The following is a 144,179-nucleotide window of genomic DNA, read 5'->3' as shown; positions in this document are numbered from 1 at the left end:
CTCTGGCCCCTGCATGGAGTTTTTGAGGTCATCAAGGTCCTGACCAGTGACAGAATCAAGGCAAAGCTTCAGGTTCTTCCTGGAAGCTCCTTCATTGTTTAGCTCTGATAAATACCACAGAGACAGCATGTGATTATTTTTATTAATTAATAGCCTCTGTATTGAGTCAACACTAATGACATTTTTCATGCCTTAACAGGGCTGTCGATTGTCAGGAATTTCTGAAAATAGAAATGTGTGTCAGAAGACAAATTCTCCCTCTTCCAGAGCCTGAGCACATTTGCCTTGTTTTTCCAAAGCAGGTCTCAGCCATCAAGCAAAGTTGATCTGCAAGAGAAATGGGGAGAAAAATTCCAGGCCCAGGGTAAGTAGAGGTAGAAGTTAAAGGTGTGGCCGGTTTCAAGGCAGCGGAGGGGTCTCCAAGTGTTATTCTTTGAGGGCCTCTGTTGCCTCCACTGTAGATTTTATGTATGCTGAAATCATTTCCCAGCCCCATCTCACCTCATGTTCACTTGATCTGAGTCTTCTGGGATCGCATTATAAGAATGAGATGTCTCTGCTTCCCCTCTCCTGGTCTGTCTTACTTTGCAACTATGTGGTTACCTACATGATTGTTTGCATTCCTTAATGTACTGCAGATTTTAAAGAGAAAGAATCAGCCTTGCTTTTACTCCTCTTTTGGTCGCTATCCTAGTTAGTGTTTTTGTCAACTTGATATAAGCCAGAGTCATCTCAGAAGGGGAAACTTTAATTGAGAAAATTCCCTCATCAGATTGGCTTGTAAGCAACTCTGTAGGGCTTTCTATTGATTAAAGATGGAGGAGGGAAGGCCCAATCCACTGTAGATCATACCATCCCTGGGTGGTTGGTTCAGGACTGTATAGTAGAGCAGGATGAGCAAGCCATGAGAGGAGAGTCAGTAAGCAGCACTCCTCTGGCCCCTGCTTCAGTTCCTGCCTCCAGGTTCCTGCCTTGGCTTCCCTTGGTGATGGACTGTGGTCAGACACATAAGCCAAATATACCCTTCCCTTCTCAAGTTGCTTTTGGTTGTGGTGTCATTATCACAGCATCAGAAAGCAAACTAAGATACTTAGATACTTGCCTATCCACCCTCCCCTCAGCACCATCTGGCATCAGAGCTCGATTTCTTACACAGGTAACTAACTTAACCACATGCCTATGTGTCTTCATTTGTTCCTCGAATATTCAAGATTGGGTACTGAGAATGTGTCCAGCATCCACACAGTGTTTTTCCAAGATTGAGTAGGAGCTACATGTTCCTTTCCCTAAACAGCTCTATTCTGTTCTACACACCACCAGATAGTAGGTCTGTCCCTAGTCTGTGATAATTCTCAAGTGTTTAAAATGAACTGTCACGCCCTCTGCCTTGTATGCCTTTGTTAACCATCTGTACTACCTTCAGCAATTGTATATAAGCCATAGATCATACACACATCCTTTTAAGTCAGGGGAGTTTGCAGAATAGAGACAAGAGAGGACAGGACACAGACCAGGTCCTGAAGTATCTTTGGTTCATCCTGGCTATGCTGCCCAGTGCTTTGGACTTTCTCTATTTGACTAATGTCCCTTCCCAAACATGGTTTCCAGAACTTAACATTATATGACTCATGCCGCAGACCTCCTGCTTCGAAAAACTTCCAGTCATTCTCCATAGGGAGTGATCTCTCTCTCTCTCTCTCTCTCTCTCTCTCTCTCTCTCTCTCTCTCTCCCCCTCCCTCTCTCTCTTTGTGTGTGTGTGTGTGTGTGTGTGAGAGAGAGAGAGAGAGAGAGAGAGAGAGAGAGTATTAAAAGACATTTTGTGAAACTTTTGTAAGTGGTAGGATTTCTGGTGACCAAAGTTCACTGCATATACATCCCTTACCATGACCCCTTTCTCCTCAGTACATGAAAACCCTGAAGAGGAATCCAATTGCAGTGTTTCCATCATACTGAAAAACAAACAAAATGATGGACAGATTAAATAAAATAAAGACAAGCCAGGACATTTCACACTGTCACTAATGGTTCTTTATGATGGTTTTGAAAATAATCAGAAGGGAGGCACAGAAATCTGGCACGTGAATAAAGCTGTTTCTAATTATGGAGGGATGTTTGTCTTCAAAGCAGAAGCGTCACTGGGGTGTCCTGGGACATGCTTTCTTTAATGATACTTGCTCAGGTCCTGGCAGCCTCTAACTGCCTGCTCAAAACACAGCAAGTGATCCACCGTCATTTTCACCTCTGACCTGAACAGCTTGATTCTTAATCTTTCCTTAGATTGTTTTCCTTGAGATTTTTTTCTTCTGGAGGGAGCTTGCTTCGAAGCTGAAAATGGGGGAGTGTTGGCTGTGATATTTCTTGGGTACTTTCCGTTCATTTGGACACAGCATCATCTGGGGCCAGCAGGTCAGCAGAAGAGAAAGTGCTTGTCCTCAATGACACTTGGATGGATGTGGGAGAAGTCTACAGACTTGGGTGGTTGGGTGACCCAGGAACGATTTCAGAATAAGCATGGTGTACCCTGTGGCTGACGGAGTTTAGAGATGGGCAATCAACTTCAATAGTTAATCTGTTGTCTCTATCTTTACCTTCCTTCCTTCCTTCCTTCCTTCTTTCCTTCCTTCCTTCCTTCCTTCCTTCCTTCCTTCCTTCCTTCATTAATTCCTTACTGTGCATGTGCACGAGTGTGTGTGTGTGTGTGAACTCAGCACCATGTAGTTTCTAGTGATAAAACTCGGGTTTTCAGCTTTAGTGGTAAGTACCTTTATGCACCCAGCCATTTTGTTAGCCCCTATTAATATTTAAACTAATTTTTTGGCTCAATATGTTTTTATTTAGCCAATATTTATTAGACAGCAAATATGTGTCAGGAACTTAAATCTCCAGAGGAAAAAAAAAAAGCCTAACCTATTCTTTTATGAAGAGCCTGTAGCTTTCTGTCCTTTGCGCAGCCCCCTACCCCCCAGCCCCCTACCCCCCCAATCCCCCACCCCCCACCCCCCGCCGTGCACAATGACCTCATGGTGCTTCTTGTTCCAGGCTTGCTCTGGTGTGTGGAAGATGGAGTGAGGAGGTGGCTGCCTTAAACCCCCAACTAATTTCAGAAATTCCTCCTGGGACCTTGAGGTACCTGTACTTCTCCCAGAAAGAGAAATTGTTAGAAATAAAATAATTTTAAGCAGACTTTGTCCTGATTATACTGTTCTCACCAAAATAACATTCTTCATTAGATAGTGTAGCTAAAGAAATTAAGAAAATAGAGATAAACAAGTAAGATGAAATTATCTCTTTCCTTCCTCCTTCCTCCTTCCTCCCTTATCTCTCTTTCTCCTTCTTTCTTCCCCTCTCATCCTCCATTGTCAGTAGTTATCTGAGCCACTAGGTTACCTCCATTTAGAGTATTATGTATAATTCATTGCGTATATGCACCATCATTGACTTAACTAATTGATAACTGTTTTATTTGGGTGCTGTTCCCAATGTAGTGTGTGTGTGTGTGTGTGTGTGTGAGAGAGAGAGAGAGAGAGAGAGGAGAGAGAGAGAGAGAGAGAGAGAGCATGGATACTGTACACATATAAACATATGCGCATATATGTGTGCATAAATATAACAATTGTGTGCCTTTCTCTTCCCCCAATTAGTTATTATTTTCTTAACACACTCCCCAGAAGTAGACTATGTGGGTAAAAAAATGCAACCCCAAAGCCTTTTCAAATTCATGCAGAGGAGCCCAGATTGCCAGAGGTCAAGTCTATGTTTAAAGTTCTAACCTAAATGTTTGACCTTGAGCTAATTAATCACTCTACCTACTAAGTGGAGGAAATGGTTGTATAACAAAAAAATGCTCTCTAAAAGTATTTGGTAAGACTGACAAGATTGAGATTTCAATCCACAGGCAGAGATGGGCATTTTCCCCAGGCCTTCCTTCTTCATCATTCCAGCAAGCCGTGGCTTTTCTCATGGTTGTCCCTTTCTCCACTGCTGTCTTCGCCTGACTCTAAGGCGGGTCTGTATGACCTCATCACACATCCGTGCTCCATTCAGAAATAAGAGGACGAGTAAATCCTGAAACTCAAGGGGAAGTTTCCTGGGTCTTCTAGAGAGTTCTCCATTTTTAAGGTAGAGCCATAGGAAGAGAAAGTCCTTTCCAAAGGCCATGGTCAGTCCTTCAGTGGCCGTGCCCTGTGCCTTCCCTAGACTGAGAGTGAACCATGCACAGACAGGCAGAACTGAGAACGGTGGGGATGGAAGTGGGTCCTCCAGGCTAAGCAGCCTGAAAACTTGCTGTCTTTGAACTTGCAGCTGAGACTCTAGTTGATGGCATTCACCTTTTGAATCAGTTAAGCTTTATTTATAATGCTAGTTCTGGCCAGCTCTTTTGTTTTTGTTTTTGTTTTTGTTTTATAAAGAATATGAGACATCTTAAGTCTCTTCTAGATTTTTTCAAAGTGGTGTGTTTTGTCTTTTCCAAATTAAAAAAAAGGAAAGAAAAACCTTAAAGGAAAATAGCTATATCAACTGTCTAGAAATGATTCAGTTACATTTCCTGAACCTAAAGGACCCAAACTAGGCCTGCCAATTTGGTCAGTGAACCAGCTGAGTTTTCAAGTTGAAAGTTTGGTACCCAGAAATTATGATATTATTTTGTAGCTAGGAAAACTAAGGTACAGGGAGATATGATTTAGTGCAAAGTCATATGTTCCTCAGCAGCTGCAGGAGTCTTACGAGGCTCCTCCTCTGTTTTCATGGAGTATGTAAGCCAGACTACACTACAACTGCTCATTTCAACCTAGCTTTGCTATTAATCAAAATCTGTCCCTATTGCAGGACCTCAGAGAGCAATAATGCTCCCACCTGCCACACCAGAAGTCCAGATTCTCCCAGTACTTCTGATTATTTTTGGAAGTCCCTTAGAAGGTGACTTGTAAATCACCCAAGCTACTTAGGTGAGTTTGTGCCTTTGCTCTTGGTCAATAGCTCTTGCATTCCTTCCACCATCTTGTTTTTCTGGGTACCTGCCGTACCATGCTGCTGCCCAACTCTCCTCGCTCCATCTCTATTTGGTCCATAGGTCCTGTCCATCTTCTTTCAGAATCTCTGCCAATGATTCCTGTCCTTCTCCCTCTGGGGCTGCATTAACCAGGGCTTTCTACAGGATCAGAATCAATATGCATTACAAAAAAGGATTTTGTTAGATTTGCTTATACTGTATAATCTAGGTAACCTAATATCTGTGCACTGGAGAGGCTGAGAACCCTGCTGCTCCCCAGCCAGGATGCTTGCTGATGCTTCAGCAGCCTCAGTATGGTGCAGAAGGATTCCTGGAGAGATGATGATGGAGAGCCAAAGAAGCTGGGATTTGATGTTAAAGCAGCAGCAGCAGCAGCAGCAGCAGCAGCAGCAGCAGCAGCAGCAGCATCAGAGTAGATACACTTACCAGCAAGAAGTAACAGAAGACAGGCACACAGCACAGCTGTTCCCTTGAGCTTCATGGGCTGCTGTGCAAGGGCAACGGCACCCTGGGAGAGGATCTATCTCATCAGCTAATCCTTTCTGGAAATGCACCCACAGATGCACCCAGGAGAGAGTCCCCTAGTTGATTACAGACTGAGGCAGGCGAACAATCAAGAATGAACACCACAGGAGCCAAAGTACAGTGCTTTGGTAGGCTGAAAATCTTGGTCTGAAGAACACTGGGCGGTCCTCAGCATTAGAGCCTCTTGCTACCCTTTTCTCCATCCTTCTCCCACCCCCACCCCTACCCCCACCCCCGTTTCTCTTACTCCTGCAGCTACTGCCTGGGGAGTGCATAGCTTCATGCTCAGTGATGCCCCCTGAGCCTCTGATCCCTCCTCTACAAACTGAGATCATAATGCTGGGTATTAAGTTTCCTTCCAACCTGAAAACTCTGCATTGCTACAGCCACATCAGCCGGCCTGGGACGGGCTTCTTTGATTCAGCAAACATATGGAGTCACTTCTACACTGCTGGTCTAAGTGAGTACTTATTCCTTTCTCCCCCAAACCAGGCTACAAAGATTTTAACCCCTCTTGCTAAAGCTCAGTCATAAAAAAAATGCTTCCTAATCTTTACTTGCTTTTCTATGAGAAAAAATCTGTTGATGGAAACTTCTCTGACTTTGTCTGCCAGTAGGCGATCCTCAAGACCCATCTTGAGTGTAAGGGAGACCACACAGAGAGGCCAGGGAGCGCCTGGGCCCCCCAGCCTTGCTGGGCTCCCCTCACCCAGACGCTGATGAGGATGAATAGACTATTCCTTTTCAAATACATTTCTGTGTGGTTGTCTGTTCCTATTGCATCTAAGCATAAACATGGGCAGTATTTGTTCCTTGACAACTTGTATTTTGTTACTGAATGTTTGTTATGAAGGAAAGAGACCATATATTTCTAACGCATAAGACAATTCTTGACTTCTGAGTGGGTCCCCCAGGATGCTTGAACCCTTAGCAGTCAGGTCTTTGCTCTCCTTTCTGGTTCGCTCTGCTCTTGTGGGAGCCCTGAACCCTCCCCTTCAAATGTTTTGCCCTTCCTGTAAATTCTGTGGAGATTCAAGAAAGATATTTTCGCTTTATCATTACACATGATATGTGAGACGTAAACACCATATTTGCAGACCAATGGCTGAGAATGAGTAATTCACGAAGTGTACATGCTGGCAGGAACCATGGATTGCTTAGCAACTTCTTCACCTTATGGATGAAGAAACTGGGTTCAAACAGGTCCTCAAAGTTCCTTGAGTCACACTGATTGTGCCAAAGCTATATTAGGACATCATCTGGTGGGCAGGTATACCAGCCAAATATTGCATTCTTTCCCAAGAGATGAGAGGGAAGCATGTGAAAGGGTTGAACTCGGGGCTAATATGGGAAGAGGGCTGTTGGATGAGAACCCTAAATCTAACCCTAACCCCTAACCCTAACACTAACCCATAACCTAGCCCTAACCCTAACCTCTAACCCAGCCCTAACCTTCACCCCAACCCTAACCCTAACCCAACCCTAACCCTAACCTCTAACCCAACCTTAACCCTAACCCCAACCCCAACCCTAACCCTAACCATAACCACAACCCTAACCATAACCATAAACCCTAACCCAACCATAACCCTAACCCTAACCCAGCTCTAACCCCTAACCCCAACTCCAACCCCAACTCCAAACCCAATTCCAACCCTAACCCTAACCCCTAACCCAACCCTAATCCTAACCTCTAACCCAACCCAACCCTAACCCTATCCCTAACCCTGACGCCGACCCTGATCCTGACCCTGACACTGACCCTGACCCTAACCCCTAACCCTAACCCCTAACCCAGCCTTAACCCTAACCCTAACCCCTAACCCTAACGCTAATCCTAACCTCTTCTTCCAGTCAATGGCTGCTTCAGCTCCTCTGCAACTCTGCGACTTTGCATCTCTAGCGCCATTTTATGAGTAGAATGAAGAATCCATGTGTGGGAGGAAGGGGAGTTTGAGACAGGAAAAGTCTGGTCAGTAACTACTTAAGTCTGATTTTGCTAAAAAAGAAGTCTATTTTTGTCTTTAAAAGATAATGTAATTTACTATGTTAGCCATTCTGTGGGGCTGTGTGTGTGTGTGTGTGTATACTTATCAAGATTCCAGAGCCCTTCTACATGTTAGGGAAGTGTTCTACCGTTGGATTTCATTCTGGGCTCCTGTGGGAGGTACTGCTGAATTGCAATAAGACTTTCCAGGGGATAGCGACTCTAGGGTAAGATCTTCCCAGCTGTCTCTACCCACTTGACCTTTGTAAGGTCAGCATCTGTAGGAGAAATGGCTTAGAGGAATTGACTCTCTACTGCTTTCTGTCTATTGAGGGCAGGAGTTTCCCCCTGTGTGTTGTGCAATCGTATAATTGGAAGACATTTCTGGGACATTCTGTGTCATTTTGATGAGAGTCCATGCTGAGGGGAATAGTGGAAAGTGGGTGCAGAGCCACTGTCAAGAGGGGAGCATTTAGACGGAGGAAGGGAGGAAGGATTTGTGAGGAGTGGCTGGTCCTTGAGGAAGGGAAGAGGAAAGTTAGGACTGACCCGAGAAGGTCCTGTGTGAGCAGAGAGCAGGACAAGCTTCCTGCTGAACTGACTCCTCCAGAGGATCCGGAGAAATCCAGCCAAAGTGCCTTCCTTCTCTACCTGGATGCTCTTGGTGAGAAACGGTAGACATGAGACATCACAAGAGGTGCATGGTGTCAGGAAGATCATGAACTGGGGAACTGTGAGCCCCGCAGAGCATGGTCCAGCCTCTGCTCGTACATAACCAAGAATACATCATTCTGTGTGGATGAACACATGTGGTGTGGGAATTGCTGCTTATACCTCGGTATTGAGAAGCCAGCTCCCCCTCACCTTTTCCACGGTGGTCTTCACTTCTGGCCCATGTCCAACCACTGAGCCCCACGTTTGATTTTAAAAGTGTGCTTGCTCCAGGGAAATGAAGAGCCGAGGAGAGCCGAACAAAATAGAAGAGTCATGGGGTCTTGGGAGGTGATGACAGAGTTGATGTTTGTATGCGACAAGGACATCTCACCGTGTGAGCCTGTGTGTGAACTTGCATATCCAGAGACCCCCGTGCACTCTATTGGTTGCTGTTGTTATTTATTTATTTATTTTGGCTTGTTTACATCTGGTAGCGTTCAGCCTCCCTCTCCAAGCTAATGCTTTGAACTGAGACAACCTGTTGTCACTAATTGTCACCAGCTGCATCTAGATTTTAAAATCTGTTATTAATATCGGAACTGGATGTTGCTCATTAACTAAATGCAGCTTATTAATCATTTACAGGTATGTGACGACGGTCAGAGTTGGATACCCAGAGACACTGCCTTGGGTTGAGGATGTGCAGGCGTTTTACAAAGAGAGGAGTAGAATGAGAGGACCTACCAGATGCCAAGCAAAGGGGCCTGGGAGAATAGAAACTGTGGGCTGAAGTCCAGCGTACTGTCCCGTTTAAACCGTCTTTTGGAAAGTTCACAAGAAAGGGAAGATATAAGCTTCTGAGGAAAGAATGCAGTCACTGTCAAAAGAAACCTTGACCCTAACTGTAGAGTGGAAGTCTCAGGCAGAAGCCCCGTGACTCCCTCAGCTGAGTCCGACGGTGCTCATCAGGCAGTGTGTCTCCTGGTATCCTTGGAGCTGGTCAGCTTCAGGGTTCTGCTCACTCGAGTGTCCTCTCTACGCTCTACTTAATGTATGCATTGCTTTAAACATCACTGTCAAGGGTCACGTGAACAAAGCTGCAACTGGGAAAACCGCCATGGCAGGCTCCCCAGAGCGACTGCACAGAAATCAAAAGCAGGGTGCCTGGTGACCCCATCCGAACTGAGCGTGGCAATGGCCACCTTCTGGAAACCCTCGCCAGAAGGTCAGAGCTGCAGTACTTGGAGTTCATCTCTCCAGAAGAGTGGTCTGAGCGGAAACAGGATTGGAGAAATCACAAGAGGCAAAGAGGAGGTGTACTCCAGCTTTGGAACACTGCAAATATGTGAGTGTCACAGGCATGTGACCGTCTTTTACACGTGAGCAACACACACATGTAAACACTCCATGTATATGAGCACAGCATGCACATACATGTATACACACACACACACACACACACACACCTCAGGACAAGAAAGGACACTTGTGGGGAAATAAACACAATCATAGAACCACCTGTCTGATCAAAAATGTCTCATGTTTAACAATTCAGATTACAAAAGAAACACACGGTCATTTAGGGAAATTGTTAAAATACAAAGAAGAACAGAATCCCAACATCAGTAGAAACAATTTACAGTTTTATCCAGCGCAGGTAGAGCCCTCCTTACTTTTTCAGCATTGGTGTCCTATCCAAGATACTGTTTTACTTGTACTGTGCATGTGTTCCTCACATATTTTTAGTTAAGGATGCCCAGCCAATCTTTCCCTACCTTCCCACAGATTGCCAGCTGGACAATCTTGATGAATAATACATTTATTCACAGAATAGTTTAAAGTTATCAGTAAAAATAATTCTACTTCTGGTTATGTTGATGGAGTCCTGATCCAGGGCCTGATTCTGGTGTTTCCGGTGTCGGGTCCAGCCACTCACTGCAAGCAGAAGCACTGGGGGAAAAGCGGGCAGGGATTTTAATCAACAGTTATTCAGGGAAGAGGAATACGGTGAAGCGTTTCTGTCCATCTTCTTGAGTTATGACAACATAATTCCAATTATAAAATAGTGGTAGAAATCGAATGACCCATTTCAGGGTTGCTTCTCCCTTGCATCTGTTCTACATTCAAGCCATAGCTACACACCATATTATAAGCATAGTTACAAGCCATATTGCCACAGGTTCACACACAGCATACCATCTTTAGTTCTTATTTTGTGTATGTGTGTGTGTGTGTGTGTGTGTGTGTGTGTGTGTGCTGAAGGGTACAGCTTCCGCATCGAGGGTACTCCCCCTCATTCGGAGGGTGCTCTGCCCTATAGGCTGCTGTTCTTTGACAAAGGCCCATTGTGGTGAAGATGCTAATAGATCAGTCCAGTCATTCTGGGATACAATGTAACTTCTGGAGCAATGGTTCCAGGGGAAAATTTTAAAAATAAAGCTAGAGAGTAACAAATTAGTGAGGTGATATAGTGCCTGAAGTCCCCTGTCGCCTGTATATTCTACATAAACATAAGTGCAGAAAAGCACTAATATCCATAAAATGAAAAATGTGCGTGTTTATTGGCCTCACTAGGGAAATTACTTTGAAAACTAGTTTCGAGAAATGTTCTTAGCTTCCTGTTCTGTTTTCTGAGTCCCGCTGAGGTAGGGGAAGCCTGTCTAAGTCGCACCTCATTCCCCCTCAGGCTTTTCCTCTCCTTTTGTCCCATAATCGCTGGCTGCCTCTGTGAACCGCCAAGGCAGCCGGGCCCTTTCTTCTTGCTTCAGTTTTCCAAGTATCTCAGGCATAGCCTGTGCTGCAGCGCACACCTCACACCTCGGCGCCCCAGGCATGGATGGCCATCCCCTTAAAGTCGTCTCAGATGGAGGGAGGGCTTTACCTCTAACGGGGCCATCTGAGTAGTGGGGGTCGCCGAAGAGCGCAGGGCCTTTCTGGTCTAGGACTCTGTCTCACTTTCTCTTCTTCTTTGCTTTTCTCCAGATAAAGCTAGGAAGAAGGATGGTCAAGCCGAGAGGACATGAAGAAAGGACAGGACAAGAACCGAAGGTAAGGGTTGGCAACCCCGAGGGTCATTCCCAGTTCTCACATAGGGGTTCTCATCTGCTCCTCTCAACAGCAGACATGGCGCCTACCCGGAAAGCAAGTGCTGGTCCTCGGTGGCTGCTGTGCTGGGTCCAGGGCTGGTCGCTGGGAATCGTTCAGTTCCAAGCTGTGTTTTGCTGTTTCTCTTCCTAAGAGCATCGTGTTGGGTCATATGCAGTCCCTTTAATTCTTCCTCCCCCCTTTCCTTCTCCGGAAAATGAAGATAACAATTTTATTATTGTGGAGTGATTGTAGGGATTAACAAGATTCTCCTAAATGTAAATCACCCTGCAAAGCACTGGCAGGCAGCAGGAACTCCACAAGTGTTCATTTCAGGCTCGCAAGTGAGGAAACCACTATGCTGTAATCATCGCCCAGAAAACCAAACCTTCGGGGCCGCCCCCAGACCCACCCCTTTATGCACCAAAGAGACAGAGTCTTTTTTTTGGGGGGGGGGGTTCTCTGTATAGCCCTGGCTGTCCTGGAACTCACTCTGTAGACCAGGCTGGCCTCGAACTCAGAAATCCGCCTGCCTCTGCCTCCCAGAGTGCTGAGATTACAGGCGTGCGCCACCACCGCCCGGCTGAGACAGAGTCTTTCGAGTCCAAGATTGCTGGTTAGTGCGCAGCGGCCCTGGCCCTGAGGGAACCCCGTGGCTGACATTTCAGAACCCCCAGAACACTGAGCTAACTGATTTAATAAATATGGCAGAAAGCAAACCCAAAGAGATGGTTGCGCAGCACAGAGATGGGCATCCCCTGCAGCTACCTGTTTTCTTTAAAAAGTCTATTGCGAAGGACAACAAGAATCCTACTTGGTGCAGAGAAGAAAACGAGAGTCGTTCCCACTTGAACGTTCACGCGGACGTCTTTCCTTACCTTTCTCTATGCTAAAAATACAGAAATATAAATCGTGATGTAAACGTGGGTTTTCCTGTATGCACTGCTTTGAAAGCTACGTTCTTTTTTGCTCAGTACTCCATTAAAGGCCAAGCTCTGTCTTCTCTGTAATGATCCATTCTCGGGAGAGTGAACAGTCCCACAAGAACGACATCAATTCTCCCAGATGGCAATGTCCTGGTGACCTTGTTAGCTTCCGCAGGGCTGGGTGGTGCTTCTTAATTCTGCCACTGGGCGGCCCCAGGTGCCACAGGAACCTTTGGGAGACATAGTTGTAGCATATCCAGATCCACTAATCAAGAAGCAGGGCTAATCAAGGGCAGATGACAACGGATGCCAGGTACTAGGGGACAGGCAGGACAGATGGCAATGGGTGGCCGCGGGGAACTCCTTTAGAAAGGAGGGACAAGAAACAAAATATGTGACAAAGGCAGCGGTGAAAGGATGAGGAAGAAATGTTCTAGAGGAAACAAGAACATGGTGGAGGTGAGACAGCCCTGCTGTGCAGAGAGACTGTGTGGGGACACAGGACTAACTGGAGCGCAGTTCACAGTGGGGAGGAGAGCAGCCAGGGGCCAGGTGATGTGGCCAAAGGAAGAGGGTCAAACTTTCTTACAAGTCAGGGGGAATTCACTGCAAAGTTCCAAGCAACATGGGTGAAATTTCATTTTAAAAAGACTTTTTGTGGAAATTAAATCATACAGGAATATAAACAAATACTTGGAGAATGGTGTGATTTTTTTTTAAATATTAAATCATACAGAACTGTAATAACCCACTGATATACTCCTTAAAAAATCCATCCCAGAGGTGCCTATAGACTGGAGTGAAAAGTCCTACTCTCAAAACATAGGAGAATTACTCGTCAAGAGCTCTGAATGAGAAATATCTCACTGTGAAACTCCCTCTTTAAAACAAACTTGGTTCTATTTAAATTCTTCTTTTTTTTTTTCTGAAAAGAAAAATCAGATTCGTGCTTCTGGAATAAAACGGTTGGCACGGGTTCTAAACAAACACAGTAAAACCATATTCCTTAATCTTCTTAGACTCGAAAACGAGCTGTTTTGTGTTACTTAAGGAAAGGCTTATTTTCTCAATTTTCAGTGAGTCTGTGAAACGTTGTATCACATGCCACAGAGGCAGGGTGGAAAACAGAAACTGTTACAGCTTTCACAAGGTCAATACACCCGCCTGTTTTCCTTTCACAGTTTGCTAATAATGGCTGAAAAAGTAAGAGCTCCCCTCCCCCACCACCATGAATGAACGGGTGCTTCCATCAGAGTCAAGACACTACCCGACTTAATGCCATGGCTAGTGTGGTGTCTGCACCAAGCACGATGTGATAGATTAGGAAATCCGTGTTTCTGAGAGGGTTCTTTCTGTACACTTGAGTGTCCCTATAACCTTGCTTTCAAATCAAAATAAGATGGTGTGCGAGCCTGTCTGGAGTTGCTTTCAGCCTACATGTTCTGACTAACTATATAGAAATGGAGCCATCCAGCCTCTTTCCAAGTCCTCATTGCTGTTTCTCCAAGGGAACCACGGATGAAATGCAGCATTTTTGCATGCAAGCTGGCAGAATTCACTTGCTCTATATTTTCTTTTGATATTTGATTCACTCTCCTGAAGACTCTGTGTGGACATCTTGGATGTCCATGGATTTTCAAGGCTGAATATTCCAGCAGTCAGAACCTTAATAAGGAGTTGTTTCCGGTTGCTCTGACTTTCTGAGATAAATGTCTTCTCCTCCTCTTTATTTGGAGTTCAAGATCTGTACTCTCTACAGGAGGTTAGGCCCCTCCCCCCAGAGCTATCTCTACAAGATCACAGAATTGGAGAAATCACCTCTCCTGTGTTACCAATCTACACATTGGCAGCCTTCCATTACCACAGGTACTTGTGAAATTCTGCAAACAAAGCTAATTCCCTGGCACTGGTAAGACAGACATTTATCTAATGCAGGTGAAGGGACACTTACTCACAGGCTGTCTGTCAGACTTTGTAGAAAGTGTTGTTGGGAGAGTTTAAGATCAGATAATTAGGAACATTCCAGGCATGGGGGAGGGGAAGTTTGTCACCCGACCCCCCAAAATGCTTCTCAGCACAAATTTTCCCTTCAGGTCAGAAAGGAAAAAAAAATATGCACTTTCCCTACTAGTCTCAGGTCTCTAACTTCCCCAAACTTAATCTGCTCTAGTCCATCCACATCTCCGGGAGTTTTGGCCGCTCAAGCCAGTGCGCATGCTCCCCGGGACTTGGCGGTCTCCAGCTTCCCTACCACCCATTAACTTTTCCCATCCCCTCTTTCCTTCTAAAGACAGCTTTGCCACATTCTGAGATGCTTTATGGAAAACAACCAAGACTACTCCAGAGCCGAGTCTGGGAAACGGTGCTTCTCCCTGCCGGACCTGAGGGTCCCGCACCCCACACCGCACTGCATATGTGCGCTCCCTGCATTGGTGGCAGTGTTTTACCTGCTTCATATCTTCAAAGTTTATTCAACCCAGTGGCTCTCAGTTTGTGGGTTTCGACCCTCTGGGGGGCTGAATGTCCTTTTCACAAGGATTGCCTAGCACCATCCTGCGTATCAGATATTTATACATTACAATTCATAACAGTAGCAAAATTAAAAAGTAGTAACAAGATAATTTTATCGTTGGGGGTGGCCACAACGTGAGGAACTGTATTAAAGGGTTGCAGGTTAGGGAAATTGAGGGTCACTCAGTTTTAAATTTTAAGCCCTCGCTTTTACTCGCTTCTCTTCCTTCTGAAGATGTTCTGTAATGTTGATCTCAAAGTATATTGAGATCAAAAAATATTTTTATGTTGATCTCAAAGTAAAAAGACGTCATATACATTGAGTTCTCAATTTAGTCACAGGGTCCCCTCCCAGGAAGCAGCCTCGAGCCCTCTGTGCCTTGTGAGCTGGGAGAAGTGAACCTCACAATCCTCCACTTTCTTGGCCTCTCACAGGGTCAACCACATAGACTCTTTCCCTGTAAATGTCAATATTGGGTGCAAAATTCATTTCTTTGACAAAATGAAAGGATTTCCAATGACTCTAGTCATCTTTACATTTCCTGCAGTGGTCACATTTTTACCAAGGTGATCAGTGTGATCCTTCCCTAAAAACCTAGCTATTTTGGCCTAACTACGCTTGCTGGCCATCCTGAAAGGGCTTCTGTAGAGAAGGGAGCTTGGGCTCTCCACCCAAGGAGGTGAGCTCCTCTCCCAGTTCTGTGCTGTGATGAAATCCACAGTGTTTAGCAAGTCAGTCCATCCATGGCGAGTGTACAGCAGGTAGTGGAGAAAGAAAGATGGAGAAAGCCACACAGGAAACTAAGTCCCTGAGCTTCCAGATGATATGGGAAGGCTCTGGAAACAAAACCAAGATCATGTGGGACAGAAAGGAATCAATGAAGCAATGAGTCGAGACAGCCCTGGTGCTGGAATGGTTTTACATGGACCAGAGGAGGGTGGGGGTGGGGGCGTACAATCATAGGCAGAGGACATGACATAGCTGGTTAGGGTGAGGCAGGCATAGAACACTCTTTTTAAATCCTACACTTATGATTTCTCTTTATGTCATTAGAGAAAATATTTTAAACCAAGAATCCTAAAGGAATGGCACGGATAAGGTCACAATGATGTGATTATTTGTGGGATGCCAATGTCTGTACTGCAGGTGAGGACCAGTTAGTTCAACCACTTTACAGATACATTCACAGGTATGCAGAGAAAGCTTCCTTGACTCGAACCCGAAGCTCGTTAGAGGCAAGGCAGTGCTGGAGTCCTGCACCTGACTGCTTGAGTAAGATTACTACTGCAGACAAGCATGTCTCACCTGTACCACAAACCTGCCCTGCGTCTCAGAGAAAAGCAGCCCGTGGCCGGAGGTGTGAAGTTCTCTCAGACAGAGTTCAAATTCTGTGGATGTCGTTGCGCAATGCTGTTCTGCAAATATTCTCACTGAAAACAGAGCTGTTCCTGAGCAACGTGGTATGAGATCAGGGCATGAATTCAGCGCGTAGAGCCTCTGACTTTCGAATCCCTAGTCAGGACCTGGCTAAGAAGCACAGGGGCTGGGGGGCTGTGGTGTGTCAGCTGCCACCTGTCTAACCACACACCAGCTAAGCTCCGGGGAGTTTTCGTCCTTCACTCCGGGGCTTAACGGCAATGTGGTTTTAATCAGACATTTCTTGCCAGAGTAGAACAAATCACTTAGGTTATAGGCTGACAAAAGAGGAACAGTCTGCCTGCTTGGAAAGCTTAGGAGGAATTAAATTACGTGCCATCGCTTCAGAGCGGCTCCTCTGTGCTCCACACTACCACCTCTGATCGCCTGTGGGAGGGAGCTGCGGAGCCTTGCGTGCAAGCTCTGTCATAACCCAAGGCTTAACATAAACTTCAGGATCTCGGGTCATTGGGAAATAACAGGTATATCCGGTTAGGTCTTTGGTGCTTGTCTGCACGCGAATTAAAAGCGCAAGCGCGTGCAAAACTGTACTCTTGGGAGCCTTCGGAGAAGGGAGGATGCCTTGGAATGGAATTCGCTCAGTCTCCCTGTTTGTTTTCTCATGGAATGAGGTGACAGGGCTTGTTTAGGAACAGTCTTGCACCTCTGAGTGGCTGGGTTTAGAAGGGCTGGGATGTGAAAGTGGCCCTTGTGTCAGAAAACGCTGCAACAGGGCTGCAAAGGACCACGGGTCACAGCTTCGAAGCCACATAGTTTTTGTGGGGGAGGAGGCAGGGGTGCCGGACTTCAGCTGGTGAGAACAATACTGAGTTGTCTCGGTGGTCCTTACTGTTATACAGAGATGGAGGTGGGCTGGGAGGGGTGCAGGAGGTCCCCCGTGAACCGTGGGGGAGCATGCGCTGAAGGCTGTGGTTAGCTCAGCTTCCCCACCTCCCCTAAGTCTTGTCATGGCTTTGGAGCAGCGGGCTCTGAGCCCCCCAGAAGACTGACTACACCAGGGGAGTCCACTCTGTCTTCACGTTTTCTCTAATGTTAGCGGTAACATTGCCCAAGCTGTGACAACAGCCTTCTCTCTCAACAGGAGACAACTGCATCTGGCCCTCCAATGGTCAGACTGTATGTATTTCCACAGTCAGCAATTTCCCCAGGCAGTGTGACTGAGCAGCAGCAGAGTTCTGGGAACCTGGTAGATCCAAAACCAAACTCCAGCTCAACCACAGTAGAGACCTGTGATTTTGATGGATAACTTAATTTTTTTTTTTGCCTTGCTCTATTTTTCTATAAAAGGGGGGATTAAGATAATAGCTATCTCTAGGAGTTGTGAGGGATTAATAATAAAAGATTTATATCAAGTGCTTGGCACACTACCTGCCTCAAAGTGCTCACTCAATCCGTGGTGGTGCTTAATATATTACTAGTAATATATGACTATTGTCACCCTTGGTATTATTGGCATAACTGGCAATCCAAGGTACCACTGCAGTTTTAGGCTGTGGCTAGATGCCTGCTGGCCCCACAACGGAGAGTGCCCCCTTCTTCTCCGAAGCTAAGTTTTCCTAGCCCACTTGACTTAGGTACCCACACCTGGGCTCTGAGTTACTGGGATTTGGGGACTAGTTCTTCCTGACCTTTCCTGGGCTTAGAGTTCATCATTCAGATGGGCAACTGTCAGGGGAGGGTGGACATCTTTCTGTCCAGACCCTGCTGGGACTCCTTTTGGATAGACCAGCAGGGTTACACACCTGTCTTGTGAAACAGAAGTTTGGGCATCACTCCCTTTGAGACCCACTGTTACTCATCTGCTTTCTATATCACAGGGAAATAACACTCTTTCAGACAGTGGTCTCCAAAGCCTTTCAAGACTCCTCCAGGTCTCTGATACCCCTGCGGGAACCCATTAGAACTATGATCATAAGATATCTGTTGCCTTTTTCACTCTATTCACAAGGGGTCTATGTGATACTTGACATCATAACAGATTGCAGGAAGAAACAGGAAAATCCAGCTGTTTTCTATTAAATTGGAAATTAAAGAGACTTGTAAAAGCACAAAAACAATGTCCCTCTGACTAAATATTTTGGTTTTGGAAAATATAATTATTTCCTTAAAATATTCGTGTATCACGTACCATCTTTACTGTTTTTAATAGACTAATAGGTAAATATTTTGTAATTTTCCAGCCATTTCTAAAACTGTAACTATTGATAGATATCACTCAAGATAAGCAATAGTTCCTTGGGTTCTACTGTAACTTTTTAGAGTCTGAAGAGATCCTAAAAGAAACATGTTTGAGAAATACAGAGCTAAGGTTTTGGCACTGTGGCCCATGAGATCACTGATTCGCTCGTCTCCTTCCAAATAAAGCTGTCATCTCCGGGGATGGGAAGAGTGTGAATTTTATGATGATTTCAATATAATGAGTTTGAGTGGAGCAGATCTTGTTACTAAGCCTTAATTTTAGTTTAATGCCAATTCTCTCATCTTCTAACCACCGGAAGCTTTGCGATGCCTGCTCAAGATTTGTCTGTAAATTATAGACGTTAAATTGCAAAAGACTGAAGATAGCTCACACCAGGAGAAGTGGGGGTAGAGCTTCATTCAACTGTCACTGGAACAAACATGGTTGCCTGTTGAGATCATAGGCTCATGGCCCAGGAAGGGCACTTATATGGCCCAGGTCCTTAACAGGCATAATAGTGTGAAAGACGTCTACAGCTGGTGCAAGGTTGGATGGGTGAGGCTTGTCAAATCTTGACGGAGGGCAATAAGCCAATGAACACTTGTTTACTGGTAAGGTAGTGAATGGTGGCCTTTGGGGTCTGAAAACCTGAGTTCAAATCTCATTCCCTGCTACGGTGTGGCCATACCTTGTACCTTGAAAGTTCATGCAATCAAACTTGGTCCCCAGGGTGATGGCCTTTAAGAGGTGGGGCTTGGGAAAAAATAATTAGGCCATAGTAGCCCCCTTTTCATGAGCAGATTAATTTCACCCTGAAGAAGTGAACCAATTCTTATGAGAGTGAGTTTGTAGATCAAAGTTGGCCCCAGCCAGCCCTTATGATGTAGCTGATTCCTTCTCTGCTTCTCTACTATGTTGCGGTGAAGTGAGAGGATCTTTGTCAGGGGGCTTCACCATGCTAGGTCTTCCAGTTTCCAGGATCGCTTTACGTAAGTTTCCCCACTTTGTATATCAGCAACACAAAATGGGCTGATAGCCACCTTCATTTGCAACCCCCCTGACTTTCAACAACAACAACAGCAACAAAAACCCTTTATATATGAAATAAGCTAGCATATCAATACTGTGAGGGTGGTTGGGAGAAATACATGAAATAAGATTTAGAAAACAGAATGCGACGCCTATCACTTGGAAGTGGAGTGGGATCCTAGCTCCTTTCCTTTCTCTGTCTCCAACTAGTTTTGTTGATTGGGTGATGCTAAGAAAAATAGAGGAACACAGGCCATGGACCTGACCAAAGATGATGACACCAGAGAAGAAAGTCTATTTGTGGGTGTAGTGTCCTGTACATAGATCTCAAAATGATGCTGCGTATATTCCCTGTTAATGAATATGTGTAATTTGATGTTGACCTCTCTAATCTGCTGCAGGAAACCTCAGGTAAACCCTCAGAGCCTGGAGCAAAAGAATACAGTAATGCTACTTTAGAGTCCTTTGTCCGTCCTTGTGGTAGCTCATACTCAGAGATTCCACTGGGGTGCAGCTGGTACCCTGAGGACTCCAGGCATAGGCACATCCTTACTGCAAAGACATCTCTGAAACAGCAGCATGAGAACCTAAGGCACAGGGCAGCTAGATGGATGCCCTGGCCATCCCCAAACAGGTCTCAGTGCCAGCTTGCCAAAGCTTGGATGCTAACAAACCCAGCCCTCTTCCTGCATTTAAATTCTTAAAACATATGGCCCACCGGGTACTGACTCAGCCCGGGGGAAAAGAAAATTGGGGGTTAGGCGGTGCCAGAGTACAGAGTGTTGCATGTAATTTTCTAGTTTGGATTGGGAAAGGTTTTTGGATACTTTCCTCCCTGGCATTCAGGAGGGATCTACCTGCCCTGCCTTCTGCTTTAGGCACCTGAGACAGAATCATCATAGTATGGGTGTACATAGGTCATGGCTTCCAGGTTTGAAGCCCTGTGCAAATTTTCTTCCCAGGGCTGGAAGAGAAGAAATCAGATGAATTTTCTAAAAAGCAGCACGCTATTGCTCCCTTGTTGCCCATCCCCGGGAGGGCCCGTAGCACACCCTCGGTTTTGCACCCAGTCTGGCTTCCTCAGCTTTGCTGCCAGGGATTGGTGAATACTATCCAGGAGCCTCATTGCCTCGAGGCTGCAAAACACACCCCTAAAAGCCAGCAGAGAACCTGGACAAGAGCCTAGAGGGAGGCCAGCATGATCCCTTCAGGAGCTTTTGGGAACAGGAAGCCTTTGCAAGTTAGCATCTCCACATAGGCAAGCCTGGGTGAGGTGAAATGGGGTGAGGAAGAAGTCTCATGGAGCCACCAGCTGGAGTTGGAGGAAATCACAAGTTGGCCACTGTCACTGAGCCCGTCTGCCAAGAACAGAAGCTGGGTGAGAGCCTTTTAGAGGCAGCAACAAAGTCCTCCTGCAGAAGAGCAATGACTGATGCTGTCATGGGACAGGCACCAGTCTCGAACTCGCTCTCACACAGCTCTGGCGGTCTGGTTGGCAGTCAATGCCTTGCCTGAGAAGGATGAGCAAAAGGCCGCCATCACACTGAGCTGACAGATTAGGTATTTATTTCTGCAATGAAGGCCCAAGCAACCCTTCAAGACCATGGTTTGCAGATCAGAAGTAAAGACTTGGTAAGAGAAGACGTAATACTGATACTACCAACCATTACTGGTTAATTTTTATTGAGAGATCACTTTGCCATGAACTATACTAATTGATTTTCTTATTTACTCCCCATGATCAATAATCCTGGTTGGGATCTTGTAGTTTTTTTAAAATGGAGAAAGCTCAGGCTCAGAAGTGTATAACAGACCTAATGTTATCATTTCCGTAAATAAGAGCATCCAGACTCATGCCAAGCTCCTGATGACTGGTGAGCAGGACACATGGGTTTTACTGTAAAAGGTTAGATGACTTTGGAAGGAATCCTGGCCTGAGCCTGGGGTCCTGTGAAGAACTGTCATCATTCCAGAGGGCATCTGGGTGTCCCCCCCCCCCCCAGACACTGTGAAGCCTCCTTTCGGGACATTGAGACTTGGAATTCCCCACTTCTAATGTCTCCCTGTCTTTAACCTGGAGTTTCCCTCATTTGTCAGGGAGAAATGATGTTCTGAACACAAGCACACATATCCTTGAAAAGAAAGGCTGGTTTGAAAGATAGATGGTATTGTTAACTGTGTGTTTCACATTTCCAAAGCTAAGTCAAAGTAACAGTGTTCTGGGTGTGTGTGACCTGGTACAAAAATCATGGTTCTCAGGCATGCAAACTGGCACTCTGTAAATGGTCATCTATATATGTCTGGATTAACTTTAACACTTGCAGATTCCTGCAGGAGTAGAAGGAAAAGCACAGTCCCCAGGGTGGAGTCAATGATAGTAGAGTCGAGACCAGCACCAATGGCTGCCGAAGTCATACGGGCATATATATAGTTATAGTTATAGTTATGGTTATGGTTATGGTTATAGTTAGTTATAGTTATAGTTAGTTATAGTTATAGTTATGGTTATAGTTATAGTTGTTATAATTAGTTATAGTTATAGTTATAGTTACTTATGGTTATGGTGATGGTTATGGTTATGGTTGTGGTTTTAGTTATAGTTATAGTTAGTTATAGTTGTAGTTATAGTTATAGTTTTATAGTTATAGTTATAGCTAAATAAATTATGTTAGAGTCATACTCCAGAATCGTCTAAAAGAAGCAGATCTACATCTTGCATTGAGGCCAACCTTCTTTGCTTGGAAAAGGTCACCAAATAGCAATAATTTGAACAAGATCTCATTCATATCAAAAGTATGTATATAAATAGAAAGTTCAGAATTTCTACATCTGGGGTCTGGGGAGAGGTTGGAATATGCATCCTTCCAGTTTCCTGCATATTAGCTATTGGTTGACTCTTGCAGCAAGAATCTATTTGTGTGCTGTGCTTGCGTCACTCCTGGGGCTGGAGTGTTGGCTCAGAACCACCTGTAGCTCAGTTCCAGGTGATCCAATGCCCTCTTTTGACACACATACATGAATACATGAACAAAAACTCTAGTGTATGTCTAGTCAAAACAAAAAATAACAAAATGCGAATAATATTGCGATTGTAGGATACCGTGAGTGTAGAGCCATGTGTACAAGCCATGGTCCAGAGATCTTTGTCTTGAAGAAATCAAGAGAGGACCGCAGTCACTTGGCTAAAGACATCGTCTCGTGTTCTAGTCTCTGCCCTCGATGGTTAGTGAACGTATAAAGATGGTTCTACTAAGTGGACATAGTCTCGAACTTCCTCCTAAATACTAGTTTTAATAACCATGGTTCCGTGCAGCCTCTCAGCCTCACCTGGGTGGGGAGGCTTCCTTTTGGAGAGTAGCTAACAGAGTCTCCTAACTGATCAAGGTGCAGGGAAGAAGTGTCTTTGTTCGGTCCTAAATGTCTATGTCTTACCCTCCCTTTAAGACTCAGAGAACATCAGAGAAGGAGGAGGGCTGTAAGAACCTGGGGTCTGGTGAGCCTTCTGTCAGTCAAGCAATGTCTTCAGGATGCATGGGAGCTCTTGCACTTGTGAAATCATAGCAGCTGTGACTGTCTGTACAAGACCTACACAAGGGGAAACCACTCAACACCCAGCACAACGCCCAAGCCATAGCTGATGGCTGCTTTAGGATGAACAGTTTTCTTCAGGGGAGTGACCTCCAATAGGTTCCCAGGCTTCTGTGGATGGCCTCATAACATACACACACAGGCAGCACTAGTGAGACTCAGAGAGAGAGAGAGAGAGAGAGGGAGAGAGAGAGAGAGAGAGAGAGAGAGAGAGAGAGAGAGAGAGAGAGAGAGAGTTGGGAAGGGAATGTAGGAGTTAGATGATAAAAATACACTGTACCCATGTGTGAAATTCTCCCCCCCCAAAAAAAACAAATAAAAAGAAGTAAATGTTTACAAAACAAACAAAACAAAAAACTCCTAACCCCAAGAGTGTCTACATGGTCTCCAGGGCTAGAAAATTACCCTCAAGCTGTAAGATGCATTGGGGAAGAATAAATGTAAAGTTTACATTAAAAAAAGAAGTATCAATTGAAAACTAGACAATTCAAGTCTGAGCTAGGTATGGGTCCAATCTCACAAGATGAAGGAGCTCCTGGATCACACACTTAGTCAACTGTAGATATTTGACTACAGGGAGGCAGATGTCAACAGGACAAGAAACACCATGTGCAGTAGACCGCGGCTGCGTCTAACCTGGCTGTGGTCAGCACCATGTGCAGTAGACCGCGGCTGTGTCTAACCTGGCTGTGGTCAGTTCCAGGCACACCCTTAGACAGGGGTATTGAAAACCCACACTGTCCAGGGGCACAGACACCGGGTCCAGGACTTGAAAGCAGGTTGTTGAAATGATGACTAAGGGAGCAGGACATGGTTTCAGTGACTGGGAAATGGCTCAGAGGTAATGGCTGTCCTCAGACATGCCACTTGAAAGGTAGGTTCAGCCGGATAGACTTCAAAGAGTGTGCAAGGCTTAGCAAAGTTCATTCTGGAACTTCCTTGCTATTGAAAAGAGCTTCCTAGTCTTCAGAGCTTGCTAACCAAAAAAAATCTAGCAGAAGAAGAGGCCACAAATGAGAACTGGCTTCTTTAATAGCAGAAGGGGTGAAGCCTCTTGAGGTCAAGGCCAAAAATCGCTCCCATATAATTATTCAGCTCTCATGTTCCTTTTGGAATTGTGGAGGAAAAACAGTCACTTATGTTATTTAACTAGCAATTATCTTTTTCAAAACTTGGGCAGGAATACAGCTTTTCCCTCACCAAACTTGAATTTTCATCTCATTGTGGAAAAAAAAGAAAACAGGGAAGAAAAAGGCAGATATAAAATGAAAAATGAAGAATCAAGTGGAGCAGAACTCAAAGCGTGGCCCTGAAGCCCGACCCTGCTCTCAGCCTTCCCTGGTTAGATATGAGCACAAGCTAGGAGAGCCACGTGTGCCTCTGTCGGGTCTTTTTTGGAAAGGAAAATGAAAAATCCTTTGTCCAGAGATGTCCATGTGAGGTCAAAGGATCCTTTATCCCCCTGTTCTGGTGTTAAACACACTTCAGAACGGCATCAGTCTGTGGCAGACCCCAAGGGACAGAAGTGCAAAGTGAAATAGAGACATGGTGCCCTTTCCCTTCCTGACGAGTCACTGCTGCGACCGACCGGTCGATCTCATGTGTTTGCTAAAACACTAGAAGAAATGACACACCGTTTAATTTTCAGCCCCAGTACCGGGTGTTCTGTGCCTTCTTTTTATTTCCCTTGTTCCTATGCCTCTGTCCTCTCCAAGTCTATTCCTTAGTCTTCTGTGAGAAAGAAAGGGGCTCAAAGTGGGGAGGGGTGGGCGGGTGTGTATGGTAGGGTATGGGGGACAGAGAAAGGCTGGAATGTGGCTCAGTGAAGAACACTTGTGTGGCACATGGTATCCTTCAGATGGAGGGGGAAGGAAGGAAGAAGGGAAGGGAGGGAGGGAGGGAGGGAGATAGCGATGCAGATGGGTGGGAGTAGAGACTGGGAATGGAGGCCTCAGAGGGAAGGAGCTCTGGCAGCTGGAAATGGATGAAGGGAAAGGAAAGTGAGAAGGGAAGAATGAGGGGGAAGAAGGAAACCAGGAGAAACAAAGGAAACTGAACAGAGTCGGAGGCTGTTGGCAAAGGCAGCATTGTCGCTGCACTATCTGCTGTGTGTCTAGGAAGCCACAGACCCTTGAGCGGTGATGCAAGCCAGAGCCAAGGACAAGATCAAGGTAGTGTGAGTGGATTAGAGTTCTGCTTTCAAAAGCAATCAAAGGATGCCAAGCAAAAAGCCTCAGGCCTGTTGACACTGTTTTAAGAGGTCAGGGATAGAAACAGTCCTCTGCTTTTGTTTTGAATGAAATACTTATTTTGTGTCATTGTGTCTTGGGACTGTGTGCTTGGTTTTTTTTGTTATTTTTTATTTTTTATTTTTATTTTTACAGGGGCTCAATATCGAGAGTTTGCTCAAAAGAGATCTTGGACTTGAAAATTTGAATAATATGAGACTCTTAAGATTTGGGAAACTTTTGGAAAGGGACTAAATACATTTTTCACTACAAGAAGGTTGTGGTGTTTTGGGGGCTAGAGAAGAATGTTATTGGCTTTTTATGAAGTATCCCCCACAGGCTCACATAGTAAGGGTTTGGTCCCAGCCAGTGGCACTATGGGAACCTCATGAAGTAAGGCATCACTGCAAACAATCTTGGTCACTGTGGTGTGCAGGGTTTAGCTTTCAAAGTCTGACCTGGTCTCCAGGCCCCCACCCCCTGCTTCCCTCATCAGCTGTGAAGCAAACAGCCCCTGCCTCCTGCTCCCACTGCCCGGTGTGTCATCTCACTACAGTGACATGGAGCCAAGTGACCACACACGGGGCCCTCTGAAACTGCGAGGGAAAGCAAGTCCCCCTGCAGCCACCCTGCTATCGTGGCAGCGCCAAAGTCTGACTAACAGGGATGGAGACCCCCGGTAGCATGAACAGTGTTTTGACAATTCCAAAACACACTTTTTAAAGAAAAGATTATTTATTTATTCTATAGTATACTGTAGCTGTCTTAAGACACTCCGGAAGAGGGCATCAGATCTTGTTACGGATGGTTCTGAGCCACCGTGTGGTGCTGGGATTTGAACTCAGGGCCTTCAGAAGAGCAGTCAGTACTTCTAACCCCTGAGCCATTTCTCCAGCCCTAAAACACACTTTTAAAACGCCATGTTTTTAACATCTCTGAACTCTGGATGTGTCACATAGTGAAAGGCATCATTACATGCGACTGCTTTCCACCTGTGAGCTTACCACATAAATTAACAAACAATCGGTCCTGAGGTCAAATGGAATGGTTTCAGTTGAATGGTTCTCTTTGCTGTCTTCCTGGAAGGAGGAACTGACTCAACACAGTTGGAACATGTTCTTAATGAGTTCTAGGATACAGCATACGCTGTCGGGTGACCCCCGCCTCACCTTGGAAACTGTGTGTCTCTGCGTTTGTGTTCCCCCTGCATAACAACAAATACCTGATCACTACTCTCCAACGTCAGGTTGTATAAAGAAATAATTATTCCTTATCCTCATGCTCCTCTGTGAGCATGCTTGTGTGTTTGGAGTTGATTGGAGGATCACACTGCTCACCTATAACATCCCCTTAGAGGTGATAAAGGGCAGAGCTGTCTTGACTATTGGCTGTAGAGACGATATGTATACTGTTGACTTGTAATAATGATAATACCATCATAGTAACTATGAATTTGTATTATTTCACTCAATGGCAGTTCTGCTCAGGAAGCATGGAGTGGATTGTGGAGGCTCCTTGCTTCCTGATGTTTTGCCCATTTTTTTCTTCTAATTATAAAACAAGCCCTTAATTACAGTGTGAAACCCAATGCCAGTGTGGCCCATCTAGGACCTCGAATGAGATGCTTTCTCTTGGGGCCTTCAAGAGAAGGCTGCCTGTGGCCACTTTCTCCAGCCCTGAAAGACGTAGAGGAACAAAGGGCAGTGGAAACAGTGGAAGCAGAGATGAGGACCAGCCACCCTGCCTGGCCACCCCACCCGTGACGTCTCACAGCTAGCCTGTGCCACAGGGGCTGGTGCTTTCTCTGTATAAGCTGAAGCTGTGTCTGGGAGTCAGCACGCTATGAGGCATTTTAAATCCCACTTTAAGCCACTCCTCAGCTTAACTGGTCTCTTTTGGAAGTTATTTGCAGGGAAGAAAAGAAGAATAAAAGAGAAAGAAGAAAGAAAGAAAGAAAGAAAGAAAGAAAGAAGACTGATTTAAGTTTGAGATGTGGGATGATGAAATGCCATCTTCTGTATTGCTGACTGAGAAGAGATTTCTGGGCTGAGACCCACAGGTTGGTTGAGAAATTATGACATTTTCCCAAAGCCTCAACACAGATGCTTGGTTAGGAGAGAACAGAACCAGATGGATCAGAAATACATACGGGTGCTTGGGATTTATCTGAAGTCGTCTCACCTCACTACCCCCCCTCCCCCCACACACACAGGCTTTCTTTGTGCAGCCTTCAATGCTCTAGAACTTGCTCTGTCTACCAGGCTGGCTCTGAGGACCAGACTCTCAGAGATCCCTTGCCTCTGTCTTCTGAGTGCTGGGATCAACAGTGTGTGCTGCTGCTGCCACCGCTGCCCCCTGCACCGCCGCTGCCCGCTGCCACCACCACCACCACACCCACCACCACACCTACCACCCAGTTTATATGAGGTTTTTATTGAGGACTAAACCTCTTCAGTGGCACCTGTCGCATAAAGGCCCAGGTGGCCAGGCCCATGCGTTTGTCATCTTTGATAAGAGCCTCTCTCCGTGATACCATCTGTCCAACTGGTTCCTCTGCTTTTTGAGGCAAGTCCTAGAACAGGAACTGCGGCCAAGGACAGCATTTGCCGTGGCAGGCAGGCATGCACAGGGTGATCTAAAAGCTATAGAGCCTTTGTTAAACATGAGGTCTCGCTCAGCCTTGCTTTGCACCTTATTTTATATACCACAATGGCTGGTGACTTGGTTTGAAAGCAGTTTCTCTAATTCTGGCAGACATGCTGCGAGAGGGGCCCAGAATGTGGCCTGTTGGGAGGCTAGTTCAGGTGGTAGAGTCCCAGATCACTAGGCAGAGTCCTGCCAAGGCTGAAGAGATTCTTATGGTTTGCATGTATTTCCCCAAAGCACGTGTGTTGCCACTTTAATTTCTCTAGGAGTGGTGGTACCTAGAGGGAGCATCTAGACACTGTGAGCAGAGACTGCGATGTATTAATGTTTCTTCTCTCGATTGTGTTCTGCTCTAATGGACTGTGGCTGCCCCTTCCCTCTCCCTCCTCCCAGGAGCCGGCATCATGTTCTTGGAGGACTTCCCTGCCTCTTGAACTACCATCCCATGTAAACCCACTGTCCCTGTGATAAGTGGACCAGTCTCCAGCATTTCGTCACAGCATGAGAAGAACAAACCAAGACAGACATGTTGGACCAGTGCGTCTCTGAGAAACCAGTTGTTACTAGTGAACTGAGACACGCTTGCCCCACACCATCACAGGTCTGAGTGTGGTGTATATAACATCTCATTCAGAAAACACTGCAAAATTTACTGAAAAGACTTATAAAAAGGCATTTTCTTAGCAGGCCAGGCATTTTATTGAAAGGCCTTAGACTGTCTTTCAGACATCTTCATTAAGTTTCTTTATAATGTAATCAGTTATTTTAATGTCAGCTGTGGGGTGACTTCCACTGTCTTCGCTCATGGCCAATTGAAGGGCAAAGAGAGAGCATAGTCTTTCTTTGTGAGTCTTAAAATCCTCACTCATGAAAACAAAAAGCAACAAATGTGGCTGATTCAATCCATATTACACTTCTGAACACACAGGTGTGTGTGCTTTGGCCCAGGTGTGGAGGTCAGAGGATTACTGTGTGCCTTGTGCCCTGTGACATCTAGCTCAGGTGGTCAGGGTTGTTAGGAAGTGCTTTTAACCTTGTGCCTCTGGCCAGCTCCTAGCAAATTTTGTTTTGTTTTGTTTTTGCTTGTTTTGTATTGTTTAGCAAGAAAGACGTTGGGTCTCTTAAGGGTGCTTTTACTCTATATAAATCTATATGAGGGATTTGGAGTGGGACTTTGTGAGTTCAAATCCAGTCTCCACCTCTAGAGAACTTTGTGATTCGGATAATAGTCCCACAATCTCTCTGAATCTGTTTATTTGTAAACGAGACAATAACACAACGTTGGGAGTGGGTTAGCGGGAGATCGCACCAATGGCCCGGAGCTACAATTCTTCCTGTATTAGAAACAGTCTACCTCTTTCTTGGGTTGCCTTTTTCTGAGCCTCGCAAAAACCTTGTTCTCTCAGGTGTTTTGTAAGATACTTTGCTTTGGCTGCTATGAACAGGAGCAGTTGCTTCACCGGGCCATTTGACATCCCTGGCTTTCTCTTTGAAGAAAGCGTCCCCATGGCTAGTTTGGGAAACAGGCTGAATGAGTGGGGGTCGAGGAGTTGGCTGTGACCGAGCATCCTCTGGGCAGGCCCTGCGGGCTCAGCTGTGCGTGCGCCGCCGAGGGTGGCGGCGGCAGGCACCCCGCCCTTGGCCGCCGCCTCGGCGTGTCAGGTGTCGTGCGAAGCGCGGGAGGGGCGGCCGCGAGCAGCGCCCAGGGAGATGACTGGAGCCGACTTCCCAGAAGCGGCGCACGCAAGGCACAGCTCCGCACGCAAGGGGGAGGCGACAGCAGAAACTTTTCAACCCAACAGTCTGCCGGCTACAGAGCTGCCTCCTCCTCCCACTCACCGCCCCCTCTCGGGTCTGGTGCTCAGGGATTGCCTCTGGCGCCCAAGCTTGGATCACTGCCTGGGGCGACCTGAGCTGTCACGCGTGTCCAGCAGGTGGCAGAGTTCCTGTCGTTTCAAAGCGATAAGTCTTGCCTTCTGAGAGCTTTGTGTGCAGAAGGATGGTGCGCGCCTTGGGGCGGGAGAACGTTCAAGGTTTCTAGATCTCAGAGGTAGAAAGAGATCTGTGCACACAAAGGGCCAAATGCTTTGCAAAACCTTAACGTAAAGATAAATGCAAGGCGAACCAAGCTGCCCTGTTCCTAAAATGGCTAGTTTCTTTCCCTGGCTCGGTGCCTAAGGATCATGAGCAAGGCACCAAACTCGAGTCACCTGGAGGAGGAGGGCGTGCTCCTGGTTGCTCTTTGCTCCAGCGCGCAGAGGCGTAGGAAATTCTGTCCCAAGCTTAGTTCTGGGGAAAGCGTGGGGGTCTTGACTGGGGGAATGACTGATGACAAGCCGTTATCGCCAAAGGAAAACTTTACGAGGCGGATCCTAACAGAGCTGCCAGCTATTGTTCCAGGACAGTCCCAGCCCGCGGCGCGGACTTCCCACTGGACCACCCTGGGTCACCCTGAGCACGGACTTGAGACCCAAGTCCCAGATCTGTGGGCTTTCGCAATGCGTCCCGCCCCTCACGCCCCACCCCCTAAAGTCCCCGCTTCCTCCAGTCCCTAACCAGTCCTTAAAACTCCGGAGTAGAGGGATGGCGCATCGCCTTTGGGGTGCGTTGCAGACACCTCTGCGACGCCAGCTTGAAAGCCGCCTGCGGGCTGGGATTTAACTCCATTTTATCAACGCCCAACCCCCACTCATCTCAACCGCAACTCCAACTCCGTGAGAAAGCCCTGACTTTGCGGAGCCCCAGGTGCAGTGGCGCTCAGCAAACTTGAGACACTTTTTTTCCCCTATCCTCCATCTTAATCTAAGTTTAGGTTCTGACTGAGCCAAGAATAGGTGCTAAAGCAGCGGTCCTCAGGTGTCTAGGCCTCCAGGTCCCTGGGGACTCTCAGGTTGAAGTCTTGCAAAGTCTGGGCAGAGGCTCCACAGCTTCTCTCAGACTCCGCTGCTCTACACCGCTGGAAACCACGCTTCATAGCAGGTCAGTCTGTCCGCGGATCCACCTTCCCGAGGCCTCTTCAGAGCAGTTCTTGAAGGTCAGGGGTGGGGTATTAGGTACTTTGAAAGAAACCTGCCTTTGTGTCTGCCACCCACCGGCATTGTGTCGGGATTCTGGGAACCGTTAAGCAGCTGGGGATTTGGAATCTGGTATGTCTCTGCTGGAGGCAGGGCTGAGTAGGAAATGTAGTTTTAAGCATCTTGCCCAGAAAGTAAGCCTTTACCTGATCTATGCATGGCCTCCTCTCTACTCAACCCCAGGCTGTAGGCCCATGCTGGGGCTGAGATGCGCGCGCGGGGGTGGGGGTGGGTGGGTGGGTGGCACTCCTTTTTTTCTTTTCACACCTGAGTTTCACATTTTGCCTTTGTGTCCCCAGCATGGCCACGAGCCTTAGTGCAGACAGTCCGCAGCAGCTGAGCTCGCTGTCTACCCAGCAGACCACTCTTCTGCTACTCCTTTCCGTCCTGGCCGCCGTGCACTTAGGCCAGTGGCTGTTGCGACAGTGGCGACGGAAACCGTGGTCCTCGCCCCCAGGTCCCTTTCCTTGGCCACTGATCGGAAACGCAGCGGCTGTTGGCCAGGCGTCGCACTTGTACTTCGCTCGCCTTGCGAGGCGCTATGGCGACGTTTTCCAGATCCGTTTGGGCAGCTGTCCCGTGGTGGTGCTGAATGGCGAGAGTGCCATCCATCAGGCCCTGGTGCAGCAGGGCAGCATCTTCGCGGACCGGCCGCCCTTCGCCTCTTTCCGGGTGGTGTCTGGTGGCCGCAGTCTGGCGTTCGGCCACTACTCTGAGCGCTGGAAGGCGCAGCGACGCGCGGCCTATAGCACGATGCGTGCCTTCTCCACGCGCCACCCGCGCAGCCGCGGTCTCCTCGAGGGCCACGCGCTGGCAGAGGCTCGAGAGTTGGTGGCAGTGCTGGTGCGGCGCTGCGCGGGCGGCGCCTTCCTCGATCCGACGCAGCCGATCATTGTGGCTGTGGCCAATGTCATGAGCGCTGTGTGCTTCGGCTGTCGGTACAACCACGACGATGCCGAGTTCCTGGAGCTGCTCAGCCACAATGAGGAGTTCGGGCGCACGGTGGGTGCGGGCAGCCTGGTGGACGTGCTGCCCTGGCTGCGGCTGTTTCCCAACCCCGTGCGCACCACTTTCCGCGAGTTCGAGCAGCTCAACCGCAACTTCAGCAACTTCGTTCTGGACAAGTTCCTGAGGCATCGAGAAAGCCTGGTGCCCGGGGCTGCTCCTCGAGACATGACAGACGCCTTCATTCTCTCTGCCGAAAAGAAGGCATCCGGGGGTCCTGGCGACGATCCCTCCCGGCTGGACCTGGAGGATCTGCCTGCCACTATTACGGACATCTTCGGAGCCAGCCAGGACACTCTTTCCACCGCGCTGCTGTGGCTGCTCATTCTCTTTACCAGGTAAAGCCTCCAGGAGGGATGGCTCGGTCCTTGCTTTCCTTCTTTGAAAAAAGGAGTGCGGCTAAAAGGTCACTAGCTGAGCGCAGGGTTTGAGGTTTTGCCCCGCGTCGCCCCCCAACCCCTAATTCCTTCAAACTGAGATCTCAGGTAAGATAAGGCCGGGTCCAACTGGGCAGTCTAAGAAAGGCTTCCCCTCCAAGCGTTGCCAGGACTTAACAGCATCTCTGATGTTGTGCCCCACTCCCTATACCCCCTCCCCCGTGACAGGGAACACATTTACGAAGGGCTCTCCCCCCACAAACAAACAAACAAACAAAAAACAAACAAGTGTTTTACCTTGCCGGCAGATCAACTTTGATCCTTCTGAGGCTCAATAGAAGCAAAATTGGATCGGTTCCAAGGTTAAAGGAAGTGCAGTATAATGTTAAATAAACACAGCGCACATCAGTAAGGGTAGGCTGTTCATCTCAGGCCCTGCTTCCAGCTTCGGGGCAGAGCTAAGTTACCAGGCTAGGGAAGCCAGCAAAGCTCTGTTCCCAGAGGACAACCTGAGAATAAGGTTTACCCTGAGGCGGTTGCACTGCAAAATATGCAAGTGGAGTCACGTCTGCAGTATGTGATCAGCTTCTAGAGAGGAGTCTAGGACCTGGTGGGCCTCTCTCTCTCTCTGGTCCTGATCTCAGGGCCAGGGAGCAGATCTCTACAGCACTCACTGCAAGGCTGCACACAAGGATTAATTAAGCAGCGCCCCACCTCCTCCCCGCACTCAGGTGGTCTAAGTAAATGAATCCTTTGTGGGAATTTGACGATTACCTATTAATTACCTATAATTCAGATTTAACCTGTATCTTATCTAGAAGCATTACTTCTTTTCTTAGAGCATAAGGCAGCGGTTCTCAAATGGTGGGTCGCTCGATTCCTGCCGCCTAAAATCGTAGGGAAACACAGATACAGTACTATTCATAACAGTGACAAAATTGCAGTTTTGAGGTAGCAATGGAAATAATTTTAGGGGTCACCAAAACACGAGGAACAGCGTTAGGAAGGGTGAGAGCCACTGCCCTAAGCAATGCTGAAGATGTGCTCGCCTCCGAATTTGGCACGCAGGGTCCGTTTCCTATTGGAAGTCACGCAATTCGTATTTCTTTAGACCTACTTTCACATTTAAAAGTATATTTAAAATGACTTTTCAATATTAAAGTCAAATCGTGTAAACATATATTGGGACTATCAGGATGAGAGGCAGAGGAAGCAGAAAGAGAAGAAAGGGCATTGAACCCAAGATCAGGATAAAGGTCTTCTTCCTTGAAGATCTTGGGGTGCCTTTCACACCCCAAGATAAGTGGGTACTCTTTGAAAATTTTTTTTTTTATTGAGCTGTATAGGTTGTTCTCCATGTGTTCCAAAGAAATAAAAAGTTCAGGGTCATTTTCAATGCAATAAAGGTGACATTTTTCCTTTTCGTGAAAAGGCGATATAACCAGAGTGAGCAAGTTACGATGCCCGTTTAGATATAAATTTTATTGATGCAGTTGCAGCTGGTACACCTGAACACAGTGCCTGCTGTTGCATTCCTTCGAACTGCAGCAGCTGGAGGGACAGTTTGCCCGTAAGGTCCAAAATGCTTATGATTTGGCCCTCAGTGGAAAATGTTGGCAAGTTCTATTAAGTGTTTTTTAAACTACCCATTGTTTCGCCGTTTAAAATACTTATTTTCAGTGGCTGTAATTATTCTTCCCCACCCCACCTCCTTTTTGAGCCTTCTACTTACTGTAGTGGACGCATCCTCATCTTCTAACATTGATTTCAGTATGTTTTCTCTTTTACATATTTTTTATTTTTGTCTACTTTTATGTATATGAATGTTTTGCCTGGGTGTGTACAGATGTGTACCAGGTGCATGCCTGGTGCCTGCAGAGGCCAGAAGGTGTTTTCCTGGGGATTAGAGTTATAGACTCCAGTAAGCTATCACATGAGGGCTGGAAATCAATCTCAAGGTCCTCTACAAGAACAGCTGGTGCCCTTAACCACCCAGGCATCTCTCCAGCCCAGATTTTAGCAATTTTGATGGCTACATAATATCTTGTTCTAGTTATATACATAGATACAATCCGGTTCCAGTTTTAACATTAATAGTTTGGGCTGCATTTTGAGTTTTAAGCATTTCTGTGATTATATGTCATTATCCCTGTTAAGCTATTTTCTGAATGTGGGCTTCTAGGTATAAAATATTGGGTTTAAAAATGAGAGGCTAAGGGATTGCCTTTATAGAGTTTGTGGTAAAGGAAGATTTTGAATTCCAGAAGAATTGTCCCCATTCCTAGCAACAACAGTGCAGACCTATAATTGGTACCTCATCTGATAAACTGGGGCTCTGCTTTGTGAGTTTAGGAAATGTGTAGTGTCATCTATCTGGAGATCAATAATACGTTATAAAATAGGAACAATCAATTGCCTAAGGATATGAGGGAAGAAAAATAATTTGCTTTCAGGGTAGCATTTTAACTTTTGTGGGTCCAGGGTCCTTTTGCCTTTGTAGACTTCTTTATAAAACATTGAACATATATTTTTATAACTACACTGATATAAAATGAACATGTTAAAATGTGTATGTGAACATCTAGCTGTAAGTCCATTTGTTTAGGTCTGTAGGTTTTAAAAGATAGACAAATATTTTCCTGGGTGTCTAAAATGTATACTCTTGTGAATTTTTAGACTTTAAAAAACTGGAGGTTTTATTTTCTCACAATGAGAAATAAGTCCAAGGCCACAAGAGGCTTATTACAGAAAAATAAAATTACTATTGCCTAACTTGTAATACTGAGTGAGAGAAATTAGTAACCTGTTTTAGACTTTCTTTTAGAAATTGTAATTTGGTTACAGACCTACTTACTTTATGGAATTAAAATAGGAGTGTAGTGTGCTGCTGGGGAAAGATGAACTGATTTTGTGCTCTCTCTCCCCCTTCTCCCTTCCTCCTTCCCCTTCCGTCCTTCCTTTCATACTAAAATCAAAACAGATACCCGGATGTGCAGGCCCGCGTGCAGGCCGAGTTGGACCAGGTTGTGGGGAGGGACCGCCTGCCCTGCATCAAGGACCAGCCCAACCTGCCATATGTCATGGCTTTTCTTTACGAATCAATGCGATTCTCCAGCTTTTTGCCTGTCACCATTCCGCATGCCACCACCGCCAACACCTTTGTTTTAGGCTACTACATCCCCAAGAATACAGTCATTTTCGTTAACCAATGGTCTGTGAATCATGACCCAGCCAAGTGGCCTAACCCAGAGGACTTTGATCCAGCCCGCTTCCTGGACAAGGATGGCTTCATTAACAAGGCACTAGCCAGCAGCGTGATGATATTTTCAGTGGGCAAACGGCGGTGCATCGGCGAGGAGCTGTCTAAGATGCTTCTGTTTCTCTTCATCTCCATCCTCGCCCACCAGTGCAATTTTGAGGCGAACCAAAATGAGCCCTCGAACATGAGTTTCAGTTACGGCCTGACCATTAAGCCCAAGTCGTTTAAAATCCATGTGTCTCTTAGAGAGTCCATGGAGCTCCTTGATAATGCTGTTCAAAAGCTGCAAGCCGAAGAAGCTTGCCAGTGAGCCGCAGCCTCAGTTCTCAAAAGTGAGCAGAAACCAAGTGTCCCGAAGGTGAGGCACGCTGTCCAGTCCATGGCTCCTCCTGGGCCCGTGCTGGAGTTCCTGGAAGTATTTTGGAATTCAAAAGCAAAAAGGGCCCAAGGAATTTGGATTTTTTCAATTAAACATATGCATACATATTATTAGCATGTGTGCATAACTAACAAGGTATTTCATCACTCTGCCCTTTTGGGTAGATTTGAGAGGTAACTTCTATTACAGAAATTAGCCCCACAGGAAATAGCAGTAAGCAAAGGCTTAGGATATACTCATGATTCAATTACAAGTGATTTCAGTGTAAAATGTAAAGACCAGAAATTCCTCTACCAAGAGTCAACTTGCTTAGAAAAATGCTTCAACTCCTTTGTGGGTCTGCATGAGGTTTTCTTTCTGCCTGTGTGATGTCCCTCTCACTGTAGAATGGACCATAAAGTCAGTTGCTCCCCCAAAATAACTGCAGTAGGTTTTAGAGATTAGCGAATTTAAAGGTAAATTGTTTAGATAGCAAAAGATTTTTATAAGTTAAAGCTGTATCTCATTTGGTTGTTCAGATGAAGTATTCCAGTTATAAGGGAGAAAAAGTTTTGCCAGGCCAGCTTAAGCTTTCATTTTGGGGATGTAATAAACTGGTCTCAGTACTAAGCCTGTTAAACTTACAAAAAGCCTCAAGTCACCAAATAGTATTCAATGCATATAAAATTTCACATAATTATTCATAAACATCATATGAATATTAGCTATTCGACCAGGAAAACATTTGAATAATGTATTTCTTATGTCATATTGCAAACCAAAAAGTATAATCAGTTGAATGAAATTTGCCCAAATCCAGGAAATGAGCTTACTAAGTCGGTCTGTTTTGACATCAGGGAACCAAGTAACAGAAAGATCTTTTCTTATTTATAGTTCATACAAGGAACAAATCTCAAAACTAAGCCAGCAAAATATGTTCTGATCTGTAATTGTAGTTACAACACAGATGCTTCTTTTGGAATTGACCCCATTAATATGTTATGATACCAAAGTCTCAGCTTGCTTCGATTTTAAATTAGTTTAAAAATCCATCTTGATTATTTTGTTTCCGTTGAAGCTAGAGAAAATATGGTCATTACCCCACAGAAGGTGAGACACCTAATCTCTGCCTAAGGATCAATGCCAAATGGAAAAATAAATAAGTAAACAAACAAACAAACAAACACAGGCCATGAATGTTCTGGGTGTTCATATTAGAGATCATATGATAGGAAACTTGCTACAACCAGTAGTTGGTAGTTTCTTTTTATGTGTTTTTACTATTGTTGTTGTAGTTGTTTTTTAAGTTGAGTATTAAGGTCTGTGGGTTTTTTTTTTTTTAAGTCAGAATCTGAAGATTGTCTTGGGAGGTTGTTTAGCAACTGCTTCTTGGAAGTGCAGAGGCGGTTAAAATTGGCTCTTTTATTTAGGATGGCAACACTATGGGCAGTTACTTCCTGGAGGCTGAGAGAGGAGAAATGTGTGCATTTGGATGATGTAAACGATCCAAAAGCCCTTTAAGAAAGGTTGGATGAGTGGAAAAGTGGGGACGGGGCCTGTGGGAGTTTCCCATTTCTGTTTTTGTTGCAATTAGCCGGAACACAAGAAGCCCACAGCACTCAGTAAGCCCGCTTAGTGTTGGCTCTGTTTTGTTGGGCTTCTTGGAATTTTCATATCGCCATTACAAAGGAAGGAGTGTGTGATGCTCTTTGTGTGTAGAGGCCAGAAGCTGCCAGACAGAGAAAGCTTAAGCAGAGGAGAGATATCTAAACGGTCCCCATTCACTCCAAATTAGTTTCCTGAACTATAAAATTTGAGGCATGAATGCTTAGAAAAAACAGAGTTTTGAGGGGCAGGCCTTACATTCAATCGTCTCCTAAGAGTGGCTAGAGCCCTGGACCTCACTCCCTCTCTCTCCCATTCACATCTGCTTTGTAGTTGGAAGTTGTATTATTAAAAATGTAATGCAATCCTTATTTAAATTTCTCACAACGGAACCCCTTGAATGTGAAACACAGGTTGTGTCAGTATTTAAAAGGCCTTATTTTCAACTATAAAAATTTATGCAATAATTTTTAAGTTTTTCAGTCATTTTAAAAGCATGCACCTTAGTAAGGCTGGGACAGTGGTTTGAACTTCCGTGGACCCTTTACTGTGAGAAATTTATAATAGTGAAAGTCTTCATGTTCCAATCTGGACTCTTCACTGAACCAACTGCCCCAGATGTTTTGTGAATATAGGGGTCATTTTCATCTGATGCTTTCAGCAAAGGAGAAAGTAGGGGGCTTGCTTTAACATATTTAGAACCTAGTGTAAGGAAGAAGGATACAAGCCAGGAAAGAGTAATAATTGTCATATTTGGAAGCTCTAATGGGGTACTGGCTTAGTCAGAAAGGCTGCTTTTATTTCTGCTTTAGAGGGACATCTTTTTCTGGTCACCATGTCTATCAGACGATCTCCTTCAGGTCAGTGCATCAAAAGCATGCTTATATTAAATGCCTCATTTATACAGTTAGGCTTAGACGATGTCAGAATGTTGCTTTTTTTTTTTTTTTACCCCCAGAACAAAAATAGATGCCTCAGGTGTGTTTTATGGATTAATCAAAAGAGTTCATGCCCCAGAACTTAGCCTTTCCCTGTGAAATATTAGCACACTCTAATGCATTCCCACTAGGGTTGTTCTAGACTAAGTAGATAGATCACCATGTATGCTAATTAGTATGTTTTTAGCTGTGACACAATTGTATGATAAAAGGTGTATGTTACCAGGTGATAATAACCCAGGAATAACTCCCTATTTAGCTTCTTATGTTTTTGTACTTTGTCATATATATTCTTAATATGTATATAGCTGATACAATGCATATAAAATTTCACATAATTATTCATAAACATCATATGAATATTAACTATTAAGCCAGGAAAACTTTTGAATAATGTATTTCTTATGTTATATTGCAAACCAAAAAAGTGTAATCAGTTGAATGAAATTTGCCCAAATCCATGAAATGAGCCTATTACACAGAATTGATATACCAAAATTTAAGATATCTTGTCTTCATTATCTATCGTGAAACATTGTTACCTAAGCAATAAAAGCCACTGTCATAATTCTGTGAAATTTATTTTAATGCTGCAGGAAATACAGTCTAATTGGTCATGTATTTCTACTATTATCATGTGCCTTGCATTGCAACACTGTGGTATCTGGTTCTAGCAGTCTCTACATTGTGTTAATTCAGTTTTCATGTCACTTTGTGGTTTGTCCCTGCCTTCAACATTGTTATACATAAGTGCATTGCTTCCTAATTTGTTAAAAAAAAAAGAAAAATGTTACATTTTCTTTGATCATCTCATACTTGAGCCTGTTTTCTCTCTTATTTTTTTCTAGTTTTTTAATTCAATACTTTTTTCAGCATCCAGTTTTCTAGCAAATCTATGGTTTGTACATTAGTAAACTTATAAAGACCAACAAAGAGTTAAACTTGTAATTTTGAAAGATTGGATTAAGATTGGATTCTTCACATGCTGACCTAACATTTCTGCTTCATCTGAAAAATGCAGGCTACGTGCATCTCCTCCAGCAGCACGGTGCTGTGGAGTATGCAATTCATGTATTTTTAGGATTCGTGCACCTTGATTAGTAAGAGCAGCCGGTGCCCAGTAAAATAGGACAGATGGGAAACTTCGCTCATGCACTATGTGGAAATATTTTTCTGAGGAGCTGTTTATTTGGTAAGTGATACTGTGTCATAGGACCCATAGCCAGGGCCACACTGTTCTGCACACATAGGCTGCAGGGCTCTGTGATGCCAGAGGTCCTCACTTCTTCCAGAGAACCAGTCCTGTTATTACAAAAACAGGAAAACAAGCCAGAAAGTCAAGACAGCGCTTCATGCCACCAATATTTTGGCTGGGAACATCAGTTTAGCAGCCCAAAAGGGATGGCTGTGAATTGGACTTAAGGAATAGTCACTCAGTTTTCAGAGAAATGACAAAAAATTCTTGGAAAATGGTCATATCTGTTGTGGGAAATATTAAAAAACAATGAACCCGCCAACTCTCCGCAGTGCCCTACCACCGCTCCCACGCTCCTGCTGGCCGGTCAACTCTCTTGCCACTCCGGACCTGTTTGGGAGGGTTGGGGCCGCAGAGTTCATTTCACTACCCCACAATGCCCCACGCATCCCACGGTCAGCCATCTCAATACCTAATTACCCGGTAGAAACATGACTCTTAAAGCTTAATTAACCAATCAGATTTATGTATCAATAATATGACAATTATAAGATGCCAGCACAGTAATCTCAGAGCCAATTGATTATGATAGTATTTCTAAACTTGTGAAATCATAGCTATTTGTGGCAGGAAAACACCACGTAGGTACACCTCGGTTCCAAGTAGCCATCTTGGTTCCTCCTCCTACCCTGAGGCACTTCTCTCTCCTCCACTCTTAGCTCCGCCTCCCTTTTCCCTGCCCAATCAGAGTCCTCCCACTGCCCTAATGTGATTGGATGGGGAAAAGCCTGCAACACATATCCAATTAAGGACAAGTAAGAGAAATAATTTCTTGGGGTGGGGGAGCCTAAAATCTCCATGGGGTCAAGGTTTTTGTTTGGGGATGGGAAGGCGGAGAGAGTAAACCCAATTAATCTGAGAGCGTCCAGGCCTGACGCAGGTGGGAGGTGAAGGCAGCTCTGGGCATCCGCCAGGTACACTCACTGGAAGCTCAAAAACGTTATTCTGGGGCACTCCACCTTCCTGCATACGTGTTCTAGAAACTAACTCTCTTTTAGCTCTCTCTTATTCAAGCTCAGTGGACCTTTGCTTTCTGGCTTGGATCTCTTAGCTACCTCTGGGAAAGGAGGAAAAAGAAGGAAATCTACATATATTCAGATACAAAAACAATTCTGTTGCATTTTGGATTAAGATATTGAAGGGGTGGGGTGGGGTAAGGGGATGATGGTTCACTATGCAAAATGCAAGCATGGAGTCCTGCAATTGGATCCCAACACCCACACAAAAGCCAGGTGTGGCCGTGCCCGTCTGGAACCCTGGTGCTGGGGATAGAGATAGGGATAAATCCAGGGGCTGCTCAGGCCAGAGTGGCTGGAAAGATGCGCTCTGGGTTCAGTGAGAGGCCCTGTCCTCTGGCCTCCAAACACGCCATGCCAGTGATGGTGCACATATAGGCACATGTAACAGAACACAGGAAAAAAATCCATGCAATCTCTAAGCATCAGTGTCATGTTTCAAACTCCTTTACCTGACAAGACACGAACACATTTTAAGAAAAAAATGGTATTACTACTGTCCTTTAGCTTGTTTCAGGTAAGAGAGTAAGAAATAGAAGACAGGGAGGGCTACTAAACAGTTTTGGATCAGAGTACTAAAATAAGCTTGAACACACTCCAGTGTGACAGCCTTATGGGGGAGGGGTAATACACAAAATAATTTGGAAGCATGCTCTTCTGCACGGTCCCTGGGAGCTTACTGCTGTGCCTTGGTACCATCTTCCCAACTGGCCTATGATTGGAAATAGAAGGTTGTTTGTCAGTCTCTGAGACTGTGATCTTTAGTCACAGCAGTGTCCTTTCTTTTGAGGGACATACTATTGCAGATCCATTCTAGTGGCTACATTTTTTTTTTTAAAACAAACAAACTGGCAGTAGTAGGCACTAGGGGATGCGTGGAGCTCCCATGATTCTCCCCCAGGGCTGAGGGGAACACAAAATGTCATGTGACCCGACTCCCAGGCACTTGTCCTACAGAGAGGTACTGGGTACCTATTTCCTAAGTGTTTATGGAGGCTCTATTCATAATCCACCCAAACTCCAAATGGCTTTTCTTTCAAAGGTGATTAGCTAAGGTGAATGTGGTACAGCCACACACTAGGATAGGACTCAGCAATCAAAATGAATAACTGTGCGTAAACACAGCATCTGGACGATTGTCAGGGAGTCATGTTGGTTCAAAAAAAAAAAAAAAAGAAAAGAAAAGTCAGCCTCACATACTTGTGGTGGAGTATGCCTTTAATCCCAACACTTAGGAGGCAAATGTAGGCTGATCTCTAAGTTCAAGGCCAGCCTGGTTGACAGGTGAGTTCCAGGACAGCCAGGGCTATGGAGAAACCCTGTCTCAAAAGACAAAAACAGAAAATGCCTCAAAAGGTTATCTATATGATTCCACTCATGCAATAATTCAGTGATGGAGAATGGTAGATTTGATTCTTTATTATGCAAATAGTTACATGGCCATATAATTTTATTATAGTAAAAACAAAAGTTAAACAGTTTTCAAGGGTAGTTAGTGTAAGGAGAGCTTCCAAGGACTTGATGTAGGTTTCCAGAGTTCATGGCTACTATTTCTGCCTAAGCAATAAGATGGCAGCTCTGAGGGTGGAGGTCAACCAGGTTGGCGAAGAAGGGCCGAGGCCTGTGCTGATATCCTTGCTATTTGGATGGTGTGTGTGTGTGTGTGTGTGTGTGTGTGTCTGTGTCTGTGTGTCTGTGTGTCTGTGTGCCTGCATGCCAGATTCTCCAAGTTCAACAGGAAATGGGCCACCAGCCTTTGGGGTAGAACCTTCTACAGGTCAAAGAGATTTTATTTTGATGCCATTAGGGTGTTAATTGTGTACAAACCAGGCACTGTTGTAGGCAGGGGGATAGAGAGGGAACCCTAGGCTCTGGAGCCAATAATCTTAGTAGGATGAATGGGTGGGTGGAGGTAAACTTAACATCTCCAGTAAGTATGTGATACAATCAACAAACAGAGTGGTGTGTGTGTATGTGTGTGTGTGTGTGTGTGTGTGTGTAGTATGGGTTTGTGTATACTTGTGTGTACATGTGTGCATGGTGTGTATGTCTGTTTAAGAATGTATATGGTGTATGCAGTTGTATGTGTTCCGCATGTTGGGGGCTTGTTTACAATGAATTCTCAGGGAAGGCTCTATAGGAGGCGACAGCAAGGGGCAAGCATTAAGGATGCTTCATCCTAAGTTGTCCTCATGAAGGAAATGCAGACAGGGAGTCAGCAGACAGCACACTAATCACCCACAGCAGTAACAAAAAGACTGGTTACACCCATTAAGTTGATTTCATAGTCACTTAAAATCTGGGCAATTTGAAATAAAATAGTGTGAGCACGCCCTATGACAGATGTTGTGGGCAAGTCCTTAATCTGTCTTGGCTTCTGTTTTTGCCAAATGTCATTAGTGTGGTCCAGACCATTCCCTGACTCCACGGGAAGATTCAGACAGCAGGCTTCAGGAGCTAATGTCCTTTCCAACACTGCCTTTAAAAGTGCACATTACGGTGGATCCCAGTACATGCTGTGATCCTAACTCTTAGAAACAGAGGTGGGAGTCTGTTAGGAGAGTCCAGAGGCTATTCTCCACACACAGTGAGTTTGAGGATTGTCTCTGCTGCTCCAGACCCTCTGTCTGAAACAAAAATCAAACAAAAATAAACAAAAAGTATATTCTAATGATCTGTGGGACTGTTCAATGCTGTATGTACCAAATGTCTCCAGACTGATTCTGTGAGTCCTTTGTTTCTGGGACACTCTGTCTCTGTGCCTTATGAACACACTCTTATGTATGGCTGAAAAAAAAAAAACCGTTAAATCTCAGTGTGTGGTTTGCAGAGATTGGGTTGCTCGGATGGGGTGAGACTGTGGGAGATCACAGGTCCTCTGCTGGTCAGCAGCCTGTGTGGAGGTTCCTCTCTCTGGGGTTTATTTATTGTTTCACTTACACAGTTCCCTTGGGACACCAGGCATCAGGTTACATCCAGCTCAGGGAGGCCTCTGAGAAGGCCATGCTGAGGAAGTTCAGGATGTTCCTCTCCCTTCTGAGGCCATCCTTTCTGTTCTCTGGCTCACGTTCCACTGCTGAGCGGATCCGGTCAGGCTAAAGGGCACCTTTGTTCTCTAACCCTCTCCCTAGGCATCACCTTTTAAATTTAAGGCTCTCTTTTCTAGGATTCCACAGACCCACAGCAAATCCGGCTGCTCTGAGTTTGGCCTTGACACCAAAAGGTAGCCTGGGGGACAATGGACAAAACAGTAGAAGAAAGGGGATGGTAATGCATTGTGTTTTGCAATGTGGCTTCCAGGAGCCAGTTGCTATAGAAACAAGGTAAGCTTGTCTGCCTCTTTTTCTAATTTCAAACCTCTAGAAGTGGCTCTAGGAAGATCTATTGAGAATTTGTTATCAGAAACCAACTACCTGTTTGCCTTCCCCAAATACATCTTAGAGCTCATTTTCTTTGTGACAGTGTGTTGGGGGTTGGACCATCATATAGACCTGCTGGTGGCTTTGCAGAGCTCCACACTGAGTTCTTTCTACTGTCTGCCCTGTCTCCTCTGACTGGAGTGCAGATCCCACCTCAGTGAAGCCCCACCCCGAGAGCACCCCGTTTAACACCTATTGGTTCCCTCTTTCAGGCTCTTTCAAAACCTCAACCCTGCTCTATTCTCTCTGTGTGGGCCAATCCTGGCAAGTATCTCAAGACAGCCTAAAGTTAACATGATTTTGTTTCGGGTTTGTGGTCTGTCTCTAGTTCCATCCCACTCCTCAGAGTATAAATTTGTATGTCTGATGCCCCCACTAGAACAGAATCTGGGAAAACAGATGGAGTCACCAGAGTTTGTATGATCGTCCTTCCAATCCTCCCCCCAAACTCCCAACAGGCACAGAATTGCCATCCCAGGAGTGGTGTCTCTAAGATGGCTTCTATGAAGCCTAGACCTAAAGACTTATGGAAGGATAATGAGCAGTTGAGTGTGGTTTCTCATCTCTTTGGGATACTCTACTCTGGGATTCTCCACTCCTTCTCCTATTCCATATGGTCAACTCATCCTGATCTGGCCTTCACCTGTAAGGAGTCAAGCCAATGTCCCTGGTAGAAATAGCCTCAGGTCAAAAGAACAAGGGATGAAATAATCATAGCTATGTTTAAATGGAATTTGCAAGAGCTAAAGTCTCTCAAATACTGTCATCATAAGTTGGACGCTTTCCTGAGTCATTCCTCTGATATGGCGGCTCCACTGGCTAGCACACATTTGAAATGACATCAGAGGTCAACAAACTATGGTTCATGAACCAAATGTGGTCTGCCACCTGTGTTTGTTTATACAGCTTTCGAGCTAGGAGTCATTTTACATTTTTAGACAGTTGAAAGAAATCAGGAGATGAATAATATTTCCCGACAGAAGAGCATGTTATAAAATTCAAAATTTTATATCCGTGAAGGAGAGTAGCTGGAATGCAGCCACATTAATTTGTTCTCTTATTACCCGTGGCTATCATGGTACAATGGCAGAGTTCAGTAGCTATGACAGATACCACATGGCTTGCAATGCCTAAAATATTTAGTATCTGGCCTTTTACAGAAAAATCTTGTCAACCCTGGTCTACACGGTCAATTTCTCAGGGCATTGACTAGTAAGGATAACAATCTCTTCATGCTGCAAAGCTTGTTTTGGTTGGCACAGCACTTCCATATGATTGTTTCTGCCGGGGTCTTGGCTGGCCTTGGAATTGTGTTAGCACCCTGGCAAGCCGATACTGCCTCAGAGAAAGATATAACCAGCCCCCAAAGTCAAGATCCCCAAAGAAGGCACCAGGGAACAAAATAATATGCCAGTTATGCTTTCCACAAAGACAATATTTCAGACTCTGAAAATGTCAGCATTGTATCAGAAACTGAGGAACCCAACTACTAGAGGGCAGAATTCAGAGCCATGCACAGGTATTGTGAATATTTACCAACACTCATCATTCTTCCTACTTGCTAATAGTGTCTTGGGCATAGGCCATGTAGACTTTTTAAGACTCTTGAAAACTGACAGTAACATAACAGCAATGACTCAAACCCTCAAAGGAGGGTTTGTGGCTTGAGGTCTTAAAGGCCCATTTTCTTCTTGATTCTGGCCTTTTGATATTTTTAGGGCTAAATTCTTACTTTATTCTATTTTTAACCAACAAACAATTTTATACATATAATGAGGTACAAGGTAATGATTTGGCAGATTGTTTATTGATCAATCTGTAACTTGCACAGTCTTTTCATTTCTTTATGGGGAGAGCATCCAAAGGCCTTTTAAAAAAAATCTACAATAGTTGATGTTACTTGGAGAAACTGAGGCTAGAGTAGTCATGAGTGGGGCCTTTGGAGAGTAGCAGAGAGAGCGTGATGGGGAGAGGCCAGTCAATAGACACAAAGTTAAAGTTAGGAGAAATAATTCCTGGAATTCTATGGACTCCATGATTGTATAGCTTCTGTGGTGGGCTATAGCTTCAAAATTCTTGCATGTAGCCTAAGACATTTGATGGTTTAATCATCACAAGTGGTACTCTGAATTGTGTTTTGGAAAATTCTCATATGTTCTTACCATTTTCAATATAATTAACATAATTACAATATAATTTTATGTACAGCCGGGTTCATCCAGATGTTATTCAACATCTAACTCATGTTTCTAGGTGTTATTATAAACAGTTATAAAACTGTTATTATATTCAGTTATGAAACTGAATGTCATACAAACAAATACACTAACTCAGAGATGCCTTTTCTATTTGAAGAAATGTATTTAAACATCCCTAACACAGTTTGATGAGTGTTTAAAGAGAAATATGGATTAAGAGCTTTGGGAACAATGACTAAGAAATACCGAGAGCTTGCAGGGAGAGGACACTTAAGAGAGGCTCCAACAAAGGTGTCATGATGTCATTTTAGTTGAGCTGAAGACGACAATTTGCAGATGATCAGAGAGATATAATTTTGAGGTGAGAAGGAAGGTAGGAGGGTTGTGGATAGCCCTGGGGAATCCAGTGTGACATAATTCTAGAATCCCGGTGCACACTGCAATGCTGCCACCTTATGGTGTTCAAGAAAGAACTTCAGGGTGAGGGACTTGGATGTGCTTAGGGGTAGTAATGGTCTAAGTGTGATAGGGGATTTCTGATTGCATCTGTATGGGCTGCAGAGCTGTGGCAGGTATTGTGGGTATTTGTTCAAAACACACCATTCTTCCTACTTGCTAACAGAGTCTTGGTATAGTCTCCTATAGACTTTTCAAGGCTCTTGAATAATGTCAGAGACCTAAGGCTAATTGTCATACACTACATTCTTGGGAATGTAAAAAGAACATTTTAAAAGATGGGGCTGTATGGGTCGATGGAATGGATTCATAGTTAAGATATATTTTAATGGGTTATATTTAGGCTCACGCACACACAGATTCAGCGGGGAGAGAAGAAAAGATGCATGAATGTTTGTCTGAGGAAAGCCCTTGGGAAGGAAGATCTCTGATATATCAGGACATGATGCCAAATTTCATGGGGCTTGTGTAGCACGGAGTTGAGGGTTTTCTTCAGTTCTAGTTTTCAAATCCAGTCTTTTCTGTGTTACGAAAATGTGTGAATTTGCTGTTAAGTTTAACCTTTTAAAGTGAGTATTTACTCCTGGGGACAATGAACTTTATAAAGCCTCAAGTTTCTAGAGCACTATAAATTATTCAAGTAAATTATGTATGCTAAAACCTTAGCTCAGAGGTCACCATGGAGAAGTATGGAACAAAACACCAGCTATCCCAGCTGGAGTAATAATTATTATTAGGAACTTTAGGCCTAGAGGCAGGCAAGCAAACAAGATGTGTGAGCATAGTTTGCCAATGGAGATTTGAAAATTCAATCTATGAAAGAAACATGTGAACCATAGAACTGAGAATTGGGCCATATGATCCAACAGTCTGCAAACTGCACACTCAGAAGATACTTAGAGGCTCATGGGAAGCCTGGAGAACATTCTGGATCAGACCTGGGTCCCCAGGCATCCATTCGACCTTCTCCTTTCCATCTTCATGCAGGCTGTCCTTGAACTCATTTCAATCCTCCTGCCTCAACCTCTCAAATTCTGGGATTACATTCATGAGCCATCAGATCCATGTTTGGTTCAACTCTTGGTATTTTTTTCCTACAGGGATTTTTTTTAAAAGCATATATGGAGAAAATAAACAAAAGATCTGTAAGTGTAATTATACTTATAATTATGTAAATGCACAGGGATCTCCCAAATCAATACACCGTCAATTACTTATCTTTTCTCTCAAAAGTAGATTTACATGTGTATTAGTTTCTTCCTCTTCAAGTCCTTTTCCAACTTCAATGTAAACATCACATTTGTCAAAATGGATATCACTGACAAATGCACTGTACCATTTGAAAGAATGAAACGGAATATGTATATCTTAAAAACCATAGACTGAGTCAAAGCTTTATAATGGGACTGTGTTATGCCAAAATCACCAGCTAAAGCAAGCAACCAGAATACAACTTCATACTATAGTAAGACTTAGGTTTTGTTTGTTACTTCTATACTATGATAACATTGACAAGGAACTTTATGGAAAACCAAATAACATATAAGAATATATTAGTAATATAGGCAGAGAGAGATGACAGAAATATATTGGATGTAATGAACATACATCCTGAACATAGCTGATATGTATCTATCTATGATAGTTGTTACATTAAATGTGAAAATGTGGGTGATATGTAATATCAACAAAAAAATGAATAAAACACTGACCTATGTCAAAATTTTTTTCAATACAGGATCTCACTATGTAGCTCTGATTGTCTTAGAACTTACTATGTAGACCAGGCTAGCCTCAAACTCACAGGCCTGCCTCTGCCTCCTAAGTGCTGGGACTAAAGGCATGCACCACTGTGCCTGGCCCTATGTCAGTGTTAGATATAGTTTAAAAGTAAAGGCACAGAGGCAGGTGTACCATGCTAATACAGGTTAAAAGAATTCTCCAACAGATATATTAAATTTAGAAACACCAAAGCATAAAAATCAGATAAAGATAGACATAAATATGAAAGGGTTAAATTTCCAAGAATATGTGTATGAATCTAACAACAGTCTCAAATACATCAAGGAGAAGACATTTATAGTCCTTCTAAATAGTACTTTAAGGCTATATGGATACACAAATGTAGCTGGTCTCTTGTTACTTTCTGGGTTCTTCTTTCTTTCACACTTCTCTATCCTTTTCCCACCCTTTCACGAAAACTAAATAGAATTCTAAATAGAATTTCCCCTAACACTAGATAGGAGAGTGAAAGGGATAGAGGGGGAAAGAAAGTGCTCCCTGAGTAAATCGGGGGTCAGAAAGGGGGGACATTACTGTTAGAATACTTCCTGCTGATTAGTGGCATCAAGTGCCTTTGGGCAAATTTGATCTTCCCAGTCAGGATATCTACCTTTTTCTTCTTGCTGTTTTCTCTTTGCACATGACTTCTTAACAAACCATGACCAGCAATGATCAACAACAACTAACACCCAACAACCAACCCACTCAACAACAATCAGCTAACAACGCACCACCTCCTCTTGGGTCCCTAGCATTTTTTATACCCTCAGAAAAGTCTTCCAAACACACAATTGCAGAAACTGTCTGCAGCTGGCAAAATCATGCCCCCGCTGGAGCACGAGGCCAAGCACAGCTGCTACACAGCAGCCCCATGTCTCCACACCTGGGATTAAAAGGAAAACATAATATTTTTGTGTTTTTAAAAGAAATCAAAATTCCAGAATTCTTCCTGCACACAAAGGCAAACATTTAGACCTAAAATAAATAAATATTAAAAACAAATAAAAATTTACAAACTTTGATGCATTCATTAGAAAACAATAAAGACACCCAAATTAAATAACAGAGTTCTACTTACAGAAAGGAACAACAATAAACCTAAAGACATCGGAGGTGACAGAAATTACCACAGAAATCAGTAAAGTTTCCACTTTGTAAAATAAAGACAATTTCCAATGACTAAGTTCTTACAGGGCAATCCTAAAATGAGAGTTTATCACTATAGGGCAATAATAAGGATTAAAATGACATCTACAAAGTGCTCCATAGTATTTGCTTATAAGAGTTGCTCAGAATTATTTGTCATTCATCAAACTCAAATTTGAGTGCAAGCACACTTTGTTTGGCTGGGGTCCAGTGAGACCTGCTGGGCTGGAATAGCTAGGAACAGGTGGAGGAAAACCTCTCAGGGTATCCTTGTTCTGTGATGCCAAGAGATGACACTGCGATCCCCAGTTAAGGAACCTATGATCATGTCTGACAAGACCAAAGCATCTCTGCTCCTCCCCACCACTGGCATCCACAAGTCCCAAGCTCATGTTTGTGATACCTGCTTTTTATAATCAGCCAACTTTCTACTCTGATTCCCTGGTGGCAAATTTTATTCCAGATGCTTTGAATATAAAGATCGAAGAGCTATGTTTTCCATTTGGCTATAGACTACCTCAGAAGATAAAAGGACACAAGGTGCTGAGGTACTTGCTAAAAGGCACAGCCAACTCCAAGGGTTGGGATGCAGACTGAGGTAACCAGCCGTGAACCACATAGCAGACATTACAGAGTTTCCCAGCAAAGAACTCACTCCACAGCAGATATCAAGTTTCGCTTTGGCCCTCTCCCCTGAGCACAAAGATAACTAAATCAGTAACACTCAGCTTATTAGATTGTTGGGAAAACCCAAAAACACCCTAAGGAAAGCAAAGCCAAAGTGTCTACACAGAAAGAGTCACACTGAAGAGAATCTGCTCTGGGCTGGAGCCCTTGTGTCTTGGAGACCCTGGATGGGCCTCCTCCACGGTCTCCTATGTCCAAGGCAGAGGCCGGCCAGTGGAAAGTCCCTGTCCAGGCTTTAGATTTCTGTGGGTTAAAATGGAGGCTTCTGAAGTCTAGATGGGCAAAGACTGGGAGAAAGGAAAGGGAGAAATGAGGAGACTTAAGTGTTGTTGAAAATTGGGAAGGCGGGTACTGATGAAGGTCCTGAGGGTCAGGCCTGTGAGTAAAGAGAGAGAATGCTATGTTCCACAGATTCTGTTAGGCCTACAGACTCTGCCGAGAACTGCACGCTCATCTCAACTGTTTTCTTTCACCAGCTCATGCCAAACTATCAGCTCATGCCTCTTGGCTCTGGTGGTCTCTAGCTCTGGCAGTTAGCGTGACTTATCTAACTTCAATTTGTTTTTAATCATTTAGACAATGGGATCATTGCCATGGGATTTAAATAGCCAGAGTGTACAATGTACATTGGGGAGTTCCTTCCTTGAGCTTTTTACTAGTTCCCCATAGCTAGTTTTTTTTTTTTTTAAATCACAGTCTCAGAACAGTTCACTAAGAATTCTGAACTGTTCTGAGACTCTGTGACAAAAACTGGCGTCAACTCACCAGCCCAGGAGTATGCAGCGCTTTCCTGGGGCAGCGGCGAGAGAGAGTTGATTGACAGCTCTTTTCCTGAGCCTTACACGGAGCCCTGTAGTGTTACCGAGCCCTTCTGAGACCCCTGGCAGTGAGCCCACTGTTGAGTGTTGGTGTGCGAGGACTGAGCGGAGAGTGCCTCTCCTGAGACTTGCACGGAGCCCTGTGGTGTTACCAAGCCCTGAGACATTGGGCAGTGAGCCCGTGGCTGACTGTTTCTGAAGACATCTATTAAACAAGTAGGATCTGGGGGAACGGTCAATGTGTTTTGCTAAATTCTTATATGTGAGTCACTTTAGCTGGGAATCAGGGGTGTGGACATACATAGAAAGCAAGCGGGAGCGTCTGTGTATGGTATAGGGAATCCGAAAAATGTCTGTCCCCCTGGGAGAAATGCTGGGATGATCTCACTCATTTCAAGGTGCCCATTATGTTATGTACACCTATTTATCCCTTTAACAAGTTCTCCCATGGTGAAGATTTGGATTCCCACTTTTCAGAGAGCTTAAGAGCCTCTTATCCAAGTTCATGCAGGTATCATGTGCAAGGTCTGGATATGAATCAGGCTCCAGTGTGCTGTGTTCCTCTCTCTTTTATACCATGCTGCCTTCTTCTAAAATCCTGTATTTCTAGATTGATGGAATCTAGTGATAAAGGAGACGTGTGTTCTTATGTTCTGTGCCCTTGACCCTACTTACTCCCCATGCCCAAAATAGACAAGCAGCCTCCCGTAGAGAGGCTTGTCCTGGAGCCCATCAGTTCAGTAACGTTCTCATTGGGCTGCTTATCTTAGCAGACTTCAGCAGAGAACCCTGTGTTTGCCAGCTCAGTACTGCTCGCCCTGTCCCTATTTTCCCTAGCAGGAACCTAAGAATTTGTCTCCTGTGGTGATACCAGACCTGCTAATACAGTAGCTCTCGACCGTTCCAACACTGGAACCCTTAAATACAATTACTCATGGAGACCCTCCCCTGCCAACCATAATTTTTTTTTTACTGATACTTCATAACTGTGATTTTTCTACTGGTATGAATAATGATGCAAATATCTGTGTTATAGGCCACCCCTGCGACAGAGTCTTCTGAGCCCCCAGAGGGGTTGAAAATCCACATGCCAGCACAGGAGAGCAGAGCTTCTTTGATGTGAGTTCTATACCCAGGAACATCCTCACTGCTTCCTGTTCTGGTTTAGCTCTATGTCTCTCATCACTGCTAATATTAATGCAAGCGGAGTAGAAGGCTTGCAGGCAAAGCTGCTTCCTCCACCTGTGCATACACAGGGCATCACAAAGATGCTGACCAATCTATGGCTCCCAGCCTTAACTTTCATTGACAAAAACTATGGGAACTACTACTGGGTCTGCCAGGTCCAGTCACCAGGGGCTCCTATGGAATAAAGTGTAGATTAAAGTGAGTGCCTGTCACACCACAAGGCTCACTGCTTGGGCACCTTCTGGGCTTGAAAAGTGTACTTCCATAAACCCGGTGAGCTGGATGCACTAGGCACAGTGCTACATGCCAGGGCTTGCTGGAGACCATGTAGAACCATGCCCGTGGGCCCCTGGTGTTGAGCTCCTTCAAGGCTAATGTGTTCCTCTCCAATGATACGTAGAACATCTTTGCAATGAGATCTCTATCATTCTCTAGCACAGGCATTCCTGTATGTTCACGGTTCGAGCCCTACCTAGAAGGTTCCCGTGAGTGTGTCAAACTAGGCTATTCTCTTCATCCCCTCATCCCCATCCTCATTTCTCTTAAGTCTTGATCTTCTTCCTAGCTGGCATTTTTATGCCGCCGTGTTCAGATTTACTATAGGCAGCTGTCTCTGTTGATCAGCTACTGTCTTGTGCAGGCTCATAACAGGTCATTGTTGCTGTGTCATGAAACAGACGGAGTGCTTGGGATATGTCTAGGAAGACACAACTGCTGTCCATCAGTAGACTTAGGAGCATTGTGATGCTAGGTGAAGTGTGAGGTACTCCTGACTCTTTCTAAATATATAAGATCTCAATCAGTTGCTTAAAAATGATATAGCTTGTTCCAGCTATTTTCTACCCAACCCCAACCCTCTAAGACCTCACTCTGAATACTCCTTTACATGGCACTCTTACCATATGTTAAACTAGCATGGCATTTGAATATATATGTACAGAGACTGGCTTTTTATCCCATCTCACCAACTTATCTGTCCACTCACTGTGTGTCTTTGAGGACTATAGTTTTACACTTTTATTTTTTAAGTCTCTGTAGCTCACCACATTCCTCTACTTGACTTTTTCAGTGGTTTTTACCATTCTTCTTGATAGATTTTCTCCTGGAACATAAAACAAAAACAGTTTTGGTAAGTCCTTGTATAGAAAGCACAGGCCGTGCATAGTCTACATGAAGAGCATTTGGTGATTTTAGAACGCTGTCTAGCTTATCAAAATGTCGCGTGTCTTTCTAGGTGTTTGGGGTCCTTCAGTTTTTGCTGGCTTAATGTTTATTCTGAGATATTTGATTTTGTTTAGGTTATGGAAAATGAGGCATTTATTCTCCAGGCTATCTTCTAATTGGTTGCTGTCTGTTGGTAATGGTTACTATTTCTATGCATTATTAATTATCCTTTCACAGCTGAAAATAGTTTTGTAGTTAATCCACCAGGTTTTCCACATATATAAGTTGACCAGTATAAGAATGGTATTTATTATGCTCTCTTTAATGTTGTCCTCTACTTCATTAGTTGTTTTGCTCATTAGGGCAAATTTCTCTAGGGCATTGTTTAATAGTAGTAGTGACAGTACCCTCTTGTGCTGTTCCTGACTTCAGTGTAAGTACTTGTCAAGATTTGGTTCTTAAGCCTGGTGAGTTATAATAAGAAAATAAGTATTTTCTCATTAAGAATTTTAAAAATAAAAAATCTGGCTATCTTATCCTATAAGATGCTGTCTCTCTTTTTTGTTTTAGCTCCTTTGTGTATATGTGTGTATGGTGTATATGTGGGTATATGTTCTTGTGCATGTGGAGGCCAAAGGCCAGTGCTAGGAGGTCTTCCTCATGCTTTCCACATGTCTTAAAGCAAGGTCTCTACCAAACCTAAACTCTTCTAGTCTAGCTGGGCAGAGAACCCAGAGATCCACTTTTTCTCTGTCTCCCTAGTGCGAGAATCATAGGTGTGCACTTCTCTGCCTTGAATTTTTACCTGGGGGCTAGAGATTTGAACTCAGTTCCTCATACTTGCATAGCAAATGCTTTCCCCATTGAGTTATCTTCCTGCCCCATAATAAGATGTTATATATTTAGGCATTTTTCTTATGAGCATTTTAGTATGGTATTAATATTTGAAACTTATAAATAAATAAATCTAAATGCATTAGGGAATGTTACTGTTTTAAATTTAGCATCAGTAGATGGAGGGCCAGTGAGATGGCTTAGGATGTACTGTCACCACTCCCAACGTGGTTGGATCTGGGAGAATGGAGACAACAAATGAGGCAGACTAAGATCTTATGAGCAGCCAACTTTATTCAGGGCCTCAGCCAATTTATACTCTGAGGGGGTCAGAACAGTCACATGGGTAAAGTTCTCTTGAGTTCAAGAGGTATATAATCACAAAGACAAGCAGCACACGACAAAAGCATGTTTTCCCACAGAGGCATATAAAGAACGGTTTAAACATTTAATTGACTAACACCTGCAAGCCATAATGAACAATCTGAAGTAAGCTCACTCCTATCTGCTACTCCTGGGAGGAGCATGAAAACACATTCTGATAACAAGTCTGTGTTTTGAAGAGCCGAGCTCACGAGACTTGTTTTCTTGCAATGTTCTCACAAACTCTCAGAATTCTCCTCACAGGAGTCCATTCCTAGACTGTGTTCTGACACTGCATAAGTCCAAAGACTTAAGTTTAATCCCTGCAATCCATGTGATAACAGAGATAACCAGTTCTATAAAGCTGACCACACACACACACACACACACCATGGCATACTTATATCTGCATTTAAACATAGTAATGATGATGATGATGATGATGATGGTGATAATGATGATGATAAGTAAAATGCAAATTAAAAACATTTGGAAGCTGGGTATAGTAGCGTGCATCTATAAAGCCAGTACTCAGGAGATCTAGACAAGAGAACTATGAGTTAAGGCCAGCTTGAACTGTATTGTACGACCTTGGCTCAAAAACAAAACAAACAAGCCCCTCCCCCAAAACAAAACAAGCACTCAAACAAAAACCAAACCAAAGCAAACTAAATCAAAGAAAGTTTGGAGGATACGAGTTTAGAGAATTTCAATAGAATTACACCATATTAACTATTTTAACTATCACCTATAATTAATTTTCCTTTGAAAATACAGTGTATCTTTTGGGATCTTGAATGGTTATTGATTGGTAGAAGGTCTGTTGAGAATCGATTACTCGAAATCCAAAGTTCTCTGAAAAAGTCTGACTTTCACACCTTAGCTTCCTTTATCTGGAATAGTTTCAAGAAAACAACTAGAACTAAGCTTTCCAGAACTCAATACCCTTGCTGTTTGGCAGCAAGCTAAGGTGTAGTTAGGGGTGTTGGGTTGGGAGTCTAGCCTGGGTCCAACCTTTGTGCAATCATGTCTAGCAAAAGTCAAGGGTCCTGGCTGAAATGGCTCTTTTTGGCAGTGACGGGGTAGGAGGTGACATATCTCCAGGCAGAGCAGGCAAAGGGTGGGAGGCATCCAGACCTCATAAAGACCCACTGCCTAGCTTTAGCCCAGTGATGGCTTCCTGTCTGGACCTTTTCCAGAGCATCCTCAAGGAGATTCTGCAAAGTAAAGAAACGTTAGTATTCTCCACCATCATCAAAAGAAAAAAAAGAGCCGTAGGGATAAACATCTCATTAAAAATTTCTTTTATCTGGATTTTTGCATTTTTATTGAATTAAGACACATGTTCTTTTAAAATTAATAGATGCAGTGAAAAACTTGATACAGTGTGCTGACTATTTCACAGAGATAAGACCCAGGCCAGATGAGATTTGTTTTACATTGTCAACAAGGGCAGGCGGTTGGGGGAGGAACCACATAATGTCCTAGGGATGAAATTTTGAGTTGCCATGAAATGACTGCTCCGAAACATAGAACAGACTTTATCTTAGACTGAATCTCTCAAAAGGAAAAGCGTAAGCTCAACTTTAAAAGTAGTTTTTGATCAGCTTGAGAGCACAGATAAACTTTTTAATGTCTAGGAAATGGGCGTGTGTCCCTATGAATGAGGTAACACTTCATCAACAGCATGTCACTGAATGCCAAAGAGGTCGGACAGTGTTGTGAGAGGTCATAGGACAGACTGACTGACAGGACTGAATCAGTGGAGGCTCCTGTGCGCTTGATTGAGCAGCAAGTGTGAGGTCACAGGCTCCTTACAGACAGGACTTGAAGGTGATCTCACCCTGAGGTGGGAGGGGACGGAGAGCTTCTGGCTAACATGCTGATAAAGATGAAATGTTAAGAAAAACCCAAAAAGCACTTTTCTAGCAACCACCAAGGACACCTTTGGTGGCTGCAGAATTAATCTGTTAGTGACATTGAATTAGTCCGTATAACTGAGTTAAGGAAGAAGGTACTTAAAGGCACAGGGGAAGGTTTTTAACATCAGCAACCAGAAATGTGTCTACAAAAGGACACGGAGATACACCTGCTAGGATGAGCAAAATTAAAGATGGAGAACAGCAAGGGCTGGTGAGCACATGTAGCAACCAGGAAGCGGTTCAACTGTTTGGAAAGTAGTTTGGTGATGCTTTATGATGTTAATGCATACTCCTTATGAGAACCACCACCACCATCCCCAGTCTTTTCTTCTGCATGTACACTTGACAAAAACACATCTGCAAAAAAAAAAAAAAAAAAAAACCCAACCAACTGAACAAACAAAAAACCAAATCTGCAGAAAGACCCGTGCATGAAAATTCAAGTCAACTTTTCATAATTCCAAGTCACTCCACACAGGTGAAACAAATTTGGTGTTTTCAAACTAGAGATGCCTCCGAAATGAAATTAAAACTTACATGTCTCTATGTCATATATGAATCTCAAAACATGGCCAAAAGAGCCATGTTTAGGAATCTGCATGTGATTCCGTTCCTATGGAGTGCTAGAAAACAGTGAAGCCGAGTGCGGAAGGCAGATCAGTGGTTAAGTGGGGCTGGGATGAAGGAGGGTGGGAGCCTACCTGGGTGAAGGTGAAAGGAACGTGACAAATCATACAAGTCAGTTATCAGCATTTTCTTATATGTAATCTGCAGCTCAGTACATTTAATGCAGAAATGAGACAGCTTTTGCATTTTGAATCAGAAAATCAGAGATAGCATTCACTTGACAGAACTCCTTTGGGTACCGGTCCGCTGCAGTATGCAACTGGTCCCCAAAACCACTATTAAAAACATGGAGTGGGCCACTTGCATAGCCATTGTGGCGCACAAGCTACTTTGTAGGATGATCCTTTTAGGAACCGACCTGATTCATCAGCTCTCTCTTCAACAGGACCTTAAATGGAGGGGTAGCTACTTACAGTCACTACATTCCTCATAGGCCCTGTGCTTCCTGAAAAGGTTCCATTCTGAAACCACGTCCATCTGGTGACCTGGAGGAAGGTCAGGAAATGATGTAGAATGACCGGACACAAGCAAGTTGTTCTTTGTGAAGAAATGGGGTGCTAACAACACTCAGCTGAGTGAATTTTGGGGAACTCAGATGAACTTCTCCCTTGCTCCTAAGTTTCTCTGGCCAATTCATGGCAAGCTCAGGTAGGGATTTGCAAGTACTAGACAAAACATAACCTCAAGTATGTTATGAAGTCTAAATTACAGTTCTGTAGCAGGGAAAATGTACATGTTAGTGCAAAATAAAAATGGGGACCCAATGCATAATAGAAACATGTCATAGAGGAATCACCACTCCCAGGGACAAGTAAATTCCCTAAGAGTTAGGCACCTTCCCATGAATTTATCTCATATGGCTACCGAGCTCTCTTTTCAAAATTCCTCTTAAATTACTTTTTTCTTTCCAGTGAACCACCCCCACAGATTCCCCCCTCTCCCGTGGGAGATACTTGTTATAGTCTTGGCTAAGTTAACAATTCTACAAATTTCAAGAAACTGCTTTAATATTTAGAAAGCAGAAGCAAAGGAAAGGGACATGGAGTTAGGCCCCGAGGACATTAATCCTAAGTGATTTGAAATTTTGAAGGTTGAATATGTGGTTCGAATATGGTTTATTTTAGTGCTGTCCAAAACAGTGCTGGAAATCAGGCCCCTGGCTGGGTCTAGTTTCCTATTTGAATGAACTAGGTATATGTCATTGTCAAATCTAACTTTTGGTCCAGCCATTTATTCCCATGATCCTTTTCATAACCTACCCCAAAGGCTAAACAGTTTCCCTACATTATTAGATGGGATGTGTTAAAAACTGTCTTTCGCACCCCATCAGCTCTGCTGTCTCTTGCTCAGCCTTGGGCTTGCTAGCCCTCCTGTGACCCCGCCCATTCGCTTCTCCCTCTATGCCTGCTCTCTGCCCCATCCTGTCACACCACAGCCAAGGATGGCGGTGGCTCTTAACCTTCCATTTTACGATGCTGGCTATGTTTCATTTGGTTTCCCAAATGTTAAATGAGCACATGGACAGGCTCTGGGAAGGTAAGTGATGCAGACTTCTGTTTCACCTCACCGATGTTCGTTGGACTAAAAGAAGACCCAGAAAAGTGCTCTGGCATTTGGAGGCGGGTGAGGAAACTCACCACATCTGATGGTGCACAAGGTTTTGACGGGGGCCTCTCATCGAGGAGCTAGGCTTTCACTTCCATGGGCAGTCGTGGGGGCATTTATTCCCACAGGGAATAAACCCAAGCAGCTGGCAGGATGAGTACTAGAAAGCTTTTGAGCAATGACCAATCCAGTCTATCTGGCATGCAGACAGCACACGCACAGTGAGGCAATTCTGGAGATCTGTTGGAAGGACAGGTGGGACAGGAGCATGTGGTATAGTTGAACTGGCCTTTAAGCAGTGGTCAACACTGGGGAGACCACACGGTGTGGTGTGGGTATCAGTGTGTCATTCTTTGCTTCATTCTCCTCTGAGGGAAGGCTTCAGGAGGAAGGCGTGGAGAGCAGAGGAGGATGCTATGTGCACGGGGTTTCCTGCACAGCCTAGAGGACTTGATGCTTGAGATGACAAGGACGCCGCTTCCACATGATCAGTAACAGCCTATTTCTGTGGGCGTACATGGGGCTTCAGATCCAGATTTTGACTTTGAAAGACAAGGGCTTGCTTCCCTGTCGAGGATCCACCGTGACTTGGGTTTCACAGATCACGCCATGGCTGCAGGTGAGATGGTGGGCACTGGAAGCACAGAGGCCAGGTAGAGCTGGTCCCATTGCTGTGGCAGCCCAAGGATTTCAAGGGGCTGGACATGTCAGAGATGTCAATTTAGAGAGAAGGGATGCTGAGAAGTTTTGCCACATGCCAAACATGAAGTGGTAAGGAGCCTTTCTTCATCATTTTCAATAAAACACAAATGCTTCTCCATTTCCTCAGAGGCAAGATCAGTGACACTGAAAAATGTCATGTCATAAGATGACATGGACAAAAGGTATATGGCAAAACACTGAAGTTTGACTGAGCTATGCCATGCAGTTGATAATATAGTCCCCCCCCCCGGGATTTTTATGAAAGCTATTGTATTTTTAGCTTTCAAAAATTTTAATTTGTTAGAATATCTTCTGCATTGTTAAACTATAGACATGTTCAAAGCTAATTTTGTATTTGGGTTTCTTGTATTTTTCTATTGAAAATTCCACAAATTATATATACTTTAGGTCCTCATAAAATCTGGAACAGTGTTTAGTCTTTTTTTTTTTCTTTTTTTCCGAGACAGGGTTTCACTGTGTAGCCCTGGCTGTCCTGGAACTCACTCTGTAGACCAGGCTGGCCTCGAACTCAGAAATCCGCCTGCCTGCCTCTCAGAGTACTGGGATTACAGGCGTGCCACCACCGCCTGGCTTGGTCTTTTAATATTAGCTCAATAAATGTTTGATTCATTGTAATGGCAAGAAATCCTGAGATGCCAGAACTAAAGGAAACAAGGAGAATAAGAACATTTCAAACAAAGAATGAGAACAGCTAATGGCCGGGCTGTAAAATCACTATCTTTACGACCAAGACCTTTAAAAGCGGATGCCAGTCAGCACTGCGAGCCAGATGCATTCTGTATCCAACACTGCAAGCCCAGTCTCCCTGGCTGGAAGGGACTGTCCAATTAGGGCTCTGCTGGAACCACAGCTATGTGGCATTAGTAACGTCTAACGCAGTGACCTCCAGCAGATTATTTTCCTAGTATTAAATTACATTTCCCAACTTTAAATTGGTTAAAGTAAACCAACATGAAAAGCTCAAGAAGGGGAAAATAAGATTTAACTCCTCATAAACAATTAATTTTATCATCAAGAGCAAGAATGCTGTTTAAAAACAAGCTCTTATTCAACTTCATAGGTGATTTAGTTGCTTTATTTTATGGAGTAGACATATTTGAAACATTATGCACACTTATGTAACAAAGGCATGTGACACTTTTGAGTTTGCAGTGTATATCAAGTAACTGTGGAGAGCAGAGAGTCAATGAGTATTTATATGCAGTGGTGCATCTTCTCGAAGGTCCACCATGTGGCTTTCTGCATGGATGGAGAAATGGTTTTAAGATAAGGAACAGAAGAGAAGAAAGAAGGGAGAAACGATTCCTGAGAGGAGGCAGCAAGCTGAACCCCACAGCTGCTGCTGCTTGAGCTGCTGAGCCTTGAGGCTTTCAAGGCCATGGGCTGGGAACCCAGTTCTGCTGACTTGAGAAAAGTGGAGACCAAAGGAATGAAAAGACCCGATGACACGCTTATCCTACTTAACACACTTGATCTCTAAGGAATACATTTCCTGCCAGCAATGAGAGTTAACACTTAGAGGCCCAGCTACTCAGGAAGCGGAGGTAGGAGGGCCACATGAAGTTTGAGACCAGTCTGTACAGTACAAATCTCTTCCCCTCCATCTCTCTCTCTCCCTCCCTCTCTCTTTCCCTCTCTCTCCCTTTTTCTCTCCCTCTCTCTCCCTCCCTCTCTCTCTCCCTCTCTCTTTCCCTCTCTCTCCCTCTCTCTCTCCCTCTCTCTTTCCCTCTCTCTCCCTTTTTCTCTCCCTCTCTCTTCCTCCATCTTTCTCTCCCTTTCTCTCTCTCCCTCTCTCTCCCCTTTTCTCTCCCTCTTTCTCCCTCCATCTCTTCTTTCCCTTCCTCCCCCTCTCTCTTTCTCTCTCCCTCTCTCTCAAAAACAAGTACATATAAAATGTATTTTAAGTGTATACTGACCATTAACCAAACTAGAAACTATTTGCACTATAGAGTCTCAACAAGTTAGAAAAATTCCAGACATACAGCATGTTTTCTGAACACAATGGAATTAAAGTAAAAACGAACAGCAGGAAGATCTCTGCAAAACTCTTCAGAAAGAGGAAACCAGACAGATTTGTACATAACTCACATGTTAAAGAAGACATCAAAACAGAATTAAAACTTAAGAGGAAACCAAACAGATTTGTACATAACTCACATGTTAAAGAAGACATCAAACAGAAATTAAAACTTATTAATGGAAGTGGGAAACTGTGGTATACGAGACACTCAGAGAGGAAGGAAATGCCCTGCAAGTCTACGTTATGATTTTAAAAGGCATTTGGAAGGAGCCCTGCGTGGGAGGACATTGCTATTCTCGGAGATGAGTTATTAATCATGGGCTTGGTGCTAGGCATGGGGCAGCTCCTGTAGTGACCGCTCAGGCCCTGAGACGGTGCTCATGCACCGTGGCTGGGTGATAGGAGCCCAGTGCTGAGGACTATACATTTCGGCTGTAGGACATAGAAGTCAATCTTGAACAAAAAGGGGTGATGACAAGGACAAATGGCACATGGATGGGGACAGGGACAGGGACAGGATTTGACAGGAGGGGACTTCCTTTGCAGCTGGCTGGCTTTCATTATGCTAGAAGGTGTCGCTGTAAACTGAGCACTGTAGAATTTTATGTAAACACACATAGCAGATCTCTTCCTATCTGACTTCTTTAAGCATAATTATATTGAGATCCACCCATTTGTGTAACACATAGAAGTTCATTCTTTTTCTATTTCTGAGCTGTATTTTACCCCAGGACTCAGTCTACAGCAACAGCAAATAGGCCAGTGGCTGTGTGTGGCTGCAGCAGGGACCAAGAGGCAGAGGAAGAAGGGAAAAGCTCTCAAGGGTGTGGACTAGAGTGTGAGGTTAGAGAAATATTCTTTATTGTGCTGGAGATTTCATGGGCATGTGCATATGTCAAAACTTTTCAAATGATGTGTGTCAAAATATATGCAATTATTCATAGGTTAATAATATCTCAATAAAGTTTTTTTTTTTTTTAAGTCGTCCTTAGTGACTTGGCTGCAGGAACCTAAAGCAAAATATATGCTGGGAGAGCGGAGATCACAGAACATCAAGATAATAACTAAAGTCTCCCTTGTCTTTGGAGAAGAAGCCAGTCTTGTTCATCACAATTAATAAGCTACAAAGTCTACAATGAGGCTCTTCCTGAGACAAAATAGGTCGAGTTGCTCAAGCTAAGTTTCCCTAGTCTCTTCTCCTCTTATCTAGGGGAGGGGTCAAAGGTAAACATATGAGAAAAATTATCATTAGAAGATTATGCAAAAATAAATAAATAAAACAAAAAAAGAAAAAAAGGAAAAAGGAAAAAGAAAAGAAAAAAGATTATGCAATAGGTTGTCAGAAATCTATGATAGAACACTAGGAAAAAGAGAGCTAATATAATAAATACCTTTCTTTGCTTTCTTCTTACTCCCCCACCCTTCCTTCCCCTTCCTTCCCACTTTAGTGTCTTCTTGCTACTTTCTCTCATTTGCTCTACTTGCGCCCATCCCCTCTTCCCCATTTACATGACAGGAGAATGCAGTGGCTCAGACCATAACACAGACCCTGGAGCATTTCCTGTTTCTGGGCTCCTGTTCAGGGCTAGGTGGCTTATCTTGTGTTCTGGCATCCGTGAGGTAGACAGGATAGAATCAAATGCCCTTGCTACACAGGGTTGGTGTGAAATGGTGGTTCTCAACCTGTGGGCTGTGACCTCCTTGGTGATCAAATATCAGATATCTTGTATATCAGATATTTACGTTACGATTCATAACAATGGCAAGAGCCCATTCTATGTAGGCACGCTGGACTCCAGTAATGATATGTAAACAGCCTTAGGCTCAAAGTGGATTTGAGAATACATGAGATTCCAAGGTCAGGATCCCAGGCCTGGCCTGGCCAGTGCAATTTTCTGGCGCTGACATGTTCCTCTGATATCACAGCCTAAGCTATTTATTTAAAATGGAAAGTTTGGGGTAGAAGATGTATTGATGCTCCTGTTCAGCTTTAACCAGTGCGTTTTCCAATTCAAAAGTATAAACACTTTACAAAATAAAAACTGTGCTATAAAGTTGGGGCCCAACAGACATGACTCCATTTTTATTACAGCGAAGGCCATTTGTCCTGCAGGAGGAGAGCTAGGAACACAAACTAAGGGACATCAAGGCACTAAGATGGCGGAACACTGTGTTTACTTCCCCCATGTGTTATGAGAGATTGTAACATAGCCTTGCTTGGTATCTTTGGGAAATACTCAGTGTTCTGGATTAGAACTCCCTTTGCCCAGCAGTGTACGTGAAGTCTCCTGAGAAGTCAGACTCTGTGTACTTCATCTTTAAGTGGAAGGGCTCCCCTTAGTCTGGCCCCAACACCAGCATGCTGCCATGTTCTGCTTATTCCAAGGTCAGGTATCCTGAGTGGTGAGTGAAGCAACTTCAGGAAATTAGCATTCACACAGAATTCCCTGAAGGGGATGTAATATTCTCTGTGTAATGCAGTAGGCAGTACAAGAAAAACAGCTGCTACAAGGCAAAAAAAAAAAAAAAAAAAAAAAATTATTACAGGGTTGGTCCATCGCATGCGCCTTCTTGCTTACATGGTTTGGTATGGAGAGCAGCTACACCAGATGTGAGTGCCCCAGAGTGTGTGGGGTGGCGGCATGGACAACCTGGGTTTACTGGTAATTTTAGGAAGTGTGACTATGGTGGGGTGGGGTGGGGGACTTTTTTCCAATTAACACTCTGTGAGAGAAACTGCCACATGGGCCAGAAATCACCAACTCTCTAAAGACTGAAGGGGGCATGTAGCATTGCTGTTGGACCAAGGACTTCTCATCTACAAACTACCACATGAATTATCTGACCAGTGGCTCCCAACCTGCCCTCTGGAGATGTGGGGATGTCAGGGACCCAATAGAAACTTTGTTAAAATTAGTAAACATTTAGTCTTATGGCCAGAGTTTCAAGTCCCTTCTATGTGTAAGGACACTGTTTCTCTTTCTCATACTCCTAAGAGGCAGCCACAAAACGTTAGCTTTCTGTTGGGAGGAGCTGTGGAGCTGTTTCTGTGAAGTCTGTTACGTGCTAACACTGTACCGTTTATTGCGAGTTGGAACAGCCTGCCTGAACTTGCATATTATCATTAACATTTTTTATTACTTTTTAGCCTTTTAGAGATTGTCAGTCACTATCGATAGCACTGCAGACCCTGCAAAGGCCAGGAGGTGACCTGCTTGCTTTCTCCCCGATCTAGCCTATAGACCAGCTATAGAGGAAAATGCTTGGTTGGTACCTCAACTGGCCTCTAGATGACAGAGAGTTCCATTTAAGTAGCTGGCCTCTGTAAGTGAGCGCTGGGGAGTTTCGAGTGAATTTTTTCAATGCCTATTTTTAATGATGGTTCTTAAACGCTTTAACCTCCCCTTTTGCCCACCACCCACCAGAGGTAGTGGTAAAGAAAAGATAAGGGGGAAGTGGACCTGTTTAGAAAGGTTATCTGGAGCAACTCCCGTCTGTGTTGTTTGGAAATCGGCAGTTCAGTTCACAGGTCAGCAGGCAGCGGCAGGAAGCTGGATCCACTCGCAAACACCTCTCGGATACGCCAGCAGTCCAGTTCGGTAGAGTCCGGTTATCAACAGTGGTGACAGAACCTAGCAGAGACAGCCAGACCTCAGCCTCGGCTCGAGTCAGCAGGAGGGACCAACAGGACACCAGGACAAGTTCTCAGTGTGCTTCCAGGGAAGCAAACACCAGCGAGGATGCGAGCCCAGCTGGCTGTCCCAGCAAGCCAAGCTTTGTCTCCGTCACTCCGTGGAGTCCTAGTTATACCCTCCAAAGATTATGCGTCCTCCACGTGCCTCGCCTCAGCATGTGCATCCCATCAGCTGGAGTCCATGGAGTCCTGACAAATGCAGTTCAACTATGCAATGTAAGGCAGACCAATACATGCGTGTTGTTAGCCAAGAATCCTTCATCACGTGTCCTTTCACATGCTTGCTTTAGCAGAACATCCTCTTTCCTGTGTCTGCTTCAGTGAAAGGTTCCTTCACCAGTCTGCCTTAGCCTTTCACCCGTGTCCACTTCAGGAAAACACTCCTTCATGTGTTTGCCCCAGCAAAACACCATCAACACAACTGACTCTCCAGAGAACCCTTAAGTTTCCATCTCGAGAGTGTGTGTGTGCATGTGTGGTGTGTGTTTGTGTGTCTGTGTGTATTTGTGTGTGTGTCTGTGTGTGTGTGTTGGGGAGAGCAAACAGAAGACTCAAGCTTTGATTTCTAGGATGGTTGGAGGATACCAGAGCAGCTTTATTAATCACTGATGACTAAGCTGGATTTTTAAAAATTGTATTAGTTTATTACCAAAAATTGGGAAATTCAGCAAATAAAAGACATACTCACAGAAATAAAACTCTTATTAGTTTATTTACTACTAACACTTTTCTGACATATTTTCACACAGTTGACTTTACATCTATATACCATTTTGTCTTATTCACAAACATTTCCCTATAACACACACCCACTCCTCACCTCAACACACACACACACACACACACACACACACACGCACACGCACACGCACACGAACACGCGCACACACACACACATGAGAGTCTTGCTTTTTAGTCCATGTAGGACTCATGATCTTCCTGCTTTTCCCTGTATCAATACCATAATCATACTATCACGCATGTATGTATATTTTTTTTGAGACAAGCTCTTGCTTTTTAACTCAGGCTGGCTTAGGACCCATTATCATACCACCTCCTGTTCGCAAGTGATGGTATTTATGAGTGTGCTGCCATGTTGAGCATATATATTTTTAATATTAAAATATTTCTACTGTAGTGGAACTCTAGCACAATTTACTGTTTTCTTATTAGGCATGATATCAATAGTCTGTGCTTTTTCTTTAGGATTATTTCTATGATGAGACACTGCAGGATTAGAATTAATTTTTCTTTTTAGTCTTTATATATATATATATTTTAACCAGAGGACTGTAGCAAAACACCATTACACTATCAACATATAAACACATTTATCTTATGGTAATACTGCAAATATTAGCTACTTCTTAAAAAGAGAAAAAAAAACTTCCAAGTTTGATAGTGAAACAGTATTTTTATTGCAGTTCTATTCATGTTTCTTTGATTACTTGGTGAGCTTTCTTCTCTTGTTTTTCTTTTTTAGCAACTCTGCCCATTGTTTACATTTTCATCATGAATTACTAATTTTATAAAGTATACTGAAACAATAACATTTGCTGGGGTGTATTTTATTAGATTGAGTTAAGTATTGGTTACACAAACATTCTAAAGTCTGTAGTTTATTGACATGAGTTAAACAAAGTATACACGTCCAGAGATCATTATATACTAACATTAGAGTAAATACTGTCTCCAAAGAACATGATTTGTCTTATAGTGCAGTGCTGTAGAAGGCAAGGCTAGACCTTCAAATCAATTGAGAATACATAATTTCTACATTAAGGAGAAAGCATTATAAAAGTACAATCTGTTAAATTCTAGAAGACCGTATGGATCTGCTGAAGGATAAGTTCTTTTATTTACCTCTTCAAAGAGCCAATTATTTTCTTCACCTCTTTATGAGCGTCCTTGTCCTATGAAGAAAATCCAAATGTACAGTGAGAAGTCACATATTTATACTGGTACTCTAAGAACTTTAGAATTAACTATTTGTGGATGTAGGTATTTTTCTTGAAAGGCTATCACAAATAGACTGCATTTTTCTTAGGAGTACACAGGATGCACATGTATGTGAATGTAGTTGATGTACAGCTCTGTTTCTCCATGAACTCTGGAGTGGGATTCAGGAGGGGACAGGCTCCCACACAGGCTGACACGTCGGCTCTACCAGTGTCTTAGCAGTCGTGCTGTCTCCCGAAAATGGGACCTCATAAAATTACAAAGTTTCTGTAAGGCAAAGGACACTGTCAAAAGGACAAAACGGCAACCAACACATTGGGAAAGGATCTTCACCAACCCTACATCTGATAGAGGGCTAATATCCAATATATACAAAGAACTCAAGAAGTTAGACCCCAGAGAGCCAAATAACCCTATTAAAAATGGGGTACAGAGCTAAACAAAGAATTTTCACCAGAGAACTTTGGATGGTTGAGAAGCACCTTAAGAAATGCTTAACATCACTAATAATTAGGGAAATGCAAATCAAAACAACCTTGAAATTTCACTTCACACCAGTCAGAATGGCTAAGGTTAAAAACTCAGGAGACAGCAGGTGTTGGTGAGGATGTGGAGTAAGAGGAACACTCCTCCACTGCTGGTGGAGTTGCAAGATGGTACAATCACTTTGGAAATCAGTCTGGAGGTTCCTCAGAAAACTGGGCATGACACTTCCAGGGGACCCTGCTATACCACTCCTGGGCATATGCCTAGAGGATTCACCGGCATGAAATAAGGACACATGCTCCACTATGCTCATAGCAGCCTTATTTATAATAGCCAGAAGCTAGAAAGAACCCAGATGTCCCTCAATGGAGGAATGGATACAGAAAATGTGGTGTATTTACACAATGGAATACTACTCAGCAATTAAAAACAATGAATTCATGAAACTCTTAGGCAAATGGTTGGAACTGGAAAATGTCATCCTAAGTGAGGTAACCCAATCACAAAAGAATACACATGGAATGCAACCAATGATAAGTGGATATTAATTAGCCCAGAAGTTCTGAATTCTCAAGGCACAATTAGCATATCAAATGATACCCAAGAGGAGGGAAAGAGAGTGCCCTGGTTCTGAAAAGAGTTGATCCAGCATTGTAGGGGAGTACCAAGACAGGGAAATGGGAGGAGGTGATTGGGAAATGGGTGGAGGGAAGAGGGCTTATGAGACTGATGGGGAGGGGGGAACCAGGAAAGGGGAAAGCATTTGGAATATAACCAAAGAATATAGAAAATTAAAAAAAAAAGAGGCGTGAAGAAGTCATAACCTGTTACAGGATTTGAAGTTACCTGAGATTACCCAGGAAGAGCCACACATGCGTAGATTATATATATGTGTGTGTGTGTGTGTCACATTATATTTCCTAATGTTATATACTTCATTATTGACTTTATCAAGTAGTTTACACTGAGATTACTCTCCTATGAGTGATTGTCAGTATTATAATTTCTCTTTCATCTGAGTCTTCTCAGTACAAGCCAGGCTGCTGAATTTGAATGCTACCTTTAGGCAAACAGCGATGAGGCTATTGATGAAGTAATTATTTCATTCAGCAATCATTGTATATTGCCTTAGACATAGGAATTCCTTTTATTTTCTGTTTAAAAAACTGTTTCTTAGGATCTGTGATTAGCTCCTTAAAGTGAAGAGATGCTCACATAAATAATGAAAATACTGTAGTTTCAAATTCTTAGATTGTAAACATGTTGATACACATTCATTTGGGCTTTAGGGAGCAAATGGCTGACAGTCTCAGGAGCTATTGGATGTGTGATAAGTTTAGAATGTTCTGGTGAGAGACAATAGACATAGCTACAAAATAACTGTAATGTAAAGAAGTTACAAGTGCCACAGACCGTGAAGGATGCCATGAAGGTTCACAGGCAGGGCAGGAAACGGAGGGGAGGAATCCTCACTGGAACTCTTGCTGCTGTTAGTTTAGCAGTAAATAAGCTCTTTACAAAATCACTAACTAGATCTATTTCAGACTGAAAAAATCTTTAGGGGACAGGTAGTTATATATCCTATATTCTTGACAAAGAGGAAACTGAGTCCCTAACCACACACACAATTTAGAAAACAATTTAATAATACAAATAAAGGCTAGAAAAATAAAAAACATGGTGATTATTTGTTCATGTTCATTTTTTTTCTTATAAAACTATTTTCATAATGTCCAGCCTTTGAAGCTATGTTCACCCCTAGCACTGCTTACTGTCCCACTGACACTATCCGTCAGCGGGGACAGAATGAGAGTTTGGGTTCTTCACACCAAGGCTTCCCGAGGGCTAATATGCTAATATGAGTGCTGTTATTTGCCACTGGGAATACAGTGACAAACAAAATTGACATTTGTATGGAATAATCATACAAATAACTATACAGTCACAAATGTCCTTTATGGTCTGAAGGGAAAATAAGAGAAGCTTTCTTGCCAAGGGATACTAGGTGGTCTTTTGGAAGGCATAGAAATTTAGGGGACCAGGGAAGGCTCTCATGATCTGTAGACAAGAAAGAAGCTGCTAGCACTCAACTCTGGTGGTTGCCGTGGAGACAGTGCAGTGGAGTGGCTCTAGACATGTTTTTGACGACTTCAGAGATTTTGGTCACTAGGTGTGTGTCTGGCTAGGTTTCGGGATACTGAGGGCAGCTGAGGCATTAAAGGTAGCTCAAGGTTTCCCGGCTCGGGGTGTGTGTGTCACTTATAAAGAGGAGGAGTGCGAGCAGAGCCACAGTTCTGAGGATGAATTGAATCTGATGTCTGAGAGGCATCTAAGCAAGATGTCTGTCAAGTAGGAAGTTAGTCTAGAACTCAGGAAAGAGGTCGAGAGGTTAAACTTTGAGGAGCCCTGGTACACAGATAATATTGAAGGCAGAGAGAAGATACAGGGTTAGGGGTGGGAAGAAGACTGGAGAAGAGTCAAGGGACAGGCAGACTAATGAGTAACTCTGAACATCCTCCGTATCTAACCCGCCTGGGAAATCTCTGAAGTTTGTGCATAAACACTTGCAGGTCAAACGAGGCATCTCCCATCGTTAGCACCTTTAATTCTACTCTTACATTCTAATAAGAACACAGATGTTGGTTTTAAATGACTGTGGATAATCCAAATTATACTAAAAGGCAATAGGGTCCATCATGAACACAGAGGGACAAAATCTGTTGTCAAGTGTGGCCTTGGTATTGTAGAGAAAGATGTCTAGACCTGAGTTGCTCTGCATCTTCTGTTTCCTAAGAAGAATCTCTCTCTAGGCCTGCCTTGTCCAGAGTTTGCGCATGGACTGGGATGGCGATCTTCCTGTGTCTGCTCCTGGGTGCTGGCATTATGCCCCACTAACTGCACCTCTTCCGTCTCTTACTAACTGATGAACTCCACCAGCAATGTATAAGAAGGGCAACAGACCCAGTGGGAGTCCCAAATATCCAGAAGACCTAGGAACCAAGCTCTGCCCAGGTGGCCGTGGATGGGCCTGTGGTGTCTGGTTGGCTCTCAGCAGGCAGGCAGATCTTCTCTAATTCCCCTTGCAGTCTAATTTCAGTGACTGCACCATGCATTCCCTCCTTCCCAGCTAACATCTTTGCTTTCCCACCCTGTGCTTGTTGTATTCGTGACCTGATATATCCTCTGCCCATACTTACACATTATACGGATATTTCAAACTTTATCCTGGTATGATCTGGTCTCTGCTAGAAGAAAATGACTTCTCCCTTTGGAGTCTCTGTAGTAAGTTCCTTGTGCCTCTTAGAACTCTGTTCTCTGAATCCTGAGACACCCGTATCTAGATACACACTGCATGTTCTCTTGGGTGAGAAGCTCCTCGAGTGCGTGATTATTACCAGCACAAACCAAGACGTGTAAGAGGCATGTTTTATTTTTGATATCCCATATCACAGCACGGAATGCTGTTTTCTCCAAGGCATTTCTTTGCCTTTGAGAACTGAGGATGACAATGTTTGGAGCAGATAATGACTCACAGCACACAGACTGGAATGCTAACCCTGAAGAATGCCAGAAGCTATAGCATTGCCAGAATTCTGAATTACTAAATACAATGGCAAGACAACACAGAAGTGCCTTTTTAACTCACAAAGTTCCAAATGCCCAATAAAATGTAACACACATTATTATTATTTAGTTTCATGGTCATGGACAGTTATGCTCGGTTCTGCCCTAGGGACTGAGTATGACAACCTCTTGGATAGACAATGTGTTTTTAACTGGACAGTCTGCCTACTTTTTTTTCCCTGACTGTTTGATTAACTTTCTCCTTTGTAAGCATGCATATGTGTTTGTTATACATATACACGTTTGTTATGTGTGAATATATATGTGCATGTTTGTATCCATGCACGAGTGTTTGTTATGTGTTCATGTGTGTTTTATATGTGCATATGTGTATATTTGTTATATGTGTACCTGTATATGTTTGTTATATATGTATGTGTATATGTTTGTTATATGTGTATATGTTTGTTATACGTGTGCATATGTCTGGTATGTGTGTGTGTGTGTGTAGGTTAGAGGCTGATCTTGGGTGTCTTCCTCTATCAAAACAAATCTTTACTTTGTTTTGGGGCAGTGTCTTACTGTACCTGGAACTTTCTGTACCAGCTAGATGGCTAGCTAGAACCCACCCACCCAGTGCTGGGTTCCAGACACAAAGCCCTGAGCGCTATGTTTACCATGGTGCAGGGGCTCTGAATTCAGGTCCTCCTGGTTATACACTAAGTACTTTACCACCGAGACATCTCCCCAGTCTCTTCCTGCAGTTTTATATGCAGAAGGCACAAGGGTGTTTTAAATGACAGTTCACGATTTGTGTCTGCCTTAAAGGTTTGTGACAAGCTATTCTACAGAGATTGAGCAACTTTTAAAACTTTAATGGATATACAAAATCCAAGTGATAAAGTTGTACTATAAAGGAACATTTCACCGTAGGGAAGAGAATAGCCATGATTTCCAGTATCTTCCATTCCCTTAAGGTTAAAGGGTATAAGCTTCCTTTGTGAGTAAGTTTTTGAAAGCTAATGCCCAGCATGCTGACCAAAGTTAGTAATTCTCTATCATACATTGAAGTAGGAAAGAGAACTCTCTGGTGGTTTCAACCATGAGAACTGTGGTGTGCAGTGAGGCATGTATCTGTTATCTTGACTGCAGTAATTGTCTTACAGAGCATACAAAAATCAAAGAGAGGTAGGTCAGTCGTTAAGAGCACTGACTGCTCTTCCAGAGGTCCTGAGTTCAACTCCCAGCAACCACATGGTGGCTCACAACATCTGTAATGGAATCTGATGCTCTCTTCTGGTGTCTGAAGACAGCGATAGTGTACTCATAAATAATAAATAAATCTTAAAAAATGTATCTGTTAAATATACTCCAGTAAAGCTGGGATAATAATAATAAAATAAATACATGCATTAACTGATAAAGAGAACTCTGGTTGTTCACTGAGCCTCAGTACTGGTGAGCGCCCCCCACTCTCTCATTGTGACTTACCTCTTTGGTGACAATAGGCAGTAGCAATGCCAAGTTACAGAATTTCCAAGCCTCCTGAGATTCCCCAAGATCAACATAACACTAAAAATGAAAAGAAACATTTATCTTAAAGGTAACCCATATTGACTCTGATGTGCTCAGAGTGATCTTTAAGCAGTTCTCGGCCTTACCTTGGCTGCATACATATAGTTGGACACAGAATAACCAGGTTGCAATTCTTCAGTCTGAATTAAGAGAAAGCAGACAAGAGTATAGCAGATCTATGTTATAACAAGAACATTAGTCATAATGAAAAGGGACATAATTCAACAAATCAGACCTAGTATCTAAACTGCCCCAAGAGTTGGCTGTTTCATTTTGAATACCTGTCTTGGCTTAAGTATCTTCGTACAGAAACAGCCTTCAGAGAAAGCTATTAAAGTGGATTGCCATCTCCATTACAGTCACTAAACGCCCACAGAGACTAGTTTAAACACAGTCACTGCCTTCCTTGTTATTGTCCTATCTCCCCTCATTTTTCTTTAGGACAAAAACAACTGGCAACACATTCGCTGGAGACAGGTTCTACACATTCCTGTCTGCTTAGGAAAATGAGTAGGGTATGGTAAGCATCTTCCACTAGATTAAGACTTGGTTGCTTATGGGCATGCCGCATGACTTCAATAACCCCTGAAGTCTATCCACAAGAGAGCTGGTGCAAGCAGAAGGCACTATCAGGGTACCCACCTCGCCTCGTTTACCCACAATTCCTAATCTCCGGGGGGAAGAGGATGCTTGTACAGATAGAGTACTACACTGGAGCTCTTCTAAGGACCCACCCAAGTCAGTCTTTGTCTCTGGGCCACCTTTTGGCAAGGTGGTTAAGCACGTAAGCTCCCAACCCGACTCCAGCCCTCAACCCCGAGGAATGCAGAACTTAAGGGAAGACTTTAAACAAACAAAACACTTGAGAGATTCAGTTATTTACAAAGCTTAAAACGGCAAGTTCTTCTAATTTTATTCTCAGCTTCCATCGCATTCTCCCGGAGCACTACCAGCAACACTCACCTTATCAGATGACTTATTGAATATAGAAACAAAAGTAATTATTATATTTTAAAATAATACCTATAATGGGGATTTTTTTCTATACTTTTTCCCTGTTCTGAAGCCACAGACAAATCTTCATGTTAGCATACATAGATTCTAAAAGCTGTATTTCAAAGTATGGATATACTCTCATTAAATTAAATATTTTTCCAGCCAGGCAGTGGTGGCACACACCTTTAATCCCAGCACTTAGGAGGCAGAGGCAGGTGGATTTCTGAGTTCGAGGCCAGCCTGGTCTACAGAGTGAGTTCCAGGACAGCCAGGGCTACACAGAGAAACCCTGTCACAGGAAAAAAAAAAAACCAAAAAACTGAATATTTTTCCATTAGACCTTTAAATTTGTTCTTTTCTTTCACTGTCAAAGAACACACTTGTGTTTGTGTGTGACTATGTCTGTGAGAGAGTCTAAGACTGACAGGTGAACAGTGTATGGCCTTGGCACGGAAGAGAGTACAGACAGAGGAACAGAGCAGAGGAAGTTGTTATTCCAGCCCTGGCTAGAGGTCTGGATGTGCTACTGACCTGTAGGGTGAAGGGGTCAGTGAGCCACCCACAGTGCGGATGGGCTCTGGATGACCAGGTGTTTCTCCTCTCAATATACCTCCATCTCAATATTCCTCATTTGGCAAGAATCTTGAGTCATTCCGGCAATGACCCAAACTAATTGTTCCACTGCCCTCCTTCCATGTTCAGGACTTGTCTTCGCTCTGAGAGAAACCTCATCTAGATAACCTCCACGCATGTGTTCTTCATTTTCTCCTCCAAACAACAGAATAACTGGAATATGTGTATTGACTTCACCTGCTGGGCATTTCTAATCTTGGAACTGGAAATCCCATATGAGTCAAGTGTGAGAGCTGACGGGAAGCATTGTTTAACTGGCTTCGGAGTAAGGCAGAGCCCAGGTGAATAGAACATTAATTTAGCGGGTAGATATACTACATGCTTAGGTCTGTCATACTGCTTTAATTGTTCAAAGTCATATCAGCCATGCGATTACAGACAGACACACCTTAAGGAAGTTGTGCAAAGCTTCATGGACTGTTGAAGATGGTATTTCCCCAAACAGAGTAGCAGCCATTTTCTTCTCGATCCAGCTGAGTCTTGAGACCTACACATACAAAGGAGTATCACTTAGAAATGGATGATCTCTCTAGCTAGTTACATGCGTAAGCATATATGTATCTACGTGCATATACATACAACAAATGCTGATAAGCATACTTGTAAGCAGTCTATCACAGTGTGTAATGACCAGCCTGCCTCTGCTGCCCTGCCTACTGCATGCTATCCCCCTCCCCCGAGTGAGCGCTTCCTTAGATATGGATACACAATGTGAGTCTTAGTCTAGAGGGAGTGCTGAGGGCTGAGAAGACTGACTGATTACTCAGGCTCCTGAGAGGCTCTCTGTAGACCCCCCCCCCCCTCAGGCAGCACTCAGTGGGCTTAGAGAAAAGGAGCATTTGAGGTTGGGAGGAACAGTGGTAGGAAGATTAGGAGAGAAAGTGGAGAGGAAGGAATGGGGTGGATTTGAACAAAACAAGCATGTATGAGTTGTTCAGATAATGAAAATAGTAATCAAATTCAATTTCATATGCCATTTGCTTTATTTTTTATTTTCCACAAATATGAATATTCCAGAAATGCTTTTCAAAAGGCATCGATGAAGCTCATGTCCTCTCAGTGAAATCAAGCATCTTCTCAACCCACTTTTAAATGTTTAGGCAGTCATTTTCTGATAAAACAAAAACAAAAAGAAAGATAACAAAACAACCCCCCAAAAAACCCAACAAGCAAAAAATGAAAGAAAGCAAACCACCAAAACAGAACCTGTGGAGCTAGGGATGTGGCTCCCTCGGCGGTGGGGGCTTGCTGGGTATGCATGAGGCTGGGTATGCACGAGGCTGGGTGTGCACGAGGCTGGGTGTGCACGAGGCTGGGTGTGCACGAGGCTGGGTGTGCACGAGGCTGGGTATGCACGAGGCTGGGTGTGCACGAGGTGTGGGCTCAGTCCTTGGTGCGGACAAAACTGTGCATTTCTATACAATATTATTTATTGATTTGCCCAAGGTTGTTTGTTAAAGTTTTGTAAAAACGTGTATCATACCATTTATTTCATTTTGTGATTTTTTTTTTTACCTAACATTGCTTTAATCTAGTTGATGACATAACTGAAGTTCAGTCATTCAAATACATTATTAAATGTGGAATTTGATATGCTTATTATGTGCATTACACATGAATATTTTTATATTCTTGATCCTTTAATTATCAAAAAAAAAGGCAGGTTAGGGGCTGGGATGATGGTTTGCTGTGCAAACATAAGACCCTGTGGCCCATGGCCAGCATGCAGGTAAAAGGCATGCAGGGGCAGGGCCCTGACTGTGAGCTCGGGCTGGGGCTTGGATGGACAAGACATTTCTGAGCAGCGCTGCCCAGCAAGTCCAGTAGAATTCACAGAGAATTCAGATTCAGAGAGAAATTCTGTTGCAAAAGATAAGGTGGTGAGTTACACCACCACCTTAAGGTGAGGAGGGCATCTGATGCCAACCTTTGGCCCCATAAGTCCAGGCACACACATGTACACATACACTACCACCTATGTCCAATCAAGAACTGTGTGAAGTCTAGTGAGGATTTTTTTTCAATTTGCAAATATATGCATATTTTGTCAGTTTTTATTTTAGAGTTTTGAGACTGGTATTATTAAGTTACAAATTCCTTCACAGTTAATTAAGTTTTTATTTTTGCATAGCTATACTCTATAGCTGTAGAAATAATTACACTTTGAAAGAGATTAAATGTTTCCATATTTATATGATTCATATTAAATCATATTTTATTTTTAAGATATATAACTCATAAAATGCACACGTGGCACACAGCGGTCTCAATACAGAGAGCCTCTTTCTTCTTTCTAGTCCTGTAGCCTTAATGAGAAGCTTCCTACTTTTGCCCACTCTGATTTCCTTACTTACAAGTTGTATCTAGTTGTACTGCACCTTTCTCATGCACCTCTTTAGACATATTTTCCACCCTGTAACTCTTCTGTAAACTAACGTATATTTTTGGGGACTGTAGATTAGTGGTGAAACACGTGCCTAGAATGTGGAAGGTGGTTCTGAGTTTGAGTCCTAGCAGTAAAGACTGAAATTTTAAAAGGAAAAGGGAGGGACAAAGGTATTTTACAGCTGAAACCAAAGTCATTTTCCGGTCAGTAACTTAACATATAATTTATGCTTAATAATGCTGGACATGAAAATAAATCTTCCTAAAGAACCATGGTTGGCACACTGAGGCACAAAACGTGTAATAGCTGATCTCAACCTGAGGGAGTCCAAAGTGTGACTTCTGCAATTCCATGGAAAGATCAAAAATACACACACAGGCACACAACACAGACACACACAGACACACAGACACACACACACCTAAATATAATACACAAAATGTAAGCTTATACATGATAATATGCTATAATTTTAAATTTACATTCAATTTCAAAACATATCATACAATGCTCACTGTAGTGTGCAATAGGTAAAATCATGAAAGAGTGAGAAGGCTGTTGAAAATGTATCTAGTGTCCACATGGTTTTCAAGTAAGAGTTCTAAGCAAAGACAGTAACTTACAGTATAACAATATCTTCCTTTGAGGTAATATAAAAGAGGTTCTTCAGGCAAAAGCTGGATGGCTATATCTAGATGCTTCTGAAAAAAAAATTCACAGAAAAGTCACCTAGCTTCACATTCGGCTGAACGGAGCCTTACCAAGGCCCAGAGAACTCAGCTGAACTCAGTTGCCTCAGTGTCTCAGCAGCTACCCGTTCCTTACCGAGAACACAATTAAATCTCAGCAATAGTTCACCAAATCTCCTGCCCGTGGAACTGAAGCTGCGACTGGGCCTTGAGGTCATGCTAAAGTGTGCTCAGTGCCTCAGTGAAATTAGCATACAGCCACGTATGTATACCAGATGCCGCGAAGCAGGGTTTACTGTAAGGAAAACAGCAGCTCCGGAGAGGCCAGGGATCCACACCCACCCCAAGTCTCCTCCAGCACTGTCAGAGCGAGAGCCGGAAGCTGGGACTCAGGGAAGAGCCGTTGTCTTCCACCACAATTATTGAGTCAGATAGATTAGTTAGTGGGTTATGAAAATTTGCAGCAATAGTAGTACATGCTTATGTAGGCAAGTTGCCTATTTTATTCACCCACAGTGGTGACTTTAAACGTTCACATAGACCCTTTGTTTTGCACTTCCTGCCCTGAAGGCAGGCAATGTTTCTCAACCTGTGGGTTGCGACCCCCCCACAGCAGTTGTGTACTGAGATCCTGCATCTCGGATATTCACATTACAGTTAACGATGGTAGCAAAATGACAGTTATAAAGGAAGGATTTTGTGGCTGGGGGTCACCACTACATGAGGAAGGCCTGTATTAAAGGGCTGCAGCACTGAGAAGGTGGGGAAGCACTGAAGTAGAGACTGGTGATCACTCTTCTCAGCCACATTTTACATGCCTGTGAGCTCATGAGCGAACGGCTGATCTTTCTTCTTTGGAGGTAACAAAAGCCAACGCTCATCTCTGTGGGAACTATCTTGTGCCATCTTGGATAATGTTTATCCACCCAAATGGTTTGATTGTTTTTGTTACAGTATTATATTTCATTTTCTGTTGTTTGAACATCAAACCCCTAGAGTTCAACATGCTGAGTTATCTCACAAGCAGTTAGTGAAATGAAGTTGTACCTTGAATAGATGTCCACAGTTAATTTTGTTTTGCAAGCCCTCAAACTCAGATACATAACCACACAAAACCGCATACCTGGAAAAGGGAAAAAGAACAGTCGCTGTCATGTCAAACACAAAATAAGTTGACAGGATTTTGGCTGGCAGTGTATTGAATCTCTGGACCATAGTGAGAAAACTGACATCTTGACAGTTCTGGGGCTATTCACCTCCAGTATGAACTAGCTCTCCATTTACATAGTTCTCCATATCACCAACAGAGTTTTGCAGTTTGGCTCATAGAGATCTTGTACATATATATATATAAGTGACTGGGTTTTGTACATTAATTTGGTATCCTACAACCCTGTGTTGATGACTAAATTCTAAGGTGTAAAGGCTGTTAAATCTTCAGAAAACAGTCAAGTTCTTCTTGGTCTGCTTTTCTCACATCCTTCTGTGCATTCGCCAGAACTCCCAGGAGAGCCCGAAGGGCCAAGGAACACTCCCACCCTGCCTCATCTCCATGCGTATGCAGCAGGAAAGCAACTCTCTCACATCAGCAGTGAGGATGAGCACAGCTGCTCTGGGGTTTGTTTTCGGCTAAGTGGGGGAAGTTCCCACTCTTCTAGTTTTCGAGAGGTTTTGTTTGTTTTACTCTCCATGAATAGCAGTTGTCTGTCCACTGTGTTTTCCTGCATCTGTTGATGTCAGCATATGATCTTCCTCGCTCGTCTTAATGTAATAACTGATTTTTATGTGTCAAACCAGCTTCTCAAAAGCCCAGGAAAGAATCCACACGGCCACTGTGTGTGCTTTTCCTACATTGTTGAGATTCAGTTTGCTACCACATTTCAAAATGAGTTCTATACCTATAGTTATGAGAGATGCTGGGCAGAGGGCTTCTTGTAACATTTCATCTTGTTTTAGATGTACGATAGTGCTGGGCTACATAGAGCAGCTCTGGAAGAGCTGGCGGAAATGTGGCGTGTTCTTTCCTTAAATATGTGATAGAATTTACCAGAGGATCCTCATATTTCCTATTATTATTTATCCCATGTCTTTAACAAACAAAGGCCTAAGTTGACTGTTTATGTAATAAATCAATATGTTTGAAATGCTAAAATTTTGCTGCATCATTCCTTCCAAAGACTTCCAGACTATGAAGTATTTTCAATCATTCTAAGTTACTATGAGTGAAGAGAAAAGACAAAGAAATTCCATGAATTATAAACATTATAGGAAGTACTCTTATTCTTTCAAATAATATATCTGTAGGGACTTAGGATAGGTATAATCTGTTCTCAACTCTGTCTTGAGTCTAAGACATGATTGGCTTCCCTCTGTGTCATAAACTCCAAGGTCACTCGTTCACTTTCCCCATCATTTCCTTTCTTCTAATCAACTCTAGTTATGTGTGTATTATTTTTATAGTGTTCATTTAAAAATGAAATTTAATATTTTATTTCTCAAACTCAAGTCTGACGGGAATCCTGAAGAAGTTACTTTACACTGTGGTGAATTACCTCCATCTAGAGGTTATTTGAAGTATTGCTGCTTTCAGAAGACTTGATTTTATATATATATATATATATATAATTTCAACAGCTCCTAACACAACCACACTCACTTCTTGCCTATTTGTGATTCAGCACTCTGTGCACACAGTAGGAATCAGAGGCAGCCTCTTGGAATTAAGAGACTGGCTGAAAACAACAGAATACAACATCTAAGTTCTAGTTTCTGCTTTTCTACTCATTGTGTGGCTCTGCTTACTAATCAACACACACACACACACACACACACACACACACACATACTATAAGGTGTGTAGTTATAACTCATAAATAGTAGAGCACAATAGAGCATGACTCTATGGAAGATATATTTATACCTACGGCTAAACCTATTTGGCCAACATATTATAAATATATTTTATTATCTTGATCCCAGAATATTTTTTGGCTGATATGCTAAAGGCAACAGAATCTTATAGAATACTTCTTCAGCCTTAAAGTTACATCCAATGTAACTTTTATCCAAGCTGACCTATAGCCCCAGCTATCCAGTGAATATTTGTTTGGCAAACAGGTGGGTGGATTTGCCTTCACCGCACAGTTCGCCATTCTTGTTGACTGAATGAGAAAAGTTTTATTAATGTCTTAATTTACCCTGAAAGACTCCCAGAAGAGTAAGATTTTCCCTCAACATTGTGAGGGCTAGCTACGAGATTAGTTTATCTAAATTCCACCCAGCATCTCACAAGTCAAAGCTTAAGATTCTTTTTAATTGCCACAGTAAGTTTTAATATTTGATTGAATGAAGTCTTTTCTATTGAGTATATAGAATACATATTAAGAGTGAATGTTAAGCTGACATTAAAATGTATTACATTTTCATCATTGAATTGATCTTAACATTTTTAAAAATTGATAGTGAATTAAAAAAATCACTTGAAACAATTGGATCATTACTTTGTGATGATAAAACTAAATCTGGGAATTAAATCCTGTTGTCATACTCAAGATATTAGCTTTACAACAAAAATGGAAGAGAGGGTGGAGGAGGTTAAGGGAAGGCAGAGTTGGCAACATACTGAGGGAGATTTCAGCTCTGGATACCTCAGTGAGCCAGGCTCAGGTACCTACAGAGCCCTCAGGAGATCCAGTATTGTTTCTCTATGAAAACTGAGAACTCACGTTGAAAAAGGTCCTCACTGAAGACAGTGTATATTTCTAATGTGATTCCTCAGGGGTCCAGAGGACTGCTGGGCAGAGGGAAGAGCAGAAAAAGGTGAAGAGGAGGGGAAAGAAAAGCCACGAAAAAAGGAAGGGGGAGGAGGTAGGAGGAGGGAGAAGAAGGGGGGGAGGAGGGAAAGCCAGTTAAGGGAGAAACACCCTGATCTGACTGACCAGGTCCCAGGCACCCAGTTTCAATGGAGATGAAGAGAAAGGATAGCTTTCTCAGTACAAACTCATTTCAAGTACTCCTCAAAGTGAAGGAACAGAAGTGCCTTAACACGCATGTCAGTTTGAAAGTATACAATATGATCCAGGAAAACTAAGTGGAGATATAAAATCCAAGACTCCTATGTTCAGAAATTAAAGCTTGAGGTCTGGGATACTGATTCCTCCAGAAGTTCTTTTACTGTCAAGAATAGTTTTAGCTATCCTAGGTTTTTTTGTTATTCCAGATGAATTTGAGAATTGCTTTTTCTAACTCTGTGAAGAACTGAGTTGGGATTTTGATGGGGATTGCATTGAATCTGTAGATTGTTTTTGGCAAGATGGCCATTTTAACTATATTAATCCTGTCAATCCATGAGCATGGAAGATTTTTCCATTTTCTAAGGTCTTCGATTTCCTTCTTCAGAGACCTAAAGTTCTTGTCGTATAGATCTTTCACTCGTTTGGTTAGAGTCACACCAAGATACTTTATATTGTTTGTGGCTATTGTGAAGGGTGTCATTTCCCTAACTTCCTTCTCAGCCTGCTTATCCTTTGAGTATAGGAAGGCAACTGATCAATAGTGTTAAAAACTGCATGGTATTGGCACAGTGACAGGCAAGTAGACCAGTGGAATAGAATTGAAGACCAAGAAATGAATCCATACACCTATGGTCACTTGACCTTTGACAAAGGAGTGGAAAACATCCAGTGGAAAAAAGATAGTCTTTTCAACAAATAGTGCTGGTTCAACTGGAGGTCAGCATGCAGAAGAATGAGAATTGATACATTCTTATCTCCTTGTACTAAACTCAACTCCAAGTGGATCAAGGACCTCCACATAAAACCAGACACACTGAAACTAATAGAAAAGAAACTGGGGAAAACCCTTGAGGACATGGGCACAGGGGGAAGTTCCTGAACAGAACACCAATAGCTTATGCTCTGAGATCAAGAATTAAGAAATGGGACCTGATAAAATTACAAAGTTTCTGTAAGGCAAAGGACACCATCAAAAGGACAAATCGTCAACCAACAAATTGGGAAAAGATTTTCACCAACCCTACATCTGATAGAGGGCTAATATCCAATATATAAAGAATTCAAGAAGTTAGACTCCGGGGAACCAAATAACCCTATTAAAAATGGGGTACAGATCTAAACAAAGAATTTTCACCTGAAGAAATTCAGATGGCCGAGAAGCACCTTAAGAAATGCTAAACATCATTAGTCGTTAGGGAAATGCAAATCAAAACAACCTTGAGATTTCACCTCACACCAGTCAGAATGGCTAAGGTCAAAAACTCAGGAGACAGCAGGTGTTGGCGAGGATGTGGAGAAAGAGGAACACTCCTCCACTGCTGGTGGGGTTGTAAGATGGTACAACCACTTTGGAAATCAGTCTGGTGGTTCCTCAGAAACCTGGACATGACACTTCCGGAGGACCATGCTATACCTCTCCTGGGCATATACCCATAGGATTCCCTGGCATGCAATAAAGACACATGCTCCATTATGTTCATAGCAGCCTTATTTATAATAGCCAGAAGCTGGAAAGAACCCAGATGTCCCTCAATGGAGAAATGGATACAGAAAATGTGGTATATTTACACAATGGAATACTACTCAGCAATTAAAAACAATGAATTCATGAAATGTGTAGGCAAATGGTTGGAACTGGAAAATATCATCCTAAGTGAGGAAACCCAATCACAAAAGAATACACATGGAATGCAATCTCTGATAAGTGGATATTAATTAGCCCAGAAGCTCCAAGGCACAATTAGCACAACAAATGACTCCCATGAAGAAGTAAGGAGAGGGTCCTGATCCTGGAAAGGCTTGATCTAGTGTTGGAGGGGAGTATTAGGACAGAGAAAAAGGAGAGAGGTGATTGGAGAATGAGTGGAGAGAAGAAGGTTTATGGGACATATGGGGTGGGGAAACTGGGAAAGGGGAAATCATTTGGAATGTAAACAAAGAATATAGAAAATAAAAATATATAATTAAAAGGTTAAAAAAAAACAAGAAATTAAAGCAAGTTCTTGTGAATGGAGCAACCCCTGCTGACGACAGACAAACAGGCAGCTCTGCTGTTAGGGATCTTGGGAACAGTGAAAAGATAGATGTTTTGGATAGATTTGCCTAGGGATGTCCCTAAAGAAACAAAATAACCCCAGATATGGTGGTTTGAATATGCTTATCTCAGGAGTGGCACTATGTGGTGGTGTGGTCTTGTTGGACTAGGTGAGGTGGAGGAAGTGTGTCAAGTGGGCAGTGGCTTTAAGACTCTCATCCTAGCTGCCTGGAAGCCAGTATTCTGTTAGCAGCCTTCAGATGAAGCCACAGACCTCTCCGGCACCATGCCTGCCTGGACCCTGCCATGCTCCCGCGTTGATGATAACAGACTGAACCTCTGGACTGTAAGCCAGCCCCAGTTAAATGTTGTCCTTATAAGAGTAGCCTTGGTCATGGTGTCTGTCCACAGCAGTAAAACCCCAACTGCACTCAATAAATGACCATAAGTTAGTTTTCTACTGTATCCAGGGTAACCGTATATTCACTTAGCTTGTGAGAGAAACAAAGCCAGTGGCAGCAGCAACAACTAAGAATCTAAAACTGTAAAACTGAACAACAAATAAAAGGAAGGATAATTTAAAACAATATATTTTTCTTTTCTTTTTCTTTTTTCAGTGTAGAAGGAGACACCTCCCTTTAAAAAAAAAAAAAAGCAAACAGACAGAGCCATGACGTGGTTTTCCTCTTTTGCTCCAAAGTTTCCCATCCTGCGCCCACTCTAGCCTAGGAGGCTTCATGCTCCCTAATTCACAGACTGGATTTCCCTTGACCTGTGGAATTTGTTTCCTGTGACTCATCAGGTTAAAGAAAATGAATGACCCATGCTTCCAATCTTTGCAACGTTTGTCCCACATTTTGCTCAGAAACATGTCATAACTTTAGTATAACTTTTCAAAATATGGTATATTTAATTAGATTTAACTATAGTTTCTCCTCAAAGGCATGAGACTTGTCAGATTCTCAGGAACTACTCACATTTAGAACATAATCTAATGAGAAATGTGTGAGACCAGACATAACCATAACAGCTGCAGCACTAGCCACTCTCTTTTTCTGTGAGCAGAGCAGTGACTGGCCAGCACGTGACTGGCAGCAGTGACTGGGTTCTTTTTTTCTCTCTTTTTTTTTTCTTTTCTATATTCTTTGTTTACATTCCAAAATGCTTTCCCCTTTCCCAGTTCTCCCCTCCCCATATGTCCCATAAGCCTTCTCTACACCCATACTCCAATCACCTCCCTCCTTTTTCTCTGTCCTGGTACTCCCCTACAATGCTGGATCAGACCTTTCCAGGATCAGGGCCCTCTCCGTACTTCTTCATGGGAGTCATTTGATATGCTACTTGTGCCTTGGGTATTCAGAGCTTCTGGGCTAATTAATATCCACTTATCAGAGATTGCATTCCATGTGAATTCTTTTGTGATTGGGTTGCCTCACTTTGGATGATATTTTCCAGATCAAACCATTTGCCTAAAAATTTCATGAATTCATTGTTTTTAATAGCTGAGTAGTATTCCATTGTGTAAATATACCACATTTTCTGTATCCATTCCTCCATTGAGGGACATCTGGGTTCTTTCCAGCTTCTGGCTATTATAAATAAGGCTGCTATGAACATAATGGAGCATGTGTCTTTATTGCATGCCGGGGAATCCTCTGTGTATGTGCCCAGGAGAGGTATAGCAGGGTCCTCCAGAAGTCTTATGTCCAGTTTTCTGAGGAACCTCCAGACTGATTTCCAGAGTGGTTGTATCTTCTTGCAATCCCACCAGTAGTGGAGGAGTGTTCTTCTTTCTCCACATCCTCGCCAACACCTGTTGTCTCCTGAGTTTTTAACCTTAGCCATTCTTACTGGTGTGAGGTGAAATCTTAGGGTTGTTTTGATTTGCATTTCCCCAATGACTAATGATGATGAGCATTTCTTAAGGTGCTTCTCAGCCATCCAAATTTCTTCAGGTGAAAAATTCTTTGTTTAGATCTGCACCCCATTTTTTCATAGGGCTATTTGGTTCCCTGGGGTCTAACTTCTGGAGTTCCTTGTATATATTGGATATTAGCAAGACTCCCTGTGGTGTAGAGAGAGGCATGCGCACTGGGGAAGGAGGGCTGCGGGGACCCCACGTGCTTACCACAGATGGCAGTGTCCATTCATGGGCGCTCTGGTAATAGCTCTCTCTCCTAAAGTTTTTCCTGAAAGACAAAGAGACTGAAGTTTAGTGTCCTTATAGGAGTGGGTAGGAAGTGGAATCTCCAGTCCGTGGCTCCTAAATAAGGTCCTGAGGTGGACAGCGTTTGACCCCTTGCACTTGTTAGAGGAGGACATTCGGCCCCAGGGTCGTGCTTACTCTGGGAGTCTGTTCTTGACACCTGTGTTTTACCAGCTTCCAAGGACAGTGCTTGTAATCAGTTCAAACATCATTTGCTGACTGCTTATCAGCTGCTACCTCGTGTGAACATCTGGGGATAAGACATCAAATTAGAGACTGTCCATGACTTCTAGGGCCCAAAGTCTTCAGCGTACCACAAGTCCATACGCAGCTAACGATTGATTAGGGAAATGCCAAGAGAGCAGAGTGTGTAAAGGGTTGGGGCCGGGCCCAGGGGCTGGCCTGCTCATTCACAGTAAGAATGGGTTCAGGGAATAAATGGAGCCCCTAAATTATCATCCTCAGTTATCAGCAAGGATATTTTTATTGTTTGACATGTCTAAAACATAGGAGACTTTTAAAGATTTTAAGTAAATTCAGAATGTCAGTACAGTTCAAATCTGTTGTTTTCTGGAATTACAATGATTTGAAACTGAGGTGAAATATTTGAGCAGGGTGGCGGGGGCGTATGCCTTTAATCCCAGCACACAGCAGACAGTCTGGCGGATCTCTGTAGATTTTAGACCATCCTGGTCTACACAATGAAGTCAGGGTGGGACTGGCTGATGCTAAGATGAAGCCTGAGAAGACTGTTGCAAAGGACAGTCTAACGCCCAAAATGACACATTGTTTTCCTTAAAGGTACTATGTAAGCGTTTGCTTAACAATAAGTAGAAATGTCCTTAGTAAGTTAAAAGAGAAATGCATATTAATCTTAATTTGATATAAAGAGAAAGGGGAATGTAGATATATTTATCCACATAAGGTTTATAATTTCAATTTAAAAGATGATGCCTTTTCTGTTGCCAAAAAGGATCCTCCAACCCCCAGAAAAGATATATTCTAGTATATGTTAGGTCCCAGAGTTAGAGTCAGGGAGAGGCTGTTTGCTGTTATCTCTCCAGAAGAAAAGTATCCAACTAAGGAATCCAAAGACCATAGGAGAGAGAACAAAAACAATACTGTTATAACTGTATTGCATGCTAATTATCAGCTTGGCAATAGAGAATACAAATGCCTTGTGTCAGAGGAGATAAATAAATAAATATACATGTCCTAGAGTCAATGTGATATTGTTTTAAATGTGAAAAGACAGGGATGAATGCCAATTATGGTGTAAACATGATACCCCATCATTTTATACAACTGGATACACTGGCAGACAATGGCCTAGTTTAAAGTGGCACAGACTGGGGACTTGCTATCCCCTTTGAGGGAGGGTGTCATGCTACTCTGAACAGCCAGCCAGTCTTCTTGGAAAGTGGGGCTCCCACAGGAGAACTGATGGGCAACATAGCCTGGCATGAAATACATAATCCAGGCCAGGATCTCTGAGCAAGTATAGGGTATGCTTGAGGGTATGGGTGGGAATTAAGATGGAAAGGAGTTCAAATAAAGTTGAACACAAGGAAGAATGTTAAATTAAAAGAGGAAAATGGAAGGGATAGCTATAGCACATAAAAAGTAATCTCCAAAGAACGGAGAAGGAGATAAAAATTGTTATAAATGCTATCAAGGGTACATAGATACTAAATAAATAAATCTGTGTCTTTGATTCCCATACTTGGGAACAAAGACAAAGACAGATAGGATCCTTGTGAGTTCGAGGCCAGTCTGATATACAGAACAAATCTGAGTCACCCCAGGCTACACAGAGAAACCCTTTCTCAAGAAGTAATAATAAATGTATGTCATTGTAGAGGAGGTTATTTGGACTCCATACAATCTTGTTTTTTGAATTATCAAAATGAAAAGGGCTATATGCTCAATGGTAATTGTGATATTACACATTTCTTTGAGAGAGGTCAAAATGGAGCAAACCTGGATAAAAATAGGATTAGATTAGATCTGTCTATACTAATGATGACTTCTGTTAGACAAAAGGTATTTTATACTGGGAGAGAGGTATTTGTGTCAACATAAAAGGCAGAAAGGCTCTGGATTCCATACAAACTGATAAAAATCAGATTTCAGAGAGGGAGACCTCCTGAAGACTTTGGCTGCAGAAACAAAGAAGAAAATCAAAAGAACTAAATGAACCAGTAGCATACAATGCTAAACCCTCTATCGAAACAACTCTGAAACTGACTTCAGCTAAGCATGACCACTAAATCTTGTTGGCCACAGAATTTTCATGGCTTACTATCCCTTCAGATGGCACAAATGGGAGTCCTGTATTGTAGTTTAGTCATATAATCAACTAGGTCAGAGAGAAAGATGTCTTTCATCTCTCAGATGTAGAGCAGAAGGTCGTCTTTGGCTAAACTGTGCACCTCGCACATTCCATGCATTGTTGGTGCTGATCTAGGTATTACTTGTAAGAAATTATGTTTTCAGAAAATGACAATGGAGGAAGTAGCACTAATGAGATCAACCGTGGAGGATGCTGGGACATCTGGTCCTGCCTCAGATTGCTTCTATGTCATTCCTCAAGAGACTTGCTTTCAAACAGCTTCAGAGAGGGCTGCTGACCCCAGATGACCTTGGTTTGTCCAAACGTATAGACGGATCCAGCCAGGCCTTCGCTGAAGCCTGAACTTTCTCAGCACGTAGAGACTGGACAACAGATGATGGTGACTGCTGTCTTTTGACTTAACCATTTTCCTAATTTCTTTTGGACACACCTGAAGGCATTTTTTTACCCAGGTCAGCAGGAAGTAATTTCAGGAGATCATGGCTCCATTCTTTTAAGATGGGGTGGATGGTTTTGTTCATTTTATGAGTTTTAGGTATATTGTCATTTAAAGGGATGGTTACAAATAGTTATGGTCTTGGACAGGGAAGAAATAAAATTGGAAGCCTAGACTCAGGGATTTCTAGCTTTCCCTTCTTTTTCTCTATCCTTCTTTCTTTCTAAGGTAAAGGAAGGGGGATTGAGTAGAAAAGGGGACACAATTATCATACTTGGATATTATTTATTCCTTCTCAGGTCTCTGATGGGGTTGGAGACGATATAGTCATAGTCTTACTATGAGCTAAAGATGTTTAGGATTCAAGAAGATGTTCTAAGTCTAAGGAGATGATTTTAGGATGGTAATACAAGTTAGGATAGAAAATGATCTAAATAGAAAACTCTGAACTCACCAAGATAGTATCGATGATGGAATACTTCATCTAAACTGCCAAATATAAACAGACTGCCTTTTAAATTTAAATCTTATTTAATAATATTCATTATTGTTTTATAATTGTTCCTGTATATGTTGGTTATTATTATAAGAGAGCCTTTTTATTTAGAAAAAAATGGGGAATTGTTGAGGTTTGGTGTGTTGCATTTTTTTGTAAGGCTAACTTCTGTATCCCAAGGTCTAGCTGCCTCAAGATGACTGAATTGTCACGACGTATGCTAACTTTTGTTGCTTTTAATCTAAAACTATTGGTTAATAAAGATGCCTACAGCCTGTAGCTGGGCAGGAGAGGTGGGTGGGCTTCAGTTCCTGGGCTCAGGTCTGAGGAGAGACCAGCGGAGAGGGAGACGAGGGGGAAGGAGGAAGGTGTCATAGGGCAGGTGGATCGTGAGCACATGGCCAGGAGGGCTGGCCTGCTGGAGGAGAAGCATCCCGGGGAGAGCATGGCAATGATATCTTACTGACAGGGAAGTAAACAAACTAGCATAGAGGTTGATATCTGCCCAGCTCTAATGTGTTAAGATTTATTATAAATATAAAGATTTTTTAAATTTGGGAACAAAATGATCTAAGGTGGGGTAGAAGCCCTCAAATAGTATTTCCTGGAGAACTGAACTGTGACGGCTTGTGACTGGTCTTTCATACAGTTATTTCTTTAGTGTGGCACTGTCCCTCAAGTGTCCCTTCTTGCATCTCTCCTCAGCCCTTCTTGCCACACTTCATTTTAACACTGTTCCCAGACACTAACATGTTGAGTTAATTTCTTAAATGTATAAGTAAAAATGACCCTTTTTGCTTTACTTAAGTATTTGAATATATTCCTTTTGTGGGAATGAAAATGGTACCTTCTTCTTGATGTGACATGGTAAATTTTCTTTTTAAGGATAAATCTCATTTTGACCCCATGCGGGACTCTGGCAGCTAGATCTCTATCGTGTTTTCCTAATTGACCGTCTCATACATCAACTCCGGTTCTAGCTTCATTCTGCTGTTGTGACAACTACCGTGACCAAAGGGACTGAGGAGGAATCGATCATACACCGTCATTGAGGAAAGTCACTTTGGGAACTCAAGCAGGAACTCAGGCCTGCTTGCCATCCACGCGTTACTTCTGAGCACAGCTGAGGGAGAGCAGCAGAATCCAAACCACGGAGGAGCCACCTGGCGGCTGGCTTGCAGGTCCACGCTGTTCTAGCTTCACTGTCCAGTCCCGAACTATCTGCCCAAGTATTGGCACTGCCCACGGTGGGCTGGGGCCTCCTCTATCAATTATCAACCAGGACAGTCCCACAAAGCAATCTGATGTAGTAAATCCCTCAGTTGAGATCCCTTCTCAGACAATTCTAAGTTTCGTCAAGTTAACAGTTAAAGCTAAGAAGAACAACTCACTTGAGCTCTTGTTCAATTTAAAAACAGAGTCTAGGGAACCAGTCTGTGGGAGCTGGTTATCTCCTTAAGAAAACTTCCCTACACAAACATCTAGCTCCTGCTATCGAATCTTCCTTTTCTTCTAAGACACCCTGTAGTCTTAAAATAACATCCCATTTCTATTTGTCCCTTTATATATTATGTGAACAGCATCGCCTTCCCAACAAAGTCAGAGGCTTCCCTCCCGTATTTTGTGCTCCTGGTCCCATCTGCTAACAGGACACCCAAGAGGAGTGCTAGAGAGAGATACAGTTCTGCTGCTGTCAAACAATTTTCACATCAATATGCTCCCCCCTCCCCCAGTGGATAGGAATACAAACCCTTTCAGGCTCTGGTTGAAATTTTCTTTTCATTGAAATTAATCTCTTTTCTAGACTCCACCATGGATAGTGCCTGATAATTGGACTGCTATAGAAAGCTGCTTTCCAGAAGACCCTGGGAAGGTGACGGATAAATAGCACAGTCTAAGAGGGGACGTCTGCCATCTTCCTCCAGTGAGAAGCAGTTCAGTGCAGAGGACACTCAGCAGGGAAACCTCTTAGTGGCAGAAAGACGGCCCCAGATTCTGATCATATGTCCTTCATGGAAATAAAGATGCCAGACTAGAGTGAGAGGAGTTCTCACTTGCTATTTGCTTCTTATACTATCATAGAAAAGTCGGGGAAAGAGAAAGCTTTGGAAGAAAGGAGAATAAAACCCGCGGTTCAGAGAGATGGGCACACAGGAGCTCTGACGAGAAAGCATTCTGACATCCAATGAAACATAAATACAACAACAGCAGCAATAATTTGACAGTCTCCTTGGTTTTTATTGTGATTATTGTTATTGTGGAAAATTTCAAATGTATAAGAAAGGTATTCACAGCAGTTTATGGTATAGCCGTTTTGGAAATCCCTACAACCGAGAGGTTATTTCTATGTGTTCCCGGCCTTCCACGCTATAGGAAGTGAGCTGTGAATTTACCTGATAGGGTGCAGCTGGAGACCACAGTCCTCCTTGGCTTATTACTGCGCCTCAAATGCTAGCACAGGTGTTTTAGTTTCCTGTGATATCATAAACTCAAAAAGTGAAATCAGGGTTTTTTTTTTTCCTCCAGTTCCCTGCTTTAATATTATTAGCTTAACTGCTTTAAAGGAACATACACTTTGGTCCCAGAAGACCATTTTGTTCTGAGGCTGTGTACAGTTTTCATTATCAGAACATATAATGGATTGTGTCTTCAACCTAGATGATTTCGCTTATATTAAGCCCACTGATGGCTTATTGTGGAAAATAATGCCACTGAGAACATCCAGTGCAGACAAATTACTTACCAACATTAGCATAATGTTTCTTTTCTTGTGTATTTGTAGATAGGTCATACATGTCTCCATAGGCACGGGCAAGCCGCCACAAAAACTCTATTTCTTCACTAAACTGGAAAGATAGCATTGCACACTAGATTAATGCATTAATTTGTCCAGAATGACCATAATTGCTTTCATTGTAATTTAAAAAACTTGGGCAGGTACAGTGGTCTTTATAGACTGAATTTATACTATAAATATTTAACATTTTAAATCCAAATATTTATGGCTAAGAAATATGCCATAATATAGTAATATAGTGTCACATTTGGATCTTAAATCATTTAATATACAGATATAATTACATATTCCCCCTGGACCACGTATCCTTTCTCTTATTGTCCTTTGTAAGTTATTTACTATCAGCATAATAAGTAGTTTACTGATGATTTTAAGTAGTATCTGTAAACGGAAGTGCATATACTCAAGAAAGACATTACAATTTTTACCCAAATGATGCAATTATAATTGTAGATATTTTAAAAGTTTTAAAACTTTTATTGACAGATGGTCCTTGCACATCTTCATAGACTATAGTCTGATCTTTAGTATATGTGTATATTATGTGTTGGTCAGTTTGAGTTCAGAGGTTTTTCACAGTGTACTGAAGTTGCCAAACCTTCTAGCCAAGGTTAGGCTTATGTTGCTCATGGGCAAAAAAGAGACTTTATTTCTCCTCAAGCTATCATAAGCCCTTATATCCTTTCTTTCTGTCATGATGGTGGGACTAATTAACTCAAGCCTAATATTAAGCACTGCAGAATGACTACTGATAGAAATAGCTTTAAAAACTAATAGATACTACATCGAAAGCAGCATAGGAAACTGCCGCGGTGGCCCAGTGACGTCTGTAAAAATGATATTTTACAGACAGAGGCGAAAAAGAAAAATGTCTCCTGGGAATAACGGAACTCTCTGTATATTTGGAAGCTGATAATCTCACTTGGCAATTTACTGTACTCTCTTACTTTCTGGCTATTTAAGATGGGCCCTTAGTTCTCAAGTAGCAGTTTGCCCTGACTTCCTCCTTTTCTCTCTTTACCAGGATTCCTAAGGCCTGGCTGATAATCCGGTCTTTGAAGTCAACTCACTGACCAGCCAAACCCCCTTTTCAGAATTGCTATGCCTTGCCTCATAGGTGTTTACATAATTACTACCTTCCAACCACATGCAGATTTTTATGGCTGTGCATATGTGTATGAGGATGGCTCTGGCACTCTGGTACTGAAAGCATTGATTTAGTCAGGAAGTTTTGTTTCACAAGATAGAAGGCTAAATGTTAGATAAGGATTTCTCACAAGAACTTGTTAAAGACTCAGGTGGTATAAGAAACTTCAAACTCTTTGAAGATTTACTGTAAACTATGAGTGGCTCTGTATTCTAATCAAGAAGTTTGATGGCATCTGTAAATTGATCTTCTGTATCTGCTACTTGAGAAACCTTGTACCTGATTGATTTTGCATTTCCTTGTACCAAATGGCTATGATAATTGTGCCTACCTAACTGGCTACATCTTTTGAAATGGTATTACCAACTCTTCCTGTATAAAAATCCTTGCCTTAGAGCTCCAAAATACATTCAGTTCAAACCGCCTCTATGTGTGTGTGTGTGGTTTGTTCTGTCTGTCATCTCAGCTGGACCTGTGCCTTCCTGGACCAGAAGACCCTGGTTATCCCACAGCAGACCCATGGTCTGTAACAGGAAACTTAGCCAGGTGTGGTGGCACATGCCTTTAATCCCAGCACTCGGGGAAACAGAGGCAGGCAGATCTCTCTGAACTCAAGGTCAGCCTGGTTCACAGAATGGGATCCTGAACAACCAGGGACACACAAGAGAAACCCTGTCTTAAACAAAACAAAACAAAACAAAACAAAACAAAACAAAAGAAAACCTAAAAAAACGTGTTATTCTTTCCAGAGAAAACATTATGCCTAGGTATAATGTCTTATTCTTCATGTTACAAAACACGCATTAAATATCCAAGTTAATAAAATCAAACTAAATCTGTATAAGGCTGGTTCCTCTTTTTGTGACCTTAGATAAACCCAATTAACTCTAATTTTAAACAGTTACTCATTTTATAAAAGTACATCCTTATTCTTTCTCTATGAACTGCAGCACAGTACTGCAGTTTCAATATGAGCAGGGTGGTACTTGAATAAAAATTGAAAACTGTGTGAACATATCGCTGCCACACAGCTCTTACCTTCTCTTTGTGGTCACAAAGTAGCTCAAAACTCTCCATTTTGTTAGACTCATTTATCCGCAAATGGTCTACCTTCTGAAGGAGGACATCCAACTTTAGTTCCTCTATGTGTGTGTTAAGAGCCTGAGGGACCGGGAAGCTCTGTTCTTCTGTGTCGGTGTTAGCTGTAATATACCTAAGATGGCAGAAACAACCACCAACTCCCTTTAGACTTACACAGAATGACCAGAGAAATTGTTTGAAAATACAAGTCGAATTATTCCACTCTGTGCTAGAAAATGTCACAACACCCTACACAGAGAAAGGCCAAGAGCTGATTACTTACAAAGACTTGGGCAATTACAAGGACATGCCAACCCTAATAGTTCTGTGACTTAATTTCTGACTTATCCTCTCAGTCACTGGCCCCTTCAGCCTCAAGGCGTTTACCTGCTGTTCTCTCTGATGGAACGTTCTTTCCCTCAGACATAATAATCTCTACTCTTGGCTAACGTCTTCAGCCCACCCAGAATCTTCTATCCAACTCTACAACCTTGAATCTTTCTTCCTCTTCTTGATATGTTTACATTTTTCCTCCATGGCACATAATCTCTTTAATATGCTATTAATAATAACCCCACACGCATGTGTTTGTCATCTACTTTTTCAGAATCAGTTCCACTAGAATGCATGCTTCTTAGTGGTAAGGTTCATAACGGAAGAACTAAGTATCCAAAGTACATTCATTAGATGCTGTTATAGATCACACCAAGCTAGAGGAACTCAGCAGGCACTCAAAAATGTGTGTGTGCACTTTAGCATGTGTTCAGGTATTCTTCTATAGTTGAACATGATGTTCTGACTTTGTGTGTGGTGTATGTGTTCATGTGCATGTTTACAATGGGGTGCACACGGATGGTATGTGGAGGCCAGAAGTTGACAAGAATCTCCCGTAGTCACCCTCCACCTTGTTTTTAAAGACAGTGTTGATTATTTCACTGGAGGCTCCCCTAGTAGCTACACTGGCTGTCCAGAGAGTGCCTGAGCCCTACCTGTCTCCAGTACCTCAGCGCTGGGGTTACAGGTGGCGGTGTCAGCATTTACACTGGGTACTGCGGATCTGAACTCATGCTTGTGTGGCAAGCAGCCATTTTTTGTTGCTCCCACTATATTGGTTTTTAAAAATTAGTACTACCCATTTATGTTGGCTACTTTTATGCTAACTTGACAAGCCAGAGTCATTTGAGAAGAGAACATCAATTGAGAAATATTCCCACCAGAATGGCCTGTGAGATGTCTTCTTGATTGATGATTGACATGGGAAGGTCAAGCTCACTGTGGGTGGTGGTGCCGTCTTTGAGCTGGTGGTCCTGGATGGTATTAGAAAACAGGCTGAGCAACATGGCGAGCAAGCCAGTCAGCAGCACTTAACTGGCCTCTGCGTCAGCTCCTGCCTCCAGGATGCTCCTCTGACTTCCTTTGATGATGGACTGTGATGTGGAAGTGTAAGCTAAATAAACTCCTTCCTCTCCAAGTTGTTTATGGATATGGTGTTTTATCACAGCAATAACATCCTTAACTAAGACAGAAACTGCTACCAGAGAGTGGACTATTTCTGTGACAGACCTAAACATGTGTTTTGGGGGAGACAATCGGAGGACTTGGGAACTTTGAGCTGGGAACGGTCGAAAGATGTTTAAAACAGTAATGTGGCACAGGGTGTAGCAAGGGGACTGTGGACTCATGGGTGCCTAGGATGAGGGCAGTGGGCAGAGGGATAAAACAATGTTTAAGCCTCCCAGAAGACTTAGAAAAATGAAGGTTGAGCGCATGGCAAGGAGTGGAAAACGTGCAAGTCCATAAGCACATAGACCTGTGAGAAGCGCATGCTCCAAAAGACTTGAAAGGACCTTTGGCTGATCACCGAGGAGTCCTCTGAAACATGGAGCCCATCCACAGACTGGACATTCTTTCAAATTCTTAACTTTCAACAAAACCTGCGAGCATGTTTTTCACAAGGAGAGAGTGAAAAGTAATTGTAGTGGCTACTCCTGGTTGTCAACTTGACTATATCTGGAATGAACTACAGTCTAGAATTGGAAGGCTCACCTATGATCCTAATTTGGAGGCTCAGAGATATAAGTTTCTGACCTGGATCTTGGCATGGAGACCTTGAAGCATAGTGGCTAAGACAAGGAGATCTCCGAGTTCAAGATCATTTGGGATTAAAGGCCTGGATGCACACACCTTTAATCTGGGCTACACCCTCTGCTGGAGATATATAAGGACATTGGAAGAAGGAAGATGCTCTCTCACTTTTCCTTGCCTGCTTGCCTCGTGGGACTGAGAAACTGCTAGATCCTTGGACTTCCATCCACAGCTGCTGCTGATCATTGTTGGGGAGTTGGACTATAGACTGTAAGTCATTGACAAATTCCCTAACTATATAAAGACTATCCATACGTTCTGTGACTCTAGAGAACCCAAACTAATACAGTAATTAATTCAAAGAAAAAGAGCACATCTTCAGACATAGAGGCTGAAGAGGTGAGTGCTTTAGAGTTTCTAGTCAGTGATTTTAAGACAATAGCCTTAAATTTAATCAGAAAACTAAGGAAAGAAGGAAGGAGTAAAAAGGATAAAAGAAGAAAATCACACATGAAACAAACGGAGTGTCAGCAAAGAAACACACATTAGGAAAAAGAACCAAACATGGTTGTGGGGCTGAGACTGTGATAAGGGAACTGAAGTCTGCTGGAAGCAAGGCACAGGAAAACCTAACACAGAAAGCAAACCACAGGCAAACCTGAAGATGTTCACTCTGAAAATGTGAGGAACAAAAAGAATAAAGAACGAATGAAAACAGAGAAAATCTGATGGGCCTGGGAGACACCATTATGTTGACCATATACATATGATGAGGGCTCTGGGAGAAGACAAGAAGGAACAGTGGGGTTACTTGAAAAAATAATGCCAAAACTCCAGATCTGGAGGACAAGAACACAGAAAGCTCAGATGACTCCAAGTAGAATAAACCCAAAGAGAACCACCCAGGCACCTTACACTTAGGCTGCTGGCAGAAAGAAAGAGCAATTCTCCACTTCATGTGGGGGAACAAAACAGGGGAGCAAAAACAATCTTGAATAATAAAAGAAGTTCTTGGGGGCTCACCATCCCTGACCTCAAGCTGTACTACAGAGCAATAGTGATAAAAACTGCATGGTGTTGGTATAGGAACACACAGGTTGATTAATGGAATCGAACTGATGACCTGGAAATAAACCCACACACCTATGGACACATGATTTTTACGCAAAGATGCCAAAATCATTCAAGAGAAAAAAAAGAAAAGAAAGTGCCTTCAACAAATGGTGCTGATCTAATTGGATGTCAGCATGTAGGAGAACGCAAGTATATCCTTATCTCTCACCTTGCACAATACCCAAGTCCAAGTGGATCAAAGACTTCAACATAAAATTTGATACACTAAATCTAATAGAATAGAAAGTGGGGAGCACCTTTAACTCATTGGTATAGGACACAATTTCCTGAACAGAACACCAATGCCTTGGGCTCTAAGATCAACAATTGATAAATGGGACCTCACGAAACTGAAAAGCTTCTGTAAGGCAGATGACACTGTCAATAGGACAAAAGAGCAGCCTACATATTGGAAAAGGATCTTCACCAACCTACATCTGACAGAGGACTAATATCCAAAATTTAAAAAGAACTCAAGAAGTTAGATACCAACAACCCCAATAACCTAATTACAAAATTGGGCACAGAGCTAAACAGAGACTTCTCAACAGAGGAATCTCAGATGGCTAAGAAGCCCTTAACAAAATGTTCAACATCCTTAGTCATCAGGGAAATGCAAATCAAAATGGCCCTGAGATTCCACCTTACACCCATCAGCATGGCTGAGATCAGAAATTCAAGCAGTAGCTCATGGTGAGGATATGGAGTGAGGAGAACACCCCTCCATTGCTGGTGGGAATGGAAACTTATACAACCACTCTGGAAATCAATTTTTCAGTTTCTCAGAAAACTAGGAATAGCTCCACCTTAAGACCCAGCTATACCACTCATGGGCATATACCCAAAGGATGCCCCACTATACCACAAGGACACATGCTCAACTATGTTCATAGCAGCTTTATTTTTATTTTTATTAGATATTTTTATTTACATTTCAAATGTTATTCCCTTTCCTGGTTTCCCCTTCCGAAAACCCCCTAACCCCTATCATACTCTCCTCTCTCTCCCTGCTCACCAACCCACCGACTCCATCTTCCCTGCCCTGGCATTCCCCTACATTGGGGCTTCTAGCCTTCACAGGACCAAGGGCCTTACCTCCCATTGATGTCCAACAAGGCCATCCTCTGCTACATATGAGGCTGGTGCCATGGGTCCCTCCATTCGTACTCTTTGGTTGGTGTTTTAGTCCCTGGGAGCTCTGGGGCTACTGGTTGGTTCATATTATTGTTCCTCCTATGGGGCTGCAAACTCCTTCAGCTCCTTGGGCCCTTTCTCTAGCTCCTCCATTGGGGACCCTGTGCTCAGTCTAATGGTTGTGAGCATCCACCACTGTGTGTGGTATATTTACACAATGGACTCCTACTCAGCTATTAAAAACAATGAATTCATGAAATTCTTAGGCAAATGGATGTAATTAGAAAATATCATCATGAGTGAGGTAACACAATCACAAAAGAACACACATGGTATGCACTCACTGTTAAGTGGATATTAGCCCAGAAGCTCGGAATACCCAAGATACAATTCACAGAACTACATGAAACTCAAGAAGAAGGAAGACCAAAAGAGTGGATATTTCAGTCCTTTTAGAAGGGGAGCAAAATACCTGTGGGAGGAGATACAGAGACAAAGCATGGAGCAGAGACTGAAGGAGAGGCCATCCAGAGACTGCCCCACCTGGGGATCCATTCCACATACAGTTACCAAACCCAGGCACTATTGTGGATGTCAACAAGTGCTTGCTGACAGGAGCCTGACAGAGTTGTCTCCGAGAGGCTCTGCCAGTGCCTGACAAATATAGCGGTTGATGCAGCTTAATTTGTAATAGAAACTGGAAACAACCCTCAACTGAAGAATGGAGAAAGAAAATGTGATACATCTACACAATGAAATACTATTCAACTATTAAAAAAACAAAATATCATGATATTTGCAGGCAATAGATGAAACCTGAGAATATTATCCTGAGTGAGGTAACTCAGACCCAGAAAGACACACATGGTATGTACTCACAAGCAGACATTAGCCATGAAGTGCAGGTTAACCATGCTACAATTCACAGACCCAAAGAAACTGGGGAATAAGGGAGTCCCAAGGGAGGATGCACCACCGATCTCACTCAGAAGGGGAAACTAAATAGTCACTGGAAGTAGATGGAGAGAGGAAACTTAGCAGGAGAGGGGCTGAAGAGAGATCAGGTGTGGGGTTAAGAGGGGTGGTGGGAGAGGCCTGGGAGTGAGAATGGAAATTGGGGTGGGGGTAACTCTGGTGACTAGCTGGAGGCCCAGGATGGGAGAGTATACAGAAAGTCTATGGGTAGGGGGACTCCAGGTTAGATCCCCACCAGCAGGGGATATAGAAATGGCCACCTCATGTAGCCAGGCAAGATTTCCAGAGGCGGGAGGGGGACATCAATCTACTCACAAAACCTTCAATCTGAAAGTTGTCCTGCCTACAAGATGTGCAGGGATGACAATGGAGCAGAGACTGAGGGAACAACCAACCAATGGCTGCCCCAACTTGAGACCCATTCCATGTGAAAGAGCCAACCCCTGACACTATTAATGATACACTGCTATGCTTACAGACTGGAATCTGGCATAACTGTCTCCTGAGAGGCTTCACTCAGCAGACAGAGGCAGATATAAAGAATCACAGTCAAACACCAGTCAGAGATCAGGGAGACTTGGGTAAGACTGGGGAATAGAAGTGAGCCAAGTTCGAGGGGCCAAAAACACCACAAGAAGACCCAGAGTCAACTAACCTGGGACCATGAGGGCTCACAGAGCCTGGGCCACCAACCAGGATCACGGAGTGGCTGGACCTAGACCCCCTGCACATCTGTAGCAAATGTCCACCTTGGTGCTCCTGGGTTTCCCCTCACAAGGGGATCTGGAGCTAAGTCTCTGTTCCCTGACAATGGATCCCTTTCTCTCCCACTTGGGCTGCCTGGCTGGGCCTCAGTTGGAGAGGTTGTGCCTATGCCTGCTGGGACTAGAAGCTCCAGGGTGGTGTGGTACCCAAGGCTCGTCTCTGAGGAGAAGAGGAGAGGGTAATGGGGGGAGGGATTTGTGAGGGTGGGACAGGGAAGGGAGGAGAGAGGGAAGCTGTAATTGGGATGTAAAGTGCTTTTTTTTTATTATTAAAAAAAAGAAAGTGGCGAAAGAAGCTCAGCACCTGTCAAAGGTTGTCACCTTTAGCAGAAGTCTTGTTGAGCAGTCAACACCTGAGGAGGTGCATTTTAATACCATAAGAAAGAAAAGAATAATGAAATGATTCTACAACCAGCCAGAATGGTCCTTCAAAAGTAATAGAGAAATTAAATACTTATAGAAAAACAAAAGGCCAAGTTTATTATTGTTCTACAAGAAACCCTAAAGGAGTCCTTCAGACTTGTTTCACTCAAGTAATCTGACGTAAATAAAAATGTAAATTTCTCAGGCTGGGAATATAGTGCTTGCCTAGCTCTCATGGGGCCCTGGGTTCAGTTCCCTATCCTGTGTAAACTGGGTGTGCCAACACACCCCTGTAATGCAGAGGAGGCAGAGACAGGGGGATCCTGGATATAGTTCAAGGTCATACCTGACAATCTATACTGCAGAGGACTATCTCAAGACAGCAGTAGCAACAACAACAACAACTACAACAACAACAACAAATACATTAAAGAATGTTAAGTTCTTTTAGTAAAGGTAAATACATGAAAAAATACTAAGTCTAGTATTATAAAAATTTTGTTTTGAAACTCTACTTTTTATTTAGGATTTTTAAAAAGTGTAAAATTATGGAAGTATATTAATGCTATATAATATAGGTGTAAATTGTGACAACATAAACAGGGGGTTAGAAAGGAATAGAATTTTTTGCAGGTAATTGAAATTTAGACCAGTTGAAAATCAATTGTTGCATCTTTTTTTTTTTTTTTAAATTGGAAACCACAAAGGACCAACCAAAGAATATATTTAAAAAGAAATAAGAACATACTGCAAAACATACAATTTTAACACAAAGAAAAGTATTAACTGAAGAAGTGACTGGCAAAAATACTGTAACACTAAAAGAAAAATAATAAAACAGCACCAATAAGTTCTTTCCTATTTGTAATTATTATATCAAAACTAAATGGATTGATTTCTCAACTATATATACATACACATAATGCATATATGCAAAATAGATTTAAAAATTCAAGATCCAATTATAAGATGCTTACAAAGCTCTAAAGATAAAACAGGCTAAAGGTCAAAGACAGAAAAAACTACTCCATGCAAATGGTGACTGAAATAGGCTAACAGTAATTTCACCAAGTCAAAGTCTGTGACAAAAGCCAAAGAACACTGGGGCTGCGTTACTTAACTCTGCATTTTGATTAATTATGGCTTTCTGTGATGTTCTCCATCTATTACAAGATGGTTTCTTGATGAGCAGTGAGGCTGATACTTATCTGTGGGTATAAAGACAAATATTTAGAGTGTAGTTAGGGGTTATGCTGGCTTAGTAAAGTGATGGTGGTAGGTTCTTTTCCAAGAGAAGACCCAAGACCCATGTCTTCACTAACCCTGGGTAGCTGAAATGGTTTCCCTTTTGTTGAGTAGCACTTAATTCTAATTAGAGAGCTGTTGGTTATCATCAAGGTATGAGGTGCTACTACTGCTCAATGGATACATCTACGAAACAACTCCCATACCTAAGGCCCAGGAAATGCTGCAGAGGGATTGAAAAGATTGGGAGAGCCAGAGGCCTGGGGAATTTGCTGTACCCATAGTCTCATCTACATGACCATCTAAACATGCGCTAACCAAGAACAACAACGAACATGCCAAAATAGATGGAGAAGGACCACAAGGCCTCAGCTCTCCACAAAGAACTGCAGGCAACTAAGAAATGCTGAGTGGGATTATAGATCACCAAATGTTCACTCCTGAAACATACATGCAAGTAACACTATGTGGACTCAGGAGGGTATATTTAGGAATAGATACATGTGTATCAATATATACATACATACACATACATGTATATGACAACAATTAATGAAAAAAGGGCCATGAATTTGAAGGAGAGCAAGAAGAAATATGTAGAAGGGTATGGAGGGAGGCCCAGGAAGAGGGACATGATGTAATCACATTATAATCTCAAAACCAAATAATTTTAAAAGATAAATGACAATATATAGGAAAATGATCAATTTATTATGAATAAATAACAACAATAAGTATCTCTGCCCCAGATATCACCACTTCTGAATACATAAAGCAAAGTTTGACAGAATTGAAGGGGAAAGTAACAGAAAAGTAGTAAGAAGAATGTCAGTGTCCTCCATTGCTTCTTATAGCACACGATCCTGGAACCAGGGCCCCACAAGTCATGCAAATGCTCTCCCATCAAGGTACATCCCCAGCCTTCATGTCCTACTTTCAGTGACGAATGAAATAGCATATCAGGAAGAAAACTGATTGGAAAATGATGCAAACATTACTGTAGACCATGAACCAAATAAGGCCTCTGTACAATAACAGACTACATATTTCTCAAGATAAACATTCTTCAAGACAGGTCAGATGATATACCACAAAATAAGTCTTAATAAATTTAAAAATATTTGCAATGCATAAACTGTCTTTTCTGTCTCTTGGGATCCATACAACTGCACCACCATCATACCTGCAACAGACCCTCTTTTCTGATCACAATAGAATGAAATCAGAAACCAACAGAAAGAAGACTGAAAAATCCAAGGATATTTAGAAATTTAACAATATATTCTTTGTACATGTATGAATGTGTAGGTGGGGCAGGGTGTATTCATGGTATTCAGGTGCATGTATATATGTACATACATGTGTATCCAGGTACATGTATATATGTATATACATGTGTATCCAGGTACATGTATATATGTACATACATGTGTATCCAGGTACATGCGTACTATATACATACGTGTGGAGCCCAAAAGTCAGACTTGGATGTCATTCCTCAAGATAGTCCACCTTGGATTTTTTTAGTTTATTAATGATAGTTATATAACTATAACACCAGAAGTAATATCTATTTCACCGTCATACCACAGCATGCCGAGGAAGCCAGAGGAAAGCTCTGTGGAACTGGTGCCTTTCTTTCACATTTATGTAGCTTCTGGAGCTCAGACTCAGGGTTGTGAAGCTTGGGTGGCATGAGTTTTCTCCCACTGAGTCATCTTGCTGGCATACTTTGTTGTGTTGAGAGAGGTCTCTCACTGGGACCTAGGGGCTCACTGATTAGGCAAGGTTAATGGCTAGAAACTCCCAGGGAACTCCCTGTCTCTGCTGCGCCAGTGCTGGGATGACAAGTGTGGGCTCACCACAACCAGCTTTTTACATAGGTGCTGGGTCCTCATGTCTGTGTGTCAAGCACTTTACTTACTGAGATGTCTCCTCATTCTATATTCTTAGACAACAGTAGGCCAAATATGAAACCATAAGGGCCACTACAGAATGTCGAGTTGAATGCAAATGAAAACATACCAGATTCAGTGAACACAGCAGAGATAAAAGGAAATTTATAGCTACAAATCCTTACATTAATAAAGAAGGTCCAAAAACAATTTAAATGTACACCATGGGAAATTAGAAAGAGCAAACTCAACTCACAATAAAACCCAAAAACCCCAAAACAAAAACCAAACACCCTGTAGGGATTAGAATGGAAATGAATAAGAGACTAGAAAAATGATAGAAGAAAAACATCAACAGAAAAAGTATGTGTTCTTTAGAAAGAACAGCAAAATTTTTAAGTCTTTGACAGAAAACAAAAGGAAGAGTCAATTAAAATGAAATAGATATTACTTCTGGTGTTATAGAAATAGGATTGTAAGCAGAATTGATGTGGACACACTATGTAACCATGATGAAGTGGGCACATTTCTCAAAACTCACTGACTGAATCAGAAAGACATAGAAAATCTTATGAAATGGGGAAATTTCTCAAAACACGCAAGTGCTAGACTGAATCAGGAAGACATAGAAACTCTTAACATTTAGAACAAACAAGGAGATTGTGAATTAGTAATCAGAAGCTACCAGCATGTCTAAAGTTTAGGGCCAGATGGCTTCCTTGAATGCTACCAAATATTTTGTTTTGTTTGAGACAGGGTCTTACTGTGCATCCCCAATTGATCTGAAACTCACTACATAGTCCAGGCTGGCCTTCATAAAATCAGAGATCCACCTGCCTCTACCACTGAGTTATGGGATTAAATGCATGTGTAACCAGGCCCAGCTCTACCACACATTTAAAGCAGAATTAGCTGGGCAGTGGTGGCACACGCCTGTAATCCCAGCACTCTGGGAGGCAGAGGCAGGAGGATTTCTGAGTTCGAGGCCAGCCTGGTCTACAGAGTGAGTTCCAGGACAGCCAGGGCTACACAGAGAAACCCTGTCTCAAAAACAAACAAACAAACAAACAAACAAAAGCAGAATTAAGAGCAGTATTCTTGGACCCTCTCACTCATCCAACAATTGAAGTGAGCAAAATAACTCAGATGTAGTCTATGAGGTCAGCATTGCTCTGATAGAAACATCAAAGATACTACCAGAAACGAAGACTATAGACCAATATCATCTCTGATGAATATTTAGGCAAACATTCTCAAAGTACCAGCAAACATCAAAGATACTACCAGAAATGAAGACTATAGACCAATATCATCTCTGATGAATATTTAGGCAAACATTCTCAAAGTACCAGCAAACAGTATTTAACTACATATTATGAAAGACCATGACAGAGTAGGATTTATTATCTTGGATGCACAGATAACTTAATACATGAAAATAAAACAGCACAATATACTAGAGTGATAAAATGCAAGTAAAAAGCACAGTATCATTTGCAAAGTATCATTTCACTTGTAAGGAAAAAAGTACTTGGCAAAATTTAATGTTTTATGATAAAAATGGAAGAAAATTGCTTCAATGTACCAAAGACTATATATGAGAAGCACAATGGTAATATGCCCAGTGATGAAAGATGGAGAGCTTTTCCTTTAGACCAGTTAGTGAAGACGAAACCACCTGCTTTCACAAGTTCAGTTCAATATATCATGCAAAGTCCTGCCTAGAGCAATGAGGAAAAATGAAGAAATAAAAGGTATCAAAATGGAAATGGAAGAGGAAAAGTTATCTTCTTTTCACAGCTAATATGATGTATATGTAGGGAACAAACAAAACCCAAATATTACACACACATACACACACACACACACACACACACACACACACACACACACGGAAGCATGTAACACATGCACACACACTCATGTACACACATACACACAAGTACATATGCACACATATTATAATATAGTTATACACACATGCACACATGCACATATATATACATGTTTACACACATACAGGCATGTAAGGATACATACATACACACGAGCATATACTATAATCTCTAACAAATGCATGTAGTGAAGCTGAAACAAACACGACTCAGCTGTCCAATGCATTAGTAATGCTCTATATAAAAGGTAAACAATAAAAACTGATTCTATTTCTAATAGCATCTCAAAGAATAAAATAAAGATTAATTTAGGCAGTTTAATGACTTCTGCCCTAAGAGCTTGTCCTGCTCTGTTTCTGATTTGGATTTGTTCCATCCTTCTTAAGCAACCTCACACAGAGGAAGTGATCATATTAATGTTGAACTTAGTGTCAACACCTGATTTGCATGAAGTACCATGATCCCAAACTCCTACTCAAGTGATCGTCCTGCCTCAGCTTCCCAAATAGCTGGAATTATAGGCATGAACTACTGTGCTTTGTGATATGTATCCTCATATGTTCAAAGAGTATTAAAAAATATCAAAAAGAAATTCCTCATTTGTTTACAGGTTTAATATTAAGATGCCAATACTACTTCAAAATAGTCTACAGATTCAATGTGATCCATCTCAAAATATCAATAATAATCTTGTAGAATATATAAATCTATCCTGAAATTGATTTGAAATCTCAAGGAACACCTGGTGGCCAAAGCAATCTTGAAAAAAAATGAACAACATTGGAGATCTCACATTTCTCAATTCAAATTTACCACAAGACAAAAGAATCAAAGCCGTGTGATATGAGCATAAAAAGACACGTATCACACCAACAGAACAGAACACAGACCAGGAGTAACACACACATTAGGTGTATGGTCAAATGGTTTAACAAGAGCCTAGGACTATGTTAATTTTAATCCCTTTAAATAAAACCACCGATTATAATGAACTCAAATAAAACCATCACAGAGCTAGGAGGAGACAGTCACTCTAGCAGGTCCTTGGCTCAGTGCTATGTGTCGCACGCAGTGAACTCCTGCACAGCTGAGCTCCGGGTCTGACCCTGTGGAGCTCCCCATACTGCCTTGCACTCTACTATCAACTGTATTTGTATTCAGATATCCAGAAAAAAAGAAAAAAGAAAAAAATACCACGACACCATGACCTCCTAGTTGAAACATCAGAACAATTATTATATCCTCTTGAGTGATCATTCGTCTTACTTGAATTTTGTCCTTCCTCATGACCTAATTTCTACTATCTAAAGAATTCTCAGCATCCCTAGTCATCCAAGAGATGCAAATTAAAGTTGCTTTCAGATACCATCCCACTCCAGTCAAAGTGGCTGTCACTAAGAAATCTGAATGAAGTCTGAAGAGGATGTGGGACAAGGAGTTTATTCAGTACTGGTGAAGCACAAATTTATACAGACATTAGGCAAATCAGTTTGAAGGTTCCTCAAATTAAAGTCAGAACTACTGTATAACACAGCTACTCTACCACTAGGCATAAACCAAGACCATAATGATGAAGAAACAGTATCATTAACAAGTAATGTTGGGAAAACTATTTCTACATGCAAAAGAATCAGTTTCACTAACATGTCCTTTGGTGCTAGAGCAATGACCAGCAGTTAAGACAACCGGCTTGCTATACAACTGTGAGGTCCAAAGTCAGTACCCATGTAACAAGCTAGGTTTCATACACAAAGAAATTGGTAAACATATCTTTAAAATATTATATGTTGAGATTCTTAATCAGCATCATAGCCAAAAAATAACACCAAAACATACCAAAGACCTAACTGCAAAACTAAGCTAAAAACTCTTAGAAGGAGACACAAGGCAATAGCTTCATGCCAGTGAATTAATAATTTCTTGGCTACAGTACCCACTGGTCAGGTAATGAAAGAAAAGTATTAAAACGGATGACTAGGTCAGGATTATACCAAAATATAAACCTTTTGTGTGTAAAGAACACAACTGAGAAAGTAAGAATTTGGCCCAGACACGTGGAGGAAATACTAGCAAGTCATATCCCTGATAAGGGGTCAATACCCCCAGTACATACGGAACTCCTAAGAGAACAACAAAATGGATAATCTGACTTTTTTTTTTTTTTTTTAGAAAAGAGCAATGGCTTTGAATAAATTTACTCCAAAAAATCACACCAAAAGATGATCAAACTCAAATGAAATATCACTTTACACCCATTAAACAAAACAAATAGATGCTGACAAATTAAGGAAATAAAGAAATCCCATGCCTTTCTGATATGAATGCAAAATTAGTTCAGGTATTACAGGAAACACTAAGATAGTTCCTAAAAAATCAAAAGTCAGATTACACTAGGATCTAGAAATTTTGGTATAGACTCAAAAAACGATTTAAAGTAAGGTCTTGTCACAAGCCCTGGTCGTATGGCAGAGAAATCCTTCTGGAACTGAGCTGGAAGCTTCCTCCAGTCTGGTGGTCCCCCACATTGCTGGGGAGGGCTTTGCAGATGCGGGAGACAAGTGTTATTCATAATGTTACTCCACTAGGCACCCAGTGCACTAATAACTGCTGGCCAGGCAAGAGATACCCACTAGTGCAATAATGACAGCACATCTGTTAGGAGGGTAACCAAGCTGCTCTCTCACTGGATTTAAGCTTGCTTCCCAGGAGGGATTTCACATCCATACTATAAAGCCAGCCAAAAGCCCATCGTTGGGGAGATCACAATCCCTAGTGAGGAGGCTACTATTGTCCTTTTGCTAACTGGACATGACTGCCAAACTACCCTTTGAATATCCATGTTTATGTCAATGGATTAGTGCTGCTGTCAAATTTGGTCAGAAAAGCTTCTTTTTTGCAGAGAGCAGCAGTAACTTCAGAGACCACAGCTGTTCAGTGTTGAGAGTAAGAGACTGCTGACTGCTCAGCAGTAAGTAGGGCGTCTATATTACACCCTGGAAACGTCTGGAAATATCACAAAAGGGTTGGGGAGAATGCAATAGCTGCAGAGCAGGCCGCATGGGGTGGGATGCTGTCTATCAGGCACGCCAGGCTGTCGCGCTCTGGAATTTACAGACGCTACACAAGACTTATGCCAGACCTGTGCCTGTACTGTCAGCCTGTCAATATTCTGTCACAGAGTAGGGAGAAATTCTTGAGGCCCTTTCCCTCTCCGAGGATTTATATATTGTTACTGTTTCCTCCAATGAACTAGCCATTGGCAATGTGTCCATGCTCCTGAAAAGACATCTTCCCCATTTCCCTATACTTAACCATAACAAAACTGATTAGGTCATTAGAATAAAAGCACATGAAATAGAATTGGGGAGTCGGTCGAGAAAAAGGGATCAGAGAGATCAGAGGGAAATGAGGAAGTAAGGGTTATAGCATTGAGATGCTTTGGGTACATGCCTAAAAATGTCTCAATGAACCCCATTATTATATTTGTTATATAGCATATATATATTGCTATTACATAATAATAGCATGTATTATAATTGATACATGCTAATAAGATACTGAACAGTAACATCTCAAAGAGGCATTCGCACCCATGTTAATAGTAGACTCATTCATGAGTTCAAACACAGAAGAAACCAAAGTTACACATGATCAGATGAATGACTAGGTGAGATGTGACTCATACACAAAAAGAGATGTTCTGCAGCCTTATGAAATAAATGTTTCGGTACATGCTGCACAAACCTTTGGTGACATAATTGTAAGTGAAATAAGACAGTTGGAAAAGACAAATACTAACAATGTACTTACACGAGACAATCAAAACCATAGAAGGTAAAAGGCTAGTAGTCAGGGAAGTGGGGAAGAGAGGAACTGGAGAGTTATTCCTTCCGGGGGACAGAGCTTCAGTTTTCCAATCTGCAGAGAGCTGTGGGGATGGAGGTAGTGTCAGCCCTAGGACAGTGTGAATACTTAATGTTTCTGAATTGCACACCTCAAAATGCTTACAGTGATGCCCTTCATGTTCTTTTCAAGCAATACATTTAAAAATCATAAAGAATTTTAATATGTTAAGATGAATAGAAAGCCTTGCATGTAAAAATATCATTTTACATGCCTAATAATGGGGATTGGGGTTTCATGTGAATATGATAAGTAACTGAAAATAACATAAGTATTCTTTTATGAAAAAAGCCTAATTATATTCAAATAGGTGTTTTTGGTTGCTTATGTTTGTTATCTTTCTACTCATTATTTTTTGAGAGTACTTATATAACTTTTGCCTACTGAAAAAGATTAAGAAAAATATTTTAAAAATATAGCTTTGAGAGGCCAATTATATATGCTTTTTATTTGATTTCTTAATTTCTTAAGTTTCCATATTTGTGTATATATAAGTATATAATTAAGTTATTAAGCAAAATTTCTGGATTATGGGCTATTGAGATGATACAATAGATAAAGGCACTGGCCGCTGAGCCTGATTGATGTAAATTTGACATCTGGGACCTTCATGGAAGAGAGAATTATCTCCTAGAGGCTGACATCTGGCCTCCCCACACATACCATGGCATGCACCACATATGGATTCCCCAGATAATGTAACTTAAAAATCTGGGTTCTAAATAATGTACATTTCCATTGCATCACTGTTTAATTATGTTAATGAAAACTCTGTCCATGTGTCTAAGTGGGAAATATAATAAGTACTCACTGATACAAATGAAAATGCACCAGTCAATCACAATAACTCTATAGATTATATACATTATATTACAATCTCTAGGGGTCAGGATCAAAGGAGGCACTTGGTGTCACTTTCAGACCACAATATTGTATGAAATTTATAAATTTAGAAATTCAGGATTAGCCAATCTTTGGAACATGAAATCATCTTTGGCTTCTCCATTCTAATAATGTCTACAAACTTTCAAAACCACACTATTACATTTAAACCCGCAATATAGAAATCTCTTCCCTGCACTGAAGCAGAGCTGTGTAAGAACAGGTTTCAAGAGAACTGAATACTAGCTTCTGTCGTCTTTGGAGAGTGATTGTTGGGAAATTTTCCAATTTGAGCTGCCCTTCTCAGAGAAAGGAAAATCTGAGGTGACCTTATTTCAGCCATTTCAATAGGCGAAGGTATATCTTCATCTAGAGGTGAGGTAGCAAAGCTTTCTTCTCCAAAGGAGCCTGAGGTAACTTCAACAGTTAAGCTATTGATAGTTTGGTACAGTGAAGACAGTTCGTCCTGGAGGAGGCTGGCAGAAGTTACATTCTGAGACAGATGCTGTTCCAAACCAGCTGGAGAGGGATGTCTGCTCTGACTCTGAGACCTGTGATGAAGGGCATCTTCCGAATCCTTATTTAGTTGGCCATGATCTTGGCTATCAGCAACAGATACATTTGCTTGACTGGAAGAAGAAATAACAGTTGGAAGAGAAAAGAGAGACGTCGTTAGACTTGGCGGGTAAGATGTTCTCTCAACACTCCAGTGGCCTGAAGAAATGGCTTTTGTTTCCAGATTTGCAAAGTATCTACTGCTGTGTTCGGGGTCAGAGAAGCTTATACGTTTTTGAGCATCAGTACTAGTTGACTTTTTAGAAAAGCCTTGAATTTCGTTTGCATGACACAGACTACCTGGTGGAGTTTCATAAATGCTATTCCTGTGACAGGAAACTATACTCAGCTTGCGGGATGAAAAATATTTTCGAGCTTTAATCAAAGTAAAGTTATCTGAAGATTTTGCAGCACTGGAAGATAAGTCTTCCTGAGAATCAAAGTTAACTCTACTTTCCCGTCGTTTACTCTTTCGGAATCTCCGCAGTAAAGTATGTTTTCCTTTACACGGAAATAAGTGGGTAGCTGAACTTGAGGAGGAAGAGCATTTCCTCCCTATCTTACATGTTGAAGAAGGACGGCATGTTATAAGACCCAGAGCCATTTTGGATTGTAAAGCATGAGCGGATCCATGATACAAGCGTTGTGGAGTAACTTGATCTTCACAATTTGGTCGGAAGCACCGGCTCTCTTTCCAGCAGCTAGAAGGAAAACGGGGCCAAATGAAGATGAGAAAGCAAGTGGGGAACTGAATGGAGACCCTGCAGACTTCCTAAAGAATAATATCTATCATACCAATGGGAGACAACAGGTAATTAGAAAATGGTGTGGCTAAGTTTAATGGCCACACGGATGTATCCAAGAGAATGCCCAGAAAGGTAGATTATCTCTTTCCAAGAGCCTACCCACTCGGTTTAAGCTCAGGGGTTGGGAAAGTGAAAGAATCAGGGAAGTAGGCAGGAAAAGAAATAAAAGAGAAATATAAAATGACATCAGGCATAACAGTTAGTCCCCTGAGAGTTACCCCCCCACTTCTCTCTTTCTTTTTCTCCTCCACACACAGACACTCCACTGTATCTCTCTGAGACTATTAAACTTCCATTTTAAGGAAATTAACTAAAACAAACCAATATTTCGTGGACTAATTACATATTAACATATCTGCTGTGGATGAAGCAAAAATTGTCTGTGGTGGGAAGATGCTTCAACTAAGCACACGGATCTCCAGCTACTGTGGGAAACTGTGGGAAAGGCGACACTACCTGGACTTTTGGATACTTTCAATGTTCTTTGGCACACAACACTTGAAACACGTGAAGTGCATTTTGATTTATCTTTAAGGCATACCTTAAGCATTTTCCCATACTGAATTTAATCCAGAGGAAGTCTTTCCCTTCTAGGCCATCATTCGTAAGACATAAAATGCCCTGTGTAGGTGGAACAGGTCAGAGGACTGAATAAGTAAGCTGTGCGTGGAGCTACCGTGGCAACCGCACAGAATGTAAGGACAGAGACTCTAGAACCCGCTGACCCCGCTTTAGAACGAAGTCATCCTGGGGCTCACCTGCTGCAGCGCTGCAGGGTTGATGGCTATGGGATATCTATTTTGATTTCATTATGTTCAAGGAGTCAGCTGACAAATTGAGAGCTCAAATCGCTCTTAATTTGAAGTGAAGAAGACAATGTGACTTCTGCCGATTCTTTCCTTGGTACAGCCTCTCTCAGCAACTTTCTACACCCCTTGTCTCCTAATCTTCCCCTCTTCAACTTGAATGTTCTCTCCCTGGGTGTTTCACTGGATGGTAAAGTGACTCCTTTTTATTATTATTATTGATATGTTTTTAATTTACATTTCAAATGATTTCCCCTTTTCTGGGTCCCCACTCCCCGCAAGTCCCATAAGCCCTCTTCCCTCCCCTGTTCCTCCATCCACCCCTTCCCGCTTCCCTGTTCTGGAATTCCCCTATACTCTTGCACTGAGTCTTTCCAGAACCAGGGGCAACTCCTCCATTCTTTTTGGACCTCATTTAATATGTGGATTATGTCTTGGGTGTTCAAAGTTTCTAGGTTAATATCCACTTATCAGTGAGTGCATACTATGATTGATCTTTTGAGACTGGGTTACCTCACTTAGTATGATGTTCTCCAGCTCCATCCATTTGTCTAAGAATTTCACGAATTCATTGTTTCTAATGGCTGAATAGTACTCCACTGTGTAAATATACCACAGTTTTTGCATCCATTCTTCTGTTGAGGGATACCTGGGTTCTTTCCAGCTTCTGGCTATTATAAATAGGGCTGCTATGAACATAGAAAAGTGACTCTTAAAGAATTTGTACTGAAGATACATAAACCGGGGAGGACACATTTAACAAGCAGCACTTGCTTTTACCAGTCACAGCAATAGACTTACTGTCTGTAGCCATTTTTCACACTCTAGTGGTACGGCTTGGTAGATGGACAGACCCCAGAGCTCTTCACTTCCTGAGTCTTTGCAGAAAACTTTCCCCTTTTAGTGTGTTTGATACACTGAGTCCTCTCTTCCCTCACCCTCAATCCACAGGCTTGCCATGGCTAGCCTCACAGACACTAAGCCGCATCCTCAGACCTGCCTGTTCCCTTCCAACTGATAAAACATTGATATTCTGCAGAACCCACCACAGACTAGATTGGGCATGAAACATCGCCCTGTATCATCTCAATTAAAACTTAAAACAACACAGCACACACACCGTTAACCACATTTTAATTAAAAGAATTTTATTTGTTACTGAATGTTTGTCTGGGGGTGGGGTGTGCATACCATGACATCATGGCATATAAGCAGAGGTCACAGGACAACCTTTGGGATTTGGCTGTCTATTTTCCCCTTGGGTTCCAGAGGTTGGACACCGGCTGTCAGGCTTGTGCGGCAAAGGTCTTTACCCTCTGAGCCATCTCACTGGCCTTCCCTACACTTTAAGAATCCGGGTTTGGGAAGCTGGTGTCATGTGTGTGGTTAAAGGTGAGTCAGGATGCATGCTCGTATCAGATGGAAGGAGGCAGATGGCCTTGCTGCTGCCGTGACTCGCTGCTGCCGTGAAAGCTTACTCGGCCCTGGCTCCTCAGCTCGAGGCAGCTGAGGCTGTTTTGCCCTGTTCTCTCACCTGAGCACACACTTGTCCCAGTAGTTCTCAGTATCCTTTGATGGCTTCTTCATGTCTGCTACCCACGCCAGTAGCACTGGCTCCAGAAGGCTATGCACGCTGCTTTTCTCTCTGCCCACAGTACACATGTGCTTTAGCAACAACACCCATTCCTCCAGAATCCGGGCTCTGCAAGCATCCTGCTGGGAGTGGTCAGCAAAGGAAGAACTTCTCTGCTCTGCACTGTCTCCTTTCACAGCTGCAGGCAGTGAGCCCCACCAGCGAGCACTCACTGCCTTCAGTCTCACAGCGAGGAGTCCTCGTCCTTGCCAGGCAGGCCAAGCAAGCACCTAATTACACCCAACTATGCTAAGCACTTGAATGTTTTGTGTGGTTCTTCAGGTTGGGGGGGGGGGCTCTGGCTAAAATTTCCGAGAGCATTCCTCTTCAACATCCTGCTTCATCTTAAAGAAAAGTGGTTGAAGTTACAGGACTGTTTGGTTCTCAGTTGTGTCTCCAGAGTTCAGACAGTGCCTGGCACAGAGTAGACACAGTCAGTGAATAGGAGGGACTTCAGCCGTGTTCTCAGTTTCTCTCTCCTACCCCTTCCCCCCTTCTCTTTTTCTCCCCTCCTCATCATGAAAGAGAAGATCTATTTGCAAACCAAATAACATATGACATATCAATATAAAGAAGGTTCAGCAGAAGATCTGTATGACAAGAACTTCAGGTCTCTGAAGAAGGAAATTGAAGAAGACCTCAGAAAATGGAAAACCTCAGAAAATGGAAAAATCTTCCATGCTCGTGGATTGGCAGGATTATTATAGTAAAAATGGCCATCTTGCTGAAAGCAATCGACAGATTCAATGCAATCCCCATCAAAATCCCAACTCAGTTCTTTATAGAGTTAGAAAAAGCAATTCCCAAATTCATCTGGAAAAACAAAAAACCCAGGATAGCTAAAACTATTCTCAACAGTAAAAGAACTTCTAGGGGAATCAGTATCCCGGACCTCAAGCAGTACTACAGAGCAATATTGATAAAAACTGCATGGTATTGGTACAGTGACAGGCAGGTAGATCAATGGAATAGAATCAAAGAACCAGAAATGAACCCACACACCTATGGTCACTTGATCTTCGACAAAGGAGCTAAAACCATCAGTAGAAAAAAGATAGCCTTTTTAACAAATGGTGCTGGTTCAACTGGAGGTCAGCATGCAGGAGAATGCAAATCGACCCATTCTTACCTCCTTGTACTAAGCTCAACTCCAAGTGGATCAAGGACCTCCAATAAAACCAGACTCACTGAAACTAATAGAAAAGAAACTGGGGAAGAGTATTGAGCACATGGGCACTGAACAGAACACCAATAGCTTATGCTCTAAGATCAAGAATTGACAAATGGGACCTCATAAAATTATAAAGTTTCTGTAAGGCAAAGGACACTGTCAATCAGACAAAATGGCAACCAACAAATTGGGAAAAGATCTTCACCAACCGTACATCCGACAGAGGGTTAATATTCAATATATACAAAGAACTCAAGAAGGTAGACTCCAGAGAGCCAAATAACCCTGTTAAAAAATGGGGTACAGAGCTAAACAAAGAATTTTCACCTGAACAAATTTGGAAATTATTAGCTAACATTCCATCTTCATAAATTTGACTAAACTTTACAATCTGATGCTATACGTGTTAATACAGGACACTAAGCAGTCTCAGACACAGGTTTGTGAACTGGGTATATTTTAAAGGCTCATTAATATACATATAACCAATACATATGGTCTCTAAGTCAGCACTTCAAACACATGCTTTAAAAACTTTCTACACGCATCTAAGGAATTATAAGGGTATTCACTAAAGTATTATTTATAGGAGAAAGCAAATGATCAAAATATTCACCAATAAGAGAGACCAATATCCCATCAATGCGATGTGGAACCACATTTCAAAAGAAACATGTTTACATGCATCAACATGGGAAAGCCTCAACAACAGAAAAAAGTTAATGCATAAACAGCTACAAAAAGTCAATGAATCACAAAATGTCATTTCTGTAATTTTTTGGAAGAAAACCCCAGTTATTCATTGTATATAGGAATACAAGCACCCAGAGGAGACAGGAAAAGTGTCAAAGCTTGCACACAGAGTAAGGGAAGGGGCATCTCCCAAAGAAAAGATCTCAATTACAAGGGCACATTGTTAATAGATCTGAAAAAAATCACTTTCTAACTATAACAACTTTGAGGGATACAGAATCATCATTATAACTAGAGTCTGTTTGCCTGGAAGCCCAGATGGGAATTTCAACACCAAATTGATCTGACAGAAGTCAATAAAGGTAAGATAGAAATGCTATGACAACAACAAAACACCTCCACCCCTACAAAGGCACGTCTGCATTTCAGCCCACAGAGATCAAAGTTAAAGGATTCCCCAGGAAACTGATGCAAGCTAGCAAACCCTCACGCACCAGTCAGCCACTCATAATTTATTTTGTTATTCATGAGTCAGCACTATCTAAAGGTTGGTATTTGCCTGTACTCATTGGTTTTCTCCTGGGTCTCTGAAATACTTGTGGAGGCTAAGGAGTCCCTGGTAAATGATTGTCTTTCTCAACAGGATGTCATTATATACACATGTATATGTATGTGTATGGTCATACACACACACACACATATGTAATATATATTACAAGGAAATATATATATATAATTTAATTAATATAATATAGTAAATATAATTAAATATTATATAAATATAATAAAAAATATATATATGAAAAAAAGGAATGCACACATTCCTTTCATTTCCTTTTAATAGCTGAGCAAATGACTGTGGATATCTGTGTAATGGCAATAGTGTGAAAAATAATCGTCCGCCTCGGGAACACTGAGGCCACTTACCCTCCTTCGCTTTCTGCTTCCTCTGAACTATTACTTGTTGCTGAACGTTGAACTGTTGTCACCTTCTTTTTTCTAGCTCTGTGCTGAGGACTGATCTTATGAACTGTTACCTTCCCTCCAAGTTCATCTTGTATACATTCCTCCAGCTTTGGAATCGTCTCTTTAAGGAATTTGATTTCCTCCTTAAGTTCTTCCATGTTGGTCAGTAACTCGTTTAACTTTTCCAGGATCTGGAGTTGCCTCCTTTGAAAGACCACGGATGCTCCTTGTGCACCGTGGCTTTCATCTGGCACAGTCAGTGACTCAAATTTCTTACCCAGAGATAGAAGTTTAGGGAAATTCATTGTTGTCCTTGGCTTGAGGACCTTGTGATACCATAAGACCAGCAAACTGACTCCAGCAGTCCCCACCATGATGCCAAGGAATAGTTCTCTGTTTGTAGAATGGGGCATTTCTTGGCCTTTATTTCTAAAATTAAAAAAAGTAAGAATGTAAATGAATTTTGTTTCTCTGTCTAGGGAAAAAATGATGCTTTTTCAGTCAATAAAAGATAGCCCTTTGTCATAAAAAAAATCTGACAAATCACAAGCCAAATTGAATTATTAGGGCTTTTACTGAAGTCTACTTTAATACGGACTTTAGTTCTGACTTTATTATTTCTCTCCAGTCAACCTGAAGTTTGCTCTTTAGTTATACTTTAAAGGGTTTGAGAAATAGAAGCAACAGTATCATCAGCTTGGAAAAATTCATTAACAATTCTCGATGTCCTTCTTTTCTCTGCTATGCCGGGTGCAGTTAACACGTGAGATTTCTTGGTTTTAGCTTATTATTAAGGGTAAGAGGAGGCTCTTCCTTATCATATAAGCATATAAATATACTTAGAACTTCCCAAACTTAGTTTCACTTCAATTTCCTATATTAGACATATTTATTTGTATTAAAGTTCACTAATTGGCTGAAATAGTTGTAAGCTATCCACCATAGGAACAGATTATCATTAGGAACTGCTATCTATAACCCTGATCAGACAGAAAGAAATAATTCCTGTAGGGTCTCCTGGATCTCAGTTGGAAATAACTTCTAGACTGTGGAGGAAGAAAAAAAGAAAAGAGAACAAACAAACAAGTACGTGGGTAACTTTATGAATTAATTAAAACATTGCCATATTATAAATGTACAAATATATTCCTGGTAAAGAGACACATGATTAGGGGAGAAAAAGAAAGTTTTAAGCCGGACTGTTTGGAATCCCTGGAAATGAAAACTAAGATATCTGGGGAAAGGCTTAATGAAGTGAACTTGACAACAATAGAAACACCATGGAAGGACAAAGGGCCTTGCACTCGAAGACACAGCAATAAAAGTGACCCCCAGGTGCAACACCATGGGGAGATGCTGACAAGCAGGACAGTGGGCACTGTGACCTGAGATGGACAGGAGCTTGGAGTGGGAGAAGGGGAGTAATCAGTCCTAAATGAAAGAGAAGTCAACTTAGTCAAGCTGAGTAAGAAACCCAAGTGGACTATTATTCTGCTGATGAGGATGGAGGGTGGGGTGGGGAAGAGAGCCAGAGGCGGGCGCAGTGGGAAGAGGGGAGGAGGAGAAGGCTTACCAGGGCTTAGGACTCAGGAGCCATTTAAACAAGAAAACAATGAAGTGGCCTCTTTAAAATGCTGGGGGTGGGGTAGGGATGAGGAACCTATCAACTGAAATTTCTACACCCAGTGAATATCTTTCAACATTGAAGGTAAAAAAAAAAAAGGCGAGGTTTTGTTATTTAACAAAAGCTGAGACTATTATTACCAAGTGCTAAAAGAAATGCTAAGCAAGCTCTTCAAGCAGCACGGTAGCCGTGAACACGCACAGAAGGCACCACACAACAGTGGTGGTATGTACAGCAAACTTAAAATCAGTTTTCTTGTTCTAAAATTTACTTGTAAAATAGTTGTTATTGAAGCCAAAGTGGTAATAACTCTTTGTTATTATAAAACTCATAGGTTTATAATAGCAAGAGGCAAGATGACAGTCCAAAGTATGGGAGAGTCCAAAGAAAGGTACAGAAAACCATAAAGGTATTGATAAACCAGTGTGGTTTTGTGTGTGTGTGTGTATGTGTGTGTGAGTGTGTGTGAGTGTGTGTATGTGTGTGAGCATGTGTGTATGTGTGAGTGTTTGTGTGAGTGTGTGTATGTGTGTGTGTATGCGTGTGTGAGTATGTGTGTGTGTATGAGTGTGTGTGTATGAGTGTGTGTGTGCGAATGAGGGTGTGTGCGTGTGTGTATATGTGTATGTGTATGTGTGTGTGAGTGTGTGTGTGAGTGTGTGTATGCGTGTGTGAGTATGTGTGTGTGAGTGTGTATGAGTGTGTGTATATGTGTGTATGTGTATGTGTATGTGTGTGTGAATGAGTGTGTGTGCACGTGTGTGTATATGTGTGTGTGTGTGTGTGTATTGGGGAGGGTAGATAAAAATGGAGTAATAAAGATATTCACTTATCAAAGGAAGGTATGCTGGCCTGAGGGATGGCTAAATACAAAACAAGTAGAAAAGATGTCGATGATATAGAAAAATGGTCCCAAAATGTCAAGAAAAGCGTTATTTTCCAATATGAAAGCTTAATTAAAATGCAAGTTGATACAGTAGAGGAAACAGTAGAGAACTGTACAGATCCAAATAGGACGGCAAAGGAGATGGTCTCCAGTCAAGAGCACAAGGATGACCTTTAGCCGGAACACAAACCACTCTTTGACAGTATCGAAAGAAAAGGCAGGTAATGTTAGCAAAGATTCGGGTTAAGTGGGTGGATGCAGGAGCTTATGAAAGTTCTCTTTGATTGTAGGAGACAGCCAGGCGTGAAAGCTGGGGCAGAAACACCAGAGGGACGTAAGACTGATTTAGGTCGTACACTTGAAATCTCGCGCCCCACGGCTAGCACCCTAGTATTCTACATGTTCTAGCGAGGCATTACTGTTTCCTGTATACTGCATGGCTGACTGAACATAATGACTTAAATGTCCTATGGAAAAGGGCTACAGAGAGAAAGCAGCAGGAATCTAGTTCCAAGAGCTACTTATAGGAATGCTTCTTTTCAGATTCCTATTGTAGTTGAGAGGGGAAAGGCACTTGCTATCAAGCTCAACTTCCTGGGTTCAATCCCCCACTGAGTAAGGAAAAAGACAATTCCTGAAAGTCGTGCTATTGCACACACACACACACACACACACACACACACACACACCACTAAGTAAATAAATAAAAGTAAAAAAAGTAGATTCTTATAATTCTTATATTAAGCTATATAAATGGACAGCAGTCACTTTCCAATTTGGATGCTCCACCTCATTATAAAAAAATGTCAGGAATTACCTCAGATTTTGATGACTATCATCTCTAAGAGACTGATTTAAAAATCCCTCTTTTAAACCAATTCCAGGGAGGAACCTGGTGCTCAATCTGGCCTGTCTGATGGAAGAGCATTTGCCAGTTTTTCCTTTCTTTTCTTTTTCTCTTTTAAACCCAAATATCCTCTGGACTACCTGGTAGTTCTGGGAACAGTAACTACCACGAGTATCTAACAAGTCACTCTCCCCACTCACCCAGGAAAAACATCAATAGCAGAATCTAATGTTTGTAACAGGTGAGGTTGTTGATAATTACTACTGTTTGGCTCCATAAGCATTATGCTATTCCATAAAACTAAATTTTTTTTAATTTTTAAAAATTTTAAAAATTTAAAAAATTTTAAAAATTTTAAAAAATTTTAAAAAATTTAGTTTTTTTAAAACTACCCTGATAGATTACCACAAAAAGCAATAGAAATAAAAAAGGTACCACATACTATGACACGCACTTATATTACAGGCCAATCATGCAGCAAACCTGATCATCTTAAGGCTGTTTTTTGTTTGTTTTTTATTGATTGATAAAAATACACTAGGGCAGGGAACAGTTCAAAAGTACAGTCTTGCTTAGCTTCTATCAGAGCCAGCATTAGATCCCCAACAACACCCATTCTCTACCTGCCTTCTGTCTGTCTGTCTGTCTGTCTGTCTGTCTCTCTGGCCCCATCCCACCCTTAATGGAGAATGCCCACACACCCATCTTGAAGTCTATCATAAGGAATTTTCCTATGCTGACTTAGTTCCTTGGCACAGTCCCACCGGGCCAGCCTATGACACACACACACACACACACACACACACACCTGAAAGCTTTTTTCATTTAACAAGTAAATAAACAGAAGTAAACATCTGACCAGGAGAAAGACCTTATCCCCAAGACAGAATCAGGTTTAAACACATGAGAAACAGTCAAACTTTTACCTTTCTTTGGGTTCTATACTGGCTCCAAATGATCTTTTTGAAGTAGTTCAAAACAATAGTGCCATTATTAATTTTTCAGACAAACTGCTGTCTTTTACCCAGAGGGTTATCGCATTAAAGAAGTGAGAAAGGTTACCCCTGGGTTTCCTGTTTCCTAAATCCTAGCGACATCTAGACAGCTGCATGCAGAATCAGAAGGCATCAAGCAAGGACACACGGAGAATGCTGACAGAGCAGAGATGGTCAGAGGTGAAATAAGACATTAAAACTATGAGAATTAACAGAGAACTAGACTCACTAGAAATGGCATTTGTTTAAAAAAAATCTCACCATTAGAAACTTATAGGTCAGAGAGTTTGGATTTGTGCTTCTATGCACTTCTATGTCAGTGATTTGAAAAATAACGCTAAATAAAAACAGTAAGATACAAACAAGAGGTAAATTGATATGTATTTTTGTGCCAATAATCTGAAATATGACATGGATAAAAAGGAAGACTACAAAAATTGGAAATAAGAATCTGCTTGCCTACAGTGTAGTTTAAAAGGTGGTATAAAATTATTTATATTGTTTTTATACTTTTCGGTATAGTAGTATACTTTTGTACTGAGTACAGATAAGGCAATTAAAATTTATTGAGCAGACTTCACAACTCACGTTAAGATGCAAGTTTGCATTTAGGATGCAAAACATTATCACTTTACAAACTTCCAATTGTAAGTCACTTATGAAAAATGATAGATATTATGCTTGTATAAATTACCTAAAATTAATATGGGCACACAACCAAAGGTTATTAGCAGTGAGTCACTTAGTGAAACAATGAAATGTTGACTTCCAAGAAAACTAGGATATGAAATGCTTTTGAAAGAAAAATTTGCGTTCATGTCTTAGTTTTATCTCTGGATATTAATGTTCTTAAAGTAGTTAGAATGTTTAGAATGAGCTCCTAAGAAACATTCCTTCGAATTCATCAGCTGGTCCTTGGGATACGGGGAAGGCATAAAGTACTGTAACCCATAAATCAGAGGAAGGAAAACTACCAAAGTCCAGAAACATTATACTTTACAAATCAGCTTTAAGTTCGAGCTTCCAAAGGAAACGTTCTGAGTTCTTGGGGGCAGGCGGGCGGGCTATATTGTATACAGCGATGCAAATACTTTCCCACTGAATTCTAACATTCGTATTTTATCAGATTTTCGTGCGTTTCCTCATCTATAGTTTAAATTTGGAACCTCTCAGTATTAGGCTTATTTGCAAATGTTAGTAGTGCTGTTAGTCTAGTTTCCATGTTTGTATAAAAAGCAGACAATCCATTTCGGGTTAGTTCGGGTAGCACGCAGAGAGAACAAGGTTGGCGCGGGCTGATGCAGGAGCAGAGGCGCGGTGCCCGCTCCGGTGGTCCCCGGGGCACAGGGGCCACCTCTCCAGGGCGCAGGCTCCTCTAGAATTGTGCCAGGACTGCCCGCCGCCCCCGGGTCACCAGGCTGCAGGCCGCGACCCGGAAGTGAAGCAGCCGCCGGAAGTGCCGCCGCCTTCTTCCACACGCCCCACCGCCGTCGGACCCGGGCGGTCGAGCCCCGCCCGCCCAGGTACCCCTTCCCTGGCTGGGTACGCACCCGGAGTCGTTGCGCAGGCTTCTCTGTGGATGGAGCCAGGGAAGCGGGGCCCCGGGCGAGCGGGCGAGCACGGAGAGGATAGCGGAGTGGAACCTGGCCGCCCGCGGGTCCCAAGGTCCGGCGAGGCGGCCTTCGCGTCTGACCCAGATAGCGGAGGCGCCGGGGGAGGAGCCGGTAGCGGCCCGGGGCTCCCGCCTCCTCCCGCCGGCACTTCTCAGCCCCGGGCTCCGGGCTTGCTTTTCATGGCCCGGAAAGCTGAGCCCCGCAGTGCGCCCCGCAGGCGGCTCGGAGGCAGCCGTCCCCCTCCACCCGGCGCATCCGCTGGGCCATCGCTGCCACCGATGGCTTCCAAGTCCTTCGGTCTCCCTTAGCCCCCCACGGCCACCCCCACCCCCATGGCACAACTTTTAACCTTCTGACAGTCAAACGCAGACATCTTGCACCATTTTCTGTCTTTCCTGACTTCAACTCACTTTGATTTTTCTGTGAACAAAATTCCCAGCATCGTTATCATAACTCTGCTGTTTTGAGTTGCTTTTAGTTCAAAACCAGTCTTCTCAGATGACTGGCGTTGAAGGTTTGCACAGCTTCCACATTCTGCAGATCGTATAATGATAATTCTGGCAAACTTTTAAAAACTGCTCGCAAGTCCCTCTGTATAGCTCTCACTTTGAGCGTGGTTGGCTTAAACTTTTGACTTGTTGAGAACAGCCTTAATTACTAAAGTTCCCATCAGTGTACTGAATAGAATTAAAAATGGATGTACTCCTGTTTATAAAAACACAAGAACTTAGCCAGGCCGTGGTGGCGCATGCCTGTAATCCCAGCACTTGGGAGGCAGAGGCAGGTGGATTTCTGAGTTGGAGGCCAGCCTGGTCTACAGAGTGAGTTCCAGGACAGCCAGAGCTACACAGAGAAACCCTGTCTCGAACAAACAAACAAACAAACAAACAAACAAAGAAAAAATAAACAAAAAACCCACAAGAACCAAACTGCTGTAAAAAAGAATCAGGGTTGATTGATTGTACAATATGCTGTTATTTACTGAAGGGAATTGGAGAATTTTACAATTTCACATTATAGAATGTTCATTTTATTATTAGTGTGAAATCAAGTTCATTAAAACCTAGCTTCTGCCATTTTTATTAAAAGCACAGCGTGCTGGATCAGGAGACATGGTTAAGAGAGAATACTGCTCTTGTAGAGGCCCCAGCACGCCTTCATAGGACAGGTCTCCACCAGTCATTATCCTCTGTAGACAAACCACCCTATCATCTCTCCCTAAGTGGTGTTCTTTTCATACTGGAACACTATTCTTGGCCACTTGTGTAAGGCAAGTCCACAAACTTTGATCTCATTCCCTTGAGAGGCTATTGGACACATTGTCCTTGTCCCTAAGGATTCATTCATGCATTAAAACTTTTATGAAAGGATAAAGAGTTTACGGGAATATAAAACTCCTGCTGCCTTTCAGCCTACTCTGGTGCCTACGATGACATAATTACTGCTTGCCTGTACCTGCTGTGTTCCTTGCTGAGCCAGTTCTAATTCCTTACTCACCTGTGGCATCCATTGAGGGAAACAAACTGTTTGGTTTGAAGATAATTTAAGTGTCCTGTTGGTTTCCTTGGCCTGATACATTTTTCCTTTTGTCAGGAATTTGATAGGAATTTTATTGTAAAACTCAAGGATTAATAGCAGCCAACTATTATAACCCATTCCATGATTTTTCCCATTCACGTATGAAGTCTTTTAGTCTCAACTTCATTGTAAACAATACTGAACTGTATTTAAGCACAGTTATGAAGTCCCCAAGTCCTCTGTTTCAAAACAGCAAGCCCACCTTCATTTCTCAGCTAGCTTGAAGGGAGCATTTCACAGAAAGGGAAAACATCTGTTGAGTCTTAGGCCCAGTTTTCTGGCTTCATTCTTTTAAAGATTTATTGATTTTTATTTTATGTTTATGGACGTTTTGCCTGCATGCATGTTTTTATACAGTGTGTGTGCATTGCCTACACAGGCTAGAAGAGGGGGTTGGATTACCTGGAGCTGAATTTACAGGTGGTTGTGAGCTACCAGGTGGATTCTGGGAACTGGGTCTGGGTCTTATCGAAGAGTAGCCAGTGCTCTTAATGGCTGAGCCGTCTCTCAAGCTCTCCTGGCTTAATTCTCTCAATGTATCTCTTATTCTGTCTTCTTAAACATCTAGTAAGATAGATAACATTTCTGGCGATGACACTGGAATCTTCAAAGCCACACCATCAGCTCTAGGGGTAAAGTCAAGCCAGTCTTTGAAAAGTGCTCCTCTCCATCCCATGCAAGCCCTGCTGCAGAGGCAACCTTTGATGGAACACTGGGCTCACCCTGCCCTTCTCAGCGGGTCTGTCATGACGTAGTCTGCATCATTACCCACTTCAGCTATTTAAGGTTCAGCCCTCACTGCTTTCGTTGGCAGAGGAACTGAACTCTTAGCTCATGAGGGCTAACCGTACAGGCTTAGCAGCGTAAGCCACAGGATGTAAAATTGTTGTGCTCACCATGTTAAGAGTCCATTAGGAGTGAGGCATGGGGAAAAAAGGAAAAATGCCAAGTGTCCAATTAAATAGCTGTTTTCAAATTTTTTAGGGATCTCTAAAACACTAGGAAATTTCAAGAGAGGAATTTCAAAAACTTTGACTGTGGTTTGTTAATCATGTACAAGGTTATAGTTCCTAAATATTTTCATAAGTATAATAGATGAATTCTAGAAATTATTATTTACTTAAATACAGAAAAATAGTTGCCCACTACTCCTGTGATGAAAAGAATACAAAATAGCATTTTAAATAAGAATGAGTGATAAGTTTCCAATCTGCGTCCATATACACACATGCATATACATGCACACACACATACATATGCATATTACTTAACAATTGAAAACCGAGTCAATTTGTTAAAAATATAACTACCTTATTAATATATTTAAAAGTTATTAGAGCCGGGCGTGGTGGCACACGCCTGTAATCCCAGCACTTGGGAGGCAGAGGCAGGTAGATTTCTGAGTTCGAGGCCAGCCTGGTCTACAGAGTGAGTTCTAGGACAGCCAGGGCTACAGAGAAACCCTGTCTCGAAAAACCAAAAAAAAAAAAAAAAAAGTTATTAGAAACTTTCTATTTTCACATGTAAAAATGCTTTTGTTCAATGAAAAAAGTTCTTGGCAAGCCCTAACCAGTACCTTGCCTGACTGATACTAACCTTACTTGATAGCTGTCAGTAGTTTTTCTAGGTTATTCTATTACTTGATAGCTGTCAGTAGTTTTTCTAGGTTATTCTATGAAGTTTCTTCAGAAATTGCAGAAGAGTCTTTCAGCTATGTCATTGCATGGATTCAGAGAACTCTAATGAGGAATTAAAGGGATTCTAAGAAGAGTAACCCAGCCCCTCCATTCTTTCAGCAAGAGAGATATTGTCAAAGGATGTCCTTGTGAGAGATCCCGTTGAAGGGTGTCCTTGACAAACTGAGGTTGGTTCATCCTGTGACCAGAATCAAATACAGTTTGAAGAGTCATCAGACAAAGTAGTGTTAGCAGAACATGTGAATAGAATGTTTACTTGTAGTAAGTAGGGCAGAAGGTTGTTGATTTTTTAAACATTATTATTAAGTCTTGATTAGTGAAGAGGTTCAACCTTCTGCTGCAGAGCAGTTGGACCTCACAGTCTTATAGTTCCCCTACCCTCAGTTTATGCAGAGAAATGTGATTTCCCCTGTAGGAGCAATTTTTCTTCAAGAAATTGTTTAGGAGATAGGGGGAAAATTTTGCCAAATAAATCAATCATTAGAACAGATTTACTCTCTAAGGTTACTATAGGGACTCATTAATTAGCCAACCATTGTGAAAGCTTGTACAGTATAACATGCAGAAGAGAGAACAAGAAAGGCTAAATATTAGGAGATGCAGAAGGACTGAATGCAGGTAATGGGGGATGAATTATGAGAAAGGATATAAAGCTAATTGTTTTTCCAGTTCTAACTCTGTCATGGAGGTTTTGGTTTTGGTGGTGGATATGTGCATAAAAATATGTTAGATAGTGAACAGTGAAAGCCAGCTGTAAAGCTCTACAGAGCCAGAAGACTGTATAGAGTGTATAGAAAGTTACTGAGATGTATAGACTTTGGATCTGGTTAATATCAGTTGTATAATGTATTTTTTTATTTGCAAGGTTTTTTGAATAATAAATAATAAAGTTGAATAATAAATAATAATTGAATAATTGAATAATAAATAAATATAATAATAATAAAGTTAAAACCCTTTTTAATTTATAAAATTTCATTTCTAACATTATAATTAATATGCTGATTTGGACTCTCACCCAGAGATGTGAATCTAGAAAAAGACGAAAACTGAAGCCTACTAGTGCAAGACTTCAGAAGGAACTGTCCCATAAGTCCATAGTCCATGTGCATTCCAACCTAATACAACTGTAGTTTGTTTAGAACAGGAGATATAAATTATGAAGATTATGCCACAAGTGATGGTCATTTTCCTAAATAAGCCGGTACACTCCTTTAAAATCTGTGGTAACATGCGGCATGGTTGGGGCTGTGCTCCAACTGAGCACTGATGTCAGGGAGTCACTATCTGTGTAGTGGCCTTGGCAGTCCTTCCCCTGCCAGCCGGGGGGACCAAGGTCAAGAGAGATGGACCCTGCGCTTGTGGCTTCTACTTACCAGCTAGTGCAGACCCAAGGCTTCCCTGTACCAGCCACAGGCTCCACCAGGGCTTCAGCAAAGAAGCTCATTGTGCCCGACGGTGCTTGACTTCCTCACACGCAGGAAGGCGGCCCTCAGTCCTCCTCAGAAACGAAAAGGATGCCGGTTCGGACAGAAGTGCCTTCATGTTTACGCCTTCACGTGTAAGCCTCTCATTTCCCCAGCTGAGTGCCAGGGCGAGCCTTGTACACAGTGGATAGCCAGCCATACGTCCTGGAGCAGGAAGTATACGTCCTGGAGCAGGAAGATAATTTGGATATTTACATTTAGAAACACAGTGCATCCTTTTGAAGCAAGTGTGTTTTAGATGTTAAGATACTTCAGTATTTTCCTTTGCTAAATGTTTACAATCATAAAATATTAACAAATTCCCCCTTTAAAATGCAGAACTGATCAACGCATACCACGCTACTAGGGCTTGGGTTGTCGTGTCGATGGCATCTAATTACATCAAAGTGAAAAGTGAAATTTTCATTTCATTAAAATGCTTTGCTACCACAAGTTATCAAAATTTCCACTGGTCATGCCCCCCTCTTGAGCAATAACTTTGTTTAACATCCTTAATGATTAAAACTTGAAAAGCTTTCTCTCTCAGTCTATTCACTGCCCTCCCTCCCCCACACCTCCCACAGAAACCACAAAAGCTTCTCAACTGTGCAGGGCAAAGGCCTCCTCATGTCCCAAGCAAGTGGCTTTGATCTTTTTGGAACAAAGTTTCTCAATATCAGTGCTATTGACTTTTTGGGCCAGAGAATTATCGTAGGAGAATTCTGTGTTTTAGAATGTTTCTCAGCACTCTTGACTTCTATACACCAATAGCACAAAGATCTATTGATTAACGTATAACATCACAGAATCAGAAACTTTAATTAGCAGCAAAAATAGCATCAAAATGGACACAGAATTAAATGATGCTCAGGTAGGGATGTTAAACAATGCCCTAACTTTGACAGAATGTGCTAGAAGTTCTTAATTTTTAAAGTTCTAAATAATTTTATCCAACTCATTTTTCTATCATAATTCTTGATACTTAGTAATACTATACCTTGAATGAATAAACCAACAGACAGGTAAAAGGGCAGCCTTCAGATGGGGAAAGGATCATCATCAATACTAAAGGCAGAGAGCTTATATACAAGATATATAAAGAACTCAAGAAATTAGACATCACCAATCCAAACAGCCCAATTAAAAAAGGGGTACAAAGCTAAACAGGGAATTCTCAACAGAGGAATATCAGATTGCTGAGAAGCACTTAAAGAAATGTTCAAAGTCCTTAGTCATCAGGGAAATGCAAATCACAATGACCCTGCAATTCCATCTTATACCTATCAGAACGGTGAAGATCAAAAACTCAAGTGACAGCACATGCTGGCAAGGGTGTAGAGCAAGGGGAACAACCCTCCACTGCTGCTGGGAGCGCAGACTTACACAACCACTCTGGAAATCAATTTGGCAGTTTCTCAGACCAGGAATAGTTCTACCTCAAGACCCATTTATATCACTTCTAGGCATATACCCGAAAGATGCCCCACTATACCCCGGGGACACTTGCCCAACTATGTTAATAGCAGCTTTATTTATAATAGCCAGAAACTTGAAACAACCTAGATGTCCCTTAATTGTAGAATGGATACAAAATGTGGTACATCTACACAGCGGAATACTACTCAACTTTTTAAAAACCAAAACATCATGAATTTTGCAGGCAAATGGATGAACTTGAGAATATCCTGAGTGAGGTAACCCAGTCCCAAAAGGGCATGCTTGGTATATACTCACTTAGAAGTGGATGTTAGCCATAAAGTAGTGGATGCTACACTCCACAGACCCAAAGAAGCTAAAGAAAAAGCAAGGCCCAAGTGAGGATGCTTGAATCTCACTTAGAAGGGGGAATAAAATAGTCAGGACACAGATAGAGGGAGGAAACTGTGTAGGAGAGGAGATAGGGAGGGGAATGGGGGTTCAGGATCAGGTGTAGGGAGAGACAGGACAGAGGGTTAGAGGGCTAGGAGAATGAATGTAAATCTGCAGCTGCTGGGGGTGGGAGCTGGGGGTATCTCTAGGATGTGCTGGAGACCTAGGATGGGGATGGCTCTCAGGAGTCAATGGGGGCGACCTTAGCTGAGACCCATTGCCTGGGGATATGGACCTTGAAGAAGTAATATCTTGCAGCCAGACAGGAACTTCAGTGGCGTGATAATGACACCAACCCATTCACAAACCTCTCGGCCCCAAATTTATGCTGTCTACAATAAATGCAGGGACAAAGATGGAGTAGAGACTGGGGGCGTGGCTAACCAATAATAACCAGCCTAACGAGACCCATTCATGGGAAAGCACCAGTCTGTGACACTGTTAATGATACTCTATGCTGGCAGAGAGGAGCCTAGCATAATGGTCCTGAGAGGCTCCACCCAGCAGCTGACTGAAACAGATGCAGAGACCCACAGTCAAACACTGGATCTGTTCAGTGTTTGGGGACTCATGGAAGAGTTGGGGAAGGACTGAGGGCCCCAGAGGGGATAGGAACTCAACATGAAGACCAACAGAGTCAACTATCCAGGGCTCTCGGGGCCTCTCAGAGACTGAACCACCAACCAAAGAGCATACATGGTTTGGACCTAGGCCTCCCTTACCTTTGTAGCAGATGTGCAGCTTGGTCTTCATGTGGGTCTCTCAACAACTGGAGCAGGGGCTGTCCCTAAAGCTCTTGTCCATCCGTGGAATATGTTCCTTAATTGGGCTGCCTTATCTGGCCTCAGAGAGGCTGGCAGAGAGGCTGCTGCCACCTAGCCCTGCAGAGACTGGATGTGCCAGAATGGAAGGATACCCAGGGCAGGGTGCCACCACCCTCTCAGAAGGGAAGGAGAGGGGATGGGGAACTGTGTGATAGGGGACCCTGAGTGGGGGCAATGATAAGAATGCAAAGTGAATGAATGAATGAGTAAATAAATAAATAAATAAATGGGAAAAAAAGAGAAATATCTATGTATCTAAAGTCTTCACTTTTTAGTTAAAAGCCTTGGCAAGATTCTCATATCTGGCCAACAGAGGTACACACACACACTCTCGCACACACACTCTCGCACACACACATACTAATGGAAGTAGGTAGAGTGGCTTTCAGAGGAGAAAGACCTGCTGGTTTTGAAACAGACTTGTAGAAAAGCTGAAAAAAGTAGAAATTAATCTCTAAAACTTAACAGAAGTCTTGGACTTTACATTAGAGCCAAAATTGGGTGTAAAGCTAATCTTGTTTATCAAAGTAACTTTTTCACTAGAATCTGCTATCTAGTGTTTGAAAATCTTCCTGATTTATGTTTTCTGCATTTAAAAGTGCTTTAGCAGCACCACTTCTGCTTCGCCAGCCCACTAAATCTTTTAGATAGTGTTCATATTTAAGATGACAAACTGAAGAATGGGGCACGTGAGTGTAAATAAAGCTGCTCTGAATTGACTGTTGATTGCCAAGAATCATTGACCATCATGCCTTTGGTTTCTTAGCTCTGATACGGAGCTCAAGAATTTTCCGTTTAAAGACTCTCCGAAGTTGATGCTGCATGGACCACCCTTTCAGAAGCCTCACGTGTTTCTAGGGGATAGTCACTAAAGAGTGTCTTAAATGAAACAGACCAGATATCATCATCATCATCATCATCATCATCATCATCATCATCATCACATCATCATCATCAACAACAACAACATCATCATCTGTAGGAATTATTATGGGCCTGTTTATGCATTTTTAGTCTTTTGTGAGAAGTGGAATTGAAAGGCAATATTGAGAGAAATAAAATCTTATTTTGAAATTTTGCCTATGAGAATGCTCTATGGTTTGAAAGTTCTTCCCCGTACTCACAATGAAATTTAATTTCATGGCAAAATATTAAACACTGGTACCAGCCTGGGCTACAGGGTGAGTTCCAGGACAGCCAGGGCTATACAGAGAAACCCTGTCTCAAAAAACCAAAAATAATTTTTTAAAGAAGTGCTATGGATTAATTCATCCATGATATTCATTTAATTTCTTATATTCAAGGTAACAAGCTCAGTCACTGAGAGAACAGAGAGAAAAAATAATGCTAGTTAAGTTTTGATGAATAAAATAAGAAGTTAATGTTCAGTTTCTCCACTGTGCATTATTTATTTAACTTAAAAGACAAAAACTTAAAAATATTAAAGAATGAGACTGTTACCTTCCACTAATAAATGATTGTCTTTAGAGGTGCTAACTTGGTCTGGAAATGTCTTTTGCTTTTGACCTTAGCAACTGCTAAAGTATCTTCCAGGATTGATTTAAGTTACTTCCAAATTAGGTTTATTCCAGTTCTTTCCTGGGAGTCACAGTTTGTTTATATCTTTGCTGTAAGATCTTTGCTTAGTGTGTTTATAAGTTCATGCACTTTGAAAGGATCTGGGAAGGTCACTTATTTCAAACATTTTAAGATGATATTTGGAGTATTTATAGGGTTCTGCAAACACAGAAAAAGGTTTTGTAGGGGGTGGAGGGGTTGTGAACTCTTCTAATGAAACTTGATGGGGAAACATGTCCTGCTTGTCTGCAGTGAGAGAACATTTGCAGTTTCAAGAGAAAGCATGTAGCAACTGGCAGGAAGCTTGCAAGTTCAAATAGGGCAATTTTGGCCTTGGCCAAACACTTGGGCAAATAATTTACTTAAGGTGGTGTCTCAATTTCTAACAATAGTCTTCCCAAGAGTAAGAACCTCTTGGAGCATATCCTGAGAATAAAATGATGGTAGGACTTGGCAGGGTTCGAACCTATTTCATAATGAATTAAAATAGGAACGGTCCACACTCATTGTATGAGTTGCTGGAAAAACATTCTACTCGAAGGAAATGTACCTCTTTGCTGTTTGCTTACCCAGAGTACCAGAAAACGAGTGTTCACCTGAGCTCATCAGGAAGAGGATTGAAGTAAATCACACTGGGAACATTTTTTTTTTGAGAATTATGACAGAAAGAAACAAAATGTAGAGAAAAATCACACAAGGAGTGCAGGTTCTATTTACATGCACAATTACAATCTCTAAGGACACAGAATACTAAATAAGTCTTATTTAACATGTCGTGGTACTAATCAACAACATGATGAATACGCAGAGTCAGAGTTAGAGGCAATACATGGAGTGGAAGGTATTGAGCAGGCAAAGGGAAAGGGTAGGGCTCATGAACCCTCAGAAAGAATAAAGATGCCAAATGAGATTGTTTTTGTTTCTCCTGGGATTGGTGATAAATTCCTTAGCTGAAAACAAACTACATGTGACCTCTTCTCTAAATGGAGGAGACATCTTCACTGCGTGTGAAAAGGCAGTGCACTTCCCACCTGGGCTCTGGGTCCTCGTCAGGAATAAGTGACCTCTGGAAGGGCGCAGGCTGGTAAAGTGGCTGGGTGCTCCGGCAGCTTCCCATACACAAGGGCCATGAGGACGGATGGAACATTACCAAGAGAATCACCTGTAATGCTCAACAGTCCCGGACATGGCTTCTTCATCTCCAGTTGGGGAACAACCTGAGTTAAAGGTCATTATTAGGCTCCAAATAGGCCATTCAGCCAGGACCAATCCTGGCCCCCCAGCAACAGTGAAATCAAATAGAAAGTAACATTCCCAAGAAATATTAGAGATGTTGTCTAGTCAATGGTGGATGTGATAGAAAGCTGCAGACACTCTGAGTCCCATTACAGGGAAGCAGAAAAGGCATGAGCATCATACAACTGTGGTATTCTGTTTTAGTGGGATTTACTTGAGATTGAAAACTACCCAAGGAAGCCATTTTTGACTGTGTCCATATATGCAGGGTCATTTGTACACTTTGCTTACTTATGCCCAGGTTACAATGATTCTATGAATTGAATCAGCTGCAATGACTAAGAAAGGGACCCTTAATGACAACTTTCCCCCAGAAGCTATGCCAGTGGAGGGGACATGAGAAACAACCAGAAAGAGGGCACACAGCCTCATGAGGAAGCCTTGTCTCTCCCCTCTTATGTGTTCTGCTGGCAGGAAACAGGAAGGAGAAGTATAGGTTAAGAGAATGTGATTGGAGAAAGAACAAATCCTGCCTGCTATAGGGAGAGAGAGAGAAAGAGAGAGAGAGAGAGAGAGAGAGAGAGAGAGAGAGAGAGAGAGAGAGAGAGAGCGAGCTACTAATGCAGATTGAAGCGTTGATGGATACATTTCCACAGTGTTGGTAGACCAGTGACCCACTCTGCAGTAGAAAAGAGAACCAGTGGAACATAATTGATAGACATTTAGGGAAATAGGTTCATTACATACGTATATGCAGATAAACAGGTTAGCCACAGTGCAAAACAGGCACCTTTTGGGCCATACTCCTGTGTTGATACATCTCCAAATTGTTTTTCATCTTTAACTAAACTTTTCTTTACCAAGTTAAGCATGCTTACATTCTTGTTCCTCACTTCAGTATTTTAGACATGTGCCTCATGATGCTGAGATCAGCACGCCACAAGATGTAGCTATGGCTTTTTTTCTTAAATTATAGCTTAGAACTGAGCATGCTTAGGAATGTACTTCTTAAGTACACTGGAACGGCGAGTCCACTGGAAAGGCAAGTCCACTGGAACGGCGAGCCCACTGGAAATGGCGAGCCCTTGTACGAGTTTGAGTAGGATCCCTGAATAAAGCCCCCATGCTGCTTCTCTTTAAAGAGGGCATCATTTTGGAAACAGTTCCTGCAATTTCCTTTTGTGGTGTAGGCAATAAACCCATCTGTCTCTGCACTTCACATGTGGCTACACTTCTGCACCCACTAACATGACCCCACTGTGTTCATTTGCACTGCTGAGCTACTAAGAAGTCGCTGCAGGAGCTGACTCTTCCTAGTCTTGATTTAGTGCCTGATCAAACCTCAACGTCTTTGTTTTCATCCTATGGGACCACTGCTAGTCCTTCTCATTCAAACTTAACATAGCCCAGTATCAATTACCCACCTTAATGATCCTTAGACACTCCAGTGCTAATATTCTAATAACTAGAGGAAATCTGAGAGACATTGCTCAGTAGACATTCTCTGATAAGTAGTATTTGAATCAACTATTCACTGGAGGAATTGGCAAATTAAATTACTTTATCTTTTACAATATAATAGCTTTCGTGAGCAAGCTCTAGGGTAGCTTCCGTCTCTAATGAGGTCAAGCAGCACTGAAAATTGAAGACAACCTTATTTACATTCTAATTAAAGTCATTTCATTAACAATTCAACATTGAAATACTTAGAAGCACAGAGGTTTGTTAAGAATGTTTTGTCCTTTCTAGACCACCTCACTCTCCAGAAGTAAGATATAATTTGTGATATAGATGTTTGTGTATCTCCCATGAATATACAGGTATGCATGTGTGTTATATGTACCATATAAAGCATGCTTAATAATAATTAATGTATCACATATAATTTCATTTCTTCCTTTTTGATAACTTATAAGTAATTTGTTGTGAGATATCTAACTAGGCTCTGGACTAAGAGGTATTTAGGCTTATGTCCTTATTTTCTATGAAAATATTCAGTGCAAGTATATTATGTGATAGTGTGGTGGTTAATATTGTCAACTCTAGAGGATCTGAAGTCACGTAAGAGATAAACCCATGAGGGATTACTTATAATCAAGTGAACCTCTGGGCGGGCCTAAGAGGGATAATCTTGATTCAGTTCATTTAGGTTGGAAGACCCACTCTAAAGAAGAGAGGTGCCGTGCACTGGCCTTGAGTCCTGACCTGGACAGTGTAAAAGGAGAGTTTTAGCTGAACATGATACTTTACTGCTCTTGGTTTCTTGACTATGAGATCATGTGACCAGTTGTCTCCTTACGTGCTCACCACCCTGATTCCCTTGCCATAATGGATTGCACCCTCAAACTGAGAGCTAAAATAAACCCATTGCTGTTGTCAAGGCTTTTTAAAACAAAACACAGCAACAAGAAAAATAAATGGAAAATGAAATCAGGTCCTGTCCAGGGACAGATAGATGCACAAGACATCAATGGTTTTATGAACTGTTTCCATGATCACAGCTAACCCATACTGTTTTCTATGAACAACTCAAAGATCATCCAGTTCAGACAAGAATACTGTGCAGGCCCAAAGATCTTCTTCCCTTGCTAAGGGACTGAACACCAATTATTTAGTAGGCACAGCAGTGTCCTAGCTGTGCTCTATCCTACCTGCAGATAAGATTTAGTGAGAGAAACAATTGTAGGACTTCTGCCTCTTCCTGACAGCATGCAGCATAAAACACAATTCTCTAAACTGTCCCACGACAAATTAAATCCCACGTTGCGTTCATTCCAGTGTTTCTACCAGGTAATATATTTAAAGCTGGAATTCCTGGGTTAAAGGGATAAATGAATAAAAGGGATAGTATGACCTTGAACCTAAGACTCTCTTGCCTTAGCTTCCCAAGTGCAGGGTTCGGTGTTATAGGCTCGAACCAAGCACTTTAGAAAGCTGTTCCACAAATAATCTTTTAGAATCTCCACAAGCAGCCAGGTTAATCCTGATAGCAATCCTATTATGTAAATTATGTTACTTATATTTTAATTAATTAAAATGAAACTGGGGACTGAACCCAGGCTCTTGTACATAACAAGCAAGTACTCTGCCAACTGAGATATATCCCCTAGCCAACATTTCCATTTTAGAGATTAACAACTGAAGTGATTAGAGAGATGCAGTTTGTGAAGTCACATGGCCAGAAAGTCCTAGAGGTGATATTTGAACAATCTGGCTCCAAAGCCCTTGCTTGTAAACATTGTACAATGGTATCTCATTACCATGTTTGAGATGTTCAAGATCTATATGCAAAATAAAATAAAATCCCTATTTTCAGGCATCAAAATGTCTGGACTAAATGAAAAGTCACACTGTGTTCCTGCACACAAAGATTTACTCTTTAAAAGATACTGTGTTTGCATAAATGAATTCACAAGATTTCTACCCAAACCAGACCTTTTTCAGACTTGATTTTAATATTCAAGTAAAAGAATAAACATGCAAGAGTAATCAGGAAAAGTCTGAAGAAGAAGTAGAAGATCAATTACCTCTGCTGGTTATTAAATTTTACTATAAAATAGTCTAAGAGCACAGAGTCAGTGTGGAAAATCCCAGAATTAATGGCAGAGACAAAACCACAGTAGAGACCCAGGTACACCCAGCATTTACTAACCAAGGAAAAATAGGAGACAATGATGGTACAATTGATTTGCTTTATTAGAAAACCCATTGCCTGCTTACAGTCCCTAAGAATCCCAAACGAATAAAAAATTAGCCACAAAAAGTTATATCATCTATTTAGGGAATTTTTTTTTGTTGTATCTGGTTTTCCTTGACTAACAAAAATTTCAAGGTTCATCTTTCTCACATCATATATTAGTTTCTTAGTACTTCATTTTTTATGCTGTAGATACAGTAGATTTCATTTATTCATTTATTAGTTGATGAACATTTGGGTTGTCTATGTTTTTGAGTCAGGAATAAAGCTATTTCAAATTTCATTTTTATGTGAATGAACAAGATTTTTGTTTAACAGTCTGTTTTTATTTTAAAACACTATGTTAAGAAAAAAATCATTAAGGTATAAGTTATATACCTTAAAACTCAACCACTTAAGTTTAGAAGCCAATAATTTTTATTAACTTTATAGAGTCGGGGCTGGCAAGATGGCTCCATGAGTAGAGAGGCTTTTACCACCGCATTTTAAGGCCTGAGTTCAAGTCCTAGTTTCCCCATGTTAAAAGGAGAGAACTGACTCCCACAAGTTGTCTTCTGACTTCACATTCATGTAGTGGCACATGTATGCCTCACCCCTGATAAATAAATAGGTTTAATAGGCATCAACCAAATGAATTAATAGAGTTGTATAACAATCAAGACAACTCTTCAGAGGTGAACTCTCATTCATTGTTACTAGAAAGGTAAACTTACCCAGCCATTCTGGAAAACAGTATGGAGCTAGAAATACAAGTACCGTGTGATCTAGCAATCTCCCTACTATGTGCATATTCAAAGGACAGGGCCCAAGTCCTTAGGGGTGCTCTACTCCATGTTTACTGCAGTACTCCCCAACATAACCAGGATATGGAATCAGTACTGGTGTCTGTGGATGGGTGAATGCATAAGAGAAATGAGGCATACGTATACAACGCAATATTATTCAGCCGGAAAGAGTCAAACCCTGACATCAGTATCAACAGATGATCCTAGACTAATCATTATGTTAGATGAAATAAATCAGACACAGCAATGCAAACACTGCATGGGCTCCCTTACAACCGTTGATCTCAGAGAAGTAGCACCTAGAAAATCGATTGTCAGAGGCTGCAAGAGGGAGAGACAATGCGGGGAGAAGATACGTAATGGATACAGAGGTGCGGCTGGCCAGGAGTGGTGACTTCCAAAGTTCTATAGCAGAGTAGTTAAATGGATTGGTAGACAGAATTTTGGGTGTTCCTAACCCGAAGATGACAAACATTTGAAATGATTGTTATAGTTCGAATGTGAACTACAGCCGTTAGGACGCTGCGGTGCCTTTGAGAAGCGCGGCATAGCTGGCCGAGCAGGGGAGGACGTTCATGATTCAGCCTGCAACTGGCCCTTCCTCCCCCCCTGCTTCCAGGCTCATGCCACGTGAGCTGGTGTCCACCGCATACTCCCACCATCATGAACTCTGCTTGTCTTGCCTGCTGTGAAGGACTGAAATACCTAGGAAACCATGAGCCAGAAAAAACTTTCCTTCCAGAACGTCTTACTAGGAGACATTTGGTCAGCATACTGGCTAGTCTGGCCCCAACCTGACTCAACTTAGTGTCATCAGCAAGGAGGGAGTCTCAGTGGAGACAATACCTCCGTAAGATCTGGCTGTAACAGAGACGGACCCACCTGGGGATCCCACCCAATGCAGACACCAAACCCAGACACTTGCTGATGCCAGGAAGTATGCAGACAGGAGCCTGACACAGCTGTCTCCTGACTCTGCCAGATCCTGACCAATACAGATATTAGCTCACAGCCAACCATTGGACTGAGCACAGGGACCCCAATGGAGGAGTTAGCAGAAGGACTGAAGGAGCTGAAGGGACCTTATCTGGCATCAGTGGGAGGGGAGGCCCTTGTTTCTGTGAAGGCTTGATGCCCCAGTGTAGAGGAATGCTAGGATGGTGAGGTGGGAGTGAGTGGGTTGGTGGGTGGGGAACAGCTGCATAGAACCAGGATAAGGGAGGATAGGATAAGGGGTTTGCAGACGGGAAACTAGGAAAGTCGATAACATTTGGAATGTAATAAATAAAATATCCAATTAAAAAACAAAAGGCCGTAAGGCATTTTTTAAATTAGTGAATAGTAGGGGAGCACCCCACCCCCTATGGGTGGTGCCATCCCTGGGTGGTGGTCCTGAGTTCTCTAAGGAAGCAAGCTGAGCAGCACTCCTTTGCGGCCGCTACATCACCTCATCACCTCCTGCCGCTGTCTATGAATTTCTTCCCTCCGTTCATCCAATGATGAACTGTTAAATGAAAGTGTGAGCAAAGCAAACTCCTTCCTCCCCAAGTTGCCTTTGGTCACGGTGTTTCATCACAGCCACAGTCAGACAGTCACAGTGACTCAAAAAAAAGTGACGCATTGACGAGTATGCAAATTACCCTCCTGAGATCATTACAGGATGTGTTGAAATGTCACAGCACTCGGCTAAACATTCAGTGGATTAATTGAAACATGATAGAATTCTCAGCAGACCTTCTTTTCTATTCAGTTTTTTTTTTTTTAACGTTTAAACATTATCGCTTTTCCCGTCAAAAAGTCCAACTGTTAATATTTTTCCTCCCTGAGACAGGGTATGGCTCAGACCAGAAAGGAAAAAGAAATGTGCAGAGCAGTGAAGCCAGGCCCTGTGCCTCACTGAACACTTTCTGGACTTTAAGATGTGCAGTGTCTCGCCCTGGGCCTTGGGGACATTCCCTTTATTTAAACTTTTCACATTGTGTTTATCTCAGCTGTCTGAGAATTAATTTATCTTGTGCTAGGCATCAGAAGACTAATTATGATGTATTATTTCAAGTTTGATGAACTGAGAAGAGAAGAAGAGACTGTAGTGGGTGGGGGAAGTTAAGTTGAGCTGAAATTAAGCCTCTCGATGATTTGTGTTTTGCTAGTGTCACAATACAGGCATGTCCCCTGCCTCATGCTTTGCCACCTCGAGGGATGACAAGGAAATTCCTGCCTGAGGAGAATTCCAGACAAATCACACACTGCACTGTTACGAACCCTGACCCCAATGCCTGTGTCTGCTGTTTCCTGCCTGAGAGTCAGAACTTAACTTGGCATAAACTAGTCCTTTCCTAAAACATAACGTTTTTCCTTTAACTTCATAGAGGACTTCAGAATAGCGGCACATCTTTTGAAATCACAAAATAAACTATTACTTTTCTTTAACAACATTAAACTTTGAACTTTATGAGCATTACTAAGATAAATGTATCAGTTGTATAGGAAGGAAAAGGGAACACACTTGATATATTGAGATTATTAGAATCTACCTTATGAAAACACTATGAAATCTTCCCCCAACTCACCAAAAGAAATATGGAATCTCTTTTCTTTTTGCCCATGGTCGTTCTCTGACTCATTAGAGGCTGGACTCTGGGACAGATGTGCCCAGCCTTTTCTAACCTCCCTCTTATCTTCCTGTCCCTGGACTTCCTCTACTGCTGCTGCTCCACTGAATGTGTGTCTCTTTCATTTGGCTCCCCATATAAGGGAAACTCTTGAGAACAAGCCCTCTGTCTCCTCAGTGAGTTTTCCACACTTATACTGAATATCATGTGTGGTATTTGTGAAGTAATTAGTTGTTGAATAAATAAAGTTTTTTGATATCTCTGAATATGATTGAAGCTTTAATAAACCTTAGATGTGATTCTTAACTCAGAGAAAAATTTCCCCCTTGCCCCTAAGAACATTTCACAATTTGTATCTCTCTCTCTCTCTCTCTCTCTCTCTCTCTCTCTCTCTCTCTCTCTCTCTCTCTCTCTCTCTGTGTGTGTGTGTGTGTGTGTGTGTAACAGAAGAGGTCTACTAAAATCAGCAAGTAGAGATCGACCATGCTGCTGAACAAATTCTGATGTCTAGGGAAGTCATTGTACAGGCATGGATTATCTGACTTAAAATATTGATTGTTTCAATACCAGGAAAACACATCCTAGCCATTTAAAAGGAGATGAGGTAACATAACTGCTGAAATTTGTTTTAATCTCTTATTTTAAGTCATCCTCACATTTAGAGTCACAGTGTTATGGTTTGAATGTCCCCAGATGCTCACGGATGGCATGTTTGGCACTCTGCTGGAGGCACACTTTTTTGGGTAGTGGACATCTTAGCAGGTGGGTAGAGCTGGGAAAAGTGGTTCCGAGGGGCATGTAATCCTGGGATGTTCTCTCCCCGCATCTGCCTCTGGTCCACCCTCAAGTGAAGAAGCTTCTACACACAGCCCCACAGTCATGATGTTCTGTCTTACCGTGTACCTAGAATCAACAAAGCCAAGGACTGAGCAAACCCATGAAATGATGGGACAAACAAATTCTCCCCTTCTTAAACTGTTTTTAGCCAGGCATTTACTTATGCTGGTGAGAAAGAGTTGAAAATGCATATCCATTCTACTGACTACCATTCGTATGATACTTTCTGATTTTTTTTATGAAAAATTTCATATGGCATGATAAGATTTCTGGGACCCTCAGGGAGTAGTGACACATGAAGCCTGGCAGTGGTGGTGCACACCTTTAATCCCAGAACTTGGGAGGCAGAGGCAGGAGAATTTCTGAGTTCGAGACTAGCCTGGTCTACAGAGTGAGTTCCAAGACAGCCAGGGCTATACAGAGAAACCCTGTCTCAGAAAAAAAAAAAAGATTGATGTACATGATTTAAACAAGTTTGTTGCAAATCTAATGACCTGTGGTTGTACACTATTTACCTAGGCTGCATTCAACCATCCACCAAACACCTACCGTGTACTTACCACAGTACCTTAGAACTCTGAGGGAGACTATGGTGACTGCTGTTAACAATATACTACATACATACATACATACAGGTGTGTGTATTGTTAACAAAGAATCTTTTGTCACATGTTCTTTCATGTTTGTTTTAACAGAACATCTTTTCTCCTACGACTGCTTCAGCTAAACGTTCCTTCACGTGTTTGCCCCAACAAAAACCGTAGAGCTGACTTTCCAAAGAACCTTTAAGCATCCACTTCAGTGTTACCCTTTCCTTTTCCTCTCTGTGCTCCCCAGCCCAGTGGGATGGAAGCAAGCAGTACCAAATTGTATTCTCTCACTGGCATGTTGTGGAGTCACTTGTTGCCATGTCTCTCTGGATGTTGTAGACTATATGTATGATCTCTAGAATAAACAACTTAAAAAGACCCCTGTGTCCTGTCCAGGTGATCAATGAATCTATTTGGACTGGTACTTACAGGCTCCTTGGCGATTCCTATCCATAAGATGGTATGTCTTTTGTTTTTTGCCAGAAATTCTCCTGCTATGCAATAATCTTATGAGGTCTAGGGCATCATGGATCTCAGTTTATAGTGATCCAGTAGTAGCCTTCTGAGAAGCATAAAATAACATACCTTTTAGAGTCAGCAATGTGACTCAGTTTCTATAATCCTGTTGTTCCAGTCCTTTGCTCTACAGGCCTCTAACTTGGAAGTAGGGAGTTCAGATTTAAGATCTCCATGTCCTGCACTGTCTAACTAGCTGCTAATACCCACCCCATGGTTAAGAGTTGAGACCCCAAATTAAGTCAGGAAACGGGGGTTTCAGATCTTATAGAGAATGCCTCTTACACCCATGTATCAGTAAAGACTTGTATTTAAATCACTGACAATGCGGCACTTATATATAAACTTTGCTTGCTAATCTTCACCAGGATATGGTCCATGCTACTGGATTGGAGCCAGCAACAGAGGAGATTTTTAGATTCCTAAGGATTAGTAGCAGCATGGGGAGCACTGGTTTTGAAATCTGATCAGTTTTATAAAGTTCTTTGCTACAGAACACCTGTTTACAAATTTAGTACAATGGTGTTGGCGTAGACAGCAGACATCATGTAATTTCTTACTGGTTTTCTGTAGATTGGGAAAGAAGAAGGGTTTTCTGATTGAAGTCACCCATCTGGCTCTTATTTACACTTAGGGTAAGGCCCAGGTAATTTCTTTTGGTCTATAAGTTGGACAAGGACGATGAGGTGGGAATTAATGTAGCATGACTGAACCAGGAGATTTACTTGCCCATTTGGCCGTTGTATCTATTCCCTTATTTCCTTATGAGTCCCTGTTTCTTGGCACCTACAATGAACTATTGCTGTTGCAGCTGGTAAATGTATTGCTTTCAATGAGGCTAAAACCAGTGTTCTAACACCTCTGATGTTAACATTAAGGCAATGTCTTCTTATTAGGCAATGTGTAGAATACAAGGATGAGATACTTAGGGTTGGTATATATTGTGTACTATCCCCCTGGCTAAGTTTCAAAGCATGAGTTAAGACTATTAACTTAATCAGCTGTTTTGAGGTTTTGGGAGGCAGAGAGATTAGATATCTAGTATGTTTCTAAGGGAAACAGCTCACTGTCCCCCAGTTGTCACACAGGAATGGCCATCAGTGAGCCAAAGACATTTGATTTATCAAAAAAGCTTATCTTGTAAACCTTCTTTACTATAATGAACTAAACCAATAACATGGAGGAGACTGTGAATGAGTGTCCCCTGAGTGTCCTCTGAGCTATGTACACAATTCTTTGCATGCAGGCAAGCAAGTGCCAGTGTTGATGTTATACTATCAGCATAAAGATAGTTCAGCACTGTCAAGATAGTTCAGCACTTGAACTTTGTCAAATTCAGCAAAGCTTGGTAAAGTAAAAGGAGAAAATCTCTAAATCAGTGGTCTGTTAGACCCCAAAGGGCTCTAACAGGGGTTATTTAGTATGAAGAACAAACAAGCAAAGGAGAACCCAGAATTAATTCATGAGATTCTTCCATAACTACTGCTCTTGTCCTTGTGCAAGTCAGACATTCTTGGGCCGCCAGGTCAGGCTGTTTTGATAATCATCAAAAATAGGTTAATAATGGGCTTGACTCAAAGCCTGGGTGAGGACTTCCAGGGCTGTGCCCTGGTGTTTAGGAACATATGATTTAGAAAGCCTGTTTGGTGGGGTAGCTAGCTCTGAAGTTCGAGCCTACAGTCAAGAGGGCTCCATTGTTTTTGTTCCCAGAAAAGGAAAATATTGTCATTACAAACAGAGGCTTAGCCATAAGGCTGTGTCTGGGAATGTAAAGTCAACATTAAACTGTTAATTCCAAAAAAGAGCTGTTTTACAGTGCTGGCTGTTTGAAGGGTCTGCAGAAGTTGAATTTGA

The 144,179-nt window shown here is 42.4% G+C and overlaps 2 protein-coding genes and 2 long non-coding RNA genes across 9 annotated transcripts; 3 read left to right on the top strand and 1 right to left on the bottom strand.

Annotated features, from left to right (window-relative positions):
- The first annotated feature begins 2,519 nt into the window (after nt 1–2,519).
- Nucleotides 2,520–4,941, top strand: LOC127686747 (uncharacterized). 2 transcript variants are annotated; one of them, XR_007978234.1, is made up of 3 exons: nt 2,520–2,755; nt 3,041–3,127; nt 4,829–4,941. It is a non-coding gene; the product is annotated as an uncharacterized LOC127686747 (long non-coding RNA). The 2 variants fall into 2 exon arrangements; XR_007978235.1 differs by lacking the exon at nt 4,829–4,941 and adding an exon at nt 3,897–4,097.
- A 271-nt stretch (nt 4,942–5,212) lies between these two features.
- On the top strand, nt 5,213–12,853 carry LOC127687628 (uncharacterized). Of its 3 annotated transcripts, XR_007978438.1 has the most exons (5): nt 5,213–5,665; nt 5,924–5,997; nt 8,824–9,523; nt 11,161–11,226; nt 11,297–12,853. It is a non-coding gene; the product is annotated as an uncharacterized LOC127687628 (long non-coding RNA). The 3 variants fall into 3 exon arrangements; XR_007978437.1 differs by lacking the exons at nt 5,213–5,665; nt 5,924–5,997 and adding an exon at nt 7,964–8,188 and having other exon boundaries at nt 11,300–12,853; XR_007978436.1 differs by lacking the exons at nt 5,213–5,665; nt 5,924–5,997 and adding an exon at nt 7,964–8,188.
- A 17,326-nt stretch (nt 12,854–30,179) lies between these two features.
- Nucleotides 30,180–38,991, top strand: LOC127687627 (cytochrome P450 1B1). The gene is made up of 3 exons (XM_052186431.1): nt 30,180–30,786; nt 31,181–32,224; nt 35,244–38,991. Exons 2-3 carry the CDS (start codon nt 31,182–31,184, stop codon nt 35,830–35,832), a joined length of 1,632 nt encoding a protein of 543 aa, XP_052042391.1. The 5' UTR covers nt 30,180–30,786; nt 31,181; the 3' UTR covers nt 35,833–38,991.
- Nucleotides 38,992–64,223: 25,232 nt separating this feature from the next.
- Nucleotides 64,224–123,286, bottom strand: Rmdn2 (regulator of microtubule dynamics 2). 3 transcript variants are annotated; one of them, XM_052186427.1, is made up of 12 exons: nt 122,978–123,068; nt 117,037–117,504; nt 94,150–94,324; nt 91,911–92,013; nt 85,805–85,865; nt 78,676–78,751; nt 77,563–77,637; nt 74,942–75,040; nt 73,011–73,064; nt 72,841–72,921; nt 67,204–67,253; nt 64,224–65,278 (listed from the first exon to the last, which is right to left on the bottom strand). In XM_052186427.1, the coding sequence occupies exons 2-12, from the start codon at nt 117,486–117,488 to the stop codon at nt 65,260–65,262; spliced, it is 1,245 nt and encodes a 414-aa protein (XP_052042387.1). In that variant the 5' UTR covers nt 117,489–117,504; nt 122,978–123,068; the 3' UTR covers nt 64,224–65,259. The 3 variants fall into 3 exon arrangements, with proteins under 3 accessions (XP_052042387.1, XP_052042390.1, XP_052042389.1); XM_052186430.1 differs by having other exon boundaries at nt 64,225–65,278; nt 77,563–77,640; nt 122,978–123,286; XM_052186429.1 differs by lacking the exon at nt 64,224–65,278 and having other exon boundaries at nt 66,944–67,253.
- Between the last annotated feature and the right edge of the window lie 20,893 nt (nt 123,287–144,179).

This window comes from Apodemus sylvaticus, chromosome 6 (assembly GCF_947179515.1).
Source record: "Apodemus sylvaticus chromosome 6, mApoSyl1.1, whole genome shotgun sequence".
In the NCBI taxonomy this organism is placed as follows: Eukaryota; Metazoa; Chordata; class Mammalia; order Rodentia; family Muridae; genus Apodemus; species Apodemus sylvaticus.
Note: the sequence above shows the minus strand (reverse complement) of the source record. Positions and strands in the feature narration are given on the sequence as shown.

Coding starts and splice junctions, on each gene's coding strand:
- LOC127687627 (XM_052186431.1), top strand. CDS start 31,182: ATGGCCACGAGCCTTAGTGCAGACAGTCCGCAGCAGCTGAGCTCGCTG. Junction 32,225..35,243: donor CTGCTCATTCTCTTTACCAG/GTAAAGCCTCCA, acceptor AAATCAAAACAG/ATACCCGGATGTGCAGGCCC.
- Rmdn2 (XM_052186430.1), bottom strand. CDS start 117,488: ATGCCCCATTCTACAAACAGAGAACTATTCCTTGGCATCATGGTGGGG. Junction 75,041..77,562: donor AAGGAAGATATTGTTATACT/GTAAGTTACTGT, acceptor TTGTATGTGTAG/GTCTCAAGACTCAGCTGGAT. Junction 72,922..73,010: donor ACTATATGTATGCAGCCAAG/GTAAGGCCGAGA, acceptor TTTCATTTTTAG/TGTTATGTTGATCTTGGGGA.